At 46.1% G+C, this 134674-nt stretch overlaps 1 protein-coding gene across 1 annotated transcript; it reads left to right on the top strand.

Annotated features, from left to right (window-relative positions):
* The first annotated feature begins 37617 nt into the window (after positions 1-37617).
* On the top strand, positions 37618-110066 carry LOC103170203. Its single transcript, XM_007667167.2, has 5 exons — positions 37618-38146; positions 72426-72977; positions 80708-80847; positions 94550-94808; positions 109798-110066. The coding sequence occupies exons 1-5, from the start codon at positions 37894-37896 to the stop codon at positions 109923-109925; spliced, it is 1332 nt and encodes a 443-aa protein (XP_007665357.2). The 5' UTR covers positions 37618-37893; the 3' UTR covers positions 109926-110066.
* The last annotated feature ends 24608 nt before the right edge of the window (positions 110067-134674 follow it).

Below are 134674 nucleotides of genomic sequence, written 5' to 3'. Positions count from 1 at the left end.
CGGCCCGGCCGCTCGCGCGGACCATGTGACGTCACCCCGAGGGGAGGGGGGGAGCGGGTCGGCCCGGCCGCTCGCGCGGACCGCGTGACGTCACCCCGAGGGGAGGGGGGGAGCGGGTCGGCCCGGCCGCTCGCGCGTGACGTCACCCGGAGGGGAGGGGGGGGCGCGGGCCGGCCTGGCCGCTCGCGCGCGCCGCCTGACGTCACCCCGATAGGAGAGGGGGCCGGCCTGGCCGCTCGCGCGTGACGTCACCCCGGACCGCGTGACGTCACCCCAAGGGGGGGGGGAAGCAGGCCCCTCCACTCACAGTGACGATAACAATAAAAATGTTGGTGTCTGTTAAGCGCTTACTATGTGCCGAGCACCGTTCTAAGCGCTGGGCCAGTGACGAGGTCATCAGGTTGCCCCACCGTGGGGCTCACCCTCTTCATCCCCATTTGCCAGATGAGGTCACTGAGGCCCAGAGAAGGGAAGTGACTGGCCCAAAGTCCCCCAGCTGACAAGGGGCGGAGCCTGGATTCGAACCCATGACCGCTGACCCCCGAGCCTGGGCTCTCTCCACTTTAAGCCACGCCGCTCTACTCTAATAATAATGTTGGTGTTTGTTAAGCGCTTCCTGTGTGCAGAGCACCGCTCTAAGCGCTGGGGGAGAGACAGGGTCATCAGGTTGTCCCACGTGGGGCTCACCGTCTTCATCCCCATTTTACAGATGAGGTCACTGAGGCCCAGAGAAGGGAAGTGACTGGCCCAAAGTCACCCAGCTGACAAGTGGCGGAGTCTGGATTCGAACCCATGACCTCTGACTCCCGAGCCCGGGCTCTTTTAATAATAATGTTGGTATCTGTTAAGCACTTACTATGTGCCGAGCACTGTTCTAAGCGCTGGGGTAGACATAGGGGCAGCAGGTTGTCCCACGTGGGGCTCACCGTCTTCATCCCCATTTTACAGATGAGGGAACTGAGGCCCAGAGAAGGGAAGTGACTCGCCCACAGTCACACAGCCGACAAGTGGCAGAGCCGGGAGTCGAACCCATGAGCCCTGACTCCAAAGCCCGTGCTCTTTCCACTGAGCAGCGTGCTGCTTCTCCATCACGACGACGGTATTTGTCAGGCGGTTACTAAGTACCAAGCGCTGGGACAGATTCGGTCCCATATGGGGCCAAATGGGGAATCTACTGTCATTTCTACAGATGAGGAGACCGAGGCAGTTTTTTTCAATGGTATTAAGCGCTTACTACGTGCCAGCCACTGTGCTAAGGGTTGGGATAGATAGAAGATAATCACCCAGTACCTGTCCTACAGGGGGGATCGCAGGCTGAATCCCCATTTTACAGACATCAGCGACTCAGAAGTTGTGACTTGCCAAAGGCCACACAGCCAACGAGGGGCACGGCCGGGATTAGAACCCGGGTCCTCCGACTCCCAGGCCCGGGCTCTTTCCACTAGGCCATGCTTCTTTTAAGCAGCGTGGCTCAGTGGAAAGAGCCCGGGCTTGGGAGTCGGAGGTCCTGGGTTCGAATCCCGGCCCCGCCGCTTGTCAGCTGGGTGACTGTGGGCGAGTCACTTCACTTCTCCGGGCCTCAGTTCCCTCATCTGGTAAAAGGGGGACGGAGACGGCGAGCCTCCCGCGGGACAACCTCGTTACCTCGCATCTACCCCGGCGCTCCGCACATGGTAAGCGCGTAACAAAGACCGACGTTATTATTATTATCAATAAATGAGGCAGACATACTTGCAGTTTGAGAAGCAGCATTGCTTCAAGGATGGAAGCCGGGCCTGGGAGTCGGAAGGATCTACGTTTTCATCCAGGCTCCACCACTTACCTGTCGTGTACTCTCCCGAGTGCTTAGCACAGTGCTCTGCGCCCAGTAAGCGCTCAATCAATAAGATTGAACGAAGGAATGACCTGCAACTCCCCAAATCTGACAAACCACAACTGGCCGATATTCCGTTCCCTCCTACCATCCAACTTCGATTAGACCGTAAGCCCGTCCAACGGCAGGGACCGTCTCTATCTGTTGCCGACTTGTTCATCCCAAGCGCTTAGTACAGTGCTCTGCACATAGTAAGCGCTCAATAAATACTATTGAATGAGTGAACTTCCTCCAAAAAGCCTTCCCCGAGTAGTTCCCAGCACCCTACGGCACACAGATCCGCAAGTCCTCTCGATTCGATCGTATTCCGGTCTCGCGTGGCTGAGTGGAAAGAGCACGGGCCTGGGGGTCGGAGGATGCGGGTTCTAATCCCGGCTCCGCCGCTTGTCCGCCGTGTGACCTCGGGCAAGCTACTTCATTTCTCTGTGCCTCAGTGACCTCATCCGGAAAATGGGGATTGAGACGGGGGCGGCCCACGTGGGACAGCCCGATTACCTTGTATCTACCTCAATTCTTAGAACAGTGATTGGCGCGTGGTAAGCGCTGACCGAATACTTTCAAAAAAATAGTATTTATTGAACGCTTACTCCAACGCAGGGCGTTGCACGGAGCGCTTGGGAGAGCACAGTCGCGGACAAACCCGGCCCTCAAGGAACTTAGAGTCTTGCACTTGATGTACTTATATCTCTCCTCAGCTGGTCTGTGCACATATTTATTCACTGGTAAACTTTATTTGTGAATATACGTTCATTCATTCAGTAGTATTTATTGAGCGCTTACTATGCGCAGAGCACTGTACTAAGCGCTTGGAACGGACAGATCGGTAACAGACAGAGACAGTCCCCGCCCACTGACGGGCTCACGGTCTAATCGGGGGAGACGGACAGACAAGAACAATGGCAGTAACTAGAATCAGCAGCGTGGCTCAGCGGAAAGAGCCCGGGCTTGGGAGTCAGAGGGCATGGGTTCGACTCCCGGGCTCTGCCACCTGTCAGCTGGTGGGACTGTGGGCGAGTCGCTTTCACTTCTCTGGGCCTCAGTTCCCTCATCTGTAAAACGGGGATTAACCGTGAGCCTCACGTGGGACAACCTGATTACCCTATATCTACCCCAGCGCTCAGAACAGTGCTCTGCACATAGTAAGCGCTTAACAAATACCAACATTAGTAATCCATAAATAGAATAAATAGAATATGTACATCTCTCTTCTCCATTAGAGTGTAAGGAAGCTCCTTGGGAATGAACAGGGACCGTGTCATTTCTCAGCAGCGTGGCTCAGTGGAAAGAGCCCGGGCTTTGGAGTCAGAGGTCATGGGTTCGAATCCCCGCTCGGCCTCTTGTCAGCTGTGTGACTGTGGGCAAGTCACTTCACTTCTCGGTGCCTCAGTTACCTCATCTGTAAAATGGGGATGAAGACGGTGAGCCCCACGTGGGACAACCTGATTCCCCTGTGTCTCCCCCAGCGCTTAGAACGGTGCTCGGCACATAGTAAGCGCTTAACAAATACCAACATTATTATATTAGTACAAAACCCACTTGCTCGGTAGAGTTAATTACCCCAGTGGACACTCAATAAATATCCTCATTACTAGGGTGGTCCGTCATCTGGTTTTACACTAGACAGTCCAGTTTTCAGCTGGTCGGTCCCTTGCCCGCTCCCGGTACTGTAATATACCGATAGGGTAGGGCGATTCAGATGTCTTACAGAAAGTAAGGGGCTGGAAAGTGCAGATTTCAGCTCCATCTCTGAATTATATTCTTGGAAATCAACATGTCTCCTGTGCCTTTTTAGTCCCGGAGGTAACGAGAACTAGGGGGATAAAGGTCTCAGGTCCTCTATCCCTAGACGGCTATTGGAGCTGCCGGGAACTCAGTGTCCACCCGGTTCATGTATCCACACTTTCCAAAAGGTGTGGAATTTTCCAAGATTGCAAGATTACCATCTCTGCAGTTCTACCAACTCTGTAACAGTGTGCTCCGCATGTAGTAAATGTTCAATAAATATGACTGTTATCTATGAGGGGGGAATGCTTTCTTCCATCTCCACAGCACTAATGGGCATATCTAAAATCAATTCATTCAATCACTCAATAGTATTTATTGAGCGCTTACTATGTGCCGAGCACTGGACTAAGCGCTTGGAATGGAAAAAATCGGTAACCGATACTGTCCCCGCCCTTTGACGGGCTTACGGTCTAATCGGGAGGAGACGGACAGACGAGAACAGTTTATTTACAGTACCGTCCGTCTCCCCCTCTGGACTGTAAGCTCCTTGTGGGCAGGGAGTGTGTCTACCAACTCTGTTGTACTGTAGACTCCCAACCTCTTAGTCCAGTGCTTTGCACATAGTAAGTGCCCAATAAATACCGCCGACCGACTGATTGAAGTAAATGCCGAAGGTTACACCCCGCTTGGATAGATGGCAGAACGCTGGACCCCCAGAGGCGTGACAGAAAGTGAAAAGGGGAAGCAAGGAGATAGAGGAAGGGTGAGGGGAGAGAGGGACAGAGAGATAATAGAAAAGCAAGCACGTGAAGAAAAGAGACAGGCAGATGGACATAAAGATGCAACTGGATTCAACGGCTGTGCTCACTTCAGCTCATCCCCCACTCCCAGCTGGGGAACGCCACGTTAAACCACCTCTCTGAGGTCACCTCGGGCAGATGGTGGGTCAGTGCGTCGCCTGCGTCTCTACATCCGCATCTTTGGAGGGTTCCGAATACAGTTAAGCCCATTTCGAGCTTCTCTTCACTCACTTTATCCGGTGGGGAAAAGCTGGAAGTTCCATGTTTACGTCATCGCCGGCGACACACGTGGATCTGTAGGCCTCCTTTGGGCATTTGGTATTCACCCCACCCTCGGCCCCACAGCACGGACGTACGTGACTGTAATCTATTTATATTCACGTCTCTCTCCCCCACTAGACCGCAAGCACGTTGCGAGCCGGGATCGTGTACCGACTCGGTTGTTGTGTACTCTCCCAAGCGCTTAGTACAGGGCTCTGCACACTGTGAGCACTCAGTAAATATCATTCATTGATTGACTGCTAGAGCACAGCCCTTCACCATGCATCTCCATTTTCATTTACATTGTAGGGTCATCTACCGCTTTCCGTATCACTATTTCCATTCTTATTATGCAAGAATTACGCAAGTATTTACCCACATGCAGAAATACGGTTCACAAACGTCTGGGTCAAGCAGAGACGCACAGAGAAGCTCCAGAGAAGTCTGAGTTTTCCAGCGAAGTCGCGATATTGGAAGGGATCACCGCAAATAGAAACGCCTGCTCACAGCCACGGTCGAAATTCATCCTGTACTCTCAGTCGCCTCCAGGTTCTTGAGGCGTGTGGCCATCGTGATAAAGTGTGACAGATTCATGACTTGGGGATATCATCTAGGGTAAAGGTGCGATCATGTTTCCAAAATGATTTTTCTCAGTCTGGTGGGTGGAAGGTTATTCTGCATTCATCTCTTCACTCAAATTCAAATAACAATCCTTCCTCCCTTAAGCCCTTTGAATGCTTTTCATTTTATGCTTAGCTAATTTTGCGGTCCAACATCCTGCCCGCTCCCTGCATAGAATCCTGGAGTATTCGGACTGAATACTCTCCAGTCTTTTGGGAAATGAATGTAGATCTCGCCATGGCAGTGACATCCGACTCTTGGCCTCTTTAACTCTTTTGGCGCTTTTAGGATTTCCCCAACGCTCCCCAGCAGTCTAAGTGCTCAGTGTATTCCGTTTTCCCTGATATTTTGCTTTTCGGAACACCAGTCAGACTTCCCGCTCGTGGTTAGTCATTACCCTATTTATTACCCTATTCATTACCCTATTTATTTTGTTAATGAGATGTACATCACCCCGATTCTATTTATTTGCTACCGTTTTAATGCGATGTTCTTCCCCTCGATTCTATTCATTGCCATCGTTCTCGTCCGTCTCCCCCCGATTAGACCGTAAGCCCGTCAAAGGGCAGGGACCGTCTCTATCTTTTACCGATTTGTCCATTCCAAGCGCTTAGTACGGTGCTCTGCACATAGTAAGCGCTCAATAAATACTATGGAATGAATGAATGGTTTAACATTTCTCTCAAAGATTAGCAATCACGGGTATTTATTGAGCTATCATTACTAAGCACTTGGGAGAGAGCAGTACAACAGAGTTGGTAGACACCTTCCCTGTCCACAGTGAACTCAGTCTAGGAAGGGAGACGGACGTTAATATCAATGCATAATTTATGATATGTAATTACATATTACTTCCCGGGACCAAACTATCCCGTGGCGTGACTACTCAAGCCTTCTCCCATCGCTTCCCACTTTTTTCAGTTGCACGTGGCTTAGTGGACAGAGCAAACCAAGAAACCGATATTGGTCCGCCGCCTTCCACAGGTCTGAGGAATGTGGGGGAGTGAATTGAACAGAGGTATCCCACCATCAGCAGCAATCACTCGTGACGGATTTTTCCAGGAGCAGCAGAGGGTGGGACAATGCCATCCTCCCTCCCTTGCCTGGTCCCTAGAGAGAATTCCCCTCCCCTCCTTTCCCCCCCATTCACACACAGAGTGAAACAATAGGGTTTGTCTGTGGGGGTGGAACCAGAAATCTCCATGAGGTCACATCAATGGACCCTGCTAAGACCTCAGGCACTTAATAAGTCCTTGAGGAGGACCGAGCTCCCATAAGCAGCGTGGCTCAGTGGACAGAGCCCGGGCTTCGGAGTCAGAGGTCATGGGTTCGACTCCCGGCTCTGCCGCTTGTCAGCTGTGTGACTGCGGGCGAGTCACTTAACTTCTCTGTGCCTCAGTCCCCTCATCTGTAAAATGGGGATTAACTGTGAGCCTCACATGGGACGACCTGATTACCCTGTATCTCCCCCAGCGCTTAGAACGGTGCTCTGCACAGAGTAAGCGCTTAACAAATACCAATATTATTATTTTTATTATAAGAGAAGAAGGGATTGGAGGTTTTCCTTCTTCCTAAAGCGTAGGGAACTGAGCAGTGGCAAGATCCCAGACCTAGGTTCTAATCCCAGGCTTGTCACTTGCCTGCTGTGTGACCACACAGGCCAGTCATTTCTTCTCTGCGCCTCAGTTTTCTCAACCGTAAACTGGGGACTAAATACCGGTTCTTCCTCCAACTTAGGCTTTGAACAATATCTGAGATAGGGACTGTGTCAAACCTGATGATCTCGTATCTATCGCCGTGCATAATTCATGGTAAATGCTCAATAAATACTGTTGTAATACACTAAGGGCTATGACAGGTCATGGAAACCGGTGTGCATTTCACACGTGCTTCACATGGTCATTTTCTGCAAATAACATGGATGGTAGGGAGGAAGAGAAGGAAAAAATATGAGAAATAGAAATGATACTTCTAAAGTCTGACACTTCATTATATAAAATCTACGAACACGTTCCTGGGAACTGTGACATCGTGGTGGATAAAGTGTGAACCTGACTGAAAGAAGGACCTAATTAAAACTCTTGGTAAAATCCTGTCTAATCCTGGAAGACAAGGCTTTCTACAACTTTTTCTGAGCAAAACTCCTTCAGTCAATCTAAGTGAATCTTCCCAAGTACTGTTGGACACCTGGCTGGGCCCGAACCGTCAGCCCTTCATTAGAAGCGAAATATAGCTTCTTCCTCCGCAGTCGGACGTCGAAGAACAATCCCAACCTCAAACTTTGCTGATAGACGTGTCAGAGATTCAGTGTCGACCCAGTTGGCAAGTGAAGCGGAAAGGCGTGCTCGTAATGAAAAAAGACGAACCAGAGAGCTCTGGGTTTTCGTTCCTTTCTTCTTCTCACCAACTTACCCAAAGGTAGAGTCTTAACCAAAGACCCACTGGGATAATTGGGCCCAGAGAAGTCCGTGGGAGGAGCTCATGTCCAATGGGTTCATTCATTCCTTATTCAATCGGATTTACTGAGCGCTTACTGTGTGCAGAGCACTGTACTGAGCACTTAGGAGAGTACACTACAGCAATAAACAGACACATCCCCTGCCCACCGGAAAGCACTGGTTTCTGATTGCTCAGAATGTGGGTAAAGATGCCCCAAACTCCACCTTACAGCTGGGAGGAGCTGCTAAGGGGCCTCTTCTGTTCCCTTGAGGGTTTTTGGTTTTGCTGCTATTTATGTTCTTCCAGTTTTCTGACAATTGTTTTGAATTCATTTTTTTTTTTTTTTGGTCCGCCTAAATTGACTTCTTTAAATTATGAGTTCCCTTTTGGGCAGGGACCATGTCTTTATATACTTTCACTGTGACCTCCCCAGTGGGTAGCACACAGGGCAATGCAGAAGAAAGGCTCCTTAGCAAATAATTATGGACAGGGAACACAGGTCATGTTTCCGTTGTGCTCTACCAAATGTCTACTAAAGTGCTTCGTCCTCCGTAAGCGCTTGAAAAATACCACTCACTGACTGGTTGATGCCTGCCATTCCATCTGGGGATGCAAAAATCTCCCTGGCTCCATCTGCAGCAGGGCAGAGAGGCTGTCGGCCTCTCTGTTTTGGGCTGACGTGGATCCAGAAGCGCACAGAACACTGTTCACAGAACAAGTGCACACATGTTTGGGGGGTCTCTGGCTATTGGCAGAGCCAGAGTGAGTGACCCCCCCTGAGGTTGAGAGGTCTCTGGAATCCTAGAGGGAACCAAGAAAAATTGGTCTGCCAGTTTCTGGAGGATCTGGCAGCCCTGGAGGTTTTGCTTCCTGTGCCTAATATCGTAGGTCCCAGAGGAGGGACTGACTGGAAATGGGGGGAGAAGAAACTCTGACACTTGCATGAGAAGGCGAGAACCGAACCCAGGTGAAGACCGTGTGCTCACTGCGGGCGGGGAACAGGTCACTTCTATAATTCTGTTTTTTCCGTATGCTTACTAAAGTGCAAAAAACCAGGTAGGTCCTCAGTAAATGCTATGACTACTATCAAGTATAATGATAACAATAATCCAATAATAACAATAATACAATAATAACAGGAATAAATACTGGGCAGGCAGGCAAATTGGGCACGGGATTGGTCTTTGGAAGCCCAATAATATCACTCAGGCCCTGCACAGCAGCAATATCATCCTCCTCCTCATCAACCATACTGGGACAGCACACTGTACTAGGGCCTAAAGGGCGCTTAGGAGGGAAGTGTGAGATGTGATCCCTGCCCTCAAGGAGCTTAAGCTCTTTGGGGGAAGACAGGCCAACAGAAGTCGAAAAAACAGTACTTGGCGGAACATGAGAGTGGATATGAAGAACAAACACAATACAGGCCAACATAAGTTCGAAAAAACAGTACTTAGCAGAGCATGAGAGTAGATATGAATAACGGACACAAGGAGAAAACTCAATCAATAAAATCAGCGGAGCACGTCCAACCCAGCAATGGGAATTCAGGCACGGATGAAACCTGTGGAAGGGTGGGGGGAAATAGTGGGTAACTGAGTCTGAGAAAGTGTGGGACTACGTGGCAGAGTAAGGCTGGGAAGAGGGATGGAGAACTGCCCAGTTGGTAGAGGAATTACTCCTGCATGGGTCCCTGGGGTGACACAGGGAACGTATAGGTAGGAAACTTTTTTTTTTTTAAATGGTATTTGTTAAGCACACGCTATGTTCCAAGCACCGGGGTAGATACAAGCTAATCAGGTTGGACACAGTCCAAGTCCCATTTTAGGCTCACAGTCTCAATCCCCATTTTACAGATGAGGTAACTGAGGCACAGAGAAGTCAAGTGACTATTTGCTTACAGCGGACAAGTAGCAGAACCGGGATTAGAACCGGGCCGATGCTCTATCCACTCGGCCACGATGCGTCTCTTCATCACCGGTAGCGGCATCCTTAAGAAAGAAGAGTGACTAAATCACAGGCGTCAAGTCTGTTGGGGGCTGGGGATGGGGGACACTTCTTAAGCAGGACTCAGTCAAGGCTGAAAAGACACAAAATCGAGGTTTTCCGGGCCTGACCCTTCCCGCTCCCCACCTCCCCACTAAAATCCTTACCCCGCAGCCCCCACTTTCTGCCCCTGAACTCCGTATGAAAGGTTGGCTCCAATGAACTATAGTAGAATGCAGGGTTGGTAGAGGCAGAAACGGTCAAAATCAGACAGGAACCTTGGAAGAACTTTAATGAACCTTATTATTCTATTGACATTAAGTTACTGACACTGCCCACATTTTATAATCTAACACGTCAAAGACCTAACTCCCTTTGATCATCATCGATCCCACATTCATTATCATCGTAGCATTTAGCTTTCCTAAATTTTGCTGTCATCCGTCAATGCTCAAGGTATAATTGCATTTTGGCATCATCCCCGCTCTCAGGAATTCCTGTTCCTCCCCGCCCCCTCGGAAATCTCCTCTGCCCGGAGGACTAGGTGTGTGACTTTGAACATGGAGAAAATTTGGTCATTTTATCCCAAAGCGATGAGAACTACCCTGACGGTTTTGCAGGAACAGGACAGGATTGGAGGCTTGATTCCCGCAATTTGCCTCCCGACCCCTCTGGGTTCTTTTTCAGAATCTGGCAGGGAGGAGACGATAACCAGACTCATGCCAATGTCACATTTCAACTAGCTCCAGAGTCGAAATCTACATGGGCATCACCCCTTTACCCACCAAGGCTGTCAGCACCTTGAGGGCAGGCATCGTGTCTTCTGCTTTTACTTTTTTTTAATGGAGTTTGTTAAACACTTACTATGCATCAGGCACTGTACTAAGCCCTGGGATAGGTACAAACTAATAATAATATTAATAATGTTGGTATTTGTTAAGCGCTTCCTATGTGTACAGCGCTGTTCTAAGCGCTGGGGTAGACACAGGGGAATCAGGTTGTCCCACGTGGGGCTCACAGTCTTAATCCCCATTTTACGGATGAGGTAACGGAGGCACAGAGAAGTGAAGTGACTCGCCCACAGTCACACAGCTGACAAGTGGCAGAGCCGGGATCTGGTCGGACACAGTCCCTGTCCCACATGGGGCTCACAGTCTTAATCCCCATTTTACAGATGAGGGAAGTGAGGCACAGAGAGGTTAAATACCTTGCCCGTGGTCACACAGCAGACAAGTGGCAGAGCTAGGATTAGAAGCCAGGTCTTTCTGGCTCCCAAGCCCATGCTCTACCCACTAGGCCAAGCTGCTTCTTCTAGGACAAACTGCTTCTGCTTCTAAAGTACCCTCTCAAGCAATACATACTGTGCTCTGCACACGGTAGATATTCGATAAATACCCCTGATTGCTTCATTGCAAACTGATGGAGAGAGCAATCAAGCTCTGATAATAAAAAACCCTCCCCCAAACTGTAATTTCTAGGTCTTAGTAAATTGGGGCAGCCACAGTTTTGAGGGTAAAGATATCTGCATCAGCAGTCTGTCACCTCCATCTCTCCTGACCTCCCTCAGCTGAGAGGGGAATAAAGACAGATACAGATGGGAAGTGTGTTCCAGCAGAAGGCGTAGGAATATACTATTTCCCGGCAAGGGTTTGCAAAATAAAAAAAAAATAACTGAGGACTAGTGTTCTTTCACCGGTTCATGAATGTGCTTTTTGTTTTTGGAACATTCCCGGGTGCTACGAGATGTTTTTATTTCAAGTCCTATCTAGTTTGAATTCATTAAAAAACAGACTTTGAAAGCTTGACATCCTGGAATAAAAATAGTTGGAGGAGCCAATCTGCAACTCTGAGAGTTTGAGGCAAGACCTTCATTAAAAAAAAAAAAAAAAAATCTCTTAAAATAAGAATCGTCTCAGGATAATTGGTTCGGAAAATTTCCTGAGGATGTCAGGTTCCCCGCTGGGTCCTGGGAAATAATCACTGTCGGGGAGCATTATTAGGAGATAATTTTAGATCAGGAGACAGTTTTAGATCAAAGACCAAGAGGGGAAACCATATTTTAGATTTTCCTAAAGGGCCCGCAGCTAACCGTCTAGTTTTACAGCTGTGGGAAAGCTACCGGGCTCTCCACGTTTCCATTCGACTCCCAAGCTCGGTCGAACTCCGAGCGGCTGTGGCGGCTTTCCAGACCGCTGCCTCGGCGGGGTAAACAGTTAGCGAGTCAGGAGACGAGGATACTGGAACTCTTCATTAGTCCGGGAGGGTGAGGAAGCAGAGGCAGAGAGAGTCCGGAGGCAGACCCCTTACACGCCACCCCAGGGCCTGCCTGCCTTGTAAGAGAGGGGGCTCCCCTCCCTCTCCAGCAACAGGACTCACATCATCCTCTCCAGCCGGGAGGGTGAGGCGGCAGTGATCAATCCATCGCTGGTATTGATTGGGGACGCACCCTGTGCGTAGCACCGTACTTAACTCTTGGAGGGGGTGGGGCACAATAAAGAAGTAAACAAACGCAGTTCTTGCCCTCGAGGAGTTGACAATGTAGCAATGAGGTCTTCTCAAATTTGAGAATGTTGGGACAGCACGTGGCCACCTCCCCGGCCGGGACCGCAGCTGCGATCGTGCCTTGGACTCTGAGCCGCAAGGAGCCCGAAACTCTGCTCCTCTGCTCTTTTTCTTTTATAGTGTTTCTGTATTTTTACGGTTCATCCTTGCGTATGTGTCTGTCACCCATCTTCTCTCCCCTCATTTTACCTAGGCACTTTTTCCCAGTGCTTAGTACGGTGTCTAATGAATAAATATCCTACTATTACTCCTAGAACTTTTGATGGGAAAGGGTGACTCTTGCACAGTTGGCCCTGAATAGCATGTGGGTCTCTCACAGTGGAGGGAAGTAGACGCAGTGTGTGCAGCTATCAGTACTAGCCACTTCTCTAGCACTAGTCATATGTATCTGGGCTAGCCACATATACCTGTGCCAGCCACATAATAATAATGTTGGGATTTGTTAAGCGCTTACTATGTGCAGAGCACTGTTCTAAGCACTGGGGGAGATAGGGGGTCATCAGGTTGTCCCACGTGAGGCTCACAATCTTCATCCCCATTTTACAGATGGGGTAACTGAGGCCCAGAGAAGTGAAGTGACTTGCCAACAGTCACACAGCCGGCTAGTGGCAGATCTGGGATTCGAACCCATGACCTCTGACTCCCAAGCCCGGGCTCTTTCCACTGAGCTGCGCATCTACAAGCACAATCCACATATACAAGCACTAGCCACATATACAAGCGCTAGCCACATATACCAACTCTACCCACACATACCAACGCTAGCCACGCATACCAGCACTAGCCACGTATACCAGTGCCAGCTAAACATATCAGTGCTAACGGCGTACAAGACTCCTAATCTAGAAATGCAGTCGCTTGCAGAGCCCAACCTGACTGAAAATTCAGGTTTTACAAAGTCAGAACAATTCTGAAGAAGGGAAAGCCACACAGAGGTTTGTGGGAGGGAGATTTTCAAGAGGAATCAATTTTCAATCATCAAATCGAATGAGTAATCAATCAATCATATTTATCGAGTGCGTACCGTGCGCGGAGCTCCGCACTAGGCACCTAGGAGAGTGCAATATAATAGATCAGATTCCCATTCTGCTCTGGGAACAAAACAGTTTCTAGCGAAACATTCTGCCTGACCGACGGGTAGGTTGGCACAAACCACAAGGCGGATGTGTGGATACGGGCTGGCTTTTGACGAACGGTTCTTACCAAAATACAGAGTCAGAACTCACGGAGAAGGGAGGTTTCTACACTTCCTTGAAAATACAGCCAGGGGGAAGTGATTATTTTGGAAAGGTCATCACTGCACCGAATCCTTTAAAACCTAGATCCTAAGGGAGAGACTCCTTGCAGCTAAAACTTTCAACTTCACTAAATGATTGCCCTCTGTAGACGTATGGCCCCGTAATTGCAGAGTGCTGAAATGTCAACTCATCGGCCTTCAGAAAATCCCTCGTGGGATCCACTTTGCAGACAAGAAAACCGAGGCACAGAGAAGGAAGAACCTTGCAACAATTTCACTCACAGCAGCACCGTACTACGGCGGCTTGGAAGAGTACAGCCCAGTTAGAATGACCGAGGCACAGAGAAGTTAGTGATTTCACAGCAGGCAAGCGGCAGAACTGGGATTAGAACCCAGGTCTCCTGACTCCGTCTTGAGTTCTTGCCGTGGGGCTACATTGCTTCCCCAGAAAAGACAGAAAACATTTGGTCACTGGAATAAAAGCCTAGGGACACTGAAAAGCCCTACAATAAACCCCTTTTCTAGTCGATTTTAATTTCTTATGTTCTTGGCTAACTTACGCTCTTTGCTGACTGACCGACTTTGTCCGTCTCCCCCGATTAGACCGTAAGCCCGTCAAAGGGCAGGGACTGTCTCTGTTACCGATTTGTCCATTCCAAGCGCTTAGTACAGCGCTCTGCGCATAGTAAGTGCTCAATAAATACCATTGAATGAACTAAATGAACTGAACTCTGATTTCCTCAGCATCCTGCGTGGAAGCTGTGACCCCACCTACTCTAGAAACAAGGAACAGCACTGATCTTGAAACTTGGGTGTCGGAGAAATTCCTACATATAAAGTTGATGTTGTCTCTGCCTGGGTCTTTCCCAAATTGCCTCAGTGGCTCCAAGAAACCTGCCAGTCCCAGGAAATGGAGCAGAAGCAGAAATAAAGGGGAAAGGACAGAGGACTGGGGACAGAAAGCTTGGAGCCATCTGGGCGGAAGGAAGAGAAGGGTGTCAGAGCTGTCTCCTAGCAGTGTGGTCTAGTGGATAGAGCACGGGCCTGGGAGTCAGAAGGACCTGGGTTCTAATCCTGGCTCCACCACATGTCTGCTGTTTGACCTTGGGAAGGTCTCGTCACTTCTCTGGGACTCACCACTCCTCTGTAAAATGGGGATTAAGACTGTGAGCCTCAAGTGGGACAGGGATTGTGTCCCACCTGATTACCTGGTACTTACCCCAGCGCTCAGTAGAATGCCCGGCACATAGTAATCATTCATTCATTCAATAGTATTTATGGAGCGCTTACTATGTGCAGAGCACTGTACTAAGCGCTTGGAATGAACAAGTCGGCAACAGACAGAGACGGTCCCTGCCGTCTGATGGGCTTACGGTCTAATCGGGGGAGACGGGCAGACAAGAATAACGGCAATAAATAGAGCCAAGGGGAAGAACATCTCGTAAAAACAATGGCAACACTTAACAAATATTATTGTTATTGTTGTTGTTGTTATTATCATATTATCGTTATTAAGGCCCGGCTGTGGAAGGCAGGGCCGGGCCCTCGTGGGAACTCGGCCAGCAGGAGGGATGGGGCTGAAGATTGTAAACTCCTTGTGGGCAGGGGTCACGTCTAACAATGCTGTAGTATTGTACTTTCCCACGTGCTTAGGACAGTGCTCTACACACAGCAAGGGCTTAATAATTGCCACTGATAACTGGAGCAGGAGCTGGGCTTGAGGGCAGAGATGGTGGTAGGCAGGTCCAGGGGCACACAGGATATTTCTACTAGAGAAACTAGGTGATTTTAGCGGGACTGGAAATCCCAAATCCTTCAACCTGACACATGCACTTTCCTCTATCTCAGTTATTAAATGGTTCAATGCTTGATAATTTGGCCACTGGTCCACTGAGGTGGAGAATATGGACAGTTCTACTTCTCCGCCACTACAGGACCCCGGTGAGAAGTTGAGAAGAGATCTAGGTTGCAGGCCACTTAAAATCTCTGTCTTGCATCTGTGCCATCCCAAAGCCCTTAAAATGAGGAACATGAAAAATTTTTCCAAGGAAGACAAGAAATCAAGGGAATGTTTCTCTCAACTACGCGGCACTGTATCCTCCCAGGTGCTTAGTAGAGTGCTCTGAACATGCTACGCACTCAATAATCAATTGATCGATGGCTTAGAGAGCCGCCAACTGGAAGATACGGAGCCCATTGGCGGCAAAACATTCAGAATACACTGAGAAGGGGAGAAGTGACAAGTCACTGATGTCATGAATGAATCTTCCGAGAATTTAAGCCCTAAATAATTCAAAAGCCCAGAATGATCATGAGAAAAGTGTTATCTATCAAAAGAATGTAAGCATCTAGAAAGTGCATTTCTCAGGCAGTCTGGTGCCTTTAAAATGGTAGTTAAAGACGACGGTTGTGGCTCCGATGCCTTCTTAATTAAACCTGACAAGGCACACAAAATGTTTGCTGGAGCAAACAATCGATAATGAGATTTGTGAGTGGAAATATCCTGAAAAGCTCTTTATAGCTGAGTTGGATCGAAAACAATAAAAGGCTAAATACATTTATAATCCTGCACCGGGACTGCTAAAGTCCACCGTGTAGAGTAGAAGGAATTTGTAAAACAAAAACGAATCCAAAATTTATGATGGAGGATGCAAATGATTGTAATTGAGTTGTAAGGGCTGTTAAAATGGCTTAAGAGGTACTCTATGCAAATGGTCCTATTTTTAATCTCCCTCCACATGATGATAATAATATTGTTGGATGGATGAAAGGCTTGGAGGCCCCTCCCAATGTAGTAAAAAGGTAAAATAAATAAAATGATGGTGTTTGTTAAGTGTTTACTATGAGCCAGGCGCGGTACTAAGCAAGGGGCTGGACACAAGCAAATCGGGTTGGGTACAGTCTCTGTCCCAAGTTGGGCTCACAGTTTCAATCCCCACTTTACAGATGTGGTAACTGAGGCACAGAGAACTGCCGTGACTTGCCCAAGGTCACACAGAAGACAAATGGTGGAGCTGGGATTAGAACCCACGACTTTCTGACTACCAGTCCCATGCTCTATCCCCTTCGCCACGCTGCTTCTGGTAGTCAGTCGTATTTACTGAGTGATTAGTGTGTGCAGAGCACTGTACTAAGTGCTTGGGAGAGTACAATATGACAATCTAACAGAACATTCCCTCCCCACAGAGAGCTTATAGTCTGGAGGACTGGTACTGAGCCCATCCCTTTCTGAACCCGCAGTGACCACCACTGCCCCGGGCGAAACTGTGGCCGACCACTGTCAACAGGTAACCTGGCCCAGAACTGCTGGAAGGGGAGGCAGAAAGTGCTGGGTTCTATTCCCGGCTCTGCCACTCGTCTGCCGCGTGACCTCGGACAAGCCACTTAACTCCTCCGGGCCCCAGTTACCTCATCTGTAAAGTGGGGATTGAGACTGCGAGCCCTGCTTGGGACGGGGACTGTGTCCAACTCGATTCGCTCGTATCCACCCCCGTGCTTAGTAGAGCACCTGGCACATAGTAAGCACTTAACAAATACCATCATTTTATTTCTGCGAAACGGGGATGAGACCGTGGGCCTTATGTGGGTCACAGACTGTGTCCAACCTGATCCTCCTGTATCTACTCCAGTGCTTAGTACAGTGCCCGGTACATAGGATGCGCTTAACAGAGACCCTTAAAAAAAAAAGCACACATTTCTAGAGAGTCTCTCCAGGTCCCTCGTGTCTCCGCAAAATTCTGCCGACCACCACCTGGTGACTTCCAGCTTGGACTGGCTCACTGCCTACGTCCCAAGGGAAGACAGTCCTGCTGCCCCAGGAGGGCAATAACAGGACTCATTTTCCCTCTGCAGCTAGGATGGCATAAGCTACCAGTGCCCCCACATAATAATAATAATCATAATAATGTTGGTATTTGTTAAGCGCTTACCCCGTGCAGAGCACTGTTCTAAGGGCTGGGGGAGATACAGGGGAATGAGGTTGCCCCACGGGAGGCTCACAGTCTTCACCCCCATTTTACAGATGAGGGAACTGAGGCACAGAGAAGTGAAGTGACTTGCCCACGGTCACAGAGCTGACAAGGGGCAGAGGCGGTGGGATTCGAACCCGTGACCTCTGACTCCCAAGCCCGGGCTCTTTGCACCGAGCCACGCTGAAGGGATCGGTCAAACCATTCCGGAGTGGTCACTGCCGTCCAAAGCATGGAAATTAAATTCAAACACAGAGTCACACAATGCCCCTGAAGCCCCGCTTCCCCGGCACAGCCCGCAAGTGGTCACGTTGTAATTTTTCTCCTCTCTAGTCTCTCCCCTACCCACCTTTCCCTTTGTAAATCGCCAAGGTGTGCCCCAGGACCCCACCGTTTTCAAGCTACAAACTAGCTGTACCTTTTGGGATGTTTACGGGGCACTTTCAACAGATTTCGGTGGATTTCAAAGCACTGTATTACAGGCGGTTCTTTTTACCACTCCCCTATTAGGAAAACGAAGAGGAAATGAAAGACAAAATTAGGCTGAGTCTGGCCCAAGGTTACACAACAAATTAGTGCAGGTCAAAGATTAACAATCGGAATTCCCTGACCTGCATTCGGATCACCAGGGTGAAGCGGCATGGCATAATGGAGAGAGGACAGGCCCCGGAGTCAGAAGGTCATGGGTCCCAATCCCGGCTCTGCCACTTACCTGCTGTGTGACCTTGGGCAAGTCACTTAACTTCTCTGTCCCTCAGTTACCACATCTGTAAAATGAGGATCGAGACTGTGAGCCCCGTGCGGGACAGGGGCTGTTTAGACCGTGAGCCCGTTGTTGGGCGGGGATTGTCTCTATCTGTTGCCGAATTGTACGTTCCAAGCGCTTAGAACAGTGCTCTGCACATAGTAAGTGCTGAATAAATACAATTGAATGAAGCCAATTTGCATGTATCCACCCCAGCGCTTAGTACAGTGCCTGGCAAATATAAGCAATTAACACTTATTATTATTAGTGCATCTGGTCTCTCTCAGAATAAATAAGCTGAAAAACCATTTTGGGCCCACAGCCAGTCTAGTAATCTGTCTCCAACAGGCCTCCAGATTTGTTTGGAGAAATAATAATAATAATAATGCTGGTATTTGTTAAGCGCTTACTGTGTGCAGAACACTGTTCTAAGCGTTGGGGTAGATACAGGGTCATCAGGTTGTCCCACGTGAGGCTCACAGTCTTAATCCCCATTTTACAGATGAGGTAACCGAGGCACCGAGAAGTGAAGTGACTTGCCCACAGTCACACAACTGCCAAGTGGCAGAGCCGGAATTCGAACCCATGACCTCTGACTCCCAAGCCTGGGCTCTTTCTACCGAGCCACGCGTAGCGGTCCCTCACCTTGGCGATCAACTTCGTGGCTAGAGCTCTGGATTCTGATAACCTAAAACTCTCCTTATAAAACCTCAAATGGGTCTAAAATCGAGGAATCTATCTACTAATATCTTCCTAAATCTGCCTCCTCATATCATTCTGAATTCGCTTCATCAATTACGTGAGTTGGGCCATAGCTAGTTTTAGTGGAAGAAGGAATAATAATAATAATAATGTTGGTATTTGTTCAGCGCTTACTATATGCAGAGCCCTGGGGTAGATACAGGGTCATCAGGTTGTCCCACGTGAGGCTCACAGTTAATCCCCATTTTCCAGATGAGGGAACTGAGGCACAGAGAAATGAAGTGACTTGTCCACAGTCACACAGCTGACGAGCGGCGGAGCTGGGATTCGAACCCATGACCTCTGACTCCCAAGCCCGGGCTCTTTCCATTGCTAACTCTCCCCAGCTATAAAAGATGGCCATCTTAAACCTTTCGCTCTGATCGGGGACTGAGAAAAGCCATCAGCTTCTACCGTTGAAACGTTCGGCATCTGCCAAATCGCTGAGAGCCTTCTAGACTGTAAACTCCTTGTGAGAAGGTAGAGTGCCTATCAACTCTTGTCTTCTCTCTGCACACAGAAATACCTCGAAAGAGACGATTGACTGATCGATCGAAATATTCTTGAAGGAAGAAACTAAGCCTAGTTCTCATATAATGCAGGAGTTGTTTGTTAACGGGGAAATCCCAGTACGGTAACCACTTCTTCGGTGGGAGTTAATGGGGAAGGGAGTAAATGGTTCAAAGAGAGCACCATGACTGATGGTTTTCAATTTAAACTCATCTTATTTTTATGTCCCCACCGGCCGCATGCTTTATACCCTCGATAGTCATTGTGATTTTACTATATTAAATACTCTAAAGTGGCAAAAACCAAAAATATCAAGGCACTGTGCAAAGCAATAAGGCTAGGCCTCGTAGGCAGGGATCATGTCTACCGACTTTATTGGATTGTACTTTCCCAAGTGCTCCGCTCTGTGCACGGTAAGTGCTCAATCAATACCAATGATTGCTCTATTGATTATAAGAGCATCATGCCTTGATCGATGCGACACACGTGATTTCTTTCTACATCAGATCCGTTTGCACCCACTGGGTATCATATTATATCAGAACAGACTCACGTTCCTAAATTCTTTCACCCTGTTACAATCCGGTAATGAAAACGTGTTTCAGCCTAACCGTACGATCGATGCCATACACGTGATTTCTTTCTACATCAGATCCGTTTGCACCCACTGGGTATCGTATCATATCAGAACAGACTCACGTTCTTAAATTCTTTCACCGTGTTACAATCCGGTAATGAAAACGTGTTTCAGCCTAACCGTAGGTCGATGCCATACACGTGATTTCTTTCTACATCAGATCCGTTTGCACCCACTGGGTATCATATCATATCAGAACAGACTCACGTTCTTAAATTCTTTCACCGTGTTACAATCCGGTAATGAAAACGTGTTTCAGCCTAACCGTAGGTCGATGCCAAACACGTGATTTCTTTCTACATCAGATCCGTTTGCACCCACTGGGTATCATATTATATCAGAACAGACTCACGTTCTTAAATTCTTTCACCGTGTTACAATCCGGTAATGAAAACGTGTTTCAGCCTAACCGTAGGTCGATGCCATACACGTGCTTTCTTTCTACATCAGATCCGTTTGCACCCACTGTGTATCATATTATATCAGAACAGACTCGCGTTCCTAAATTCTTTCACCGTGTTACAGTCCGGTAATGAAAACGTGTTTTAGCCTAACCTTACGTGAAAAATAATTGCCTTATAAGTTCCAGCCATCATTGGAATTGCACTGCATTCAGTGGTGCCCTGCCAGACTTAGATGTGGGTCATGACATTCCCTGAGATCTTCCACATACTTGCCGGCGCTCGCAGGATGGAGAGGCGGAAAAGCTGATTGGCCGCTGAGATCAGGCTAGAGGTTCCTCCTGTTGGAGACAGAATTCCTGAGCCTTAAAGGAAGGACTTCCAGATTTCAGAAATACACATTCTCTCAGGTCACTGAAGAACAGAAGGAAATTATGGTGTGCAGGAGGCTATCAGTTGGAGTGGTCTAGAACCAAGATATCTCCGTGCTGAGGGTAGAAGCAATCAATGGGAAGCAGCATGGCCCAGTGGAAAGAACACAAGCCTAGGAGTCAGAAGGAGTTGGGTTCTGATCCCGTCTCTGCCACTTGTCTGCTGTGTGACCTTGGAAGAGCCCGGGATTGGGAGTCAGAGGTCGTGGGTTCGAATCCCGGCTCCGCCACTTGTCAGCTGTGTGACTGTGGGCAAGCCACTTCACTTCTCTGGGCCTCAGTGACCTCATCTGTAAAATGGGGATTAACTGTGAGCCTCAGGTGGGACGACCTGATGACCCCGTATCTACCCCAGCGCTTAGAACGGTGCTCCGCACATAGTAAGCGCTTAACAAATACCAACATTATTATTAACTTCTTTGTGCCTCAGTTACCTCATCTGTAAAATGGGGATTAAGAGTATGAGCACTATGTGGGACAGGGACGGTGTGCAATCAGATTAGCTTGTATCTACCCCAGTTCTTGGAACAAAGCAAATGCTTAAATACCATCGTTATTATCACTGAATGCCTACGGTGGGCAAAGCACTATATTAAGCACTTGGAGTGGAAGAGTAGAGTAATGGTAAAAGATACAGTTCTTGCCGTCAAGGAGTTTAGAATTTATCAAGAGAGAAAGATACAAAATAATTTACAGATGGGAGAAAGAAGAGATGGAAAGATGGATAAGTAAACGGACCAATGCTGAAATAGAAGAGAAGGTGACTCGATACATGTATGTCTGCGTGTACCGACACACAGAAGGGCTGCTGGTGATTGAGTGTCTAAAAGTCGAAATGGTAATTGGAATAATATGACCAGAGAAGAAGAAAATGAACCGGGGAAGGTCTCCCGTAGAAGACGAGATTTCACGAGGGCTTGGAAGATGAGGAGAGCCATGGCTTGGCAGGTTTGAAGAGGGAGGGAGAGCCAGGAAGTGGGGAGAAGTTGAGCGAGGAGATGGAGGTGAGCGAAGTACCAGAAAGGATGGATCAATCATAGGAGTGTTCGGAGCTTTTCACCCAGAGCGTTTTTAACCGATAACATTACCTGACTGACTAATGAGAAGCAACCTCAGCATGCCTAATAATGATGATAATATGTGTTAAGCGCTTACTATGTGCCAGGCGCCGTACTAAGCGCTGGGGTAGATACAAGCAAATCGGGTTGGACACAGTCCCTGTCCCACGTGGGGCTCGCAGTCTCGATCCCCATTTTACAGATGACGTAATGGAGGCCCAGAGAAGTGAAGTGACTCGCCCAAGGTCACACACCAGACCAGTGGCAAAGCCACTTCTGACTCCCAGGCCCATGCTCTGGCCATTACTCCATGCTGCTTCTATGTGAGCCCTGTTTTTTTGTTTTGTTTTTCACCGTGTCAAGCACTGTTCTAAACACTGGGGAAGATACAAATCAATCAGTTCAGACATAGTCCTTGTCCCACAGGGGACTCACAGTCTAAGTAGGAGAGAAAGTAGGTTCTGAATCCCCATTTCACAGTTGAGGAAACCGAGGCAGTGAGAATTTAAGTGACTTCCCCAAGGTCACACAGGAAGCAAGTGGTGGAGCCGGGATTAGAAACCAGGTCCTCTGACTTCCAGGCCGCTAATGATAGTAATAATGATGGTATCTGTTAAGCTCTTAGTATGTGCAAAGCACTGTTCTAAGTGCTGGGGGGGCCACAAGGTGATCAGGTCGTCCCAAGTGGGGCTCACGGTCTTAATCCCCATTTTACAAATGAGGTAACTGAGGCCCAGAGAAGTTAAGCAAGCCCGTCGATTAGACTGTAAGCCCGTCAAACGGCAGGGACTGTCTCTATCTGTTGCCGACTTGTTCATCCCAAGCGCTTAGTACAGTGCTCTGCACATAGTAAGCGCTCAATAAATACTATTGAAATACTATTGAATGTTAAGCGACTTGTCCAAAGTCACACAGCTGACAAGTGGTGGAGCCGGGATTCGAACCCGTGACCGCCGACTCCCAAGCCCGGGCTCTTTCCACTAGGCCGTGCTGCTTCTAAATCTTTGGTTCCCGGTATTCTGGCCCCAGCGCGAGCCCCGACTCTCTACGTAGTGCGGGACAAGCAACGTGAGGTTCGCACAGTGTACCTGGGGCATTTAGGTGACTGAATTTCATTTCCCCCCCTTCGGATAATAATGTTGGTATTTGTTAAGCGCTTACTATGTGCACAGCACCGTTCTAAGCGCTGGGGGAGATACGGGGTCCTCAGATTGTCCCACGTGGGGCTCACAGTAAATCCCCATTTTACAGATGAGGTAACTGAGGCCCAGAGACGTTAAGTGACTCGCCCACAGTCACACAGCTGACAAGTGGCAGAGCCGGGATTCGAACCCATGATCTCTGACTCCCAGGCCCGGGCTCCTTCCACTGAGCCACGCCGCTCCTCCTCTCGAGTGCTTGAGGTGCCCTGTTCTAAAAGTGTAAAAAGAAAGGACTTTTGATATGTGTGAGCCAATCATACTCCTGCTTGCTTTAAGCTCGTGAAATTATTGAGGACAGTTGTCAAGGCAACAAGAATCCACCTACTTGGATGCCCTAAGCAGTTTACTCAATATATTCAATAACTCTTCCAGGCCTTATCAGGGATCAGCACTACAAAGGCTGCATAATATGTCGGCAAACAAGTTCTTGTCGAGTTTTCCTTGACTGGATATTTTTAATCCTATCTCTTATTTGGACAGGACACCAAAATAAAGAGTGATTTGATGGCACTGAAAACTACTCAGAAAAGGTCATCTCTAATAACAATTCAGATAAGTTATTGTGGCGACAGCTAACGCGTCGAAATAGATTTATCACCCGTGAGGTGGTCTCGGAACCAGAACGCACAGATCCATTATACGTACATTGTTTTTTCTCAGGGAGCTGTGAAGACGGGAATTTTGGAAATGCATAATTAGTCCTTCATCACTGCAAGAACTAATTATTACATTCTTTCCAGAATCGCTAAAATGATATCTAAAGCAGCTTTAGATAATAAAGAAAGGTTGTTCTGGCTGAGGGATTAAATTAGTTGCCGTTAAGTTTCACAGTGAAAGGAGATCGTGTACATTTTCTCGTTACTCTGCACAGACTCGTTCAAGATGGCTGCATCCACTTTCTCCTTATAGAAATTCATCTCAAATGACCAGGTGAGTTTCTTAAGTAACCAAACAGTTTACCAGCATTTCCCCATATGGCACACTCTTAAGGTTCACCTACGTCACGGTTAAAGCTCTTCTCTACGAATACAGTGACATTTATGCTCTTACCCCGAAGAGGGCTTTTTTATGGCCAAGGGGGTGGCCACCACGTTGAAAAGAATACAAAGAATAATAATAATAATGGCATTTATTCAGTGCTCACTATGTGCCAAGTACTGTTCTAAGCGCTGGGATAGGTAATCAGGTTGTCCCACGTGGGGCTCACAGTCTTAATCCCCGTTTTCCAGATGAGGTAACTGAGGTGCGGAGAAGTTAAGTGACTTGCCCAAATCCCGGAGCCGGGATTAGAACCCACGACCTCTGACTCCCAAGCCCGGGCTCTTTCCACTGAGCCACGTTGCTTCCCTGAAACAGAGAATACAAGGACCGTGAGGTCCACGCGGGACAGGAACTCTGTCCCATCGCCATATACCATAGCTACCTCACAGCTTAGTACAGCGCTTGGTACACAGTAAGCACTTAATAAATACCACAATTATTAATACCATATGAGAGAATGCCTTGGCTATTGCAGATCGGTGAGCTTAAATAGGAAAGATTCATTGTCCACAGATAAATACCTCTGCAAATTTGGAAAAATCAGTCTGGGGACACGCAAGATGCTCCTAAATGGTAGACCGTCACAATCGATTCTTCTGCCTCCGAAGAATCACCGGCTCACCCTTTGCCTGGAAGAAGCAGCGTGACGCAACGGAAAGAGCACGGGCTTTGGAGTCAGGGCTCATGAGTTCGAATCCCAGCTCTGCCGCTTGTCAGCTGTGGGACTGTGGGCGAGTCACTTCACTTCTCTGTGCCTCAGTTCCCTCATCTGTAAAATGGGGATTAAGACTGTGAGCCCCACGTGGGACAACCTGATTCCCCTGTGTCTCCCCCAGCGCTCAGAACAGTGCTCTGCACATAGTAAGCGCTTAACAAATACCAACATTATTACTTCCTTCAGTATTGGCAAAAGACATCCCTCCTCCCTCCTTCAAAGTCCTCTCCCTGGGAGACATTCCTTAATCCCCCCACCTTCCTGGACGTGGCATCCCATCAGTCACCTTGGCTCCTTAATTCATTCGGAATTTTCCAGAAAAGCGTAATTTCAGTGAGCCTTACTCAAGGCCGGCCAGGTGGTCCTCCGAGGGGCCTCCTTTCCCTCGCCCGCCCCCACACACAAATGCTGAAACCATCTGCCCAGCCTTTCAAGAGACTGAGGGGCGCATGACCTTTGCCTTCCCGAATGGGCCGAGGACATCAGAGGGAGCGGGGAGAAGACGTGGCGGAGACCATCGCTGCAAAAAGGCAATTTCTGGAGAGAAGGGATTTGATTATTGAAATTGCCCTTTCTTCGGTTGGAGGAAGGAGAGATGCTGATGGATTTCATTTCTTTTTCTTCAGCGAGTAAAGCTGTGATTGTGGCAAAGGGGTAAAATGGAAAAATGAGTAGTTTAGATACATTCCTCTAGGGATTTTTTAAAATTTATGGTAAAAAATAGCCCATGGAAATTCTTTACTTATTGCAAGCAGTTGATGTGCAAAACAGATGAAGTGCTTTCCATGGCGTATAGAGAATAAGTGGGTGGGCTAGGCTTCCTCCTCGAATTCACGTTCCAAATGCTGACTGACAGTTAATCAGGGACCTGGCTGGTACGTTTCACTCATGAGTCAATGGGATCTAATTTATATACTCTAAACTGACTCTTTTCCAGTCACCCTACAGCAAGCCAATGAGAAGGGAAGATGAGGCCATTTTGTCTCTTTTAAATATGAGGAAAGTGCCGCGCAATCGCGGTCACCTGCGTTAATTGTGATTCCTACCAAGCCACACGGCCTTGTGGTTAGAGCAAAAAGCCTGGTAGTCAGAAGGATCTGGGATCTAATCCCAGCCCTGCCACTTATCTGCTGTGTGACCTTGGGCATTTCTCTGTCTTTTCACCTCACCTGAAAAATGGGGATTAAGACTGTGAGCGTTGTGAGGGACACGGACTGTGGCCAATCTGATTAACTTGTATCTACTCCAGCACTCAGAACAGTGCTTGGCTCCCAGTGAGCGCTTAACAAATGCCTTTAAAAATAAATACATAAAAACCTCTTTCCCCTTGACTCTCAGCGACTGTGAGCGAGAGTGGCAGGGAGAAAACTTGGGGTTAAAGTTCCCCAGAATCCTATAATGTTTGGGCAAGTCCCAGAGTCCGGCGGGATCTTCACTAGGCATGTGCCATCCCGCCTGAGGAAGTTCAAGGATTTAAAATAAACAAGAGCAAGCTGGGAAGTCAATGAAAGATAGACTGATCAGAACAGATGGAACAGTCCCAGTTCTATATTTGCATATTTTTCTAAAATTGCTAGGGACAGCCTTCCAAAATCCCAAAGATCCTCGCTAAATCAGGACATAGGGTCTTTCTACCTTTGAGCTGCCTTTCAAAAGGAACAGATCAGAGATGAAACGGTATTAAGCTCCAAGAACTGGCTTTTATGACAGGTTTGTCACCTCCTTTAAAACGAGTGGACAACTTTGATTTATTTCCCCTAAAAGAAAAGACCCAGAAGCATTTGGGTAATTAGCAGTTTAAATGTTATAAAGGACATTAGGAATTCAACGATTCGGTATTACTGTATGTGACCCAAGGAGATTTACTAGTCAATCGAGTGTTGCCTGAAAACAAGCCTCTTTAAAAATGGCAATCTGTAGGGCAGAGGTTCTCCATGTCCCTTCCAGACTTCATGGCTCTAGGACTGGAGGACAGAGTGGTTTACCAATAGGATTCTTTTCTTTTAAAATTACAAAGCTCTGGCTGGTGCTCTTAAAGAACAGCATGTTTAGAAATGCTTCACCTGGTGCGGGCCATTCTGAATATGCACTTTCCCAGGGGATGGGGAATCCTGCAGCAAGGATAATGAACTGTGAATGGAGAAAGAGATATCAAGATTGACACCAAGATGGGCCTCAAACCCACAACCAAGTTAACATCTACAAACCCAGACTCCTCGGCCCCCCGCGGAGCAATTAGTTTCCGCATCCCTAATCCTAACAAAACCCACAAATCCATCCTGCAGGGAGGTTTCGCATGCATTTGGGAGGCATTTGGGAGGTATTTCCGAGGGCTGGAAAAGATACATATAGGTATGAAACGTGGCTTTTGACCAGAGATGGGAAGTCAAAAACTTTTCCAGTTTGATCCAGCTCTGAAAACAGAATGAGAGGTGCTATTTGTACCTTTTAATAATAATAATAATGGTATTTGTTAAGCGCTTACTATGTGCCAAGCTCTGTTCTAAATGCTGGGGGGGATACAAGGTGATCAGGTTGTCCCACGTGGGGCTCACGGTCAGCAGCGTGGCTCAGTGGAAAGAGCCCGGGTATGGGAGTCAGGAGGTCATGGGTTCTAATCCCGGCTCCGTCGCTTGCCAGCTGTGGGACTTTGGGCAACTCACTTAACTTCTCTGTGCCTCAGTTCCCTCATCTGTAAAATGGGGATTAAAACTGTGAGCCCCACGTGGGACAACGTGATTGCCTTGTAACCACCCCCCAGCGCTTAGAACAGTGCTTTGCACATAGTAAGCGCTTAACAAATACCACCATTATTATTATTATTATTATTAATCCCCATTTTACAGATGAGGCAACTGAGGCACAGAGAAGTTAAGCCATTTGCCCCAAGTCACACAGCTGGCAGGTGGCAGAGCCGGGATTCTAGAGCTCGTAGTGTTAAATCTCACCTTTCTGGAATTTTTTTTGTAAATGGAGAAGCAAGGTTTCGACTGGACCATAGGAGAGTGGTTTTTTTTTTTTTTTCTTTTCGTAAAGAGTTGGTCTGTGTTTATGCAACCGCGATCTATAAAGAGAAATCGGGCCAGTTTCATAAGCTGGAGAGTTTTGAATATAGTTCTGCTGATGCTTGTCCACTTTAAGCCCTGGGAGGATACAGTGGATCGTAAAGGGTTTCAATCAGATAAGTTGGCTCTACTCATCTTGGGCAATATCTCTGGGGTTCCTCGGGGCTGGAGAAAATGGAGCATTTTAAAATATGGATGGCTGGATGGATCTGGCTCAGAGTGATCTTGGGAATTACCGCTGCTCCTTTTGGTGGCAGAACAAACTCCGTTCATGCTGGAGTTGAGCCAAGCAGGAGTGATTTCCTCTCAAGAAAACGTGTGAGGAGCTGTGCTTGCAACAGGCGGAAGTGACTGAATATTGCTGGGCTGAAAGAAGGGATCAGTTATTTCATCGAAACCTAACTGGGAGCCTCAGGAGAAGATGGGGTTTCTCGTGCTGGGCCATCCAGCTGCATGGACAATGGGGATGGACTGGCCTCTCATGTAACTTTCCCAAGGAGCCATTACCATTTCGCTGTATTCTGTTTTTCCTAGAAGGCTCTGTTAGGTCAAAATGGTCGGACCTTTTTTTTTTTTTTAATGGTATTTGTTAAGTGCTTACTATGTGCCATGAACTGTACCAAGCACTGGGGTAGATACAAGCTAATTAGGCTGGACACAGTCCCTGTCCCACACTGGGCTCACAGTCCTAATCTCTATTTTACAGACGAGGTGACAGACACAGAGAAGTGAAGTGACTTGCCCACGTTCACACAGGTGACGGGTGGCAGAGCCTGGATTAGAGCTCAGGTCCTTTTGACTTTCAGGCCCTTCTCCTCAGGAATATAGGGTCTGCCAGGCTGGAACACGAGCAGTATTTTGCCTTCTCCAAACTGAGAAATGGCCACTCTACACCGCGTATCCCGAGGTGGCACAGAACCCGCACTGTTTGATAAACAATCTGCAAAGCCAAAGCAAAGCACTATCACCATTTTCATTCACTCTCTCTCCGGCCTGAGAAATCATCTTAAGAAGGATGTCATGACTCTGGTCCCACGAAGCTGCCGAGTGACCTCGTCTTAACATCATTAGAACTGACGCTAAAGGATATGCAATCAAAAGCAACTTATTTGAGCATCAAATTCTATTTCCTTCTACTGACCTCTGTTGCCGAATATCTGTTTGATCTAATATCTGTAAATATCTGTTGCCGAACTGTACATTCCAAGCGCTTAGTACAGTGCTCTGCAAATAGTAAGCGCTCAATAAATACTACTGAATGAACGAATGAATGAGCTGCCTATTGTGGTATGACAAAATGCTTCAGAAAGAAAGGATAAGACAGTGTTTGTACAGCCATTAGGAAATGTCTCTCCTGCCCAGATAATACTGCCAGGGGTAGGGGATTCCGCACTCAAATTTTAACCCAGAAACATGGAATTGTTGTCTCTCCCATTAAAATAGAATGAAGCTTCCTTGTCTTTGTTAAGTTTTCACCCCAGAAACTCAGAATCACTTGATATGTGATTCAGTTTTCCTTTCTTCTGTTTCTCTTCTCGTATTTCATCCCACTCCATGAATGATAGCCATCAGTTGTTTTGCATGAAATTCAGATGATCCAAACTCAACACAGCTTCGTTTCTCTTAAATTGCCCAGATACACTTGGGAGTGAAAATGCATTATTGATATTTTGGTTGGTGGTTGCAAAATGTCCTTCTAAAACACCCACTTTGGTCCATATTCATGACTCCAACTGGATTATGCAATTTCTAATTCCATTGCACATACAGCATCAGCCAAAGGTACTGGCCTCCCATGGGGCCATTCACAGACTCCCAAAGAGCACAGAGAGAGCTACAGCAGTCCACTGCTAAATGCTCCATTGCCACTCCACCACAAATTCTTTCCGGTCACCTGGATTGGCTACATCGTCCCCGTGACAGCAAAGGAGATTTATAAGGGAGGGTTGCTGTTGTCATGAAGCACATTAATTTTCAGGTAAAGAGCATCATGAAGGTAGCCCTTTCTCCTTCTCTAGGGGGAAGTGCAGAAAGCAGTCTATCTAGAGTATTCTGTTTGAACCAGAGTTAGGAAATCCAACGTCAAGCCTCTCCGGTCCGGCTCCAGAACAAAGCAGCACACAGGGCACGGGCCCGGGAATCCGAAGGACCGGGGTTCTAATCCTCGATCTGCCACCTGTCTGCTGTGTGACTTTAGGCAAATCACTTAACCTCTCTGGGCCCCAGTTACCTCATCTGTAAAATGGAGATAAAGACTGTGTCCAATCTGATTACTCTGTATCTATCCTAGTGCTCAGAACAGTGCCTGGCAGGTAGGAAGCACTTAACAAAAGCCATAACAAAATCAAGTCTCTACTGTGTGCAAAGTGCTGCAATAAGCACTGGGGAGGGAAAAAAAAACAGGTGAAAATTAGACACAGTCCCTGGTCCCTGAGTCTCTCACAATATAATAATTGGGAAGCAGCCCAGTCTAGGGGAAACAGCATGGGCCTGGGAGTCAGGGGACTCATTGCTAAGTGAAATAAGGAAAGTCACTTATCTGTGTTTCAGTTTCCTCAGCTTTGAACTGGGAATTAAAAACCTGTTATCCATCCCCACTAGACTGTGAGCCCCAGTTGGGACGTAGCTACGTGCCAAGCACCGTTATATCTACATAGTAAGTGTTTAACAAATATTCCTATTATTATCATTACGGAGTGAATACAAAATAAGCCAATTCTGATGAGGTATCTGTCTCACAAGGGGCTCGCGATCTAGGTGAGGGAAAATGGGCATTTAGAAAAGAGAACTAAAGCTTAAACAGGACACAGACAACGAGGACACTTACAGTACTGGTTACAGGAAGCGCTCAGTAAATACAATTGAATGAATTTGTACCAGGCACTGTACTACATGCTAGGGTAGATACAAACTGATTGGGTCAGACACAGTACCTCTCTCTTATGTGGCTCACAGTCTTGATTCCCATTTTACAGACTGAGGCCCAGAGAAGTGAAGTGACTTGCCTAAAGTCACACACAGACAAATGTCCATTCTCTATCCACTAGGCTACACTGCTTCTCACTTAAAATGAAAGTGTCCATAGAAAGGGGAATAGAAAAGGATATGAACAAACAAACTGTTCTTAGAGGAGCTGTCCTGATGTAGTTTCCATGTCCAGGCACAGTTCATGGAACCAACCTTCTTTCACAACCTTCCTTCCAAAAGAGGTAAACCAGCTACCTCACTTTTGTTTTGCTTTTCCTTCTGGCCATTTCCACACTTTCCTCCACCTTCCTTTCACTGGGAAAACAGATCTCGGGAAAACCGAGCAGAGCTTTACTCTGGCTAGACAATAATTGAGGGAGATAAAGAGTGTGGCTTTGCTCTAGAATCTCTAGGGCAAAATTATGCAATGAAGCACAATTCATTCCACTATTTAACCTCCTTCTGCCCAGATACAGAACCAATTCCCTGGGGACTAATTTTGGGTGTTTCTAAAAGTAAATGCCACAAGATCATCTGCATAAATGTTCTGCATTGTTAATCTACTTGCTGTTTTGGCACTGGCCTTAAAAAAAGAAACATTACCTCTAGTCTCAATTGGAGGGAGCACAGGTAGTTGGAGACTCATCTCTACTTGTCGGGGACCTGAGGGATTTTTTTCATGGGTGTTTTCTAGAAGATAATTCCTTTGGGGCTTAAATCTGTAGGGGGTGAATTAAGCAAGAATAAACCCAAGCAGAAAAGGTAAATGTTTCTGGAGTACCCTACTCCAACTGGAGAGCCAGTTGAGTGTCGAGCACTTTAATCCATGCTTGGGACAGTACCGATAGTTAGAAGCCTCAACCCCATTAAGTCTTCCATGCCGTTTGCCCTCGGAACCTAGAGATCAGCACGTCCACATTCTGGGGAGAGAGGGTTGGGGGTCTTTCCAGCGCTCAACCCTAAGCTGCTCCCCACTGCCCCTCTCAGATGGGTCTCTGGGGGTGTAAGCCACCTAGCCGGGGCGGAAAGGGGGACACGCTGGACCTCCAGACCTGCCCAGAGGCACCGTTTTACCCTCTTCCCCCGCCCCCCGCTCAAATAAAACCCCTCTCTGATTGCCCTCAAACTCATGCTCTCCAGTCTTCCCATGCTGAAGTGCTTAACACAGTACGAGGGCTCAGTACAGTGCTCTGCACATAGTAAGCGCTCAATACACACCACTGATTGATCGACTGATGGAAGCGTGGCGAAGGGGGTGAGTAGTCGCCGCGACTAGGGGAGCAGGTTGGAGGGGTGGATTTTGTGAGGGTTGAGAAGCCCATGGATTTTAAGCAATAGTTCAACCCAACATCATTTTGCCCCCATGCTTCCCTACCCGTTTAAGAGGTTATGGAGTACAAAAAGGATTAGTAGGATAAACTGAGGCTTTATTTTTAGACTTTCTATCAGCTGTACAGAGGTGCATCTGCTCTGGCTGGCAGCAGGACGCTCTGGATGCTCAGGGAAAATATTTAATTCTGTTTACAGCCCTGGATATTTCCAACTCAAGCTGTGAGAATTCTTTGCCTATTAACTGGCTTTGATTTATCCCAATTCTGTGTTCAAACCTTGGGGCTATTGATATCTAAGATACTTAGGCAAATGCTTCCCACAAACCTTCACCAGAACATTTTGACAGAAGCTTCTGGCTTGTCACAAACCCTTAAACTCCCGCTATAACTTAGACCAGGTGGCTGAATTCACCTAAGAGATAAACCGGAGCCGGTTGTGGGGATGAGTTCCAGGGAGGATTAGGCAGGCAGGCAATTCGTTGCCGCTTATTGCTGGCAGATTTTTCAGTATTAAATATTCCCAAGGAAGTCCACAGGGGACTGACCCCTCTTGTTACACCTCTGTAATTCCACTTTCCACTCCTGGGATGCTGCCCGCAGATCAAATACACAAATACAGAGAAGAAGCATGGCCTAGTGGAAAGAGTCCAGGCCTGGGAATCAGAGGTCCTGGGCTCTAATCCTGCTAGGCCACTTGCCTGCTGTATGACCTTGGGCAAGTCACTTAACTTTTCTGGACCTCAGTTTCCTCATCTGTAGAATGGGGATTTAATACCTGTTCTCCCTCCTACTTAAGTGTGAGTCCCATGTGGGACAAAGACTGTATCCAACCTGATTATTTTGTATCTACCCCAGTGCTCAGAACAGTGCTTGACCCATAGTAAGTGCTTAATCAACCAATGGCATTTATTAAGCACTTACTTTGTGAAGAGCACTGTAATAGGTGCTTAGAAGAGTACAATACAACCGAGTTGGCAAATACGCTCCCTTTCTACAAGGAGCTTACAGCCTAGAGGTGGGGGACAGATATTACCATAAAAAAATCAAATATCTTAATTATTACACTATATCAGCTCATCAGTGAGCAGCTGTGTATACCAAGAGATTTCTGGGTGTTTTCTGTCATTTCTTACGGCGAATAAAGCAATCAAACAGGCAATTCCTCCACAATTTTAGCACATTGTAGATTTCCAGCTAAAGGGCTTGTCTTGGCCACTTGTTCTTGCAGTTCCCAGGGACAGTGGAAGAAATTTTAAAGCAAAGTATAGGAAGGGTTGGGAACGAGCCAGAGCATAAACTGAACAAAAACGGTCAAATTAAGCACAGCAGAACTGGTCGCTGGGAGCGAATAGCACCCCCAGTTGAGGTGTGAGCCCAGAATGCAGATTTCCACCCCCTACCCCCACTTTGGGCTAGAGGGAGATGGCGGACTCAGGGAGAGTTCTTCCCACTCTGCGTGTCTGGGTACAGCATGACGCGGTGTAGGGGGGAACGAAGCACCAGACACGCCGAGTATCTCAATGTGGGGTGTAGGAAACCTGGGTTCTGCAAAGACACGCACACTCCAACACGCCTCACTGAGAGCGGGGAATGTGTTATTTTGCTATATTGTACTCTCTCAAGTGCTTAGTACAGTGTTTTACACACAGTAAGCCCTCAATAAATACAATTGACCGACTGAGGTGAATGGAGTGCGTGAACTGAGACTCTTCTCCCGCCCAACTCTCTGCTTCCCATCCTTGGCTTGAGCGGTCACAACTTCGCAGCCCTTTTTCCCCAGAGAGCCAAGCACTTGCCTTACCTGAGTAACCTAGAGCTCATTCAACAGGGCCTCCGAGGCTGTCAGACATCATTTGGCTTTAAACACCTTTCCGCTAGAGAGAGTGTGTATTTTAGCCTTTCCGCCTACACGCACAGGCGCCGCTCTCTTCACTTTAATGCCGTTCTACCTCCTCTGAGGCATTTTTTCCCACCTCCGTGTATGTTGTCCCAGCCCCGGTCAGGAGAGTAACTGGCATCGCAGTGGCGGGAGGGTAATCCTCCCTGTCTTATGAGAGAACTGTTGTAGCTGCCTGAAATCACTCCAGGGCTGGACCTTCCACCGCAGCTGCTGATTCAGACTCTAAGCGCAAACCAAGGAACTGACTGTTCCTGTCCATCGATCCATCAGTGGATTTATTAAGCGCTTACTGTGGGCAGAGCACCGTACTGAGTGCTTGAAAGAGTCGGTAGACACGGTCCCTACCCTCAAGGGGTTTACTGTCTAGCGGAGGAGACAGACTTGAAAATTTAGGGGAAGCAGCAGAGTTTAAGGATACATTCATAAGTGCCGTGGGACTGGGGTGAGTATTAAATAATAATAATAATAATGTTGGTATTTGTTAAGTGCTTACTATGTGCAGAGCACTGTTCTAAGCACTGGGATAGATACAGGGTAATAGGTTGTCCCATGTGAGGCTCACAGTCTTCACCCCCATTTTGCAGATGAGGTCACTGAGGCACAGAGAAGTGAAGTGACTTGCCCACAGTCGCACAGCCGACAAGTGGCAGAGCCGGGATTCGAAACCATGATCTCTGACTCCCAAGCCCGGGCTCTTGCCACTGAGCCAAGCTGCTTCTCTATTAAAAGTCCTAGGAGGTACAGACTCAAGAGCATAGTGATGCAGGAAGAAGGAAGAACAGGGTAAAGAAGTCCTCCAAGCTCCTCATACCTGAAGTCTCGGGCAGCATTTTCTTCAAGATAATGGATATTTCCTCTTCTCCTCTTTCCTTTCTCTCCCCCCGGATCCAGTCTGGAAGGAAGAAGAGTACCTTGCGTCAAGCAACCAAATTTGCTGTGGCTAGGAGGAATATTTTAGATCTTTCAGAGAAAGAGAAGCAGGTATAATAAGGTTGGTATTTGTTAAGCGCTTACTATGTGCAGAGCACTGTTCTAAGCGCTGGGGGAGATAGAGGATAATCAGATTGCCCCACGTGAGGCTCACAGTCTTAATCTCCATTTTACAAGTGAGGTAACTGAGGCATAGAGAAGTTCAGTGACTTGCCCACAGTCACACAGCTGACAAACGGCAGAGCCGGGATTCAAATCCATGACCTCTGACTCCCAAGCCCGGGCTCTTTCCACTGAGCCACGCTGCTTCTCTTAAGGTATCTTATCGCCATTATACAAGAGAGGAAATTGAGGCCCAGATAGGTTAAATGACTCGTCCAGGGGCACCAGGGGGCCAGGGGCTGTGTTAGGACTAACACTGGGCCTCTGGACTTGCGGACTCATGTTGTGGTGGGTTTAAAACAAACAAAAGCAAAACACTTCACCCAGCAGGTGGCAAGCAGATGGAATCTGTTGGCAAAGGAAGTTGTACAGCCTGAAAATATCAGTAGGTTCATGAGGAGTTTGGCTAAATTCATCAAAGAGCAGTCCAGAGTGGGTATCCGGGGGGGAAAACATGGAATGTAGAGAGAAGAATTTGAGATACTTGATAAAGTATCACTCGATTTTTTTATAGTATTTGTTAAGGGCTTACTAATTGCCAGGCACTGTACTCAGTTCTAGGCTAGATACAAAGTAATCAGGTAGGACACAGTCTCAGGCCCAGATGGGACTCACATTTTACAGATAAGGTAACTGAGGCACAGATAAGTGAAGTGTGCCCAAGGTCACACAGCAGACAAGTGGCAGAGCCAGGATTAGAACCCGGGTCCTCTGGCTCCACTATGGCAAGCTGCTTCTCTGCGCCTCATTTTCCTCATCTGTAAAATGGAGATTAAATATTCTCCCTCCCTGAAGATGGGAGTCCCATATAGGACAAGGGCTTGGTCTGACCTGATTATCTACCCCAGGGCTTAGAATATAACTTCAGTTAGTATTCTTATTATAAGAGTGAACGTCAGAGAGGACAACCAGCTCACCATCCCTCCAAATATGAAGACAGCAGCTACTGTCAGAGATGGTATACCGGATTGGAGGAATTTCGGATAGGCGTTGCTTAAGTTCTTTGGTCCTTATGTTTTTAACCAAGCGACAGAGAGTTTGTCTGAAAATGATTTAGGCCTAGAAACGGAAGGCAAATAATAAATGCCAGGGTGAAGCGGAGGATGGTGTTAAGTAAATGTGTACCAGGTTTTCAAGACGGGGCCTTGCATAATTCCTTTGGTCATGATCTACAGAGGAAATGAATTGCTTCTGATAAAACATGCAGATGATGCTTAATTGAAAGTTGCTACAGATGTAAATGAAGAGGGATATAGAATTCCAAAGGATGGAATGAGATCAGAGATCAGGTGAGAAATACAGAGCTCAACTATGGTTTTGGCAGTGCCAGCCTGCTTTCTCTCCTGGAAAAGTTCAAATGAGTAAAGTTACAAACAAAGATCATAAAGACTTCCTTCTCAGTTCTGTTCCAGATTTCCTCGGGGCTCACAATTCACATCACCTACTTCTCTCTTGCTCCATACTCTGCCGTAAATTCTTTCAGAGCCCTGCAGACAAGTGGTCTGCATAGTAAAAATCCAGGAAAAACAGCCGAAACCGTAAGTAAATGTAGATGGAGCTCCAGCCCATGAGCTTTTATTTTCTTCCATAAACAGAAATATATGCATCCATGATGCTTTTTTGCTCAGGCCTGTTGAAAAATCAATCACTGAAATGGTTTAAACAGAGCATCAAACACAGTCTTCCCTGTCGAAGGGTGACGGGCAGCAATGATTTACTTTTTCTTTAATGACTACAATCGATCTAGGATAAAACTTTCCTTCTCTCCTCTCGATGAAGCGCAAGAGTTTGCAAAGGCTACAAAACCAGTCGGGAAATGATTGCCTGTTCAATTATCCAACTCTCTGGCATTAGTCTTACCCTGACAAATAATTGCAATTACTTTATTCGAGGTCACTCTGCAGATGAACTACCGAGCAAGATGAACTACTGGAACGGCGGCTTCAAGTTTTCGTTGCCCTTGATCTTCTCGCTTTTCTGTGCTAAGTACTCACGAGTAGGTGTAGATTCAAGCAGTAGAAATCTGCGGCATCCGGGGAGTTGCACAAATGGACCATTTAGAGGAGACAGGTAGAATACTGGGATTAAGAGGCCTTCCGGGATTAGAGGACGAGGATAAAGTTGTAATCACATCACTGATTCCGATCTGGGCAATAAAAGAATCTATTATAAGGCTAAATCAGGTACTGCTGCCAGCAGAGGGCTGCTCTGTATTATACAAAAACTTCGAGAGCAGAACCGTTTAAAGCTCCTCCCTTCCTCCCTCCCTCCAAATCCTCAGGATGACATCATGGGTTAGAAGAGAGCAGGGAGGCCTAGGCTGCATTTTCATCGGAAGGCATGCAGAAGCCATTCAGCGCACCATTATCTGAAACGTGCTTCACTGAGAAGGCACAGGCTCCTATTTTTAAAACCGGCTTTACCCGGCAAGCTCAGAAAAGCGGTTCCAGGGAGAGTCTCCTGATATGCCACCGATGGCCAATTAAATGGCTTCTGAAGGCCCAAGCTGCAGCAAAGAACACCCCGGCCCTGGGCTCTGAATCTCAACCCGTTTGGAGGCCCAGTGGTCCCTCTCTATTAAGTGTTGGATGTGCGGCCAGTCCGTTGGCCTCATGCTAGCCCCGGGCAGCCCGGAAGGGCAGTACGTGTGCGTATTCATCACGTCCGACTCTTCCATCTGGACCAAGAAGGTGTGCGAGCTGAGAGGCACTGGGAACTCCGGTGTGCGTGTGGGAAGTAAAGTGTCCTTCAGCCTCCCAATCCAGCTCATTGACGACCGCGGTCAGCAGGTGCTTGTGGGCGAGCAGGAATACGTGGGGACGGTCCTCTTTCACGCTTCAGGTACGTCCTGACCAGATTTTCGAGGCAGCAGCTCAGCTCTCAAAGGCTGACCGGCGTGTGTTCGCAGTTGCAGTCGCAGAAAACTCAGAGAGGAAGGAATGTGCCCTTTGGAATTCAATTCTTACCTTTCTCAAGATTGGGCCTCACAGCGCTATGGAGCAGAAGACGGGTCAGTCGGTCAGTCAGTCGTGTTTATTGAGCGCTAACCATGTGCAGAGCACTGTACTAACCACTTGGGAGAGTATAATATATCTAGACTGTAAGCCCGCTGTGGGCAGGGGATGTGTCAGTTTATTGATGTATTGTAGTCTCCCAGTGGTTTAGTCCAGTGTTCTGCGCGCAGTAAGCGCTCAATAAATATGATCGACTGAATGAACAATATAACAGAAACATTCCCCACCCACAGTGAGCTTACTGTTTCTAAAAGTCAATGTAAGCACTATAAAAGTCAGTGGCGGAACTTAGTCTTCTCACAGAAAACGGGACAGCCATACCTGAAATCGGGGAAGGGTGGAGGCGGGGGGGATGGCATGAGGTTCGAGGGACTCAATCGGACTTTTACGGGCTTAGGGGTTCTTTAGCCTAATTTCTCCTGAATGTAATGTGGTCACGTGGAACCATGTGTTTCTGTGGAGATTGGATTTTCCTTAGGGGTTAGAACCATGGAGACTGCCACACATGAAAGGAAACTGTTATTGGTGGAAACTAACTTTCTCTGAGACCTGAAGCAGATGCATTTGGCTTCCTCTCTTGCACTTTGAGGTCTGTGGGTCATCAGAGGGAACCTCAGGACTGCTCTGAGTTAGCAGATAAATCATCCTTCGTGTGGAGTGACGTATCGGAGGAGATGAGTTACCCCGCTTTCAGTCTGATCTTTAGCGTAATTTACAGGGAAAAAACGAAATGTAATTCTCTCATATGGTTTGATTTAGGGGAAATCTATACACTTCCACTCGGAATTTTCTTCAGCCTCTGACAGAATGAGATTAAAAAGGGACAGAGTGGAAGTCCACAAGGGGCAAGAACTGTAGAGAACATAATAATGACGATGATGATAATAATAATAATGGGGTCAACCATTTGGGCAGACTTATCAAGGTGCTTCATCTGTTGCTTGGGCTGAATAAATGTGGAGAGAGACAAGGAAAGGGAAGAGAGCGAGCGCGCACACGTGTGTCTATGTGTGTGTGTCCACAAACATGTAGACCCCATAAAGCTCTCTTTTCTACCCATGCTCTAAAAAGTATTCTTTGGAATTGAGCCTTTCCTTTCTTAGTTTCAGCCCAAAGGAGACCCCTTTGGGAAAAAAAAAAAGCTACAATATTAATTTTGAGCACTGATTGTGTTTAACAGTAGTGTGGCATGATGATAACATCCGATACTGCAAAGTGACTGAATAGTAAGAAGTTGAGATGAGACTTTCCTCAGAGGAATTGAAGAAAGGTTTTCCAGAAAAATGGTTTTAAGGAATTGGAAACTTTCTTTTCCACACTCAGTTCTGAAACATACAGCTATGCTGTTCTTTGACTGGCCAGCAGTACTGTTTGATTGTTATGATCCAGGCTTGGACATACTCCCCTAGAATGGAGAAATGCAGTGTGTTCGGGGAGCTGAAATGCAAAATATTGAAGCGAGAGGATTCCCAGCTGAAACCTGTGGCTTTGCATATCACTACTCCATTAACATAGACTGTGCATATAAACGTGACAGAAGTTATAATAACTATGAAAATAAAAAGGGAGTAATAGTTTCTGTCACCACTTCCTTATTTTTGGCACTCTTGGGAAGAGCAAGTCTTTTACCAAGTGTTTTGCTGGGGCTGGTCAGGATCCCAGAATAATTTACTTGAGCCCCCATTGTGGGCAAGAAGCCACGAAGGCTCAGGAAAGCACGAGGGTGTCACGGGATCTGAATCTCCAGGTACACTGGCCAAGGATGGCACTCACAAAGACTGGACCTCCACTGCCCACTCAAAAATAAAAGACACATCTTCGTACATCATGTGATGCTAGATAATGACATAAGCCAGGACTTTTACGGGGGGAGAGGGGGTTCACAGAGTATAGAGAAGGTAGGTCCTTTTGTGGGGTAGGACCCTGACCACATCCCAGTTTTGCTACAGAGCCACTGCATTCCCCTTCCTGGGACCCAGAGAGCAGGAGTGCAGAATCTGAGTCGTGGGACTCGGCCCCCGGAGCCATGGCAGGAATCCCTGGACTTGAGGTGTCCAGCAATCTATCGGGTCCAGACAATGGGCAGACCAGCTGAAAAATGGATGAATGGCCACCCTATCCGTGGGAACGATCAGGCCACAAACTGGCCAACCCCAAGTGGGTAGATTCTTGGAGAGCCTGGAGGAGCTGGAGCTAATCTGTGTAGGCTTCACGGAGGTGACCTGACTAGAGTTTCAATCAGTCAATCAATAAGTGGTATTTCTTGAGCGTTTACTGTTTGCAGACTCCGAGGAAAGGGAAGGAAGGCTCAATCCCACCGATTTACTCTATTTTAGACATGTTTAGTTTTGGGTGGCAGCGGGACTTCCAAATGAAGTGAAGGAGAGCAGAAATGCAGGACTCAAGTCAGAAGAGAACGTAGTGCTGGTATGGAGAAAATAACTGATATTCGTTAAAACCTTATTATATGCAAAGCACTGTAATAAGCGCCGGCACTGATACAATAGGAGAAGGGCAGACACAGTCTAAGGGGGGAAGGGAACAGGTATCTTACTCCCATTTTAGAGATGAGGTAACTGAGGCACAAAGAAGTGAAGGGATTTGTTTCGGGTCACAGAGCAGGAAAGTGGCAGAGCTGGGATTAGAATCCAGGTCCTCTGACTCTCAGGTCCAGGCTTTTTCTATTTTCTAAAATGGGGATTAAGACTGCGAGCCCCATGTGGGAGAACCTCATTACCTTGTATCTACCCCAGCGCTTAGAAAAGTGCTTGGCATATAGTAAGCACTTCACAAAAACTATCATCATTATTCATTATTATTAGGCAACACTGCTTCTCTTCTGAGATGAGTGTATGCCATTCCTGACCGAGGCCATGTACCCACCCAGATACAGAATCTTTCATCTCCTGTGACTGATCAGTGCAAAGCATTCAGGAACGAGACGGGGCTGGACTGGTAGAATCTCCTCAAGCAAAATTAAATGGACCGTGAAGCACCTCCACGCAGTTATTTGCTAGCCGGACAGCGAGCTGCAAGCATCACTCTGTACAGTCGTCACGGTACCATCCCAACACCGTGTCCGATGGCCAGTCTGTGCGTATCTCGTCGTTCTGACCACGTGCCTGTGCTCGTGAACAGCTAGGCCTGATTCAGAAGGAGCGGAAAGGATGGCATTTCAGCACCTCCAGAAATGTGTTAAATTCAAATCTCTAAGCTGACAAATTCCAAACCTAAAGAACTGCAGGAGTCAGTTTTACCCATACCTTTCCTGTTTCACTCATTCCGTATTTCGGGTACTGAAATGGGCCGGGCCCTTGTTAACTTGTAAAAGTAGAGAATATGCTCTTAGATATAGTTCAAGGCTTGGCATCACCTAGGTGCTTAATAAAAGCCATCCCACTGATAAAAAAAAGTGGGAAATTGCCAGCCAGAGGCTTTGAATGAGTAACCTCTTCTAATTGGGAAACATCAATTGGACTAAAACACTTTCCCCAGAAAGGTCCTTTTTTATTTGCTCTAAATTTCCTGCCTTCTACTATCAAGTTGCCTCTTATATCCTTATTATTCAAATTCATTAGAAGGCCTTTATCCTCTCGATCTTTGCTCTGCCCCTTTTGCACCAAACTCCTCTCACTTCCTAAAACGTTTGTAACTCCACCACTGACTGTTACATTAAACGCTTGCAACAGAGAACTTTTAAATGAGAAGTCCAAAGAGAGAGAGAGCTGAGTAGGCTGTGCCTTGAAACTGGCTAATTTCCTCAGTCGGAAGATGCCAAGAGTCTCCTGTCAACCCCAATGAAAGCCCGGGCCTCTGTTTGGCGAGACCAAAATCAACGTGGGTTACAGTCTATAGTCATTTGAGGATTAGAAGTCCCAAACTCCCTGCTTCCAAGTGACAGGAAAGTCAGCAGCCCCATTCTCCATGCAATGGAGAGTACCTTTGACTGGGGAAATCCACCCCATACCCCTGGAGAGGCTGAGAAAACAGCGTGTCACAGTTTACGGAGCACGGGCCTGGGAGTTAGAAGGACCTGGGTCCACCATTTGTCTGCTTTGTGACCTCGGACAAGTCACTTAACTTCTCTGTGCCTCAGTTACCTCGACCGTAAAATGGAGATTAAGGCTGTGAGTCCTTTGTGGGAGAGGGACTGAGTCGAACTTGATTAGTTTGTACCTACCCTTGCACTTAGTACGGAGCCTGGCACATAGTTGGTGCTTAACACATACCATAAAAAAATTAACAAATTAAAACAAAAAACCAAGGCGGGGTGAATGCTGGCTTCTGTTAGCTTAACCTGGCTGGCAGGAGTTACACTTCCGCTTAATTTCTGAAAAATCTGACTGAAATAAAATAATTTTCACTGATCAATTTCATAATGTCCTAAATCCAGGTTACTTTGTGTAAAACGGGAGGTGTGACTCTACCTACATGCCTTGATAAGCATTTGCAAGGAGACCTGAATTATCAACATGCACTGATGCCTGAAAAATACGCTTTTTTATAGGCTACCATTTATATATGATTATATTTACATACTATTTACTATACACATATCCACACAATACTACATCTGACCTAACTGTAACTGTTCCAGCACTTAGAACGGTGCTTGATGCATAGAAAACGTATAATATGCATCGAACACCGTTCTACGTTCTATAAACCGTGTATATAGAACCTACGCGTATACGGTATTTATTATGCATTTATATATATTTATGGGTGGCTAGAGGGACAAAAAAATTTTAAGCAAGGAGCCGACACTCATTTCGGCAGATTGCAGAACAACCCGCACAGTAATTGATGAGCGATGAGAGGGGATGAGAATCTGACTAGGATCTTCCCCTTTCCCCAAATGCAGCTGTTTGAGTTCCCTTGATCCAATGATACATCTTCTAAACACCTATGGAATTGCAAGCACCCTGAGGGAGAGGGACCACAACCGATTCTTTCAGTGCATTCTCTCCCAGCTCTCAGTCCAGTGCTCTGCACATATTCATTCATTCAATCGTATTTATTGAGCACTTACTGTGTGCAGAGCACCGTAGAAGCACATGAAAAAGTACAAGACAACAACAGTGACATTCCCCGCCCACAACGAGCCCACAGTCTGCAGAGGGGAGACAGACATCAATACAAACAAATAAAATGACAGATATGTACGTAAGTGCTGTCGGGGTGGGAGGAGGGAACAGCAAAGGGAGCAAGTCGGGGTGAAGCAGAGGGAGTGGGTGAAGAGGAAAAGGGGGGATTGGTGTGGGAAGGCCTTTTGGAGGAGATGGGCCTTCAGTGAGGCTTTCAAGCGGGGGAGACCGGTTGTCTGTAAACAGTAAAAGCTTAATAAATACTACTATGATTGGCACTCCTACTCTGTTGTATTGAGAACCAGACTGTGAGCATTTTTGATGGTGGGAAATCTGAGGCCCCGGGATTGTTTTCTTCCAAGTGTAATTAGTTTACACTCTGCCTCTCCTCCCCTCCCCATTCCCCCTACTCCCTCCCTCTGCTCTAGCCCCTTTCCCTCCCCACAGCACTTGTATATATGATGGTCTTTGTTAAGCACTTATTATGCATTGTTCTAAGCACTGGGGAAGATATAGGGTAATCAGGTTGTCCCACGTGAGGCTCACAGTCTGAATCCCCATTTTACAGATGAGGGAACTGAGGCCCAGAGAAGTGAAATGACTCGCCCACAGTCACACAGCTGACCAGTGGCAGAGCCGGGATTCGAACCCATGTCCTCTGCCTCCCAGATTAGCGTTGCGGTCGTGAATGACCTGGGACGGGGGCGGGCCACCACTACCCCGTACTCGAAGACACATGGGGCACGTGAGTCACGTCACTCTGTCAGATCAATCAATCAATCAATGATATTCACTGAGCGCTTAGCTTACAGTATGTGGCGCATAAGCGCTTGGGAGAATATAACACAACGGGGTTGGTAGAGCCGTTCCCCGCCCGCAAGGAGCGTTATCGCCTAGAGGGGAGACAGACAGTAACATGTATATATATATAAATTATTTATGGATAGGTACCTAAGTGCCACGTGACTGTGGGTGGGGTGAATATCAAGTGTTCAGAGGGTACGGATCGAAGTGCACAGGCAACCCGGATGACATCTCAGTCAACCAACAGCATTGACCGAGTGCCCACCACCAGCCCAGCACTGTGCTAAGCACTTGGGAGGATACAACAGAATTAACAGACACGATCCCTGGCCTCAAGGAGTTTAGAGCCTAGCAAGGGACACCATAATTATAAGCCCGATCTAATGGAGTATAATCAGTAATAATAACGTTGGTATTTGTTAAGCGCTTACCATGTGCACAGCACTGTTCTAAGCGCTGGGGGAGATACAGGTTCATCAGGTTGTCCCACGTGGGGCTCACAGTCTTCATCCCCACGTTACAGATGAGGTAACTGAGGCACAGAGGAGTTAAGTGACTTGCCCACAGTCACACAGCTAAGTGGCGGATCTGGGATTCGAACCCATGACCTCTGATTCCCAAGCCCGGGCCCTTTCCACTGAGCCATGCTGCTTCTCAATAGTATTTATTGAGCACTTACTGTATCCAGAGCACTGTGCCCAAGCACTTGGGAGAGTACAATGTAAAAGAGTTGATAGACATAAGAGAGTTAATAATAATGATGATGATAATAATGGTATTTATTAAGCGCTTACTTGGTGCCGGGCACTTCAGTAAGAGCTGGGCTGGATACAGGTGACCCGTTGTTGGGCAGGGATTGTCTCTATCTGTTGCCGGATTGTACATTCCAAGCGTTTAGTACAGCGCTCTGTACGCAGTAAGTGCTCAACGAATACGACTGAACGAGTGAATACAAGCAAATCAGGTTGGACGCCGTCCCCATCCCACATGGGGCTCACAGTTTCAATCCCCATTTTACAGAAGAGGTAACTGAGACACAGAGAAGTGAAGTGACTTCTCCAAGGTCGGACAACAAACAAGAGGCAAAGCCGGATTAGAACCCATGACCTCCTGACTTCCGGGCTCCTGCTCTATCCACTACACCATGCTACCCTAGCACAGTGTACAGTGCCTGGTACATAGTAAGTGCATAGCAAATACCATTAAAAAATATATGGAAACAGACAATGAAAAACTCATTTTAGTCAGAAATCTTAAATTAGTTTTCTACTAGATGTATTTTTTTTATACCGGGAAGCGGTGTGGCTCAGTGGAAAGAGCACAGGCTTTGGAGTCAGAGGTCATGGGTTCGAATCCCGGCTCAGCCACTTGTCAGCTGTGTGACTTTGGGCAAGTCACTTAACTTCTCAGTGCCTCAGTTACCTCATCTGTAAAATGGGGATTAAGACTGTGAGCCCCACGTGGGACAACCTGATTCCCCTGTGTCTACCCCACCACTTAGAACAGTGCTCGGCACATAGTAATCGCTTAACAAATACCAACATTATCATTATTATTATTATTAGCTATTAACCAAAAGCAAAATTTCCTGATTTGGGTTTTCTTTCTCTTCCGTAGTGGAGAAGGAGAAGTGCTAAATACATGAGTAGGCTGTTACTCGCCATCCCCAGAGTCATCTTCAAATTCAAATGTCATTGTTTCCTTCCTGTTTTTTCTCTCTGCCCATCACCTCACATAACGTTGGGAGAGGAAGAGCAGATGACCTGAACACTCAATAACCAACCCCTGAATAATTGAGTGTTGGAAGTAAATATATATATATATATATGCAAATCACATCTTGGTGTATGGAGAAACTATCAATCTGAAGACTTATTTGGAGACTGGGTGACAATATGCTGATCATTATGTGGCTGAAAGACCATTTCAGAGATGGAAAAGATGCAGCAGAGAACCACAGTCATGATTCAGAGCCAGGGCTTTTTGAGTAATAATATTTTATAACTTCCACCGCATCGCTCTGCAAAGGTGCGGCAAACTCCTAGCTCACCTCAGTCCAGCCCTGGCGTAGTCCTGGACCTGCTGAATGAAGGGGCACCTGAATGGGTGAGGGGTCTCAGGGAGGAAGGAGAATCAGGAGTCCTGACTGCCCAGTGTTCTCAGGTCACTAAAATAGAAGCAGCAGCTTGACCTAACAGATAGAGCATGAAGCAGCGTGGCTCAGTGGAAAGAGCACGGGCTTAGGAGTCAGGGCTCATGAGTTCGAATCCCAGCTCTGCCACTTGTCGGCTGTGTGACTGTGGGCAAGTCACTTAACTTCTCTGTGCCTCAGTTCCCCCATCTGTAAAATGGGGATTAAGACTGTGAGCCCCACGTGGGACAACCTGATTCCCCTATGTCTACCCCAGCGCTTACAACAGTGCTCGGCACATAGTAAGCGCTTAACAAATACCAACATTATTATTATAGAGCATGGGCCTGCGAGTCAGAAGGACCTGGGTTCTAATCCCGGCTCCGCCGCCTGTCTGCTGTGTGACCTTAGGCAAATCACTTCACTGGGCCTCATTTTACCTCATCTGGAAAATGGGGATTAAGACTGTGAGCTCCATGTGGGACAGGGACTGTGTCCAACCTGTTTAACTGGAATCTACCCCAGCACTTAGAACAAAGCTGACACACTGTAAGTACCGTAATTATTTACGTCTATCCCAATGCCTGGCACTTAGTAAGTGCTTAACACACACCATAAGAGAAGTAAGCACTCAAAAATACTATTGATTGATTCATTCAATATTTATTAGTGCTATGTGCAGAGCAATGTACTAAGTGCTCGGGAGAGTACGATACAACAACAAACAGATCCACTGATGGATTGATTCACATACATTTGTGTGGATTAAGATGTGCCCTATTTTTCTGACTGGTAAAAATGTCCCTTCCCTCCCCCCTTGGAAATTTCTACAGGTAATTTTGCTATTGAAACAGGGGGTTTTTTTTGTTACAAGTTACACATGGCTTTAGAATATTCATAAATGAGGGTATGGAGCCTGTTATCTGGGTCTCTACAGAGAGATTGAATGACAGCAAGGTCCCGTAAGTGATTTCTTAGCCAGAAAACAGCAAGCTGACATGAGTTTCTTAAGGTAAGGTCTAGTTTGTTATTTCTCAAATTTATCCATTCTACCTCCCCAACGAAAGCCCCAAATAATCTCTCTACCCCTTTAGCAGGATTTCTGGGCTGAAAGACCTAAATGCCAACCTTGTTCCCTGGCCAGGGGCCCACTGAAACACCGGGGTTCCCCTTAAGGCGAATCAGGCTCGCCCAGTGGGAAGAGCGGAAGGGACTGGAGTCAGAAGATCTGCTCTGAGACCCCGGGAAAATCACTTAAACTTTGTACCTTCAGTTTTCTCACCTGTAAGACATCTGCTCTCCCTCCCTCTTATCCCAGGAACCCTGTGTGCTGCAGAGACTGTGGCCAATTGGTTATAGTGGAAATTAGGAAGTGTTAGGGATGTAATATGCTCTGAGCACAGTAAGTGCTCAGTAAATGCTCAGTAAACGACTATAGTGTGTAGTACATCATGAGCACCAATAAATAGCACACTGATCTGTGGGGTCCCTGAATCAGAAGTGACCCTGCCCTGGGCACCTCTGCTCCCAGGATGAGTACATCGAGAGCAGCCCCCCGAGATTGTTGTGGACACCTCAAAGTCACCGGAACATCAGCCCCCTGCATCGCGCCAAGCTGCCAAAGGGTTATAGGATTTACCGGTTCTAGGACACATGAGACCCAGACTCTGAGGATTTCAGCAAGTTGGCAAATGTCTTCAGAATTAACCGGGACTCAGAAGGGAATAAGCAAGCTTTCAGTGTGAATTATACGTCTTTCAAAGTAGTACGCCGCAAGTTTAATTAAATGTAAGATCTACGGGACCTGCTCAATACTCTGCGTTGGCCAGTTGGCCTCATCAGCACATACCAGCTCTCCTTCTAGGGTTCAAAGAAAACCTTAAGTCGACGGCCATCCAAGTCGGTAATTCGATTAAGAGAGGCTACATTGTGAAGAAGTAATAAAAACCCAGAAGAGCCAGGGTAGTTCCCGTATAATTAGCAATAATGTGCCAACTTGGGATTTTAATTCTTTTGCTGGCAATGTAATACCCCTATAAATCCAATGCAGCTTGGATTTGGCTGAAGAAAGTTGGTATGACAAGCAGTAATCACGAATGGCCTTGATGATATTTTTTTACATTTTAACAGAACAGCCAAATTGTCCTTAGGCAAATTGATCCAGTCTCCCACTATGGCGTGTACATCACTGCCTAATAATAATGATGATGACGATGATGATTATGATGACGATAATAATAATAGAAATCATTGTGGAAGCTAAGTGTTTACTATGTGCCCAGCACTGTACCGAGTTCTGGAGTAGATTCATATATGCAGAATGGACACAGTTCCTGTTTCCTGACTCCCAAACTCATGCTCTTTAATGGTAATAACCATTGTATTTGTTAAGCGCTTAGTAGGTCCAAACACTGTGCTAAGCTCTGGGGTAGATACTGTACTGGGCCCGTAGATGGTATTCGAAAGAGGTTAAAGTTACAGTCCATGCCCTCGAGGGAGCTGTCAATCTAAGGGAGGAGGCAGTAGATTAATATAGGAGCACATCACAGATTAGATATAAATAATAGGCTAAATAAATGCATGATTGAAAAGAATCCCACATAAACTCACCCATAATACATGAGTACTACGGAGTCTGATGAGGTAGGGTGAATGGGAAGGTGGTGGGAGATTAATCGGGCAATACCTCATCGGGGAGGTGACTTTTTAGGAGGCCTCTGAAGAAGGGGAGAAATGTTCTTTTTGTGTAGTTGAAGGGGAAGGTGTTTAAGGCAGGAGAAAGCTATAAGCAGTTGATTAGAGTGGAGAGTTGAGAAAAGGATGCTTGGGAAGAATGAAGACCATGAGTTGGTGGGAGGAGGAAGCCTTCCCCCTTGTTGAATTGTTTTGCTTACTGACCTTATTGAGCTTGCTAGATTGTAAATTCCTTGAGGGCAGGGATGGTGTCTACTTACTCCATTTTATTCTCCCAAGCATTTAGTATCGCGTTCGGCACGGAGCAAGTGCTCACTAAAGACAATTGAGTGTCTGATTATTGCTGGGACTGGTGCTGTTTTTGAATCTGCCACGCGTGGTCTCCCCGAGGGCTTTCCTGAGGGCTGCCTCCAAGACAACCCTTCCCCTGCTGGAGTGTACGCATGCCGTGTCCTCTGAGGTGGCGATTCAGTGAATCTTTGAAATTTTTCTCCGGTCCTCCCTGCCTTAAGCTCCCACTTCAGGTCAACTCACAGCGGTTCCTTGTTGCTCCACACACATCCCACACAGCACAGTTCTGAGGCTGTGGCTCGGTTGGCAGGGATGCTTTGGGGGTGGACCTGCATTCCACAGTCTCACTGCCTGTGACCCTCTTGCCATTTGGCACACAGATGATGGGCCGAGGCCTCCACAGAGCCAACGAGGACATCTGGCTGGCCTCTCTACGTCTGGCAGCCCGAGAGCGGCGGACTCAAAACCGTTGGGTCGACCTTCGTCACAGTCTGAAGCTTCTCTTATTGGTGCCACCCTGTCTGACAGGCTCTCCAGGCCGTCAGGTCTTAACGATTCTCTTTTTCTACATCTTTTGTCTCTCAGTGAATAGTTGGGCACAGATACTATTGATCTCCTACACCATGTTTTACCTCCAGTCCTCTAGACCGGAGAGACTTCCGACTCATTGTGCACAATACCGTTGTGAAATTATGGTAATAATTTCTGAAGTTTTCATCATTTTTAAGACTGAACTCAGTTTATTCCTTTCCTGCAGCTGCCTGGTATTAAAAGTGTTCCAGTGAATTTGATTCAACCTGATCCCAGTCCTCACTTAAGATTTTAAAATGCCACTAAAAACCACAGATGTTTAAGAAAACTTACAGTCCCCAGTGACATCTCAGTTCTCGCTAAATAAACCTTTTCATCATAAAAAAGGAAGCCTTCTGGAGTTCCGGCTCTTTTGCACAATAGTGTAGGAAGCCAGATGGGCCAGTCGGGACCTGGAGCAGTGACGACCAGAAAGAAGGAAGAAGGGAGGAAGGAGGAAGGGAAAGTAAGCAAAAGGTAAAGATGGGAGGGAGGAAGGAAGAAGGGAGGCAAGGGAAGAGGGTGAAGAGGCAGGGGTGGGTGGGAGGAGGAAGGCAAGGATAGGGGAGAAGAGGGAAACAGAAAGGGAGGGAAAGAAAGCGGGAAAGGGAGAGAAAGGAGGAGGGAAAGAAGGGAAAGAGAAATAGATCCTAACTTCCAGATAAGCATGGAAACCTTTAAAAGAACAGAACACTGTATTAGGACCCTGGTCGCTGGTAAATATGTCTAATGGATGTATATGAAGTGTGCTAGTCTGAAAAGAGGCTGTTTTAATTGCTGATTCTTTATCAGAGCAATTATGTCAACATGAAAGCTAGACAAATTACAAAACTCAATCATTAATTAACCTTTTCTTAATTTCCCAAATAAAGAAATTAGCCTTGGCTTCAACATTGCACTTAGCCCACCGATTGTTTCCAAATAATTCTGTATCAACTGTGAGATTGGGACAGACAGGATTTGTTCCAAATTTTTGTAACTGGAAAAGGGCAGAGCCTGCATTACTTACTACGTATCAGAAAAGCATTAAAAATGCATTGACTACTAATCTCCTCAAGAAATCAGTTCTCTTCCATACTCCATAATACTTTGCATAACTACTAAATGTGTTGAACAGGTCTTCCAGAGAGCGTTTGCCTGTCTGTATTCTAGAAGCTTTATTTTTCCTGAATAATTTAATTCATAACTGTGGTATTTGTTAAGCCCTTATTACTCACCAAGCTCAGTACTAGTCTCTGAGGTAACAGGATAATCAGAGCAGACCCAATCCCTGTCCCACATGGGGCTCACAGTCCAAGTGGGAGGGAGAAGAGGTGTTGAAACCCCATTTTACAGATGAGAAAGCTGAGGCCCAGAGGAGTGAAGTGGTTTGCCCAAGGTCACACCACAAGCCAGTGGTGGAGCCGGGATTACAACCCAGGTCTTCTCACTCCCAGGCCCGGGCTCTTCCCATTTGGCCTTGCCGGTTCTCAGTTATTTATGGAATTTATTAAACACTGGGTGTTAAACATTGGGGTTGTCAAAGATAATCAGATTGGACCCATCCTCTCTCATCTCAGGGAGAGGAAGAGCAGTTGTCCTGTCCCTTTTATTTAGATGAGAAACCACAGGCACCGAGAAGTTAAGGGACTTTCCCAAGGTCACACAGACAACAAGTGGCAGAGCTGGAAATAGAACCAGGGGCTCCTTTTAGTCAGTCAGGCAGTCAGCTGTATCTACTGAACTGAACTAAGCACTGAACTAAGTGCTTGGGAGAGTGTAGGGATTGGCTCTGTTGCCGAATTGTATTTTCCAAGTGTTTAGTACAGTGCTCTGCACCCAGTAAGTGATCAATAAATACAATTGAATGAATGAATGAATGAATAAATGAACAATACAACAGACACATTCTCTGCCCACAGTGGCTCTTTGTTCCTGGTCCCATGCTCTCATTCCACTAGGCCACACTGCCTTCCAGGGTTATGCCTTCCAGAGTTGAGGCATCATGGCTACCAGGGAATGGAGCAGAGATTCCTGGGTCAACACAACTGACTAGGATGACCCCATTTTGAGGTCACAGTCAGGCAACCACGCAGCCATAATTTACCAATCATGGCCCGGCCCCACCAGGTATTAAACCACAGCGGAGTAAAACCGGGATTAGGTTTCCGCGGGATGACTTACACAGAGCCCAGCAGCGCCAGGAATCCGACCCTCCGTTTACTGCTGGGTTATTCAACATCCTGCCGTTACAGGGTTTGCATTTGCTCAGAAGACGGACAACGAAACAGGTGACCGCAAGGAGCACCGTGGCAAAGGGAAACTTGCTATTAAAGATATCAGTGGATTCATCCTTCTCAACTTATGAGCCCCTACTCTCAGTGACTTATATTCATCAAAGTTCACCCATTGTTTTCCCTACTAGAAAATAAATATCTGGGCATTATCTCTTTCTCCGCTACTGCACTTAAGCGCTTTTACCTCATGTATCATTGGATGCCGCCCCCAAAATAACTGTTGTGTTTGTTAAGTGCTTACTATGTGATAAACAATATACTAAGCGCTGGGGCCGATATAGTACAATCACATCAGATACTGTCGTTGACCCAATATGGGGCTCACTGTCTATTCAAGGGGAGAACAAGTCTCCCGCAGGACTCAATCTAAGAGGGAGAGAAAACATTTTACATGCGAGGAAAATGAAGCACAGAGAAATCGAAAAGCAGCATGGTCTCGTGGATAGCACACAGGCCTTGGAGTCAGAAGGACCTGCGTTCTAATGCTGGATCTGCCACTTCTCTGCTGCGTGACTTTCGGCAAGTCTCTTAACTTCTGTATGCCTCAGTTATCTGATCCGTAAAATGGGGTTAAGACCTTGAGCCCCATGTGGGAAAGGGGCTGGGTCCAACCTGATTCACTTGTATCTACCCCAGTGCTTAGTGCAATGCCTGGCACATAGTAAGTGCTGAACAAATACTATTAAAAAAAAAGTTAAGGGACTTGCCCAAGGTCACGTCAGCGGCAGAGCCAGGATTAGAAAGAATCCTGTGCTCTTTCCATTAGGCCAAACTGCTCCTCAAAGTTGCCGAGGAAGAAAGGTTGGGTGAAGTGAAATGAGATTGACTGCTCAGGGTGAATTACCCGTGTGTCAGCCTTCTGCTCCAAGCACTTCCATAAGCCAAAGAAGTGATAGGACGAAGGGTAGCACCAGGAAAACTTACTTCTAAATTCAAAGTGACATTTTGTGATGTGAGTGATGAAGCTTAGAGCCACCGAGAAAAGTTCTCCCATTACACTGCTGAAAATCATCTTGAGTGGGCGGGAAAGCCAGGGTTCCAGCCCCGAGCCAGCCGTCGCTTCCGTTTAACCCTTATAAGGGTAGTTTTCGAAATACGGCGAATGAATCGGCAAAATGTAAAAATGCAACTGTCGTGTCTAGCCACCGTGTCGACGTCACATGAGGGCCCTTTGCAAGATTCTCCCCAGAGCTTCCGGGGACGGGGAGGGTCCCAAGCAGACTGGACCTCCGGCTTCAAAGTGTGGCCGTGGGTGTGCCTCCCTGAAGAAAGACGTGGCATGGGGCAAAATCAATGGGGGGCCGATGTGGGGGTTCCGACCGAGAGGTCCCCCCTCTCTGCCGCATTCCCAAGGCAGGGGCCGGGAGTAGAAGGAAGAGGAAGGGAGGAGAAGACTGTAAATTCCCCGTGGGCAGGAACTGGGGCTACCAACTATATTGTACTGTACTCTGCCAAGCGCTTAGGACAGGGCTCTGAGAAGTTCAGTGAGCTGCCCAAGGACATACAGCAGATATGTGACAGAGTCGGGATTGGAACCCACGTCCATTGACGTCCAAGCCTTTCCACGAGCCCACACTGCTTCTCTGGCTTGAAATCTGGGCCAGCCTCCGAAACTCCAAAACTGGAATGGTTCTGCTCCCTCACTGGCGATTTGAGGCGGAGTGAAACCTCTCCTCAAGTCTGTCATTTCAGACATGGCGCTGCCAGTTACACTTCCAGTAATAGCCCTGGAGCAACTTCAGTATTCTTGAAATGAGCAGGGATTAAAGTGCTGGAGGCAAACATTTGAAAGTCTTCCTCCTTATATCCAATATCAGTGTGTTTTAGCGCTCTCTCTCACTCGCTCAGAAACGCCCTCTCCCCAACCCAAAGAACTATCTTGTGCACCTTAGCTCTGGCCTGGCTTCATCAGAAAAGTACCTGGTCGTCACCCTCTGTCCTGACTTCCTGTCTCTGTTCCAGGAAGCGTACTGACACCTCCAAATCTATCCTAGAGTATTGCCTTACGGTGGACTTCCTCTTTCCACCATACTCCCCCTGCCGCGAGCTTCCCCCCAGACTTTTTGGTGGTGAGCTGCACAAGGGTACTTCAGCCCCTTCACCATCATCATCACCACCACCACCATCCTCTCCCCGCCAAATCCCGCTCCCGGCTACCCCCCCCCCCCCGAGCTGGACCAGCTAAGCCCAGGGGTGAGAATCATTCTCCGGCCTAACCCTGTGCTGCAGACTCCCAGGGTCTGTGCCCCGAGATGAGGAGAGCAGCATTTTCCTCCTCGACCTGATGTCTCCCGGGTAGTGCCTGAAGGCCCACCAGCACTCTGTCTGGAGCTGTGCGGATAAGAGAATGTGGCTCATTATGTTATATCCTCTCTGGGCCACAACCAATGCAGAGGATGAAAATGAATTTGTTTTATTCTTTTGTCACAGCCTGCTAGAGGGATAATAGCATAATAATTTCATCCCCAGGTAGAGTTTTCTATGTGAAAAAATTCAGCCTTTCAAACAAGCCCCCCGTTTCCTTGCGTTAGTGAAACAGCCCGGGCCACACTCATTTTTCCTCTAGGAGGTACCCAATCTTTTTTTTTCTCTGAGATCTAGAGTGCAGAAACCCCAGAGTAATAATAAGTATGGTACTTCTTAAGCACTTCCTATGTGCCAAGCGCTGTTCTAAGCGCTGGGGTAGATACGAATAAATCAGGTTGGACACAATCCCTGTCTTACATGGGGCTCACAGCCTTAATCTCCACTTTACAGATGAGGTAATTGAGGCCCAGAGAAGCTAAGTGATTTGCCCAAGGTCACATAGCAAACATACAGTGGAGCCAGGATTAGAACCCAGGTCCTTCATTCAATAGTATTTATTGAGCACTTACTATGTGCAGAGCACTGTACTAAGGTCCTTCTTACTCCCTAGCCCGTGCCTTATCCACTAACAAGATGAACAAGGCCACCCTCACTCCAGGGCTCAGAAGGAGACATTCTGCTTTTCAAGGAAGGTAGGAAGCAGAAGGTGTGGGGGGGAGTGTCCAGTGTACTTGATTTTATAAATAAGGGGTCTCCAGCCGAAGGGAGAACACAAGGGTGGTGAGGCTCTGGGGTACAACTGGTTTGGATGTGAGTTTTTCAGGGTGCTTGGGGATTGCTCTTATCTAGCCCAGAGTTGAGGCAGAGAGCTTGGGTTGAAAGGTTTAGCGGGCAAGGGAGCTGATAGACCAGGAGAGGCAGGAAGGCTGAGGTAGAAAGGGCTCCCACAGGGAAAGGTTGTGTCTTGCTCATCTTGCACTCCCCTGTTGTACTCTCTTGCTTCTGTTGTACTCGGACTACGAGCCCTGTGGGGGACAGAAACTGTGTCCGATCAGCATGGGTTGCAGGTACCGCAGTGTTAAGCATATAGTAAGCACTTAAATGTCACATTTATTATTATTATTATTATTACTCTCCCAAGTATTTAGTAAAGTGGCTGGATTGTAAACTAGATTGTAAGGTCCTTGAGGACAGGGATCACATTTACAAATTCCACTGTAATCTCCCAAGTGCTTAATACAGTATTCCTCTCAATAAATGCAACTTACACGCTAAGTGTTTAATGGATACCACTGACTGATTGATGTATACTTATTTTTATGTGTCTGGCCTTTTATTTTGGAAGACGTAGGTTTGATCTTCACACCTGGGGGACTCTGCTGTCCCTCTTATTCAGCACTGGACCTGACTGGACATTTCTTTTATTTCCCATCTTGAAACCCATGTTAACCGTAACTATTACATGAGAGGCAGCTGAGGAAGTGTCAGAATAGCCTGAGCTGAGACCCCCTTATTCAAGGAGTGAAAAACAAACTAGCGATCTTTTATATGTCGGCTACTCCCAACAAGCTAGCAAGTGGCTCTCTGCAAAGCTGAACCAAGGGCTCTGCCTTCTTCTCTTCCTGTGACAGAAAATGTTCTTTTAATATTTGGCAAAAACCTCTTGCCACTTGGTGATTCTGTTTTTCGGACTGGAAAACTGAAACAGTTTACTAAGGTGAATGAACCAACCCCACAACCAATCAATCAGTGGTATTTTATTGAGCGCTTACTATATGCAGACCACTGGCATTAAGAGCTTGGGAGAGTACAATACAAGAGAGTTGGTAGACACTTTCCCTGCCCACAGTGAGTTTACAGTCTAGAGGAAGGAAGAGCAAGTGGGGAGTTTCCTGTTCCATTAGCAGCCTGAAGCCACGCCACTGAATCACGGTGATTCCTACAAGGTCTTCCCACCTCCCTCCCACTGTGGAGGGTAGAAAAGGCCTGAAACCAAAAGATGACCACCCCTCTAGTTGCAGTTTCCCATCATCTTCCTCTCTTCCCTCTCAAGTCCTTTTACTTTTTAATACCATCAAACGCTGCATCGCCAACCATCGGTGGTATTTATTAAGGCTTACTGTGCGCTGATCACTGTTCTAAGCACTGGGGAGAAGTCAACACATCAGAGTTGGTAGACATGTTTCCTGCCCACAACAAGTTTACAGTCTAGAGTCTTACAGTCTCCTGCAGAGATAGCGCCACTGATAGTTCTCAGCAAATGAGGATTCTTAACAACTAGACACTTCACTCCAGCTTGTTTGAAACCATTCAGCCCACAGGACCTCCCCTTATCCCTTTTGATTACTTCACTTCTACTTTCCTTTCCTTGAAATCAAAACTCAACCACGTCAGTTCTCATGGAATTAGACATTGGCACTCTGCTGGTCACGTGGACTGTAAATGGGTTCTGAGGGTAAATCATCTTCAATCAATGATATTTAGTGAGCACTTACTGTGTGCAGAGCACTGAATTAAGTACTTGAGAGAGAAAAATACATCGGAGTTAGTCATAATCATAATTAAGGCATTTGTTAAGCATTTACTATGTGTCAAGCACTCTTTCGGGCACTGGGGTCGATACCAGTAAATCAGGTAAATTCAATTCATAATTAGAATTGCTGAAATGAGAAGAAATATAAAGATCAACTAAAATGATGGCTGCAAGCCTATGCTAGGCAGTTTTCGGAAATCACGTTGAAGAAAAGCGTATAAAGCAGTGAGTCCATAAAAGCTGTAAAATAATTTCATTTACTGATGTAAATATGAATCTAATCATTGTAAATGTCAAACAGTCAACTTAACATTCAATGCAGCATCTTTTTCTTGGGAACTGACTGGTGATACCTATTATTTTCAGTAAATGCAACAGTTTTAGCTTTGTATATTGATGCCGCGATTTTCCCCATCCTCCCCTGCGCCAAAATATATTCCAGTGCTTATCCTGAAATATCACCATTTCCCCTACCACTTTGCACCCTATTTGTTGATGCAGTAAACCTTGATGAATTCCAGGGGAAAAAAATGTATAAAAATAAAAACAGGCCACAGGGGAAGTGAGGCCCCAGTTAGGTTCAGTAAATGTCAACTGCGGCAAATCCAAAAGGGATAAAGGAATCCATGCCACAAAATCAGATGGTGCCTTTGGGTGCATTTCAATATTCAATATAGCATCTAACAGCTGAAACATTTAACTCAGCACAACAGTTAGCTTACCAGAGATTAAAGGCGAACTAGATCTGCTCAGTCCAGATGAAATGGAGGATCGATCGATTACATAGTTGATTTGCTTCAGGTACCAATATTCACATGGGTCATTCAGACAAACAAAAATTACACTTTCAGCTTTAGCCATAAAAAGTTCACTCAAAATCTAGGCCACTTAAGGTCAGCTACCTAATTGCTCACTCTAAAACTCTTCCAAAATGAAATCAAGTATGCTATTACACAATCTGGATTTATAGATATTAATGGATAGTTTGGAGCTTAGCAGAATTTAGGCAGCCTTTAAATCAAGTCACAGATCAGATTTCTCTGTCCCATGCGATGTATATTTAGCTGCACTATTCAAGGTATAAAGTCAGCTTAAACAGATGTTACTTATTACTGGCCAAGTGTTACCACACACTGTAGGTAAAGGGTTGAAAATAAGATCCTTGGTACATTTCATACGGTGCAGTGCAGCCGGTGAGAAGCAGAACAAGATTTTAACCAATTGTGATGGTACATTTTCTCAAGCATAAGGTGGTTATTTTAGTTTGAAAATAATTTGAAAGTAATATCTACCTCCCTGGGTTTGTACTTGCAAAATAAATTATCCCCTAACTTAAATGTTTCCAAAATCTGAGATCAAGTGGAATGAAGGAATTTATATCTTTTGGATTATATTTGCAGTCCTGATGAGTGAATGTTTATACATAATCTAGCAACCTCCGAGATGAGACTGTGAACTGTTATTTCTAACCCTTCTGCTGGCAAGTCATTCCTAGACCATCTCGTGCCCTGTTGGCAATTTGCTGTACTGTATTCAGAAGTTTAGTAAACACCAAGTCACAACAGGCACTGCTCCACGCGTTAAAGGATGTCAAGTGATTGTGACCAAAGTAACCTATGAGGCTAACAGCTTAAGTACTGAATTCCCATTTCACAGTTGAGGCAACTGAGGCACCGAAGCGGCTTGTCCTTGGTCACAGAACAGGCAAGTGGCAGAGCCAGGATTAGAACCCCGACCCCTGGACTCATAGGCCGATGCTTTTCCCAGTAGGCCACGCTGCTTCCCTTCCCTTGTGTTCTTTAGAATATAAGCACCTCAAATGCAGGTGCTTATATTTTCCATGCTTTGTTTTATTCTGAGGAACCTTTGGATGCCCCATAATTTCAGAAAGTTTGAGGCACAAGAGGGAAGATGCGCTTCAGAAAAACTGGACCCCAGTTGAGATGATGTGAAGACTATTCTCAACAGTCTCTCATGTGCTCATTTACTGAGTGAATAATTTTCACTACAATCTTAAAATTCTAGTAAATTGTAAAGGATGAAGGATGCGTTCGTTTAGCATGATTCATTTAGGGCAACAATTCATATCTTTTTCTAAAGTAAATTGAAGGTCTCAGTTTTATTCCTTTCATTTTTGTGACTCCTGTAATCCCTCTGTTGAAATGATCACAGATATGCAGTTTTAATACAGTAATAATAATAATAATAATTTGGGTATTTGTTTAGAGCTTACTATGTGTCAGGCAAGGAACTGGGAGTCAGAAGGACCTAGGTTCTAATCTCGGCTCCGCCACCTGTCTCTTGTGTGACCTTGAGCGAATCACTTCACTTCTTTGGATCTCAGTTACCTCATCGGTAAAATGGGGATTGAGACTGTGATTCCCATTTTAGACAAAACTGCGTCCAACCTGATGACCTGGATTTTATCGCAGCACTCTGTAGAGTGCCTGGCACATAATGGGTACTTAATAAATGCCATTGAAAAATGCTGTGTACTCAGGACTACAGTAGAGCCAAGATAATCAGGTCCCACATGGGGCTCGCAGTCTGAGTAGGAGAGAGAACAGGCATCGGATCCCCATTTTGCAGAGGAGGAAACCGAAGCACAGAGAAGTTAAGTGACTTGCCCCAGATCACTCAGCAGACAAGTTGCCAGAGCCGGTATTAGAAACCAGGTCCTCTGACTCCCAGGCCTGGGTTCTTTCCATGGGACCGTGGAGGAGAGGTAAGGGTGCAGGGAAATACCTGACCATGGCCAGTTGGAGCTCAGGGGGAACTAGCAGAGCTGGGATTCTCACAACCAAGGCCCTCACCAACCCTCACGTCTCTCCACCCTCAAGCTCCTCTCCTCTGGAGGTCTCTCCTGCCCGCCATGGGTCTCTCTCCTTCCCTTTACCAACACCCTCGCAGGCTCCCACAGGCCTCTTAACTATTAACCACACTCTTGTACTCTTCACAGAAACTGCCTGTGTTAAAATGGAACCCACAGTGCCCAAGGGTTAACATTTCGCCTGGGTTACATGGGAGCCCTGCCTAATGTTTTTGACATTTCAAGCATGCATAACTCAAAAGAGTTCTCACAGATAATGCAGCAAAATATAGTCGCTGAACTTTATCCACTTTTCAAAATGTCAGCATTGTTTTTTAATCAATTGTTCGACACTGCAGCACTGCCTCGGTGCTTAACCGTAGTTCGGTAGCCGTGATTGATATTTTTGAACTTGGTTGATGGAGTCAGGATGGAGTGAAGCTACAGAACTATCAGGTCCTGGAGGGGGCTTGCAAATAAATCAAATTCATTTTAGACACATGGAATTTTTGACTGACCATTACCTGACTCCCTCCACCAGGCTAAATCAACAAACAATTAAATTATTATTATTTTGGGCAGTTCCCCCAATTACATATTTAATGGATTTTTAAAATTGTATTTGTTAAGCACTTACTATAGGCCAGGTACCGTACTAGATTTATTGTGGTAGATACAAGCCAGTCAGGTTGGACACAGAACCTCTCCCACTCGGGGCTCACAGTCCCGTTTTACATATGAAAATCCCCCATTTTACATCTGAAGTAATCGAGGCACAGAGAAGTGAAATGACTCGCCCTAGGTCACACAGCAGACAAGTGGCAGCACCAGGATTAGAACCCAGGTCCTCCTGACTCTAAGGCCCATGCTTTACCATTAGGCCATGTGGCTTCTCTGGCCAAACTGCTTCTCTCCTGGCTTCGTTTGTAACGTACCGGCTTAACAAAGAAAGCAGCAAAGGTTTTGAGAAGCAAAATGGCCTATGAGAAGCAGTAAGGCCCAGTGGATAGAGCCCGGGCCAAGTCAAGGACCTGGGTTCTAATCCCAGCTCTATCACTTGTCTGCTGTGTGACCTTCGGCAAGTCACTTGACTTCTCTGTGCCTCAGCTACCTCGTCTGTAAAATGGGGATTAAGACTATGAGTCCCATGTGGAACAGGAACTGTGTTCAACCAGATTAGCTGGTATCTACCCCAGCACTTCGTAGAGCGCCTGGCACATAGTTAGTGCTTCACAAATACCATAAAAACAAAACAAAAAACCAACATGAAACCAACTGTTTAGGTGATTTAAGTTCCAGGTACTAGACCAGTTGAAAAATTATTTCAATTGAATATTCTGAGGATCTCCTCCTTGTTTTCAGAGCAGCTCCTTTAGAAATACTGTGAGTTGGAGAATACGTTCCAGAGAGGGGCAAACATGCAAAGTGAGTAAATGAATTAAAAAAGCATTAACCACCCAAATATGCCTCACTCTCTACCGTATTGATTAAGCTCTCTGAAGATCCGCAAAAGCACAAAGGCTACGCTCCTAATTGACTAACAGGTTTGACGCAGTGGAAAACTTCAGTGATTAACTGAGAGCATTCAAGAAATCTGTCAGTGTTAACCACATCCCCGGATTGAGGGTTTTTTGTATTCAAACTGAGACTCTGAATACCACTTGGAGAAGTAGGAGGGCAGCGGCATGGAGAGACTGCAGAGATTTTGAGAAGAATCGATAGCGACTTCTGCGTTCTCCATTACCTAGGCTGATTGAGTTTGAATGATTATCACTGTAGTTGTTAAACTCTCCCTATGTTTCAAGCACTGTTTTAAGTGCTGGGCTAGATACAATATAAGCAGATCCGGAAACAGTCCCTATCCCATCTTAAAAGAAGGGAGAATAGGTATTTTATCCCCAGTTTCAGATGAGATAACTTTAAATAGTGTCTTCCCTCAACCTCAGGGTGGACCTCTATTGGCATCGGCCATTTCAGCCACACATAATAATAATAATAATAATAATAATGTTGGTATTTGTTAAGCACTTACTATGTGCAGAGCACTGTTCTAAGCACTGGGGTAGATACAGGATAATCAGGTTGTCCCACGTGAGACTCACATGCATTCATAGATGAGCTTCACCATCAGTGAAGTTGTATTCTTGTGTGGTATTGTACTGTACTCTCCCAAGTACTGAGTACAGTGCTCTGCACATAGTAAGTGCTCAATAAATGCCACTGATTGATTGATTGCTATCTTTGAATATGAAGGACAACTATACGTAAATGGAGTTATGGGTACACGTATCTTTATATATGGACTCACAAATATGCATATTTGGACCTCCATACATTTATTTGAACATATGTTTATCGATCTCTCTCTCTCTTGCTCAGCCTGCATTTGGTGTGGAAAGAAAAATCCTACTGAAAAATCCTATTTAACATCCACTTGCGCCAAGACCAATTAGGAAGGAGAACTCCCCTTCCAACAACTCCGAGCTGCTGTCTGGGCCAGCAAACCTCTTTTCCCGCCATCGTTCTCGAATCTGACACCTCCATCCAGAAAGATTTTTGCCCTCTTGTTGCTTCACTCTCCCTTTTATGACTCTTCCCCACCTTTCTCCCCTTCTGGCCCTGAACTCACTCATGTATGGTTCCCATGTAACTTCTTTCTTCCCACATTTTTCTCTGCCTTATAAGCCATCATTTGGCTCTATTTGGGAACTTTCTGGCCCCATTTGGGGCTGAGAGGACAGGGTGCTCTTTCTCTCTCTCTGCCTCTCCTTTTTGGAGAAGGAGCTCTGGTTTTCTGCCATGTTGAGCCAAGTTTTCTAGCTTTTCAGGATTTCAGTTCCTCAAGTGTGGGCTACAACCATGGTTTCCAGGGACAGAGGGAAATTTGGTCATTTCTGGCCATCTCCTGACACCAGGGGTCAGAGGGCTAGGGCAGCTGGGGTTGGAAGGATCTGAACAGGATTAGGTCAGATTCACATGAGGACAAGTCACTGGCAGACAGCAGAAAGTAGCCCAGTAGGCACTTGTGTCGACTAAGTAAAATAATAATCATCAGCGCTGCCTGATATGCCTACCATATAGTAAGCGCTCAACAAATACCATAATTATTACATTTGTAAGGCTCCACGTGCCAAGCACTTCTAGATGCCAGGATACGTATACGATAATCAGGTCATACGAAGTGTCTGTTCCACATGCCTAAGTAGGGGGGAGAACAGTATTGAATCCCCATTTTACAGATGAAGAAACAAAGGCACATAAAGGTTGAATAACTTTCCCAAGAGGACTCCATACCGAGTTTTGCCCATTCCCCATAACCAGTCCTAGGGGTTCCGGTGTATATGAAAAGAGACTTTAGGTCTGTAGGCATCTCTTTGCTAGTTTCCTTTTCAATAGCTTATATTTTTTGTGAATAGAAGGCATCACCTTGCACCCATTTTGCAAATTTCCAAATGTTATGTGGAGAGTGAACTGACGACAGGGTCACCTAGCGGAAAGAATACGGGCCTGGGAGTCAGAAGACCTGGATTCTTATCCCAGCTCTGCCACCGGCCTGCTGTGTGAACTTAACTTCTCTGCACCTCAAGTCCTCACGTAAAATGGGGATTTAATCCTACTCCTTCCTACTTCATTCATTCATTCAATCGTATTTATTGAGCACTTACTTTGTGCAGAGCACCGAACTAAGCACTTGGGAGAGTACAGTACAACAATCAACAGACACATTCCCTGTCCGCAACAAACTTAGAGTCTTGAGGTGGGGAGGCAGACATCAATATAAATTAATAAATTACCGATATGTACATAAATGCTGCGGGGCTGGGAGGGGAAAGAACAAAAGGAGCTAGTCAGGATAATGCGGAGGGAGTGGGAGAAGGAGGGGGGTCAGTGTGGGAAGGCCTCTTGGAGGAGATGTGCCTTCAGTAAGGCACTGAAGGGTGGGGAGAGTAACTGTCAGATGTGAGGAGGGAGGGCTTTCCAGGCCAGAGGCAGGATATGAGCTGGGGGTCGGCAGCGAGACAGGCAAGATGGAGACACAATGAGACGGTTACCATTAGAGGAGCAAAGCATGTGGGCCACATTGTAGAAGGAGAGAAGGGAGGTGAGGTAGGAGGGGGCAAGCAGGTGGACTGCTTTAAAGCCAATACTGAGGAGTTTCTGTTTGAGGCGGAGGTGAGCCCTCCGTGGAGCAGGGGCTGTGTCCAACCTGATTATCTTGTATCTACCCCAGCACTTAGTACAATGCTTGACACATAGTGCTTCTTAAATGCTATTATTATTACTATTACAGTCCTCACTTGGTGACTGACGGGACAGGCAGTATTAACATCTAGGTGTTTTGGTTTGTGTGGAGAGGTTTCTTGCAGAAATCTCTACAAGGAGGCTGGGTGAGACGCCACATTACTGATCCGACAAGGAGAGATAAGGTGGGTCTAAGGAGCAAGGGCAGGTTATGGAAGTGTTAAGTGCGGAGCTGGTGTAATAGAGGAGAAGAAAGGATTGAGTGCGCGAATAGAAAAAAGGAGGTTGATGGCGCATAATTATTTTTGTATGTCAACAGCTTTCACAGCCTCAGCTCCTCATTCATCCACCGAGCTTTAGTTTTTAAACGGTTAGCTCCATAAAGCCTTTAAAGGGTATTAGAGTTTTATTTGTGGTCAGTCACAAGTAACGGATGTACATTCCCCTTCTCTCTCCACGCCCACGGGGTGCACCAAGCCACACTTTTCAAATCAATTGGACATCACAGGCGAGAAATCGATGGCAGATACGGCTGATGTGTTCAGAAGAGTTATTTTAGTATATGTTGAATTTTTCTCCCAAAAGATAATGGAGATCCCTGAGCAGTTCAATATTTAAACACAAGGATTGGTTCTGCTTGGGGCAAAATTAACAATAGGCAGGAAAAAAAAACCCAATAATGAACCTGCCTGTGTTTGAGCAGCATTGAACCCAGCTGACTTGCTTCCACTGACTTGCTTAGCCAAGGTAACATTAGTGGGATTGGGTCCTAGTCAGTAATTCAACACGGAAGGGCTGAAAAGCAATAGAATGAGGCGTTAGAAGTAGGGAAATTTCTTCCCTGACATTCTGTCTTTGCACTCTGGACTCTAATAATAATTATCACGGTATTTGTTAAGCATTTACTAAATCTCAGGTACTGTACTAAGTGCTGGGGTGGATACAGGCAAATCGGGCTGGACCCAACTGCTGTCCCACGTGAGGCTTACATTCTCAACCCCCGTTTTACAGATGAGGTAACTGAATCGCAGAGAAGTGAAGAGACCTACCCAAGGTCTCCCAGCAGACAAGTGGTGGAGCTGGGATTAGAACCCATGACCTTCTGACTTTCAGACCTTAGCTCTATCTATTTTAGATGGATGGAAAAATCGCCTGGACATTTAAAGATTTTGTGGGGGCTACATGTGCACACACACACACACGCACCCCATATTTTCTGAGCTTCTGACAGAAGTTGAGGGAAAGAGTAAATCATGGAGTCTTTCTGGAGTCCTTGGTCGAGGGGTATAGTGATTGAGTGATTAACCAACAGTCCTCAATTTAAGCAGCGTGGCTCAGTGGAAAGAGCCCGGGCTTGGGAGTCAGAGGTCATGGGTTCGAATCCCGGCTCTGCCACTTGTCAGCTGTGTGACTGTGGGCAAGTCACTTCACTTCTCTGTGCCTCAGTTCCCTCATCTGTAAAATGAGGATTAACTGTGAGCCTCACGTGGGACAACCTGATGACCCTGTCTCTACCTTAGCACTTAGAACAGTGCTCTGCACATAGTGAGCGCTTAACAAATACCAACATTATTATTAAGCTCAATCCTTCCAGGCTCAGTGGAAGGATATACTCACAAGCAACTTAGCCTAGTGGGAAGTCCCAATCCCCGCTCCGCCACTTGTCTGCTCTGTGACCTTGGACAAGTCACTTAACTTCTCTGTGCCTCAAATACTGCATCTGTAAAATGGATTCTAAGGCTGTGAGTCCTATGTGGGGCATGGACTGTGTTTAACCTGATTAGCTTGTATCTACCTCAGTGCCTGGAGCATGGTAAGTGCTTAATATGCCATTTAAAAAACAACAACCCAAAACCAATAAAACAACTTGCTGGTTGTGCAAACTCAGGGACTTCAGTTTCCTTACCTGTAAAATGGGAATTCAATGCCTAATCTCCCTCCTACTTAGACTGTGAGCCCCATGTGAGAGAGGGACTGTGTCCGACCTGATTACCTTGTATCTACCCCAGCACTTAGAACAGTGTATGGCCACACAGTAAGCACTTAACGAATACCACAATTATTATTATTATAACAGTACATGTTCCTCATATGCGCCACCTTCTCAGATTTGATTTTCTGAAAAATTTTGTTTAGCATTTTCATAGAAGCTGCTGCGGTTGTGGCGTCCTCAGGTTCTGTCATAATGAAACCTGGATGGTAGCAAATGTTTGATTGGAATTTCCTTATTAGAATTCATATTTCCTACTGTGAATAAATTAGATGAATTTTTCACTTGTGCCCGTGAGCGGCGATCACCGAGGACACCACACGAATATGAACCCCAAAGAAGTTCACGGAGACGACACGTAAGGTTTTCCATTATATCATTTCCTTTCTTACGACTTGACAAAGAGCTCAGCAGCTGCATTTTGCTCATGTATTCACACTAGAAAAAGCGAACTGATTTCCATTTTGAAATATAATTATGTCTCATCCATTACTAGAGAAGACTCTGGAAGACTGATTATGCTACACGATGTTCCACTCTGAATTCCAAGAGAATGGTAACTATTAGCTGTGGAAGAGTCGATGATGACTCATTTATCCCTCAGTAGAACTCAATCAGGTGATACTCATCTTGTATGATGGACCATTGTTACATCCAGAAAAAAAGGCATTCAGAGGTCCTCAATAGTATCCACTCCTGAACATATGGAGATGGGAAACTGAAAGCGGCAGCCCTTACTTTCCTAGAGATCAATTCCCCATGTTGAAATTTCCCTAAATAACACATCCATATCATTTCTGGTAAATTCACATCGAAAAGTAATTGAATCAAGATACCGGAGTGAGGGACGGAGGGGCAAGGCCCTCTGTAAATTTGAAAATTCCTACAGGGTGAAATACTTTTAGTTGTGCCAAAAAGCCCACTTCGCTCTGTGCTGTTCTGTGAGAGTGAACTGCAAATATCTCGTTCTGGGTTTCTCAGAATGTCTTGAGAGTTTCCTGTTCTGTCACTGATGTCGACGGACGGACTGCTCACATGTCTTTTGGCTCGGCGAGGGGCTCGGTATCTTCTGTTCTGTTGTTTTATTTATTGCTTGACTGGATCGCTGCTGGTCTGGCTCTTTCACTTTCTAGTTCACAGTATTACTTGATGCCGATGACGCCCGACCTCATTCAGCAGATACCATCTCTTTCGAGAAGCATCTCTTTGGGCAGTTTTCCAACGTCCTTCCTCACAAGGGATAGGTCCTCGGATCATGCTTAAAAGAGAAACCAATTCTCAAAAGTGGGACGCTATTGGGTGAGGTGTTCAGCCTGTTTGCCACCCATTCCCACCTGAGGGGGAGAGGAATAATCAGGGTGATTCTTTGGGAATACAAACTTGATACAAATAGCGGATTCAGCACAGGCAATTTGTAAAATCAGGGAGAATGGTGAGGATAGTCTATTTTGATCTTCAGGCAAAGTTTGGCATCTCCTCCATTCTTGTGGCTGGAAGGTTGCAGAGAGCAAAGCAATCATCGTTCCCCTAGAACTAGTGTGTAAGCTTCTTGAAGGAAGGGATCGTGTCCACCAACTCCCCCAAGCACTTAGTACAAGGCTCTGTAAACTGCGAGCACTCACTATACACCATTGATGTCTTCACTGGCTCTCACCTGCCTGACTTTCTCTGTGTCACCCTGACTTTCTCCCTTTATTCACCCCCCCCCCCCAATCCCACAGCACATATGTACAGATCTGTAATTTTATTTCCATTAATGACTATAAGCTCGATGTGGGCAGGGAATGTGTTATATTTTACTCCTCCAAGTGCTTAGGACAGTGCTCTGCACACGGTAAGCACTCAGTAAATAGGATTGACTGACTGACAATGCAAATGGGTTTAGGGAACTGTGGTCTTCTTCAAATCATCCGGCCCATCCCCATTCCTGGAAAAGTAAATCTTGATCCAAATCATGATCTTTCCCTCCTGAGGTTTCTAAATGCTTTTATGTTTTCCTGAATTGCATTTTGGTGGCTGCCCAGATTAGTTCCTTTGTACTGCCTAGGAATGGGGGTTAGATTCCTTTTCTTGCATTTGTGTCCTGTGTTTTCTCTGGGGACTCAGTTTCAGCTGTCCTCCCCAGCATTTGAGGCCCTCTAGACTGTAAACTTGCTATGGGCAGGGAACATGTCTCCTAATTCTTTTGTATAGTAAGGATGATAATGGTACTTGCCAAGATCTCACTATGTGCCAGGCACTGTACTGGCAAGCACTTAGTACACTGCTCTGCACATACTAAGTGCTTAATAAATACCACTGAATAAGATTACCCCCCCCGACTTTACTTACTCTAACTTCTCTAGTCCCATGTGGAGTATTCATTCAATAGTATTTATTGAGCGCTTACTATGTGCACAGCACTGTACTAAGCACTTGGAACGTACAAATCGGTAACAGATAAAGTCCCTGCCCTCTGACGGGCTTACGGTCTTATCGGGGGAGACGGACAGACAAGAACAACAGCAATAAATAGAATCAAGAGTAGGGGACGATGTCTAGTCTGATCAATTTGCACCTATCCCAGATCTTAGTACAGTGCTTAGCACATGGTAAGTGCTTAACAAACCTCACAATTTTTTACCAACATCTCCCTGCCCTCTCTCTTCCCAGACTGCTCAACTCTATGTATCCAACTCAGAACATTTAGGGTTTGGTTCGATCTAGGCTTCTTTGCTTGCCGCTTGCACTTTTTTAATCTGTCTCCTTTAAACTAAAAGATCTCCCTGGGCAGAGACCATGTCATACTCTACCTCTTTACAGCATCTAGTACAGTGCCCCACTCCTAGAAGATGCTCACTAAATACCGCTCACTGACCCTTGCAGTTGTTTCCAGGGACCCACGCTGGATTATCGTCATTTCGAACCATGGCCCTTTGATCTGGCGAAGTCTTCCGAGGTGAGCTGCTAAGCTGCGGCAGCCACCTCGTCCACTGCCTAAATGGTTTAAACTACGCTAGTTGCCAGCCAATGGTTTAAATTATGCTAGTGTGCCAGCAACAAAGGAGTGGAATCAGGGAAGGGGGAGGTGGGACGTTCCAGTACCTGTGTTTGGAAAGAGATCCCGGGTCTGGACGAGTTAGGATGTTCCCAATCTTTACGAACAAGTGGGGTGGGGATCGGTGCCGGGATACAATCTACCACGCCCCATGGACTCATTAAGGCCACAACCGTCACTTATTCTGCTAGGAGTCTGGGTTGACGGAGCAGATGTGTTGCCCTGGCCGGGAAGTGCTAACCTCATCCGTTCTGATTTGTCCAGGATTTGTCCAGCCTGACAGTTTCCTAGTGGGAATGACTTTGACCAACTCCCCTTTCTAAGCATTTTGAACCCTGGGATCAGAGAGAGATCAGTGACCATTCACTGGTCAATCACCCCGTTGGACCTGAAGGGTTTATATGCACGTGAGCAATCGAGCTCCGCGGATGACACTATCATTAACTCAATCCCCACTGTTTGGGTGAAGCCGTTTCTTTTTGACAGAGGTCTTAAGAGGAGGGTCCATTTCACTGCCACGGAACACCTAAATTTTCTTTTCCTCGTAATTTCCAGTGAGTTTTCAGCTTCCTTCAGGGCTATACAAAGAGAAAGATGGTTCTGTTTATACTAATCCCAAACCATCCAGTGTGACCAGCTGCCAGTTAGAAGAGAAAAAATATGGTCTAGGGGAAAGAGCACAGGCCTGGGAGTCAGAGGACATGGGTTCTAATCTCAGTTCCATCTCTTGTCAGCTGCGTGACCCTGGGGAAGTCACTTAACTGCCGTATAATTCAGTGCCTCATCGGTTAAATGGGGGTTGAATCCTTCCTCCTCCGACTTAGACTGTGAGCCCCATGTGGGATAGGGATTGTGTCAAGCCTGATTATCTTATATCTACCTCTGTGTTTAGTAGTGCCTGGCACATATGTGCTTAACAAGTACCATGAAAGAGAGAGAGAGACAAAGTACCTAGCCAGCTAAGCATATAAAGGCTCTTCATTCATTGGAGTTGGTGGAGAGCCAGGGTTTGCAAGAAGAACCAGGTCAGCAGGATCTAGAGCAGCAGCAGGCCTCTGATTTTCTTCTTTGAGAATCTCAGAGCCAGTATTCCAGCTGTTTGCAAATATTTATGTCTCTGCAAATCCTCAGTTGCTGGTCGATTTGGCCAGAAGTGTAATTAAGTTTAAAAAGTGGAACTCAGAATATTTTCCACAACACAGCCCTCGGATGCATGTCTTTAAACTCGGTTCTTTCCCCTACCTTTCATTTATTTTAGTGTCTGTCTCCCCTGCTAAACTTTAAACTGCTTGAGGGCAGGGATAGTGTCTAGTAACTCAGTTGTACTACCTCAGGCACTTACTATAGAGTTGTGTAAAAAGTGCCTAAAAAAGACTATTGATTCATTGATTTGTTTTCAAACCACTGGGCCCAATTGTCTTTTCTACTTCCAGCAGGCAGGACATGTGCTCTAACATCATCATCAGCGGCATTTATTGAACACTTACTATGTGCTGAGCAGCATGTGGGGAAGCAGCACGGCTCAGTGGAAAGAGCCTGGGCTTCGGAGTCAGAGGTCATGGGTTCGACTCCCGGCTCTGCCACTTGTAAGCTGTGTGACTGTGGGCGAGTCACTTAACTTCTCCGAGCCTCAGTTACCTCATCTGTAGAATGGGGATTAACCGTGAGCCTCACGTGAGACAACCTGATTACCCTATATCTACCCCAGCGCTCAGAACAGTGCTCTGCACATAGTAAGCGCTTAACAGATACCAACATCAACAAATACCAACACTATATTTAGCACTTGGGAGAGTACAATACAACAGAGTTGGCAGACCCACATACTTCCAGAATCCCTAAAGCCAATTCCCTTTGACATTCCTGACCTCAGCACTCTCAGTCCATTCCCAATTTCCTCCCTAGGCCCACTGAAAGCACTGGCCTCCCGACGCTGGCAGTTCAGCTTCCAGGCGCATCTCGGAGACACCCAAAAAGGGTCCATCATATCGGCAGCCATTACAGTCCCCCAACCAGAAGTGCACCTCATTCTCAGCCCACTCTTAGCCACATCCACAGGGATGACGGCCACAAGTGGCCCAGGTGGATGATGGCCACTGAAGCCCACGGGCCTCTGTGTGCATTACACCAGGCAGGCTAACGCGGTGACGTCGCATTGTGGAAACCTGTCCGAATCTGCCCCAACTTAGGGCGTTTCGCAGGGGGATGGGGTGGAAATGAGGGGAGTGGAGAGAAGATTCCTCACCGCACCCCATAATTTGCTGCAGAGCCATTATGCTCGTCTCCCACCCTTCTGTAAACCCAAGAAACCTTTTCAGAGCCCAGATCTCAGCTGCAGGAGCTAAGGCTTAAGGCTTACAATAAAAACAGTGGGCATAAAGGCAACTGTCAGTCAGTGAGTCGGTCATATTTACTGAGTGCTTACTGTGTGCAGAGCACTGTACTAAGCGCTTGGGAGAGTACAATATAACAATAAACAGACTCATTTCCTGCCCACAACAAGCTAACAGTCTAGAGGTACCTGGTGCCTGATCCTTTCCAGACACAAATAGTAACAATAACAGTGAGAGGCAGCATGACCTAATGGAAAGAACGTGGACCTGGGAGCTTGAAGGACCTGGGTTCTAAAAGCAGCTCTGCCACTTATCTGCTGTGTGACCTTAGGCAAGTCACTTCACTTCTCTGTTCCTCAGTTATCTCATCTGTAAAACGGGGATTAAAACTGGAGTCCTAAGTGGGACGGGGATTGTGTCAAATCAGATTATCTGGTATCTACCCCAGAGTTTAGCACAGTGCCTGGCACACAGCCAGTGCTTAACAAATACCACAATTATTAACAGTGGCATTTGTAAGTGCCTGACCCTCTGCTAAGCCCTGAGGTAGATCCAAGACAAGCAGCTCAGACACCGTCAGTGTTCCTCGTGGACCTCGTGGGCTAATGGGGAGGAAGAACAGGCATTTAGTGCCCATTTCAAAGATGAGGAAACTGAGGCATGGAGAAGTTAAGTGACTCGCCCAAGGTGATACGGCAGGCAAGGGGTGAAGCAGAGTTTAGAACCCAGATCTCCTGACTCCCAGTGCTGGGCTCTTTCCACTGCAAATCACACTGCCCAGGATGAAAGCAGGTGAATGGCTAGCCAAATCCCAGTAATCCCTGGGATTTCCACTGCATTTCAGGGCTGTTGGTCCCTGGCCCTGCTCTGAAGCACAAAGAGGGAGAAATTCTTTCCTCTGGGTTACTGGACCCCAAGATCCCGGTCCCTTTTCATAGAATCGGGAGCCCTCAGAGTCCAGCCACCAACCTTATATCTGTCTTCTGACTGTCATCCTTTCAGGTATGAGCTACTGCAAGGAAAAGGAAAAAATATACTGCAAATTTGTTTCCGAGAAGAAAGGTGCCTCGGGGAATGAAATTTTAAACCTGCTGCTGCAAGAGGAAACGGAGACGGTGAGCCCTAAGGGAAAGATCCCTCATGCCAACTACACTAGTCAGTCGCTCCCCGTCAGCAAAATCGCCGCAGAGGAAGCTTGTGTAGCCAGCAAGAGGAGGAGGATCTGTGAGAACCTGGAACACCCTGGGCAGCTTCCCGGGAACATGGCGGGGGACACAGCGGCCTGGCTGCCGCCCACGTGGGACCCGCCCACCTTGGCGGTTAAGTCGGAGAAGGCGAAAGAGGTGAGGGATCGCTCTGGGCCCGGCCCCGGCCCTGCGCTGCCCTGGGTGACCTTCCAGACGGGGACAGGAGAGGAGAGGCCGGATGGCAGGCGGGAAGAACGGGAGGAAGAACACCCCTTTGCCGTGCTGGAAAGGTTGATTAAAGAAAACCAAACTCTAAGGAAAGAAAATGCCCGTCTGAGGCAAATGCTTCTCGTGGCCCAGAACGCTGGTAAGCTCTCACTGTGTCATTCCCGTCATCATTCCAAACCATCTTGAGCCAGGCTGGCCCGCTCCATCAAATGAGGGATGGACAGAAGGAACACCACACCTTTTACCTCCTGGTTTCCTAACTTAAATAAGGTCTTAATCCGATTAGCATCCGCTTATCCACTTATCTCTTGATTTCATAGTGGGGACGAGCTTTTAAATCTACTTTATCCTTCATCCCTCTGTTAATGCACTCCACTGCCAAATCTTTTCACTACAACCTCTAGGACCTATAAAATATAGAGGCCGGAGACTGCAATTTGAGAGGACTTTGATGGTGACATGAGCACGGTTGATTTAAATACCATTACAGTCCTGAATCTCCTTTTGTTGTTAATATCTGTGTGCCTTCTGTATGCATATCCCCGCCCCCATTAACAAGGATACTGGAAAACCATTTTGATGCACGTCTCCAGGAAACCAAAGTCATGATTCTGTCGAATCCACGAAGGTTTTCATTCCATCTATCTGTATTCTTATTGTATCCGTGCTTATCCAATTTGTCTCTCCCTCAAGACTGCTAAGGTTGAAGGTTGGAATCATATCAAACCCAAACCCCAAAGGATCTTATACAGTGCTAAACAACGAGATGATTGTCACTCCATATTGAAGAGTGATGAGGGGAAAGATATTTTCCTTTATGTGATTTCTTTCTAATGTCCTTTCAGTTTTCCCCTAGCTTCGGTCCTTATTTGACCAGCTTTGCTAGAGAGGTAGTGTAGTCTAATTGGAAAAGACGGGCCTGGGAATCATAGGACTTGGGTTCTAATCCCAGCTCTGCCCCTCGTCTGTTATGGGACCTTGGGTAAATTACTTACCTTCTCTGTGCCTCAGTTTACTCATCTAGAAAAGAGGAATTGGACACCTATTCTCCCTCTTACTTAGTCCCTATCCCACGTGAGGCTCACGGTTTATTTGTAGCTTGATTATTGTGAATCTGCAGTTTTTGTGTGTAACAAATGCCATGGGGATTAATGATGATGATAATATCAACAATAATAATACTGAAATTCAGTCAATAGTTGCTTTTTAGAATCAACTGCAGAGCAAGATTCTGGGATTCTGGATTAAACACTGCGGGGGGCGGGGGCAGTTAAAAAAAACAGATGATGGACTTTGAGACCATCCTTCTGTGGGGCTGAAGATTCTTCATCGTGGATCCTGGCCCCAAAACTCCAAGAATTTTTAAAAAAGGTGATCTCACCCTTAATGTGGCTTCTATATAAAAAATGTAGTTAATGTGGTTTTCCCGGCTGTGATCTCTTGCCATTCCTCAGCATCATGTCTTTATCTGCTTATTTGTTGTTGCTGTTTCCTCTTGTGTCGGTTTTTCATATTTACTCTCACACCCTTTCAGGGACGGTCTGTTCATCAGCTTGTGTCTGCTTGCCTTCTCACTCAACTGTAACTTCCTGGACGGGATCATAGCCTTTCCTTCTATACGTCTCTTACCCCCCGATACTCGGGAGGTGCTCAAACCCCATTGGCAGGGAATGTGTCTACCGCCTCTGTTATATTGTACTCTACCAAATGCTTAGTACAGTGTTCGGCACACAGAAGGCACTCAACAAATACAGTTGACTGATCAGCCCAGAGGAATGTTCCCAAATCATCATCCTCAGTGGTATTTATTGAGCGCTTAACTGTGTGCAGAGTATTGCACGAGGTGCTTGGAAGAATACAACAGACTTGGCGGACACGATCCCTACCCAACATGAGCTTACATTCTAGAAGGAACTTATTGATCTTTTGTACCTCTGGAGGTGGTTCCAGGTGAGAGATTCATCATCCAGATGAAAGTCATTTTGAAAGGTGCACTCCCCTTTTTCAAAATAATTAGAAACCCGTTAATACGTTATTCTATTGCTTCAGAACACCGTTACTACCATCAACAACGGCAATGGTCAAAATATTTATCAAGCACTTACTCTGTTCAAAGCTCAGGGGTGGATCTAAGATAACCAGATCAGAATTCCCGATGCACTGGAATTCGAAGCCTGAGAGGAAGGGAGAGCAGATAGAGAAATAATAGATGATGGTGCGGATGGTATTTGTTAAGCGCTTACTATGTGCCAAGCCCTTTTCTAAGCACTGTGGGGGGGGGGGATACAAGGTAATCAGGTTGTCCCACGTGGGGCTCACAGTCGTAATCCCCATTTTACAGATGAGGTAACTGAGGCACAGAGAAGTTAAGTGACTTGCCCCAAGTCACACAGCTGACAATTGGCGGAGACAGAATTAGAACCCATGACCTCTGACTCCCAAATCCGTGCTCTTTCCACTGAGCCATGCTGCTTCTCTACACTTTACAGGTAGAGAAAAGGAGGCCCAAAGAAGTTACGTGACATGTCCACGGTCACACAGCAGGTCAGTGACAGGATTAGAACTCAGGATTCCTCTCTCCCAGTCCTACACTCTTTCCACTAGGCCACCCGGCCTCCCATTAAGTGCTCGCATACTGGCCTAAATGTGCTCATGAATCCCAAACCCACAATGGGGCAGAGTTTCACCTAGAGAGTAATTCGCTCACCAGACAATATCTCGCCCTGCTACACGTAGATGTTAAGCAGTGATTAAAGGAGAAGGCGCTGACGGCTTTTGAGATGGCAATGTAACGTCGCAGGAAGCAATTGCTTGAACAACTGTTCGGTCCGTAAAGTAGATCCCTCTTTTGCAAGAGAAAACATATCCATTGGAACTCTCCGGAGTCAAACATTTGTTGTTGTTGGAGTCTTCTAGACTGGCGTTTCTGAATCAGCTGTTTTTTTTAAAAAAAATTATCCCTACACGCTAACAAGAAACAGCCCCCGGATTTTTCAAGTGTATCATGCTCTCAGAGGATTATGGTTCTTCTACTGTTCCAAAACAGAGCCTTTGCGCTCCTGTTTCCCTTGGTGACAAAGTCAGCAGAGTCCTATTGGCTGCTATTTGTGGCCGTGAGGAACTGAGCTTCCGCGATTAATAGCGACGAGGTTCGGAACAAAGGTAAGAATGGCTTTATTTTAGCACCCTAAAAACCAGAGAGCTGCTGGCTTAGATTTCATGCCACTCTTTCCCCACTTTTGGCTTCACTTCCCCTAACTTCTGGATTCAAACAAGATTCTCCAGAGTTGAAGCTTTTGGGGCTATGCAGCCTGTTACATGTGCAAGTACTTTTCCGCTTCACGGGACAAATGACACATACTAAAACCCAACCCTCTGGTTCGGACCGCCAAGAGGGTCGGGTCCAAGCTGCATCATGCAAACGCAGAGTATTTACGGAGAGCATCCCGACTGCAGTGCCGAGAACCCACAAAATAAACTGCTTAGGCACAGGGAGACTGCTGTTTCCACGGCAACAGGGAGAGGGAGGCATCTGCAGTGAATGCCTACAAGTTGATACTCATTTCCGTTACGGGCGATAGCATTTGTGTGTTCCCTAGTAAGACTAAGCGAGAGAAAGCGCTCGCAGAGGGAAAAGCGGGGTGGCTCGCTCAGTCGGTTGAGGAAGGGAAGAGCCGCTGACTCTCCCCGGGTGGCTCGGCTAGTTTGAGCCTAAGAACGTGACCTGTTGGTGTTTGTCGGTTCGGACGCGGTAACCCGACGGCTTCGGTTTTCCCTGTTCGGCTGGGGGAGAGGGGAGCCGATCGATAGTATTTATTGAGTGCGGAGCACTGTAATAAGTACTCAGGGGAGAAACGGAGCACGGCTCTTCCCACGTTCAGAGCCCTTCTAAAATCTCATTAAAATCTGATTATAATCTCATCTCCCCTCATTTCCCTCTCTGCTGGCACGTCAACATTTCCTGGTCACCTGTATGTCTGAGTACTCCCCGCGTAACTCACTCCAACCATTCCCCACCGTAGCGCTCACGTACACAGCTTTCAACTCTGTTGCTTCCCCCACCTGTATTTATTTTAGCCTCTGTCAAGATCACTCCTCACTAGACTGTAAACTCCTTGAGGGAAAAGATCACACCCACCGAGTCTACTGTATTCTACCAAGTGCTTAGTACGGCGGCCTGTACAGAATAAGGGATCAAGCAATACAAATCAATCAATCCATGGTAAATGTTGAGTGCTTAGCGTGTGCCGAGTGCTGTACTGAGCGCTTGGGAGAGTACAGTACAATAGAGTTGGTAGGCACGATCTCCTCCCACGAGGAGCTTCTAATCAAGAGGTTGTTGAGAAGGGCAACCAACCGTCATCGCTGTTCCCTTAAGCATCTTGGTGCCACTCTGAGAAACAGTCCAGTTTTGGATGGATATATTCTTACATTTGCTAATCTAGTACAACTGATGCCTTCTGCCCCCGCCACCCCATAGCTGCCTGAAAATAATAATAGTAATGATATTTGTTAAGCGCTTCCTATGCGTCAAACACTGCTCCCAGTGCTGGGATGGACACAAGCTACTCAGATTGGACCCGGCCCCTCTCCCACATGGGGCTCACAGTCTTAATCCCCATTTTATAGATGATGACCGAGGCACAGAGAAGTCGAGTGATTTGTCAAAGCTCTCACAGCAGGCAAGTGGTGGAGCTGGGACTAGAACCCTAGTCCTTCTGACTACCGGGCCCGGGCGCTACCCACTAGGCCATGCTTCTGCCTCTCCCAAGTCGCATCCATTTAGGGGACGTGCACCCGGGGTAACCCATGGACAGTGGGGCCTCCCGTGGCATACGGCTGCCCATGCTTGGGGAAGAGAGAGCTGGTCCCCCTCCACCCACTATCAGAAATAGAGGAAGGACTTACATGGATTACATTGCCATTCGGTGCAGCACAGAAAAGGCTACGTCTTAGGAGTCCCTGCACGATAAAACCGGGGATCAATCAATCGATCAGACTGATTGAGCGCTTACTACTACTAATATAATAATTACGGTATTTGTTAAACGCTTACTACATGCCAAGCCCTGTTCTAAGCCCCGGGGTAGGTACAAGAAAATCAGGGTGTCCCACAATCTGGGACACACAATCTTAATCCCCATTTTACCGATGAGGTAACTGAGGCACAGAGAAGTTAAGTGACTTGCCCACAATCACACAGCTGACAAGTGGCGGAGCCAGGCGGAGCACTGTATTGAGCGTCTGGGAGAGAACAAGTCATAATGAGCTTACAGTTGAGAGGGGGAGACAGACATTAACATGAATAAGTAATTTATAATATACAATTTCTAGATATGTACATAAGTGCTGTGGGGTCGGGGAGAATATCACGTGTCCACCGGTGATTGAAGTGCACAGATAGCGCACGAGGGAGAGCGTGGCTCAGTGGAAAGAGCACGGGCTTGGGAGTCGGAGGTCACGGGTTCTAATCCCGATTCTACCACTTCTCAGCTGTGTGACTTTGGGTAAGTCACTTAACTTCTCTGTGCCTCAGTTACCTCATCTGGAAAATGGGGATTAAAACTGTGAGCCCTATGTGGGACACCCTGATTACCTCCCATCTACCCAGAGCTTAGAACGGTGCTTGGCACATAGTAAGCACTTAAATACCACCATTATTATTCAAGCGCTTAGTGCAGTGCTCTGCACATAGTAAGCGCTCAATAAATACTATCGAATGAATGAATAAACTGGGGAAATGAGGACTTAACTGGGGAAGGCCTCTTGGAGGAGGCGTGACCTTGGGTAATGTTTTGGGAAGGTGGAGAGAGTGGTGGTCTGGTGTATATGGAGGATGAGGGAGTTTCAAGATAGGGGGATGACGTGGAAAAGGGGGTGTCGGTGAGATAGATGAGATCGGGGCACGGTGAGTAAGCTGGTGCTAGAGGAACGGAGTGTGCAGGCTGGGCTTTCTAGGAGGAGATCAGTCAGGTGAGGTAGGGTGGGGGAGACTACCTTTCTGGGGCAAAAAAATGCTTCCACTCCACCTGCCACACACCCACCCCCACACACTGCTGTCCGTCACGAGTGTGGTTCACGCAACTGAACCCACCTACGTAGCCTGGTGCACATCCGGAGCCATCCGAGGCAGAGTCACCGCAGCAGACGCAGGACAATTCTATCCCCTGAAGGCTCTAAGAGGCTTCTCGGTAAGGATGGACAATCTGGGCTTCCCTCAAGTTGGGAACAATGTTTCGCTCTTCAATCTGATGGCGGAGCTGGAGCACAGGATGCCTAGAGCAGCAGCGGGGCCCAGTGGAAAAGTTTGCCGTGGAAACCAAGAAACGATGCGCAGACTTCTTTTCTCACCGGTCAGGATGTTCAATGGTGGAGAAGCAGCGTGGCCTCGTGGAAAAAGCCTGGGGCTGGAAACTCAGAGGATCTGGGTACAAAGATATTCAGGTTGGATGCAGTCCCTGTCCCGTATGGGGCTCACAGTCTCACTCAGAGGAAGTAGGATCTAATCTCCATTGTAAAAGTGAGGAAACCGAGGCACAGGGAAATTAAGTGACTTGTCCACAAAATCACATGGCAGACAAGTGGCCCAGCTGGAATTAGAACGCGGGTCCTCTGACTGCCGGGCCCACGCTGTTTCCAATTAATAGGAATGACGATAATGATGACTTCCTGAGTTCCTGAGTTCTCCTCAGGTCAGCTGGATAGGGACCAGAGAGCAAGGCGTCAGTAGTTCCACTCCTCCTCTGGGCCCAGAAAGATCATCAGTAGCCCCAAGGAAGAGAGGAAGGGCCGTTGACTTTGGAATCTTTCGTTTCTCTCCAGGCGAGCCCATTTTAACAGACAGTAGTCTTGTTTTCTTTAATTATTTTTTAATCATCCACCTTTTCCCCAGCCCCTCCAGCAGTCACGAAAAAAGTCGCCTCCCCTTCTGGCCCAACTGGCAAGTGGAGATTCTGAAAACGCCATCTGTTGGCTCTCACACCTCCCGGCATTCACCTGGGCTCCGTTCCTCACCAAGCGAAAAGTCAGCAGATGCCGTGCAGCCAGTAGGGAATTGTGTGAACAGTTGGATGTTACCACAGACCACCTGTTTCCAGGATGCTTTGGGGCACCCTCCTCGTTCTGGCACGAGGTGCGGGGGCTCTGATCTGCCAAGGTGTGCCCTCTGCCTCCCTGGAGAAATTAAAGCTAGAGACTTAATTTCTACTCAGGGAAGGGGAAAAAAAAGATCACCTGGGTCATGCGACGCTGCCCTTTTCCAGTCGGCAGCGGCTTTAGAAAATTAATTTTAAAATTCCACTTGTAATTTTAGCGCCGCCGTTTCCCTTTGAAAAAGTCAGGGGGGAACACTTTTCTCATTTCAGTCCTTTTGAGCTGCCCAGGAGAAGAGAACTCTACGCGTGCACAGCCACCAGGCCAGGAAAGGGGCGGGGAAACGTGAGAGAGGAAATCGAGGCGGGGAAACTGCCAGTGACAGAGAACTGCACCAGGATATTTTCGGAGCAACTTGAAATCAGAGAGCACAGAAAAGCAGGAGAGAAAAGAATACAGGGGAGAGAGCACCATTAAGAAAGACTGGGTGTGAGGTAGGGGAATGGGATAGGGATTAAAAAAAAAAAAAGATCTACCACACATGGACATATTAGAACCACACGTGAAGGATGGGAGACGTATATACGTGCGTGCGTGTGTGCGTATAATACAAATGTACCGAAACACTATAATACCTATAGAGCACGTATCAGTCGCTTCCTATGCATAAAGAACATTGCCAACTGCAGCCTTTCTCCACCTAGAGCAACCCAAACTATTCGTCGCCGTTGCTTTTAAAAGCAGGAGACTTTGGAATCACCTTCTGTTTGCTTTAAGTCCCATTCAGGGAGTTTTCTCAGGAGGTCCGGGACTCCGCTGCCTACTACCTGCGTCTGGTTCTAGAAAACCTGGAAAAAACCGTAACCGCAGATTCTTCTCCTTCCCGGATGACTGCGAACCAAAATGCAGTCAGTAAGGTAATGAAGTCAAGAACATGATCTGGTGTCTGCAGAACTCGGTCACTTTGCGTCCTGCCGGTTTAGCAGTCGTTTCGGTGAAACGGGATTCGTACATGAAATGCTCGGTACTGTTACTGAATTAACGGTAGCTCAGTAGAAAACGCGGTAGAGGGGGAATGATGAGTTTCCTCTCAGACGGGGAGCCCGGTCGTCCCCAGCGTGAGCTTCTCGGCGTGGCTCAGTGGAAAGAGCCCGGGCTTCGGAGTCGGGGGTCATGGGTTCGACTCCCGGCTCCGCCACCAGTCAGCTGTGTGACTGTGGGCGAGTCGCTTCACTTCTCTGGGCCTCAGTTACCTCATCTGTAAAATGGGGATGAACCGTGAGCCTCACGTGGGACGACCTGATTACCCTGTATCTACCCCAGCGCTTAGAACAGTGCTCTGCACCTAGTAAGCGCTTAACCGATACCAACATTATTATATTGACAGTGCACTAAGGGGATGACCCATGGTACAACACCAGACTTTAGGAGACCGGTCGGGGGGAGCTGACATCACATGGTTACTCCAAGCATCCTGTGGACAGCGGTAGGAGGCAGAACACGAGAAGCAGCGTGGCTCAGTGGAAAGACCACGGGCTTTGGAGTCAGCGGTCATGAGTTCGAATCCCGGCTCTGCCACTTGTCAGCTGTGTGACTGTGGGCAAGTCACTTCACTTCTCTGTGCCTCAGTTCCCTCATCTGGAAAATGGGGAGGAAGACTGTGAGCCCCACGTGGGGCACCCTGATTCCCCTGGGTCTACCCCAGCGCTTAGAACAGTGCTCTGCACACAGTAAGCGCTGAACAAATACCAACATTATTATTATTATTATTATTATTATCCTTGGGCTGGATGGGTCAGTGGTCCGACCTGGGCTTGGCACTACTCGAGTGATGAACAGGTGGCGATTCTTCCAGATGGTCAGCCATCATTGCACTTCTCCCGTTTAAGCGTCTCCGCTTTCCAAGCAGAAACAGGAAGTGATATTGCCAGGGGCCATGGAGCCTGGAAGCTGCCCAGAGAGAAACCAGCATGGGGATTCGGAGAGGATTTCCTGGCAGGGCCTGCTGTTTCCAATTTCCCTGTTGCCAAGAGGAGAACTGGACAAGTAACCCAGAGCATTCAAATAAGCCTGATTCTCCCCTTCTCAGAGGGAATAGATGCTCAGAGCTGTACAATTGAATGTGGAAACGAAACGAAATTAGAGGAAAGCGGCGTGGCCAAGCGGAAAGAGCCCGGGCCTGGTAGTCAAAGGACCTGGGTTCTAATCCCAGCTCCAGCGCTTGTCTGCTAGGTGACTTTGAGCAAGTCACTCAACTTCTCTGCTCCTCAGTTACTTCATCTGTAAATGGGGATTAAAACTGTGAATCCTAGGTGGGACAGGGACCGTGTCCAACCTGATTATCTTGTATCTACCCAGCACTTAGTGCAGTCCTTGGCACAATAGTAATTGCTTAGCAAATACCACAATTTTTTTTTATATCTTTGCTCCACGCAAGTAGCCAAATCTTACAAAGCCTTGATTTTGATAGCACTTGGTTTTTCTATAACCGATGTTATGTTTGGCCTAGTGGACAGAGCACGGGGTGGGGGGTTAGAAGGATCTGGTTTCTAATCCCGTTCTATCTGTGTGACCTTGGGCAAGTCACTTCACGCTGCCGCAGTTCTCTCATCTGTAAAATGGGGATTAAAGATCGTGAGCCCTATGTGGGTTAGGGACTGTGCCCCACCCGATTTGCTTGTACCCATCCGAGCGCTTAGTACAGTGCCTGGCAGATAGTAAGTGCTTAACAAATACCCAAATTATTATGATTATTATCCACTCTGCGGTATTCTCCAGGTCCAGTGCCATGTGCATGCCATGTACGTAGACTACTTCTTCCAACACCTTGCTGAAATGAATCCAAACGGGATCGCGTTATCAAATATTCCCTAACTCCCTAAGTGTTCTAGCCAAATGAGCAGTGAAAATGTGCATTCAGATAAAATTGAAGGAGAAGGAAAAGGAAAAGAAGATTTAAAAAAGGTCACTGAAACACCTAATGCTCACTAATGAAAACCTAGGTAATAATAATAATGTTGGTATTTGTTAAGCGCTTACTATGTGCAGAGCACTGTTCTAAGCGCTGGGGTAGACACAAGGGAATCAGGTTGACCCACGTGGGGCTCAAAGTCTTAATCCCCATTTTACAGATGAGGTAATTGAGGCACAGAGAAGTTAAGTGACTTGCCCACAGTCACAGAGCCGGAATTCGAACCCATGATCTCTGACTCCAAAGCCCGTGCTCTTTCCACTACAATCTCAGATCACACTGGGTTGTATGCTGTCTTTTGAAAGGGATGCCCAACTCTCAAAGTTTTGTTCCCGTGGTTGCCACTGTTTTTCAGAAAGGAAAAGTAGAATGAGATCAACAGATAGCCAATGAAATAAATTTTTTTGTCATTTGGTCGTGATGGAAGTGGAACGGATTTTTATCATCGCTGGTGTAGAATGACCTGCATAGCTCACTCACGGCATCGGGCCTTCAGCGTGCTATGGCAGTCCCAGGCAAATGGCAGTAAAAAGCATAAATCCTAGCCACGGCAAGTGGAGAAAACCAGAAAAGATCCACTTAAGGTCTCAGGAAGGTAAAATACAAAACATTACCCCGAAGATCTCAAAGCAAAAATGAGTGTTTAACCTCCCACATTTGCTTGATTCTTTTTATAAATGGATTTTCGATTTATGACCATCATTTTTGGGGGAGGGAATGATATAATTGAAGAGCCAACAGTTTGTGACGCGCAAGAAAGGTTGTGTTTGAACAAACCAACTGGGTTTCTGGAAGGTTTGTATTACACCTTGTCTGTAGAGCGTCCACACGATGCAAAGCATCCTGCGGGCATTCCACAAATACTCAAGGATGGCAATGCTTCTGGTCTTCAGAGATACACAAATGTCCGCTTAGATCACCAGATCCATAAACTCACCACTTGGCAAACGATCTCCGCCTCCACTCGAGCTGCTATCTCTGGCTTACCTGTTTGCTTGATTCCTCATCTCAACACATCTCTGCCTCCAACTGCAGCTGATCACTAATTACACATAGGAATTACTCACTTATCGAGCTGATTTTCTCATTTCTCCCAGAGGAATATTTAGGTACATTTGTTATGCTCTGTAGAACTGCCCCGAACTTTTCCCGCTCAAGGAGATTTAGTTGAACAACTTCAGGAAATCAGAGCTCATTATTACTGTCTCTCACTGTTTTCAGTGATGAATGACAATATCTCCTTCAGACTGATTCAGCCTAATTACCAAGTAGAAAAATCAGAGCTTGCCCTTCAGGGAAAGGATGGAGTCCTAGGATAGTTCCAAGTCTGCAAAAGGGCATTCCAGTAACCCTCCTGGAGCCTACGGTTCTGACTCTCGTGGCCAGGTTTCATGCCGGGTGCGATAGAAACAGAGCTGCATCTAGCCAAGCCTCAGACTGCCAAACTCTGGGAACCGAGCCATCTCCGCTTAAGCAGGGCAGTTCTGTTCTCTCATCGGGCCCACGCCTGCTGAGGTGACCGCCAGGAATGATGACCGTGAAGAGCTGAGCCGATTCGGCCTCCGGGATTGAACCCGGGCTGCTCTGGTCAGGGGAGAGGCGAATTGGTGAGTGAAGGAAAATCAGACAAGATGCAGGGGACCCATCTTGCCCTCAGTTACCGGGATATTTAAGGCAGGGAACTTTATCATTAAAATATCCAAATAATTGAGGTCCAAACTGTGGTTTTGGTGGGGCAAGAGGGAGATTAGGTAGCTCATTTTTAGCACACACTAAGCTCTGAGAGAGTTACATTCCAAAGCAAATCTGCATTTGCTAAGTAAAATTGCTTGTGGCTCTGGAAAAGGGGCCCATTTGGGGTGCCAGGATCTTTGAAGTCCTTTTCTGTCTCAATCATTGGTATTTATAGAGCGCTTACTTTTACAGAGAGCACTGGTCTAGGCTCTGGGGAGAGTAGAATACAAACAGAATTAGCAGACATATTCGCTGCCCATAACAAGCTTACAGTCTAGGGGGGAGACCGACATTAATATGAATAAATAAATAATTTATATTATACAATTTAAAGATACGTACCTAAGTGCTGTGGGGTTTAGGGTTGGGGAGAATATCAAATGTCCAGCCGCACCATTTGTTCCCAAGAGGAATAAATCGCTCAACTCTCCTGCCTAAGCCTATTCCTCCTTGGCTTAGCCTTAGGTGAGAAGGGAACTATTTTAAGCAAAGGCATATTATATTTCCATTAAGGGATCTCAGAAACAGTGTACATTTGTTCTATTTGAGCAAAGCAGTTAAAATGGTTGAAGATCCGTCCCCCGGAAGGAGGGCTCACATGATGTGGAGAGTGAGTGGACAAGGTTAGATTAATTATGTTGTCTTTATCGGGCAACCCTATAGGATTTAGCCTCTCAAAGCACAATGACTAATACTGGTTTTAGAGGCGCCCGACCAGCAAGTCAAACTTTTCCAGCCTCTTGAACCGCCGCAGGGTGCCACCGTCATTCATCTTCTGTAGGGGGTTGAGAGATATTGTGCATTATTCAAATTCAGTTTGCCTTGGATCGCATCATCTTAAACTGAAAAATCTGACCACATCTCCCCATCACAAATCCAACGCAATGCCATCCTGGACATGGCTTAATTTCAAGCAATAAGACCTTAAATGTAAGTAGCACCATCCTTCCAAGGAACTCATAAGAAGAGCCTGCATAGGGCTAGCCTAATATTTTGAAATCAGATTTTTCAGGATCCATATGCTTGTGGACGACCCTGCCAACAATCCGCCTCGTTAGCCAGCTCTAGACAGAGGGGAGGGATTTGTTTCCAGTACCGCATGTCACAGTTCAGCATGAAAAGACTGAAAGTAATTAGATTGAGGTTGCGCAGGCAAGAGTTTTTTGCGGGTAAGATTATACCCTCATGTGACCTTCTGAGTGACCTGTGCATCTGCCTGATTAACAGCTGGTACCCAAAGGGCTTAGGTGGTGCTGTGCTGTTGTCTCCCCTTGACTAGCGCCAGGCTGTCTGGACCCTGAAGACTCTCCTCAAATCCCCCCCGGCCCCCACCCCAGTCCTCCCCGTGGTGGTTGGCTGCAGGATAAGGGGCTGGGAAAGATTGATGTGCTACCAGGCGGACGCCTGGGTTTCTGGACTGGACTCTGAGACGGGACTAGCGGGATATGGCTCTCACCTGCCCAAGGCAGCCCTCGTCCTGCTAACTCAGGGCTTAAAGGTTGGTTTGCCCTTGCAGCTTTTGGTCAAGGAGGCCCAAACCCTCATCAGAATACGCGGCTGCTTCCATGTTACCTCAGGTGGAATTCACCCCCCAACTTCCTATTGGAGGTGGAGCAGGTGAGACCATTTCCCTTTCAGAGGCGGGAACTGGGGTTCTGGAGTCGCCAAGCCCTGCTGCCTCGGTCGAACTCCCCCATTCCCTCCTGGGGGGGTGGGATGTCACCCACGGGAAGGGTCTGCTGACCTGCAGGGTGGCTGCCCTGAGTAGGGCAATCAGTACGAAGAGAAGCCCACTTGGACTGTCTTCAGAATCACCCTGGTTAAGGACCTATCAAATTAGCACTCCCTTCTAAAGTAGCCTCTGGTAACATTGAGAATTTGCGCCCATTTCCATTTAAAATGATGACAGCACTTCGGAATTTGTGCCTCACATCCATCACGCATCGAGAAACATCTAGGTCTCCACTACTTTTGAAAAGTAAAGGCATTGTTCCCCTGAGGGATACGAGAGATGTTAGGGCATCATGATTTAATGGCTTGCTCCTTAGTTTTTAAAACAATACTTCTCTCTCCAGAAACTAAAACCTGAAGAGAGAAATTCAAAATAAATGTATCTGCTCTAGGTCCAACAGTGAAAAGCTGGTTAAGGTCTTACGTAACAAAATTCATGGATTTGGGCTAAGAAAAACTTTCACTATGGTAGCGGAGCAATATCCTGCTATTAAATCTCTTCTTCTCAGGGAAATGATGCATGCCAGCAATATTACATCTAGGCCAATTATGCTTTGGTTTAAATGGAATATTATTGGCACTTATTCAAAGTACATTGGGCACCGACAATATGCCCCAACACACTACAGTAAAGCATTTGCACTTCTCTGTCCCTTTTCCAACAGGACATAAATTGTAGCAGACATTTTGTGTTAAAGGTTTCAGGGCAGAGGATTTCTTTATGTGTTCATTATTCTGCGTAGAGCCTCATCTAGAAAGGAAACGTGAAAGCCAAAGCCACGGACGCTTGATCCAGCCACAGATGTCGACAGAACCCGAAACGACGGGTTTCTCTGGGCAACGAACCTAGCTGATGAAGTTTGCCGTCATCTCATTCACCGAATACCTACTGGGTGCGAAGCCTAGAACTGGATGAGCCCCCCCAAGGGTCAGGGATGGTGCCTAATTCACAAGACTCTATTCTTTCTCAGTGTTTCCTACAGTGCTTGGCACACAATAAGCCTTGAATGAATGCTACTACTACTATCATATTAATGATGATAGTAAATTGTTAAGTGCTTACTATGTGCCAGGCACTGTACTAAGGGCTGGGGTGGGTACAAGCAAATCGGGTTGGGCATGGTCCCTGTCCCACATGAGGCTCATAGTCTCAATCCCCATTTTACAGATGAGGAAACTGAGGCACAGAGAAGTCAAGGGACTTTCCCAATGTCACAGAGCAGACAGGTGGAGGAGCCGGGATTAGAACCCAGGCCCTTCTGACTCCCAGGCCCGTGCTCTATCCACTACGAACCACCGCTACTAGATGCCTTGGGAGAATACAGTAGATTTAGATGATAAAATCCCCGCCTTCAAGTACCTTTCAATCTACCAGGGTAAAGACAGACACAAAGGAACTGCAGATAGCAGGGAAGAGAGAGTGAAAAATAGATGAGAAGAAAATTATTAGTAATAGTAAGTAGTAAATAGTAGAGTATGCAATACGTACACAGTTATGCGAGGGGTGGTTGTCAACATACGAGTGGAGGAGTGGCAGAAAAGTCCTGAGGTGGCGGATAGGAGGATATGATCCAAGAGGAAGCAAAAATAATCAGGGAAGCCCTCCTGGAGGAGGTGGGATTTCAGAAGAGCATTGAAGTTGGAGAGAGCTCTGGTCTGATGGTGTGAAGGGGGAAGATGGTTCCAGGCAGGAAGAAAGCCTTGAGTAAGGGGAAAGAGGCGGGAGAGTTGATAAAGAGCCATGAGAAGGTGAGTCGAGAGGAACCAAGTGTATGAGTTGGGGTGTAATGGGAAAAGAGAGGACATTCTAGTCAGCCTGGGCGGGAACCAGGACTGTATTTTTGCTTGCTTGCCCACCAACTGAACTGCCATCGTTGTCAGAGAAAACTGTCCTTGGACCCAATCCTAACAAATCTTTTAAGCACATGGTACCCACCCACCCTCAGCGCCGCAGCACCTTAGTACATATCCTTTTACCCTGTCATTTCCCTTATCTGTAATTTATTTCACTGTCTGCCCCCCTCTCCAGACTGTAAGCTCTTTGTGAGCACAGTGTCTACCAACTCTGTTGCACTGTTCACCCCCAAGAGTGCTCCGCACAGAGCAGTGTTTAGTTAAAACCACGGATTGACTGAGGTCTAGGGTCTGAAAGGATTTAACCAACCAATAGACCTCCCTTTCTTATAGTTAGTAAATCCATTTCTGGCTAACTAAGCGGTTGTTTACTATAGCAGGTGGTCTTCATCCATCCCAAAGCACCTTTTCCTTGTGTTAAAGACAAAGCATTTCAGATTCTCTCGGGGCCTGGGGAGTCAGACGACCGGGGATCTAATCCCAGCTCCACCTTTTTTTAAAATGGTATTTGTTAAACGCTTACTGTGAATCAAATGTTGCCCTAAGTGCCGGGGTAGATACAAGTGCATTACTTTGGGCACAGTCTTTGTCCCTCATGGGGCTCACAGGCTAAGCAGGAGGAAGAGGAGGATTACTGAGGCACACAGAAATTAAGTGACTTGCCCAGGGCCGCCAAGGAAGCATTCGACAGAAACAGGATTAGAACTCGGGTCCTCTGGCTCCCAGGCCCATGCTCTTTCCACTAAGGCATTCTGCTACACTTGCCTGATGTGTGACTTTGGGCAAACCAATTAATTTCTCTGTGTCTTGATTTCCTCATCTGCAAAATGGAATTCAATACCTGTTCTCCCTCCTACTTTGATCGTGAGACCCATGTGGGACAGGGACTATGTGGCTCAGTGGAAAGAGCCTGGGCTTCGGGGTCAGAGGTCATGAGTTCGACTCCCGGCTCTGCCACTTGTCAGCTGTGTGACTGTGGGCAAGTCACTTCACTTCTCTGTGCCTCAGTTCCCTCATCTGTAAAATGGGGATTAACTGTAAGCCTCGAGAGGGACCACCTGATTACCCTATATCTACCCCAGCGCTTAGAACAGTGCCCTGCACATAGTAAGCGCTTGACAAATACCAACAGTATTATTATTATGTCTGACCTGATTATTTTGCACTTAGCACGTCTTTAACGTATTGTAAGCACTTAAATAACACAATTATTATTACTAATAATAATGAGGGTGAAAATAATAACTTCAGTTGGATCCATTTCTGAAGAAATTGGGAAGGATGAAAGCATTAAATACAAGGGAACGTGCAGAACTCCTTCAGAACTGTAGGGATTTTTTTATTTTTTGGTTTTTTTTAGTTTTCACATTTATTTTTTTCAATGGGACTTGTGAAGTGGTTACTATGTGCCAGGCACTGTATTAAGTTACAGGCTAATCAGGTTGGCCATAGTCATGGGACTTGCAGCCTTAATCCCCATTTTACAGACGAGGTAAATGAGGCACAGAGAATTGGGTGACTTGTCCAAGGTCACACGGACTTGCCCAAGGTCACAGAGGGCAAATTGAGGGTCTAGGTGGTTATTCACCCTCTTGTTTCATTCCTCTGATCTTGGGTTGTGAGACAGAGACATTTACAGGGGCTTTGCAGGAGACTGACCACTTTGAGACATGAATGAGACACTGAAAACAACATCAGGCTTTCAAAGGAAGAAATCCAGGTATCAATCTGGGTACCTTACTCTGAAAATACAACAAAAGTCACAACAAAGAAGAGCTTTGCTAATACCACTCAGTTCTGAATATTTTGCCAACATTCAGGTTCAAATAGATAACAGTAAGTTATCTAATTTACTGAAGAAATTTATACAGTCATTGAACTTATAATTGCATCTCATTCTTTTGATACCTGCTGACTTTGATCTGGAGTGGGAGAAGGAGACAATAATGTAGTAAAAAGGAACTGAAACTATGAAAGCTTGGATAAATGTGCTAGATTAATTTGAAAAATAAGCCACAATGAGATTGATTTTTAGTCTGCCCTATACTCACATCTAAACAGTTTTCCATATGCAGTTGATTACTTTCCCTCTTATCCTCTGGGTGACTTAAATGATGTATCTTATTTTTATTTACTGCTCTCTTTGTTTACTTCTTTGTCCTTTTTCTAGCTGCCTCTTCTTCCCTGCCCTCCCTTCTCATTTCGGCAGTTTCCTTTTTGTCAATTTTTCTCATGAAAGAACAACAGTTGTTCATTTATCTTTTAATTAAATCACTGGGGGAGGAGGGGCCTATCTGAAGTCCTCAGAGAATACATTCTGAGCTAGGGAAATGGAGAATGCTCTCTTCCAGCTATGATGAACAAAATGTTCACTTGAATTAAATAAAGGATCCTATTCCCTTTAGGGCTTATTTCTGAGTAACTTGTAGCATCATCCAAAGCTGAAGACCACCATGATTTCTCAAAAGAGGGAACTATTTAAAATTCAAACATGATAATATCAGCTAATAGTGTCTTATTTACAAAATAAAGGCATGTCCATTGCAAAGTCGGTTTATCCTGATGATCTGGCATGTTCTGATGGTCTAAGGGGAAGCAGCGTGGCTCAGAGGAAAGAGCCTGGGCTTCGGAGTCAGAGGTCATGGGTTCGACTCCCGGCTCTGCCACTTGTCAGCTGTGTGACTGCGGGCAAGTCACTTCACTTCTCTGTGCCTCAGTTACTTCATCTGTAAAATGGAGATTAACTGTGAGCCTCACGTAGGACAACCTGATGACCCTGTATCTACCAACATTATTATTATGTGCCAGGCACTGTAATAAGCGCTGCTATAGATACAAGTTACTCAGGGTGCATCCGGTCCATGTCCCACATAATAATAATAATGTTGGTATTTGTTAAGCGCTTACTATGTGCCAAGCACTGTTCTAAGCGCTGGGGTAGATACAGAGTAATCAGGTTGTCCCACGTGAGGCTCACAGTTAATCCCCATTTTCCAGATGAGGTAACTGAGGCACAGAGAAGTTAACACGGAGTTCACAGTCTTAATCCCCATTTTACAGATGAGATAACAGGCACAGAGAAGTTAAATGACTTGCCCAAGGTCACAGAGCAGACATGTGGCAGAGCAGGAATTAGAACCCAGGTTCTTCTGACCCTCAGGCCTGTGCTCTACACATTAGGCCATGCTGTGCCTCAGTTTTCTGGTAGGTGTGGGTAGCGGGTGAGCCGTCTAGCTAGCCGAACTAGAAGAGAGACTTCTATTCTCAATAATCCATACTGGCAATTTGAATTCCCACTCTGCTCAGTGTGGGGATGATCCGGCCGGTGGGATGCTGGAAAAATACCCCTGGGACGGTTTCCATGTGGGCAAAACTGATCACATACGCACAATGTCAGGGACAAGTCAGTGGAGACGATAGTGGAACACACTCACTGACCAATTTGGGGAAGTAGAGAAACTTTTGGTGGACATGTCATGCATTTTTCAAAATCAATCTATAGTATTTATTTAGTATTTACTGTACGCAGAACACTGAACTAAGGGATTGGGAGAGTATAATACGGTAGAATTGAAAGACATGATCCGAGCCCCCAAGGAGATTTATAGAGTTCTAGCTTTGCTGGCCATAGAACAGAGCTGAGGAAGATCAACTGGCAGGCCAAACCTCACCTCTCTGGGTGGTTAGGATTTTCTAGAGTTGTCCAACACGTAGCCAACTTTAATCATTTGAATAGAGAATGCCTAAGTTCTGATGAATACTGAATTAAGCGCCTTGTTCCACTTGCCGCTGAGCTCTTTAGCTGTCCCTTATTTTAAATAACCATGGCATATCATCCTAATTGGGACTAACTGAAACGCATTTACGTGTCAAGTCAGAGTCAATATCTGAAAGGTTCGTCGCTGGTTTATTATACTAGAAGGGTTCTGCAAATCTGCCTCTTTTCTAATGGTTCCAACGTACCCAGGAAAAATCCCCCCCGGGGCTGAAGCTAAGGTCAGAATTACTCTGCCCAAGAGATCATATTCTGAAAGAGAGGGAAATATAACTAGTATTCATAGTGCATTAGGAACACGTGGTGAAGCGAAAGATTCACTTCATTTTTTCTGTGGTCTGGGTAAACAGGGACTTTTTTTTAAGATTCCTTAATGTCGTGGATCATGACACTTTTTATCTCTTCTGCACAGTTCTTGGTTTACGTAAGGTGAAGTCAGTCAACCAAAATTTTTGAAGAGTTGCTCTAAACTGGGAATTAGCCAGTAGGGAAATTGTCGTGGAAAACCTTTCCAAATATAATGTAACACCGCCCTCTCCCCACCTTCCCTGACTCTTCCCCCACACCCCCAACACACAAACACACACACAATGGATTAGTGACTATCGTAAACTATTTCCTCCCTTGTGTCGGGATTGGGGGGGAGCAAACTCTTAGGCATTCATGGAAGGTTTGCGTGCCCACTGCCAACAGTCACCCACCCATTACATCACTGCCTCAAGTCGTGCTCTCTTGCATGCATGGATGGTTCAATTTGGAGGTGGGGGACCACCGCTACAGCAACTTATTGTAGTTTTCCATGGCCCTGTGTTGGTCAAATTGATGAGGGCAGTCATATTTATTGAGCGCTTGCTGTGTTCAGAGCACTGTATCAAGCGCTTGCAAGAGGGCAGTATAATACAATCGGTAGATATGTTCCCTCAACACAAGGTCTGTACATTCTGAAATCTTCTTAAATAACATACCTGGTGGAAGTAGTTAAAGCTCCCACCCAAGCGGTTTGGGCCTATACAGACAAAAATGGAGTGGAAACTCAAGTCACTGGACAATTCACTTGATGATTATAGACAACATATAGATAACACAATAAAAATGTCCTTCATTATCAAGATGGTTTTGATTTTCGTCTTCAATTAGCTTGAAAATTTCTTCTTGTCTCCCCCTGAGCTTGTTACTACATCGTGTGCCTGAAAGCCCAATAATTGCCTCAGCTCCTTACTTCTCCCTTGAGTAATCAAGACCCTAGCTCTTCGCTCCCTTCCACTTTACATTTTTCAAAGTCTCACGCCTTGCAATTCTACACCACGGGAAAATGGTGACAATCCAGGTAGCATTTTGGGAAAGGAGGTTAATAAGTTCTATTGATGGAAAAGACAGAGAGTCCCCTTAGAATTTTAAAAATCATATGAGAATTATAATTCAATGTGGAGAGGGGAAAAAAACAAACCAGGAAAGTTAAATGTAGATTTTCACAATTAAGCAATTATCCTAGCTCGGTTTGTCTTTGTGCCTGAAGAAATACCCCCTTGTTTCTCATATAACGTTTTCAAATCAGTCATTCGATTTTACTATCATCCCTGGGAATAGGGGGAGGCAGGTATTACCACCCCCATTTTATAGACTCATTCTGAGGCTCAATATAACCCAGCAGGCTAAGGACGGAGCCGGGACTAGAACCGAGATAGCCTGACTCCCAGCCCCGAACGTTTTCCATTAGACTACACCACCTCCCAGGCTCAAATACCTTCAGGTGAACCACATGGAGCAAGCAGAGGAACTCCCCACATCAACCCTCCAAAGGAGGGGAGCGCCCCATCTCTTGGATTTTAAAAGCTTGGCCTGCCTTACTGTTTGGCCAAATTTGACTCTTATTAACCAGATCCAACTCCCCCCCCCAAAAGTTCTGATAGCTTTAAGGATGAAATTTCCCAGAGTCCTCTGGCTGCTGGGGCCCGCAGTCCCCGGAAAGTGAGGGCTACTGAAAGAGACTTCCATCTCCTTCAGTCCTCTTTGGCCACAGCTTTGCCCTAATAATAAGAATAATTGTGGTATTTCTTAAATGCTTATTATGTGCCAGGCACTGCGCTAAGCAAGGGGGTGGATACAAGCGAATCGGGTTGGACACGGTCCCTGAGCCTCACGGGGCTCACAGTCTCAATCCCCGTTTTACAGATGAGGGAACGGAGACACAGAGAAGTGAAGTGACCTGCCCAAGATCACACAGCAGACAAGCGGCAGAGTCGGGATTAGAACCCATGACTTTCTCGCTCCGAGGCCCGTGCTCTATGCACTTTGCCAGGCTGTTGCCCTCCACCGACACCTTCCCTTTATAAATTTAAGGTTTCCTGATTATTTTTTGGGGGGTAATACTTCTGGACCTTTTTATTTAAACCTCCAAATCAGGACAGTAACAGCCGCACGACCGTGTGAAAGCACGCAAACAGTAAGTGCTCAACGACTGAATGAATGAATGAGGATATCTGCTAATGTGACTCAAGGGAGCGATCAGTTTTGAATTCACTGCGGTTCCTGGATATTCTGACCTTTCTTCTAGGATCAATACATGAAGCCTTTGATCACGGATCCTGAGAATCCAGAGAGATACTCCCAGGTGTTGGTGGATCCCAATAAGCTCTACAATGTGGTGAAAAAGGCCAAAGAGCAGAAATCCCATCAGGAAATCACCCTGTTGAATGGACTCATAGACCTCGTGTTCAGCACCCGAGAGCTCGCCACAGCCCATGGCCTGGGTCTGAAAGGGAAAGATAAAGAAGAAAAGGCCCTGGATAGGGTTAAAGTATCAGCCTGCGAAGGTAAGTGGGATTTTCAGACAGTAAGATTGAATTTTCTCATATTTCAGGCCTTAAATGCTAGCATATGTACGGTAATGTGAAGCAGAAGCAAGTCAATACATACGTATTATATTCCCTTTAACATTATCCTCACCATGTCCCTGAGATGGCCATATGTCAAAATCAGTCCTGTTTGGGAACAACGAGGAAAAAACCAATGCATTCTTTGAGATAATGCAACGTTTCTTCCTTGTTTTTCTCCTCTCTCACATAATGTTTTCATTAGGACCGAATACAGTTAGCTCTATAAATTACAGCCCACTGTGGCCTCCTTTATTATTTCTTTCTTGAAACATTTTCTGGGTGTTTATTCGACTTTCTCCTGAGATGATGTTCTGGATGGATAACAGAGAGAAAACAGAACAGTCGCCCAGTGGTAGAGAAGGGGCTAGCTGGCATATAGGTTGAACAATCAATCAATCGATCAATCAGTGGTATTTATTGAGTTCTTACTAACAAGTAGGAATCTCAAAGATTCGGAATTGAGACAGCACTTAACCCTTTGGGGGAAAGATTTAAAATCATGGAGCAAGAGGCCGTTGTCTTTAGGCTCCCCAGATTCACTCCACAGCCCCGAGGATGGACCAAAACGGGTCGGGTCGCTAGGGAGTCGGACCACAAACCATTATTCTGCCTCCAGGGAATGCAGTTAAACAAACACCATCAAGAAGCCAGTTACAGGTTCCCAGGCCCAGAAGTTGTAGGGTTGCTTCATTGCATAGAGACGGAGAGCACCCTGGAACTTTCATAAAGTTATCATAAACCCGTCGATAAATATTTCATGCGGAACCAGAGGATTCTGGCCCGAAAACCGGATTTCACATTCACGTTATGTATACTCTGCATTTCATTGGCTTGGGTCTTTCAGTACACGGGACCGGATGAACACCAAATTAATGAAGAACATTTGTCACCGGACCTCACCGAAGGAAGCTTTGTCCCAGGGCGCATTCTGGAAAAAACATTAGTACGAGTGACTTTCATATTAGATGGCGTTGTGTGTCCTAGTTAGGGGAAATGGGGGTGGGGAGAAAGCTGTTTATTCATGATCCTGGGAGGGGAAGGGGGAACGCTGAGGTAAAAGGAAGATTCATATATAATCCCAAGAGAAACAAGGGGCGTTGATTCAACAACTCACGCAATCAATAGAGCTTTCAGGCTCCTCTAAGAGGGGAAACAGAAATAGGATGAGTTTTATGGTGCATTGGAAAAGTTTGCTGTGGAAACCAGGAAACAATGTGCAGAATTCTCCCCTCGTAGGCCAGGGCATTCAGTGATGGGGAAGCAGTGTGGCCAAGTGGAAACAGCACAGGCCCGGGGGTCAGAGGAACTGGGTTCTAATCCCAACCCCTTCATTTGGCTACTGTGGGACCTTGGGCAAGTCAGCTACCTTCTCTGTGCCTCGGTTTCCTTATCTGTAAAATAGGGAATTAAATACTTGTTCTCCTTCCCACTTGGATTGTGAGACCCACGTGGAACAAGGATTGGGTCTGATTTCATATTTTGTATCTACTCGAGTACTTAGTTCAGTGATTATCACGCAGTAAGCACTTCAACAAATATAATGAAGTTATTATTATTATCCACTGTCCTGCCGCTATCAGGCCCCCAGCCGACTTCATTTATGCCCGAACCCATGGGCCCTGGCATCCTCCCTCTCCATCTAGAAATGAGGGAAGAAGACACATTTCTCAACTCTCACCCAATTGCAAAGCCAGGGGAGGTAATGCACCGGAAAATCTCTCTTTGGGTTTGCCATATTCCATTCTCCTCTACCGCAGACCCAGGAGGGAGGCTGGCGGCAGTGCCAGCCAACAGAAGAAAGAAAACAGTCTAGAAATAAAAAGCACTCCTCCTTCTCCCTCTAACAAACCAACAGCTATGGATCTGGGCACAATAAGAGAGCCAACATTGGCCAAAGAGACTGGCTAATCATCCAACGATAGTATTTGTCAAACATCTGGGTGGAGAGATGTAGTAGTAAGTAGTATTGCTTAGTACTAAGCGATTGGTAGAGTACAATAGAGTTAGGAGGCAGGGTCCTGGCTCTTGAGGAGTTTACACATTTGGGTGCAAGCTCCCCCTTCTACCTTCCATCGGGACTGAGGATTGGAGCCTGCCTTTCTAACTAGAGAAGCAGTCTGGCTTAGTGGGAAGACCACAGGCCTGGCAGTCAGAGAACCTGGGTTCTAATTCCGGCTCTGCCAATTGCTTGCTGTGTGACCTTGGGTAAGTCACTAACTTCTCTGTGCCTCAGTTCTCTCAACTTTAAATTGGGGTTACCGGTCCTCCCTCCTACTTAGACTGTGAGCCCTATGCAGGAAAGGAACTGTGTCTGACCTAATTAACTTTTACCTACCCCGGTGCTTAGAACACTGTTCGCCACATAGCAAGCGCTTAAATACCATAAAAAACTGGGAAAGAGAAGATATAAGATAGCAGCTCTCTTCAACCTTCCATCTTCCCTGATTTCTCCCTCTCCTTTTCCTTCACTCTCAACTTCCTGCAAAACCTTCCTGAGTCCAGAGACTATTCCAGGACAGCAGTGGCATCAAGGAATAAATAGATTAGGGGACGGGTTGGTGGAAAAGCCGGATTTTACCTGTCAATCAGCAGGGTGAATTGACATCGAGATTGCTTGAAGAGATATGGAGGCTGAAGCTACTGATCCAAAGATTTGGATTTGTCATCATCGATCAAGGTGAACGTCTCTGTCAAGCTAGTGGACAGAGAACAGGCCTGGGAGTCCAAAGGACCTGAGTTCTAATCCCAGCTCCGCCACTTGTATGCTGTGTGACCGTGGGCAAGTCACTACACTTCTCTGTGCCTCAGTCACCTCATCTGTAAAATGGGAATTAAGACTATGAGCCCCACGTGGGACAAGAACTGTCCAACCATTAGCTTGTATCTACCCCAGCACTAAGTACAGTGCTTGGCAGATAGTAAGCACTTAACCAATACCATTTTATTCATTCAATAGTATTTATTGAGCGCTTACTATGTGCAGAGCACTGTACTAAGCGCTTGGGATGAACAAGTCGGCAACAGATAGAGACAGTCCCTGCCGTTTGACGGGCTCACGGTCTAATCGGGGGAGACGGACAGACGAGAACAATGGCAATAAACAGAGTCGAGGGGAAGAACATCTCGTGAAAACGATGGCAACTAAATAGAATCGAGGCGATGTACAATTCATTAACAAAATAAATAGGGTAACGGAAATATATACAGTTGAGCGGACGAGTACAGTGCTGTGGGGATGGGAAGGGAGAGGTGGAGGAGCAGAGGGAAAAGGGGAAAAAGAGGGTTTAGCTGCGGAGAGGTGAAGGGGGGGGTGGCAGAGGGAGTAGAGGGAGAAGAGGAGCTCAGTCTGGGAAGGCCTCTTGGAGGAGGTAAGTTTTAAGTAGGGTTTTGAAGAGGGGAAGAGAATCGGTTTGGCGGAGGTGAGGAGGGAGGGCGTTCCGGGACCGCGGGAGGACGTGGCCCGGGGGTCGACGGCGGGATAGGCGAGACCGAGGGACGGCGAGGAGGTGGGCGGCGGAGGAGCGGAGCGTGCGGGGTGGGCGGTAGAAAGAGAGAAGGGAGGAGAGGTAGGAAGGGGCAAGGTGATGGAGAGCCTCGAAGCCTAGGGTGAGGAGTTTTTGTTTGGAGCGGAGGTCGACAGGCAACCACTGGAGTTGTTTAAGAAGGGGAGCGACAGGCCCAGATCGTTTCTGCAGGAAGATGAGCCGGGCAGCGGAGTGAAGAATAGACCGGAGCGGGGCGAGAGAGGAGGAAGGGAGGTCAGAGAGAAGGCTGACACAGTAGTCTAGCCGGGATATAACGAGAGCCCGTAGCAGTAAGGTAGCCGTCTGGGTGGAGAGGAAAGGGCGGATCTTGGCGATATTGTAAAGGTGAAACCGGCAGGTCTCGGTAACGGATAGGATGTGTGGGGTGAACGAGAGAGACGAGTCGAGGATGACACCGAGATTGCGGGCCCGAGAGACGGGAAGGATGGCCGTGCCATCCACGGTGATAGAGGAGTCTGGGAGAGGACCAAGTTTGGGAGGGAAGACGAGGAGCTCAGTCTTGCTCATGTTGAGTTTTAGGTGGCGGGCCGACATCCAGGTGGAGACGTCCCGGAGGCAGAAGGAGATGCGAGCCTGAAGGGAGGGGGAGGGGGGATTTGTTTCTGAAAACAAATCTCAGAAACATTACACTGGTTCTTTGAAATATGGGGGTAAACAGAAGAGATGTCTCCCAAACTTTCCTCCTGGAAGTCCCACTAGATTGAAAGTTTCTTGAGACCAGGGATCAGGTCTACCAACGCAATTGCATTCTACTCTTCCAAGCCTTAGATCAGTGCTCTGCCCACAGTACGCTTGATTGTTTAAAAATTGCTTATGCCTATGCCAGATGGACTCAAAAGAGAACAGTAGCTTTCAAAGCTAACATCTCCAAAGAGAAGTTTGAGCCAATCTTGAGCAGCTATAGAGAGAGTATCCCACCACCTCAAGGCATGATAATTCCCCGAATAATAATGGTGGTAATGGTAGTATTTTAAGTGCCATGTGCCAGGTAATGTACTAAGTGCTGGAATCGATACAAGCAAATTGGGCTGGACACAGTCCCTGTCCCCCACGAGGCTCCCAGTCTTAATCCCCATTTGACAGATGAGGTAACCGAGGCACAGAGAAGTGGAATGACTTGCCCAAGTTCACAGAGCAGACGAGCGGCAGAGCCGGCATTAGAAACCAGGTCCTTCTGACCCAAATCCGTGCTCTATCCACTAGGCCACGTGTTGGGTGATTTTTCTTGGAGGGGAGGGGAAGCGGGGAGAGACATTCTGCATGTGCATTACTCTGTTTTTGACTGACTCGGTAGTGGGTGAGCAGGTGAAACACCTTTTTGCTTCTAATAAATCAGGGAAGGCGTCCTAGAGATGGCATTGTAAGAACTGTTTGAATGCTTCAAGGGGAAAAGCTTGACAGATGGGGAATGGAGAGGGCATTTCATGGATGGGGTTAATAGCTAGCTGTGGAAAGGAGGACTTTAACGAGTCACTGTCTCAATAGATCAAACCAATCAAACACATTTACTCTGGGCAAAACACAGTACTAAGCACCTGGGAGAGGACGATATAACAGAGTTGGTAGACATGCTCTCTCCCTTGCAGTTTAGGGCGGGAGGCAGATATTAGTATAAATAAATTACGGGTATGTACACGAGTTCTGTAGGGTGGAGGGAGGGATGAATAAAGGGTGTAAGTACAAGTCAATGGCAACATAGAAGGGAGTGGGAGAAGAGGAAATAAGGTCTCTCCTATGTGTTCTTGGGTTTGGGCGATGAATTCTCAGCTGACAAACCCCAATATGTCTGCCTCCAACTCTGGCGATTTTAGTCAGTTGGTCAGTCAGTCTGTCCATCAGGCAAGAAGCTATTAGAGACTGTCTTGTTCTGGGCCTTCTCAAAAGCATCCCAACGACTTCCCTGTAGCTTGCTTAAATCTTGCCCAGACAGACGGTGTGTGGCCTGGAAGTGCTTCATGAGGACTTTCAAATTACAAGGCACATCAGGAAATGTGTCAAAAATAAGGCTTAGCTTTTTCGATCACTGTGGAAAATAGATTCATAGAGTGTTTTGGCCTTTATTGTTTTTTTCCATACTCCGTAGAAAATGATTGGTGCATAAAGTTATCGTATACTAGTCAGTGTTGTTATTTATGCTCTCCTTCGCCCAGTTCCATCCCCCTGTGGTTAAATGCATACTCATTTTCGTTCATTTTTATAGTAAGTAGCAATAAATCCAAGAATAAGCAATAAACCTAAATTATAATATAAATGTGTGAATAACACTGCAGGTGAGCCTGAGGCTCCAGAATGGAAATAGCTTGGAAGAGCTAGTTATTACCGGGATAGTCACAGTATTTAAAGCTTTTGGAAGCCAGTTTTGTTCCAGGCTCTTTGTTCAATTGCGTTGGTGAAACCATAATTTGGACCTCGTTTCATAAACACAGCCTTTGCTTCGACGCTGTCTCACTCCTTCCTTTCTTCACATTTTCCAGGCATTTCCTGCCAAACCACATTTTACCCTTTTTCGTTGCAAATTCCTGCCAGCTATCTCCCAACTTTTCTTACAAATGGTCCCTTTAGGCATCGTAACGGTCCTTTTGAGCTCCTCTCGCTTTGAAATGGACAAGAACTGAGCGGAGTGAGGGCTTCTGGGAGCGGGTCACCGGGCAGCACCCTGCCGAGGAAATACATCAAACTGACAATAAATCGCTACCTCTTATTTGGCCCAGCCTGATCTAGAATGCTTATTGATTTTGAAGAGTCTGCATTCGATTAGTCAGAACATGCTCTCGTCAGTATTTCCCCTCCCATCAATAGAAGGCTCGCTGTTGCTTATCACAGACTGGAAGCTAAACCAGAGTTTCACGCGTTAAGACGATATTGATCCGGCTCCTCCCCTGTGCCCCTACTAGTCAGCCACTCAGAAGGAGGGGTCAACTCTCTCAGGTATTGGAGGAGTCGTCGGGGGGGGCAGGAGGGACGGGATCGGAGATGGGGTTTGCACTACTGCTGACTCTGGGAATCCTTCTAAGCCCTACTAAAACCACATCCCAATCAATCAATCTCCACGAAAGCTTCCCCGGCTCACCTCTCACTTCACCACCCATCAATCCATCAAATTTATTGAGCACTGTAGAGCAGAGCACCTTACTAAGCACTTGAGAGAGTACAAAATAACAGAGTTGGAAGCCACATTCCCTCCCAAAGATCCTGCAGTCTAGAGCTTACTTACCCTACCTTCTGCGTCGTCTACCCATTTGGGTCTGTACCCCTTCAACACTTGGATATTCACCCCATCCCAGCCCCGCAGCGCTGATGTACGCCACTCGTCTGCTGTGTGACCTTGGGCAAGTCACTTCACTGGGCTTCAGTTACCTCATTTGTAAAATGGGGATCAAGACTGTGAGCCCTACATGGGACAGGGACTGTGTCCACCCCGATCTGCTTATATCCACCACAGCGCTTAGTACAGTGCCTGATCGATTGACCGAATGCTCCGACCCCATAGCGTTGCGGGGCCTGGGGACCAAGGCCCTTCGCGAACGCTGATTCACATTAGGAAAGCTAATGCAGCTAAGACAATGTCTAGCTCTGATGATTTAAGATAGTTTGCTCTACTGCTAGGAGGGAGTTGGAATGAATTAGTGATATAGGTATGGAAAGAAAAGGCAGGGAATAGGTTTCTAGGAATTCCCTGAAATTATGAAAAATGACTTTAATAAGGATCATAATAATAATTATGGTATGTCTTAATTGCTTACTATGTGCCAAGCATTATGCTGTGCACTGTGTAGATACAAGATCATCAGGCCAGAAAGTCCCCGTCCCACATGGGGCTCACAACTTAACTAGGAGGGTGAACAGGTATTTAATCTCCATTTTACAGATGAGGACATTGAGGCAATGAGGAGTTAAGTGATTTGCCAAAGGGTACCAGCAAGCAAGTGATGGAGCTGGGTTTAGAAGCAGGTCTCTACTAGGCCAAGATTTTTCTCAGGTAAGGGAGGTTATAAGAGCAGAGCACTCCGGTTCAATCACTTGAAGCTTGAACCTCTCTATAAAATCATATTGAAAAATAGAACATTTGATACTACATGCCCACTCACGGGTGAATGTCACCATTAGCAGCGTCATCTTTGAGAACGGACAAGATTATATTTATGAACACACTGTTACATCGATTACTAGACAACACATGGGTCCAGATTCTCACACGAGAGTCTCAACTGGCTCTCTCTTTTCTTATCTACAAGGCTCCGGCAGGATTCAGTGAAATAACTGAGGGCCAGGAAACTGAGGGTTATTATGCCTTGTTCAGCCCTAACTTCCTGTGTGGTCTTGGGAAGACATTTAACTTGGCTGTGGCTTTGTCCCCAAATCCATTAAACCAAGACACAAACAATGGTAGCTTTGAAAATCATCTCAAAGTCTGTCCTTCTATCCCATTGGCCAATAGAGCTCTGGCCTGGAGCCCACCCAGGGGTTAGATCTGTGACCCTGCCTGGTTGGAGGGGGCTTCTCCAGGACAGTCAGTCAACTGCATTCATTGAGCAGTTACTGTGTGCAGAACACTGTTCTAAGTGCTTGGGAGAGTACACTATAACAATATAACAGACACATTCCCTGCCCACAACGAGCTAGAGGGAGGGACAGACATGAACCGCCACCTCCTTTATTGACTTGTGCAGGGCCCTGATTGCAGTCAGCCGAGTTGGGGAGTGACCCAGCCGGTCTAGATGGATGACTGGTGGATTTTGTTTTTTCCGTGTCAACTATTTCCCTGGGGGATATTTCATTTTTGATGATTTCTCTCTCCTCCAACGGTCTCCCCCCTTCCTTGCTTTCTGGTCATGGTTTTCAGAAACTTTCCGAGTATTCTCAATCACTGCTCCAATTCTACCGGATTCCACATCATCACTGACAATGAATATTTGACTTCCCAGTGCCTGTCACGTGTTGGTTATGTCGCCGACCGTAGGGGACCGTAAACTCCGTGAGGGTAGGCATCGTGCTGTTGTATTGTACTCTCCCAAGCTTATAGCACAGCATTCTGCACTCAGTAAATACCTTTGAAAGACTGATTGATGGGAGAGGTTTCCCTTATGCTAAAGACATGTCCCCTGTTCTTGAGGAGCCATATAAAGGAGCGGATAAGAGAGATGAACGTATCTCTTTTGTATTTATTGTACTTCTGGTGTACTCTCCCAAGGGTTCAGCACAGTACTCTTGCATACAGTACTCTGCCCCATGAATTCTTGTTTCCCTCCACTCTGGCCTCCAGGTATTTGGAGACTGGCCCAGAGATTCACTCTTCATGCTTTCACACACTCCCATCTGGGCAACTTAAAGGAGTGGAGAATCATCACCGATGTTATTTATTGAACACTTACTGTGTGCAGGGCTCTGTATTTAGTGCTTGGGAGAGTACGATACAACAGAGTTGATGGACAGGTCCCTTGCCCTCAATAAGCTTACACAGAGAGTTATTCGAGCTCTCCAGCTCTGCCCAGTTCACACCCGTTATGGGGATACGCAGCCTATTGTATTCCTGGGTATGGCATTCAATCAGTAATATCTGTGGGGCTCCTGTGTGCCGAAAACCGTGCCAAGGACTTAGGAGAACGCATTGGAATTACTAGTCTTGATTCCTGCCCCCAAAGGGCTTACAATCTATCATTATTGAAAGAGCACCCACTCAGGCAGATTCCCCCGGCGACTCCTCCCATCTGAGCACTTAATATAGTGGTTTTCGCACAGTAAGTGCTCATTAAATACTGACTGAATGAATGAACTGCCATGCAAGTTCTCAGGTAACAAACAGCTCATTCCTCTTCTACACAGAGGGTTTGGAGGGAAAGGAAGAGGAAGAATCAGGCTCATACAGTTCCAGTGAGAGAGGACCGCACGCATCCGAGCACAAGTACATTTTGAGGTGATCAGTACCAGTGTCAAAGGAGCGCTGTTTAGCTGTCGGTTGAATTTTGGTTCACACTCAGAGGTTTCTGAGTCAGGCTTAAACATTTACTCTTGGCTAAAATTAGACACCTAAGATCTCTGTTGGAACATTTTTTTTTTCCAAGGAGTGGAGAAAATTGGGCCTATGATTTCGGACTATATTGGTTAAAAAAATAATCTACTGACGTAGATTGTGAAGCTTTTCTGCACTCATAAAAAAGTCAAAAAAAAGCTTTCACTGCAAGAGACTTTTTTTGGCAAAAATACAGTTTGTGTTCTGGAATTAAAAAATGACCGTGGGAGAAAAAAAAAGTTTAAATACATATTTACTCAAGCACTGAGACTGACTCACAAGGAGGAATGTTTCTAGTAATTTGGGCAAATAGAGAAGTTATTTTTTAAGCTCCTCAAAAATATATTTATATGGAGATTGGTGCTAGCCACCTGAATAAGTGAATTCAGTGTAATTGCTTGATTAGAATATCATTTTCTTCCTAATAATAATAATAACAGTGGTATTTCTTAAGCACTTAAAGTATGCCAAACACTGCATTAAGCACTGGGGTAGATATAAGATCATCAGGTCCCACTCGGGACTCACACTGTAAGCAGGAAAGAGAAGAGCTGGACTGTGAGCTCATTGTGGGCAGGGATTGTCACTCATTATTGTTGTATTGCACTCTCCCAAGTGCTTAGTAGAGTGCTTTGCACACAGTGAGCGCTTAATAAATACGACTGAACAGACACTGAATTCCCATTGTGCAGATAAGGGAACTGAGGCAGAGATAAATGAAACTATTTGCATAAGGCCACATAGCAGGCATGACCTAGTGGATAGACTGTCGGCCTGGGAGTCAGAAGGCCCTGGGTTCTAATCCCGGCTCTGCCTCTTGTCTGTTGTGTGACCTCGGGCAAGTCACTTCACTTCTCTGTGCCTCAGTTACCTCATATGTAAAATGGGGATTAAGACTGTGAGCCCCTTGTGGGACATGGACTGTGTCCAAATTGATTAGCTTGTATCTACCCTAGTGCTTACAACAGTGTCTGGCAGATAGTAGGCACTTAAAAATACCATTTAAAGAAAAAAAAAAGTGGCAGAGCAGGGATTAGAAACCAGGTCCTCTGGACTCCCCACCCCATGCTTTTTCCACTAGGCCACGCTGCTTCGTCCTAAATATGAAACTTTTTTCTTTACCACAGACCACATCCCCTCTGCAAACCTCTTTGGTGCTGACTTTCATTCATTCATTCAATTGCATTTATTGAGTGCTTACTGTATGCAAAGCAGTGTACTAAGCGCTTGAGAGAATACAATAACAGCAACGAATAGACACATTCCTGCCCACAATGAGCTCACAGTCTAGAGCGGATGGGGTCGACTCCTCGCTTTGCTTGGCTGTGTCCTTCTGGCAGCTCTTCTGTGAGGAACGTGGTCTGAAGAACTGCGGGGGGAGACGGACATGGGGTGGGGGGAGGAAGAGAGACTGCGGTTAGGGGGCCCTAATGCCACTGACAAATCAGCACGATATAATTAAGAGGAAGAAGGGAATGAACCAAAGTGCTGAGATGGGACTGAGCAATAAAGAGGTCCAGGAGATTTGCCATGGGCCAAAGGTAATTAAGATGTACAATCGGTTATCGAAAGGTAACAGAAGCTCAGAGCACGGAAAATACACCCTTGGCTAAATCCGACCTCAAACAGACGAACAAGGTCCACTTTGCCATCTGTGAGCAGGCCTTGGGCCCGACCGTGGGGAAAAACTCCATAAGATACAAATAGGAGACAGACGAGCTGCCAGATCTTAATGAGCTAGTGTCCCTTCCATCACTCAGGGCTCTTGTTTCTGTTGATTTGCGATCTAGTGCTGATGATTATTTTAAAGCCTCGCCTGGGATGTTGGCGGTTTGCAAATATGTCAACGCCTGCCTGTTTGAGAGCCGGGATTGGCTGCATGGACCTCAAAGACAACCGGCCCAGATGATGCGGTCTGGTCTAACGGCGCGGGACTAGGAGTCGGGAAGCCTTGGTCCTCTCCCAGTTCTGCTACTGATCGTCTGAGTGACCTGGGGAAAAGCCTCCTAACCTTTTTACTTCTCATTCTCATCTGTAAAATGGGGATAATAATAATGATTAAGTGATTTATCAAAGGTCATACGGCAGCCAAGTAGCAGAGTTGGGATTAGAAAGCAGGTCCTCTGATTTCCAGGCCCACGCTCTCAACACTAGTGGCTTGGATTCACTTTTGAACTTGTTACTGAGTGCCCGAAACTGAAAGGGAGACAATTCCCCTGTGACGGGCTCCTACGTTGCGCACCTGAATTGAAAGGGGAGACAATCCCCAAGGAAGGACTTATACACTGAGTGCCTGTTACTAAAGGGGGATTGTCTCATGACGGCCTCATGACAGAGCTGTGTGGGTTCCTAGCTGAGATCCTTGTAGACTGTGAACCCCTTTGGGTAAGGATTGATTCTCTGTTGACAAATTGTACTTTCCAAGCGCTTAGTGCAGTGCTCTGCACACAGTACACGCCCCCAAAATACGATTGAATGAATGAACACTAGGCCGCGCTGCTTCCTTCGAGATAACTTCAGTGAAAATATAGTTCCCGATTCAAGCTATTAACATATTGTGATTTGAGGTATTCCAATAGTAGTCACTGGTCCGAAACGTTGTGACAAAAGCTCTTCGTTTCACTGAGCGACATAACATGCGCTGAAACGGTAATACCGGTGTCACGGGAGTGCCCGGCCCAGGCTGCCGTCCTTGTTCTTAGTGGGACGGTACACTTCGGACACATGCTTAAAAAGTTACTCGATCCCTCCTGAATATCATGCAAGAGGAAATTCAAAAACCTGTGGAAATGAGGCCGAACCAAAAGTTCTAGTGAATGGGAAGCCCTTTAATTGAGTTATGCCCTTAGGTGATCCCTTGGGCCAACCTGATTAGTATTTAATGCAATATTTCTATAATATGAGGTAAGTTTATTGAGTGAAAGAACGATCTTCCATTTCAGGAAGCATAAACGACAGATGGAGACATGATCTGAAAAGTCTCCAACCGGAACATTGATTCTGCCCCACAGTTTTGCCTGTCTTCACGCATCCGCAGCGGGTTTCTTTGGGCTGCCCACAATCTAATCAGTCAATAGTATATATTGAGCACTAACTGTATCCAAAACACTGTACTAAGTGCTTGGGAGAGCAGACAGACACCACACCTGCCTACAAGGAGCTTGCAGTCTTCTGAGCTACCACTGGTTTCTAGAGTGTGAAAAAACACAGCCACAAGCTCATTTAGGCACAGTCTAGTCGAAAAAGCCTGAGCGTAGGAGGCAGGACCACTGAGTCCTAGTCCTTTATATGCCTCTAGCCTGCTGTGTGACCCTCAGGTAGTTAACTTGAGGAAACTGAAGTAAAAGAGCGATCATCTGTAAAGAGTGGAGGGCAGGGGAAAGTGTCAGACTGTAAGCTTGTCGGGAGCAGGGAATGTGTCTGTTTACTGTTCTGCACACAGTAAGTGCTCCATAAATATGACTGAATGAATGACTGAACCTTCTTCTCTCCTCTCCCCACCACCCCAAAGTGGTAATGAGGATTAAATGAAAACAGATGTTAGCATACTCTGGAAGAATCAGAGCACTCTACAAATTTAGAATATTACTATTTCTACTTGGGGGTGGAGAATTCAATTTAGCAGTGAAAATCCTTTGAGTGGAATTAGTAGGAAATCCAAGTTTAAAGGGAAAGAGCAGGATGCACTGAAGATGCCTCTCCGGTAAGCTAGCTGACTCAAAAAAAATGCTGTTTTACCTTGGATGTATCTACACAAAGTCCCGGAACAAATTCCAAGGGTGCAGCAAGGGTATGCACCGGAACCTATTTCAACTAAGCTCACTGGCAATGTATATCCTGAAAGAAATCTGGTGGACAAAGTCACAGTCAGTGTGGTCACAGTCCAGCTCTGACATAGCCAATGTCTCGGCACGAAAATGTCAGACTGTAGTGGACTTGCTCTTAACTCCAGTAGGACAGTAGAAGTAGTAGAATTTATTAAATCACTCCCTCAGCGTAATGCACAGTGCTTGTTATATGCAAGGAACTTACTCTCTAACAGGAGAGACAAATGTAAAACTCTAATCCAGTCAGGCTGCTTCACCCCTATGACAGGAAAACAGGCTTCCAGTTGCCCTGCGAACTTACATGGGTGAAGAGAACATCCCTCTATCTGGCTCTGATTGATTTTTTAAAAAAATATTTGTTAAGCACTTACGTGTGCTAACTAAAGCCTAGGTTAGATACAAGAGAATCAGGTTTGCCTTGGTTTGCTTGGCTTGCCATGAGTAAATTTCACATGTTTTTGAGATTGCAAAGGCCCCTTGGGATGCTAGAAAGAGAATTACTCTGTCAATTCGGCTCTTGAGTCTTCAGGGTCCTGGTGTATTCTGGAGTTGTCCTTTCCCTACCTGAGTTTTTAACAAATCGGTAGCTCGGGCCCCCCCGGCCCAGATGGTGGAAGATGCCAGGGGAAATCAAAAATGCTGAAGGATGAGGGTGAAGTGGAAAGAAGCTCCTCTTTCCCTCAGAAGATAGGAGAGTGCACTGATGAGCCCTGCTCAGCCGAGAGGGGAGAATTATGCTCACCCAATTGAGAAGACTCAAGACTTCTAAAGATGAACGTTATTAAGCCAAACCCATTCTTTCTCAGCAAGCCCAAACATCTCCTTGGCAACCAAGTGGGTATATCAAGTTTCACTGTTAGGAATGCATCTTACTACTATTCTATTATTTCAGCTCTTCCCTGGTTTGGAAATGAACACTGGGGGAAAGATCACTGTGGACAAACGTGAGACTCAAGAACAGAGATTAAAAAAAAAGAGTTCCAAACAATGTTTGACTCAATCTTAAAAATAAAAGTTCTTTTTCTGGTTTGTCGAGACTGCCATGGTCCCAGAATGCACTGAGTGATATCTTTCTTGGTAGGAATTTGGGGATTGGCTTTGGTTTGAGGAAATAACAGTAAAAACTTGTTCTAAGGCCAGAATGGATTTTCCTCTCATGAACTTCAGGTCCCTTAGGCAGCTTCCTCCAGTCTCTGAATTTCACATGTAATCAGCAGTGATCTCATATCCAGGTTCATGATGGCAGATCCCAATTTAGTACAAACACCATAAATGTTTCAGCCTTTGAAAAGAAAAGTTCTGTAAATACATGGCGGTCCTCAGGTTATTCCTTTTAAGACTTTTCCCCTCACAGTTAAGGATATTTTCTTCAAAAAGGAAAGTACAACTCACACAGCAGTAGAAACTGAAATATTTATCACGCTCTCAAATAACGGGGAGCCTCCTAAAAGAAAATGGATGGCGGAAACACTTCTCATATACCCTCATTTTCAATGGGCCACAAAGTTAATTCCTTTTTTTCCTCATCTCCTTTTCTATTCCAGCATTTCTGAGGCAAACCTGCACCAAGGAAGGCTGGAAAGAGCCAAGTCAAGTTGAGTTTCGGAGAAAATTCACTGCCAAGATATGTAACGCCCGGCGGGATCTGAAAAACTTGCAGAAATCCTCCTGAAACCTGACCTACTGTCCTAGAAAAATCCTTGCAAAATGGAAGTGATCCTTTTGTTCTTTCATGCAGTATGTGTGAATGACAAACAGGTGGATCTGTAAAAACGGATGCTTTTCAGTCGACCATTGAAGTTCTTGTTCCAGAGCAATAGTGTGAAGGTGTCATTCCTCGCTTTGGTTCCAAATGTCGAGTCCAAGATGTGACTGAGTCACAGCGGGTGTAATATATCTGTTCTTGTGTGGTAAATCTATTCCCTTTGCCTCCCAGATAATAGTACATCTTCACTCTATACTTGCCCCCACTGTCTGTTGCATTCTAGGATTCCAACTGTTGCTTTTGCCTCCCAGTCAAGATCCGTGCCTGCGGATAGCTTACCAAGCATCTCTGCCAGAAGGGGGTGAGAGCACTTTATCTAGCAGACAGCTACTGGACCTTACGGAACAATCAATCAGTCAGTGGTATTTACTGAGCACTTACGGTGTGCAGAGCACTCTATTACGGGCTGGGGAGAGTACAATACAATCAGGTTGGTTGACACAATCCCTGCCCTCAACGGCTTTACAATCTAGTGGGAAATGGTAGAGACTCTGTAAGAGTTACCTTGAATATGGGAGAGGCAGAAATGAAGGAGAAGAGAGGCTGCTACAGGAGTCTGTCTAGAGAAGGTAGAGGGGAATCAATAAGTGGTATTTATTGTGCATTTACTGTGTGCCAAGCATTGTACTAAGCACTTGGGAGTGTTCAATATAGCAGAGTTGGTCAAGGGATAAAGATTTGGCAACCCCCGCCCCACTTGTCCAAGATCAAAATGCTCCAGTCCAGAGGCTGGACATGATGGAAGCTCCAGGCTTTGCCTAGTCTCACAGGAAACCCAACACTAACCCATTCATGGGCGCATCAGACGGCTGCCTCTCCTTCTGGATTTCTTCCTCTGGCTGCGTGTTCCCAGCGTGTCCCTTCTTGGAACTCAGCCCCTGTCTCTACATCTAGCCGATTCTCTTCCCTCCCGTCTTCACTCTCCTCCCATCCCTGCTGTGCAAAATATGCCGAGCTCTCGCCTCCCTGGATTCAGGGAGGTCACAGCAACCTTTTCACAGCTTGCTTCTCACAGGAAGTAAGAGAGGTTCGGTCAGAGAAACATTAATCCCGGGAAGCATTGCTGAGGTACGTGTCTGCCGCGGCAGTGAGAATGCCACCCAGTGCCAAGAACACCAGACAGGTTAGTGTAAATAGAAGAGAGGAGAACGTCGGCCCAAGAAAACGAACCGTCTTTGCCGAAAGCCCTCGGGAGTGGACAGACGTGAGCACCTCCGTGACCTGACATTCTCAGCACTGTTACAGAGCTTCAGGGTCACTCAGGAGTCTTTTATCCTGGGATAATCAAATGCCAGACAGCCTGATCATTTCCTAATGAGAATCTATGAAATAACCATTCCCCGGTTTATAGTTAGGCCAAATGGTAATTTCATCTGAGGGAACAACGGGGCCACCTTTCAACATTTGGCTCTGCTGGGGCAGGGAGAAGTCTGCCTCCCTATTCTGGTTCATTCAACAGCGCACGGAACAGTGCCCAAGCCTTACCTGCTTTTCCAGTTGGAAGCAGCGTGGCTCAGTGGAAAGAGCCCGGGCTTCGGAGTCAGAGGTCATGGGTTCGACTCCCGGCTCTGCCACTTGTCAGCTGTGTGACTGTGGGCAAGTCACTTCACTTCTCTGTGCCTCAGTTACCTCATCTGTAAAATGGGGATTAATTGTGAGCCTCACGTGGGACAACCTGATTACCCTGCATCTCCCCCAGCGCTTAGAACGGCGCTCTGCACATAGTAAGCGCTTAACAAATACCAACATTATTATTATTACATTATTTTTTCCAGGCAGGGTGAAGAGCCCTGATTTCCGATCTTGCTCTAGGGCCGCTGCGTTCCCTTCTCAGACCTCCTTAAACACTGGCTCTGCTTCTGATTTGGGTAGAGGAAAGCTGGGCACTTTCAGATTTTTAGCCACGGCCTCCCACTCTGACTGGATCCCTGAAGCAGCTGCCTCGGAACAAAAATTTCAATGAGAAGCAGTGTGGCCTAGCAGAAAATGCATAAATCTGCAAGATAGTGGAACCTGGGTTCTAATCCTGCTTTGTGACCTTGGGTAAGTCACTTAACTTCTCTGTGCCTCAGTTTTCTCATGGGCAACTAATGGGGATTAAAAATTTGTTCTCCCCCTTAGGCCGTGAACCCTATGTAGGACAGAGACTGCATCTGATCTGTTCACGTTGTCTCTACATCGGCATTCAGTACAGCATTCAGCACATACTAAACCTATAACAGATACCGTAATTACCATTACTATCACCTTGAAGCATCAGCTAAGCAGCGTGGCTCAGTGGGAAGAGCACGGGCTTGGGAGTCAGAGGTCATGGGTTCGAATCCTGGCTCTGCACTTGTGTGACTGTGGGCAAGTCACTTCACTTCTCTGTGCCTCAGTTACCTCATCTGTAAAATGAGGATTAAGACTGTGAGCCTCATGTGGGACAACCTGATTACCCTGTATACCCCAGCGCTTAGAACAGAGCTCTGCACATAGTAAGCGCTTAACAAATACCAACATTATTAAACAAAAGCGCCTTCGGCAATCAACGGTGTGAGATTCCTCACGGAAATCGACTTGAGGGTCTCTCCATTGCTCCAGTTAAAGTTGCGGCCCTGCCACAAAGTCTTGCCGTATGCCACCATGGGACAGACCAATCGTGTACTAGACTCAGGGAAATGAGGTGGCCGTCAAGTCTCTTAAATGACCACGAACAGTGCTACCAGGTGACCACTGGCTTATCGGTTCCATACTGGGGACCTAAATATTCAGACCACGGCACTGACCAGTTCTATTTATTCATATTAAATGTCTGTCTCCCCCTCTAGACTTAAGCTCGATACGGGCAGGGAACGTCTGCTAATTCTGTTGTATTGCACTCTTCCAAGTGCTTAGTACAGTACCCTGCACATAGTAAGCACTCAATAAATACCACCGATTGCTTGACCGGACAGTCACTACCTGCTCTGATGGCTGACAACTGACAGGTCTCAAAGGGCAGAGGTTAGCGAATGACCCACTTTAAGGAGAGCAAGGCTTGGGTGTCAGAGGACCTGGGCTCTAATCCTGGCTCTGTCACTTTCCTGTGTGACCTTGGGCAAGTCACAACTTCTCTGTGGATCAGTTTCCTCATCTGTAAATTAGGGATTCAATACTAGTTCTCCTCCTACTTAGACTGTGGGACAGTGAGAGTGTCTGACTTGATTAACATTTATCTAACCCAGAGCTTAGAACAGTACTTGACACATATTAAGCGCTTAACAAATATCATAACCATCAAATCCAGACCAAGGTACTGATGAACATGGTTGAAACGAGCAATGGCCCTTACTCTGACTGTGAACTCTTGAATAAGGCGAAGGTGTCTGATATTTCTTTGTGTGCCACCGAGCACAAAGCACAGTTAAGTGTTCAGAACTCTCTGAAGAAGATTCAACTCCCTAACTTCCATTCTGTGAGGATAGATGTGGTGGAAAGTGATGAGGAGAGGGAGAAGGTGTGGAGCTTGAGATCGATCTAAGCTCTTTAGGTACAGATTTCAGGGTAAGGTTTCACAGGCTAAGGGCTGGGGAAATATCTCAAAGGATAGAGAACCTCTAACTTAGAGTGTAAAACCTGAGTGACTGATGCTTATTTCAACGGACTTGGGTTCCGAGAGAGACCTGACTTGTGGTACTCCACTTCTGGGGGTTTAACCTGGCGCCAATCCTCTCTGGCGCTGTTGAGGAATCCCCCTCCCCAGCACCTAGAGATCAGACCATTCACACTCCTTTCTAGCTGTCTGTGAGGCAAACTCCCAGATGAACCAGGAACCAGCCTCAGGGACACAATCGCCCAGAAAAACAAACAAACAATTTTCTCCCTGTAGGATCTCAACCAAAAGGGTTTCAGTTTTTTAAGTCACAAAAGAAAGCACAAGTTGCAGATCCATCAATAATTCAGCGAAAGGAGTAGTCAAACAACTGTCCTACTAAGAACCACGCTGATTTCACAGTTCCTTTCCCCCAACAGATGCTTGTTGTGCCCTGTGCAGGCTTGTTTCATACTTTGTAAGCTTCTGCCAAAACTATTTGTGGGTGTGTGAGTGGTGCCTATAGGCACAGTCGTTCAGAACCAAAAGTCTCACGTGTAAGATTGATCTGGGTGACCCCCCAGGATAAAGATCCCTGCAGCTTTTAGCAAATTAAATATGTGTTAGATATGTTTCCTAATAAGAACTACACAGAAGCCTGGCAGGGCAGAAAGTCCAGACTTAACCGGTTCTGCCTTCTGCATGATACCTCAGGAAGAGCTTCTTTACTGGGTCATGAAAAGATTGCAAATCCCTTCTGGAAATGCACAACTGAAGCTTAAGAATGGCAGTATTTCGGATTTCTGTTTGAAAAGAGTTGTTAACTCAAGAGAGAAGGAATAAAAGTTAATATGAGGGCACAAGTGAAATAAAATATATGAATAAAAGTGATACGCAGTAGTATTGGGTTACCTTATCAGGATGGTGTTAGCTATCATTTTTATGACCAAAGCTGTTAAGTAGTCAGGGTAACAAGCAGTGCAACTAACTTTACAAAGGTAAAAATCAGAGATTTACCTCTGTGATCAAGGAATCAGAGCAATACCCTAAGCAGATCCAGCAGACACACCCAGGGAGGAGTCCAGCATATTTGAGGAAGTGCAGGGAGAAATCAAGATTCTAGCAGCCACACTGCAGTAAATACTTACTAATCTGAAATTCAGGGGACAAGTCGCTTCTAGTGATCCAGCACCTCATTTTCCCATAGACGAACAGGGCATGCTATCAAACGTAGCCACCTTGATTAGTGGCTCACCTAAGGAAGCTGCGTGGCTCACCTGGCATGCCTACATTGTGACTTTGGGCAAGTCACTTTACATTTCTGGGCTTCAGATTCCTTACCAGTAAAATAGGGATCCAATATTTTTTCTCCCTCCCCTCTAGATATGTGGAACAAGGGACTGTGTCTGATCTGATTGAACTGTATCTAATCATAATAATAATGGCATTTGTTAAGTGCTTACTACGTGCAGAGGATTGTTCTAAGTGCTGGGGAGGATACAAGGCCATCAGGTTGTCCCACGTGGGGCTCACAGTCTTAATCCCCATTTTACAGATGAGTTAACTGAGGCATAGAGAAGTTAAGTGACTTGCCCAAAGTCACCCAGCTGACAAGCAGCAGGGCCGGGATTTGAACCCATGATCACTGAATCCCCAGCCCGTGCTCTTTTCTCTGAGCCATGCTGCTTCTCTAGTTCTTGGCACACTTCTTGACATGTCGTAAGCCCTTAAAAAATATGACAATTATTACCACAGGAAGGGGGTCATGGGAAAAGCTACTTCATTTCTCTTTCACCTACTCCTAACCCATTGGTAACCAATCGGGCAAGCTACGCAGATCTATTTTATTAAATGCCGGTTAGAAATACTGATTCTGAATTAATCCGTAAATCTAGTTTGAAACACCAAGTGTGTGGGGAGCCACATTAGCTTTAAATTAGGCGTCGTTTGGAAGGAGCCGAAACCCAGGTAGCAGAGTTTATAAGTGCCCTTGTCCTAAAGTCGGCAGATAATAATAATAATAATGTCGGTATTTGTTAAGCGCTTACTATGTGCAGAGCACTGTTCTAAGCGCTGGGGTAGATACAGGGTCATCAGGTTGTCCCACGTGAGGCTCACAGTTAATCCCCATTTTACAGATGAGGTAACTGAGGCACAGAGAAGTGAAGTGACTTGCCCACAGTCACACAGCTGACAAGTGGCAGAGCCGGAAATCGAACCCATGACCTCTGACTCCGAAGCCCAGGCTCTTTCCACTGAGCCACGAGATGCTTTTGTAACCTCTGTTCACACCCCGAAGTCTGTGAAGGCTGCCCAGATGGCCTTGACTCTGGTCCTGGTGAGGATTTTCCAGGTCAAATGTCAACAACATTGAGAGAGAGGAGGGCCACGCAACTGACCTCAGTTGGGCCTCTGAAGAGACAGATTAAAAAAAAAAAACTTGAAAGGAAAATGCCTAAGGTTTGGCCTCATGCAAGAGAATTTCAGCACTAGCAAACCTTCAAGAATACCAAGTCACATCAGCCAAATTGAGAAGGTTGACATTTCTCGGGAGACAGGACATTTCTCCCACTTCGATCTAAGATTAGCCATCTCATGACCAGCAAACAATACATGGGCACTGTGGATAAAAGAGAAGAAGCTGAACTTTAAATCCCTTTAGCCAAAAATTTCCCTCTGACACGGGCAAGAATAGCTGTGATATAAGGGAAGACTTCCTGGAGAAAATCCAAAATTTATTGATATTAATGTCTGTCTCCCCCTCTACATGAAGAGTCCTTGTGGGCAGGGAATGTGTCTATCACTTCTGTCATACTGTACTGTAGAGAAGCAGCATGGCCCAGCGGAAAGATCAAGGGCTTGGGAGTCAGAGGACGTGGGTTCTAATCGCGGCTCCACCACTTGTTACCTATGTGACTTTGGGCAAGTCACTTAACTTCTCTGTGTCTCAGTTACCTCATCTGTAAAATGGGGATTAAGACTGCGAGCCCTGTGTGGGACAACCTGATTACCTTTTATCTGCCCCAGCGCTTAGAACAGTGCTTGGCACATAGTAAGCGCTTAACAAATATCATTATTATTATTATTACTCTCCCCAAAAGTTACTACAGCGCTCAATAAATACCAACAGACTGGCTGAGGTGACATTTCTAGGCTAGCATAGTAAATATATAAATCTGGGCCTCACCCTCAGAACATGTGCCACCCACTAATCATCTCCACACATCTTAATATTTTGCCTGGGTAGCACCGTCCTAATTTATAGATGTTGCCTAACCAGAAGCAGCATGGCCTAATGGATAGTGCACGGGCCTGGGAATCAGAGGACCTGAATTCTAATTCCACCTCTGTCGCTCGTCTGCTGTGCGACCCTGGGCAAGTCACTTAACTTCTCTGGGCCTCAGTTACCTCATCAGTAAAAACAGGGGTTAAGACTGTGTGCCCCGTGTGGGACACAGACTACGTCCAACCTGATTACCTTGTATCTACCCTAGTTCTTAGAACAGTGCCTGGCACACAATAAGCGCTTAACAAAAACCATTAAAAAACGCTGCTAAGTGATGCGCAGTCTCCTTTTGTTTTGTGTTACTAATAGAGTTTGACTTTATTTTCTTTATTTTAATAAATGTTAAATTTCTGAACAGGGGGAATGTCATCTATAAATAAATTCTTCAAGAGTTGCTTTCATTAGGCATTTATCATTGTTATTTGGCTGACTGCACCACAGCTAATCTTCAGCCCTCACAGTAATAGCCACTGGCCCATTAAATCGTGGTAGGAATTTTACTCAGCCCTTTTCTTGGCCCATCCACTAGTGAAACCAAGTTGAAGAATGATGCCTATTTTTGAGGAGGATTCTCTACACTGTGTCCGGAATTTTTCGTTCTTTTAGAATCATGGAAGAAAGTCCCATTTTAACAAAAGATGGGAAGAAATGTCAACATACTGGCTCCTAATGGCATTACTTCTAGCATCTATCATGGATCAGTTACCAAAATCCTTCTCATTGTTTAACTGGCGATGGAAAACCCTGTTTAGCTGACAATAAAGAGAACTCACTGACATGGTTTTTCTGCAGTGCGGCTACATCTTTGGACTTTGGGAGTAGATCGTTTAGAATGTGAACTTTCCTTTCCAAAATGTAGCAGGAAGATCAGTTTATCTTCTACTGTAGCAAGTTTTTTCCCTTTATAGGGATGCAGCTGTCTTAAGGAACACATTTCTCTTTATCGCAGAACCACAAGACTGGAAATTCTGCTACTGCAGTTATAATTTTTGCTCCAGCTAGAGGCAACAAGAATAAAAGTTTTTTCCTTGGCAATTAATCCCCAGGTTATAGAAGCACATGAGAGTTCATTTTCTTCTAATGCTATCAAGGTTTTTATTTCCTTTTCATAGTAGTAATAATAGCATCGAGCATCCACTGGGTGGAATGCACCGTTCTCAGCACTTGGGAAGTACAAAACGAGCAAGCAATACATTCACAGTCCACTGGGAGTTTGCACTCCAATGGAGAAGACTGACGCAAAGGTGCTTACGGAGTAATCCAGATAAATGAATTTTCAATTGACCATACATAAGTCCTAAGGATAAGTAGATTTGTAAATGCTAGAGATAGCTGAAGAGCTTTTAGAACTTGGGATGCTGGTATATAATCGGGGAAGCCGAGTTGGAGGAGGTGGGCTTTCAGGAGGGTTGTGGTCTCCTGGATTTGTGGCGAGCAGGGAGGAGTTCCAAGCAGGGGGAACAGTGTGAGTGAAGGGGGAGATGGGGGAGAGGCAAAAGTTAGGTACATCTTTCCAAATCATTGGGAACACAAAAGGCAAAGGGGGAAGGCAGAAGAGAGGGTTCTGGAGGCCTAGGCTGTGCTGCTGAAGAACTTGGGGGCTTGACAGATGGCTGTCTTACAATGCAGATAGAAAAGCCTCCAGGTAAAAGGCTGAGAGTGAGAATACATTACGTGACAAGACCATTTTCAAATTTATAGAATTGGGTTTGGCATCTTTCCATCCCTCTCCTTCCACCTCTTTTAAATCATGACAGACGCATTCCAGAAACAAGGGATTCCATTTGGGGGCTGTGTTTTTCTAATGGGCTTTCTACAGTAAGTGATAATGCCCCTTTTACAAACAACAAGGTGTTTGAGGGACACTCTGTAATTCCTGCTAATAGACACGGGACACTCTGTAATTCCTGCTAATAGACATCCCAATTTCTCAGTTTAATGATGTGCCAGGCACAAAAAAACCCCTAAGGTTGATTTCCCTGCAAGGAATATATCTCTGGGATTACGTAAAGACAAAATTGGTCTTTTTTTTTTTTGCAATAGGCATCTCCACCTCCTCCATGCGGTATGGTTTGCAAAGTGCATAATTCATCCAAACTACTCTATGAAAAAAATGAAAAGTTCTTTGGCAAAGTCTATTTTTCTTCCCTACTGAATAGAATATTTTTACTGTGAAATATTGGCTTGGCTAAAAACAAAAAGGCTTATGCCCAGATCTCTCTTCATAAAATGGAGTTTTCTATTCTCTTTTCAAATGTCAGCTAGGGCAGTGGAGAAGAAATATAATATTAAGCCTAAATTTCATAGCCTTATGGGGAGAGAAAGAAAAAAAAGATAACATCTCAGAACTTCCCTAATGGAATAACCTGAAATGCAGAAGGTTTCTGGAAATCAATCAATGAATGGTATTTATTGAGCACTTACAGTATGCAGAGCTCTGTACTAAGTACTTGGTAACGTACACTACAACAGAGTCAGTAGACACATTCCCTGACCACAAGTTGCTTACATCTATTTCGTATTCTCCGAATTTTACTACGAATTGTAATTTTTTTTCCAGAGGTCTCATAAACAGACATACACATACACACATGCAATGCGGCATCTCTCCATCACATCTAGTAATTTGATTATAAATCAACTATTCTCTTCTGCAGAGGCTTTAATTTGGGAGTTGAAAAGATCAAAATTGCTTCACTAAATGTCACTGTCTGCCATTTCATTAACTGTCCAACTAGATCAGAGAGCAAAGTGTCAAAAAGCCCAGAAAGTTATGTGAATAGTGGATTTACACTAGATACCTTTAATCAATTGCTCCCGGAGAGTTTTGAGCACCCATTTGCACAATGAATTTGGGTTTCTCAGATATCTGACTCCGGTGGCTGTTTTAACACAACATGGCCTCATAATTTAAAGTCTGTATCGTATCCTCAAGTAATTTTTGTAGCCCTTTACAACCTCCTGTGGTAGTAAAAAGCTATATTTGAGCACTGTACCAAATTCTTCACACTAGGCAAGGTCAGGATGAAAAACAGTGTTTACTCTGTCCAAGCAGAGTTAAACAAAGGAAATAACACAGGAAAATGTTGCTTTATCCCATGTCCTTGTCTGCTGCCTTCCCAGGTCCTCTCTGGCACACAAGTGAACCGAGAGTCCTTGCGGCTCCACAGAGCCACAGATGCAGACCCAAACAAAACAAAAGGAGAAGGTCATAGAAACACTATTGACTAGTGATAGCACGCCATTTCCCTGCAAAGAGGAAAACGTGTACCTAGGCTGTAAGTTTGCACTGGACTGAAAGCTCCCCGAGAGCAGGAAACAGGGCCTACCAACTCTGTCGCACTGTATTCTCCCAAGGACTTTACGTAGTGCTCTGCACACAGTAAGTGCTCAGAAACCACTGACTGACTGAATGATCTCAGTACAGTGACGGTCCCTAAAGAGAAATGAACGATGTGACAAACCTTCCAGAATCACTACAAGTCTGGAACCGCACTTTGGAATTAACTTCTCAGCACAAGTCCTTTCGACTGTCCTAAAAGGCTCTTCTTGGCTGAAGAAGGCCATTAGACCTCTCTAACAGTCTCGCTTATCTACCTTGCCCAGATGTATATGCAAACTAACTATAAACGCAAGTGGAAGACTGGTTAGCCTTGTCATCCTCTTCTTGGGGCAAAAGAAGGTGGGGATAAAGATCAGTACCTATGACCTCCGGGGGATACGAAGGGGCTACTGATTGGTGGGCTTTCCCTGCAGGACCTTTTCTTCTAAGCACTTATTACAATTATAACAATTATACTAGTTGTAAGTAATAATTCTAAGAAATAATTGTAAGTATAGTACAATCATAGTAAAGATTCACTAAATACCATCGATCGAGTGATTGATGGGTTCTCAGCGGACCGCAAGCTCGGAGAGAAGGGTGACGACTGGGTTGACCGGCCCCATGTACACATGACCCGGTGGCGGGGATAATGAGATGGCAAGCAGGACTTAGTATGCTGACCAGGTGGTACTCAAATGCTCTACCCTGCCAAGCCCAACCCCATACCATGGTAGTGAGGACTGAATTCCCATATCCACTCTATGCTGCAGCGTGGCTCAGTGGAAAGGGCCTGGGCTTCGGGGTCAGAGGTCATGAGTCCGACTCCCGGCTCTGCCACTTGTCAGCTGTGTGACTGTGGGCAGGTCACTTCACTTCTCTGTGCCTCAGTTACCTCATCTGTAAAATGGGGAATAACTGTGAGCCTCACGTGGGACAACCTGATGACCCTGTATCTACCCCAGCGCTTAGCACAGTGCTCTGCACATAGTAAGCGCTTAACAAATACCAACATTATTATTATTATTCTGTTGTACTGTACTCTCCGAAGTGTTCATTCTAGTGATCTGCCCATGCTAAGCGCTCAATAAATGATTGACTGATGGCCAGGATACTCGTAGTTAATACAACACCAAATGGCAGGAGTGCAAAGGAACTGAGGGGGAAAGCAGACCCCGCAGTAAGAGGAGCAAGAGGCAGAGAATGAAGTTGCGAAGAGAAGATAAAGACAACGGGGGCAGCTGTCAGAGGAGGAAAAAACAACATGGCCTGAGAGGCAGTGTGCCTAGTAGACTGGGAGTCAGAGGTCGTGGGTTCTAATCCCGGCTCCTCCACTTATCAGCTGTGTGACTCTGGCCAAGTCACTTCACTTCTCTGTGCCTCAGTTACCTCATCTGTAAAATGGGGATTAAGACCGTGAGCTCCACGTGGGACAACCTGATTTCCTTGCATCTACCTCAGCGCTTAGAACAGTGCTTGGCACATAGTAAGCGCTTAACAAATACCATCATCATATGCATGGGCCTGGGAGTCAGAAAGATCTGGATTCTAACACCATTTGCCTGCTGTATGACCTTGAGCAAGTTACTTCACTTCTCTGTGCCTCAGTTACCTCATCTGTACAGTGGGGGTTAAGACTGTGAGCTCAATATGGGACATGGACCCTGTCCTACTTGATGGAGAAGGGGCATGGCCTAGTGGATAGAGCACAGGCCCGGGAGTCAGAAGGACCCACGTTCTAATCTCAGCTCCGCCACTTGTCCACCACGTGACCTTGGACAAGTCACTTAACTTCTCTGTGTCTCAGTAACCTAATCTGTTAAAAGACTGTGAGCTCTAACTTGATTTGCTTGTATTTATCCCGGCACTTAATACAGTGCCTGGCACAGAGTATGCGCTTAATACCATGATTATTATTATCATCTACCCTGGCGCTTAATACATACAGTAAGCACTTAAATAACGTTATCATTATCATCATTATATCATCTACCCCAGCACTTAGTACGGTGCCTGGTACCTAGTCAGCATTTAAATACAATTTAAAAAATGGAGTCAAAAACCCAATGCTGGAGGAAAATGGAGAGGGAGAGCAGAAAAAACAGAGGAAAGCAAAAAAACAAATGAAAGCACAGAATGAGGGCAGGGGTACTCCAACCCTGTAAAGTCTCTCCTTTATAAACCATGGCTGACTTACACATACATCAGCCTTCAAAGCCACACAGATTCTTGTCTGCTTGTGGTGCCATTAGATAATGCCTTGTGTGGGGGTTTTTTTTTGGGTTTTTTTTTTTTGTTGCCCTCACAGTCTCCTCTTCATTATTTTTCCTACTGCAGGAAAACCACAAGTGTCAGCTGGTGTCTCTTCCGAGTGTATCCTAGGAATGAGGCTTGTTTCACCCTGGGGGTAGGAGGGGAAGTGAAGAAAATGCCTAACGTGAAAACGTTCAGGGTCTTTCTACAGTGGCTCTGCAGGAAAGAATGCATTTGTCTGTTTCTTTATTCTTCATTCCTTTCCTAGTGCTGGGGTCATTACAAATCTGTGGCTTTTGGTAAAATCCAGTGACTCTGCCTAGGAGGGTCTAAACCCACTGCCCTTCTGGGTTTGGGGAGGAGGCGAGCTGTCCTGTTCCTCCCCAGGCCAAAAACAGGTATGGATCCTTCCAACAAGAGAGAGAGAGAGAATGTAGCTTGAACTCAAGTCCCTTTGCATCCAGTCAAACGCTTTTTTCCCCCCTCGGATTATAGAACTCTGTACTACAGTAATAAAAGGGTGTAATATGCATGTATTGTGTGCAGAGCGCTGTACTAAGCACTGGAAGAGAATACAGAATGGAAATTGGGGCCTGTCCCCGGAGGGGTGGGGTGGGAGGAGAGAGAAGGGGTGAGGGCATGGGGCCAGCCTTTTATCCTGTGGAAAGCCAATGCAAAAGCCAATTCCTTGGCTGGGAGAAGGGAAAACTGATTGACCACAGCATCAAGCAGTTTCACAAATCCTTCTAAATTAGGCCAGAGCATATCACAACTCCATCAAACGATCTGTTCCCTGCTTTGAAGTGCACAGAAGAGTGTTCTGCCAGACAATTAAAGGTCATTTTCCAGAAAGCACAAATCCTACTCATGGATTAATTGGCTGGGTTGGCTGCAAGCTCCCCAGGGGTCCTGCGGTTCCCTTGGTTAGGGCCAGAAATTCCAATTGATTCCAGAAGGAGATGCATGCCTGGGAGCAGGGCAGAAAATGGCTGGGAGCTCTGGCAGTGAATTCCGCCAGAGTCCGATGCTTCTGGCTGAGGAGGCGAGATATAGCCCTCTTTGAGTACCTTGTTCAAGCCCTTCTTTGGAATCTCCTGAAGAAATCAAATGTGTCACCCAGCTGAGAGTAAATAAAACAGAAATCTCAATCGTTCCAACCAAAACAAGCCACGTACGACCCGTATTTCATCGCAACGCGGCAAAGCATTGGCAACTTGGACCTGTATTTTCTGTGGGCTTGCAGAGGAGAAAGGTGATCAGAATTCTGGCTTCTGATAGGCTCTCAGGCCTCACCTGAACTGCAAGTGAAAAAGAATTCTGAGGAAATATAGACTGAAAGCTCGTTGTCTGTTGTGTGAACTTTGACGGGTCACAGGTCGTTGTGGGCAGGGAGTGTGTCAGTTTATTGTTGTACCGTACCCTCCCAAGTGCTTAGTACAGCTCTCTGCACACAGTGAGTGCTCAATAAATACAATTGAATTGAATAAATAGGCGATTTGATGACCCTAGGGATTTCACAAAGTTGACCCTTTTTTTAATTAGACAAAGTGTTTAGTAAACCTAGTCCTCCAATGTACAGCACTTGCCTTAGCTAAAATTCATCTGAATCAGAACTACTGAAATACACTATTTGAACTACGGTCCTAAGAAATTATGAATATAAAAATTAATATTGAAAACCTTTGTTCCTGAAGATCCCACCAGTGCGATTTTGATTTGCAAATTGGGATACATGGCTTGGGGTGATTCCTTCCCCTCCCACTCATTGACATTTCACAAGGTGCTGTGCTCCTGCCTGCTGACTTGCTCTTTGCACCTCATGCCCCAGAAGGAATATGTCAGGCAGGAATGAGCGACAATAAGTATGGCCCTGGGCAAGCCTTTCCCCCTCGAATCAATTCCTCAGTGCAGGCTCTTGGTCCTTTCGCTCATACGTCATTGGTGATGAATGGAAGACTCCATCTCATATATCATCTGATCCAATTACCCAGTGGACAAACTCCATGTCTCCTATATGTTCTTAAGAATTCTTAGGAAAACATTTGGCCATCAATATTTACTATTTCTCTTAATACCAATAATACTCTTTGGAAGAAGGCTGGACTCAGTAACGAGAAACAGAAAACTCCGCTTTCTGTTTTTCAATAATGTTTCATTGCTTTAAATGTCTTCCTTTTAAAACAGATTTTGGAAGTCTAGGTTTAGAATAGAAGGGGCACAAATACCTAGTTTAAATATTTTTAAATGCAGTACATCCTCTGGCTTTTTTTTTTTTTTTATTAAAGCATGTCTGATGGAAAGCCTAGAGAAATGATGAAATACAGATTATTCTATTAGAAGACATTCTGCAGAAAACGTATTCTGTACCTTTGGAGAAAATTATAATTATGAGTGCCATCTTTACATTGTAAAATTTTGTTTACAATTTGTTAAGGAATTCTACTGAAATATTTAAAACAAAAGTCAGGTACACCGAAAAACAGCTGCCTTACGAATGAGGCCCCATTTCCTGTCTAATTGCCTTTTTTAATGCAGAGAATCACAGCGTAAGAAATTAGTTTGTTAAATTCAGGGCTGCAAAGCACGAAGCCTATACCTAGTGGCAGAAGTTGGCATTGGAGATTCAGAAAACTGAGGGATCAAACAACGAATAGCATTGACTGAGTGCTTACTATTTGCAGAAAATGGTACTAAGCTTTTAAGGTTAGGACAGTCTCAGTTTCACCCATGATTTTTGGCCTCTGCTTTTCTCACCTTGAAAGGTGAGTTGCTAATACTGAGATGAGCAGGACATTTGAGGGGGGGAGGGGTGTCCCTCCATCTTTCTTTAGTCAGGGTCCTCTTTCAGGAAGGATACGGTTCCTAAAAACACTACCCTAAACACCCCATAGAGTCTCCAACAAGGTAAGCTTCCACAGATCCAAAGATGCTTCCTCTCCATCTCTGGTTCAATGGAAATAGACATTCATGCCAGTTTTGGACACTCACCTGCACGTAATGACATGAATGGGGCAGGATCTAAAGACTGCTACTCATTGGAAAATAGGTGTTGTCTCCTCTTTTAGGCAGAGAACTGGCCTTCAGTGGAGAGGCGAGCGGAGAGGAGCTATTTTAAGCTGATAGTCTTAGATAATGACAGGGCAGAAATCCACAGAATTCATGGCTGGGAAACCATTTCTCATATAGGAAAAGGATTTTCCAACTCTTAAGTCACAGATACAGCCTACAGGGTCTATAGGTCGCTAATTTCTAAGAGGGAAATGGACGATCCAATACCGGCTTGTAGGCGATTCCTTTCCCAGATAATCATTAGGACTGACAATCAAACATTCTGTGCCCAGCTGGACTCTTTCCAGCCAACTCACCCCCTGAGAAGTAACCTTTGGTAGCAGCCAATCACAGAACATAGCTCCCCCAGAAGCCAGCTGTGGCAAGCAAATGAGCTACAGAACATTTCCACGAAGTGGGAGTCTATTCTGAAACATTTTACTCTCTTAAAGAAAAAGCAGGAAAAAGACCGCATGACGTTCTGACAACTGTACCTCAAAGAGCCAAGAAAAGAGAGTCATTAGCGGAAAGGCGGAACTATATGGTTTCACGACAAGCAAATATAGCAACTCCCATTTTTCCCGGTGAAATTATACACAACTTCTTTAAAGAACATCTATTCCTAATCTTAAAATATCCCATGTTTATCCTGCATTGAGCTCCCAACAAGACTAAGCTTGGATGGGTACCTCCTATTCTCCTTTATTAAGTTATTATCAAAGCAGTCCCTCAGGGAGTATAATAGGGTGGAGAAAGTTTGAGACTTCACCATGCTTCTTCAAAACACTTTAATTTCTCAATATATAGGAAAAGTTTTGTGACAACAGCACCGGAGATTATGAATTTGCATCTTTGTTATATTTGCTCTACCTAGAAAAAGGCAGTCCTCAGAGGCAACACAGTTGGTTCTGTTGTATTGTACTCCCCCAAGCACTTAATATAGAGCTCTGCACATAGTAAGTGCTCAGTAAATACCATTGTTTGATTGATTCCTAAAAACCTCATTTTAAGACACAGTAAGTGGGAATCAGTTTCCCTACAGGAACAAGATATAAATGAGGAATTGCTTCCCAAACTAAGGCTGTTTAGCTCATTCTTTAACCAACCACTCAATTTAGTTTACTTAGTCAATGAATGATTTAGCTGCATCAATAGATGTTTACTGAATCTAAGACGTTCCATGATAGGATAGCGACTTTTACTTTTTCGGTAGTAAATCGGATGTGTCGGCCATCTGGTGATGTCAACCCGGTAGACCCCGAGAAACACCTAAGAAGAGGAACCAGCTCAAATGAAGACTAAACTGAAGAAGGAAGGGATGAGGTTTGGCTCCATCTTGAAAATGGTGACCTCCATAGAAAAGGGGCAGCTTGGTCTTGATCATTTCATTTCGATTCTCTGTCTAGTAATTGTTTGGAAGAGCAGAAAAGACCTAAAGAAACAGAGTCGTATTCCGCAGGAACCACAGGGCAGCACAGATATAGATTTGCCTTCCTTGGTCATAATGTTAAATCCAGATTGTCCTCATCATCTATCTCATTATAGAGGATGGCGTTGCTTTGAGTGAACGCCGATTTTACTAGAGACTGTAATAGAAATGTTTAAAAGTCTTCTCATGATCTCCAAGGGTAAGTTTTCAATAGTGTGTTTAGAGAGGTTTGGGGATTTTTCTGTGACCATTTGAGCCATGTCCCTTGGGACCATCATTCAGTTGGATTTACCTGTCACCTCAACCCACCCGCCATCTTCAACACTGACTGCCAAGACAAGGTCTACCCTTAAAGTAATCTCTCAGCAATTCTTTCCCAATTTGTTTCTAACCCCACCCCACATATTCTCAGGTCTTTCCTCAGTCTTTTTCCACTCCCCTTGCCTCCGCTCTGGAACAGGAATCGTGAGACTTGAGGGTCAGGAGGAGGGAACTCCAAACAAGCAGAATTGGGAGGACATCCAGGAGCGGGGGATGCTGCGAGTGAATGGTCAGAGGATACCCTGGAGGATGTAGGGAAGGGGGCAGAGATGCTCAAGCACTACTACCAACACCATTATCCTTCATCACTGTTTGCCCAAAGTGAGGAACTTTGATTCAGAAGCAGTGGAAATAGGGAAAGGCGCAACATGGCTTAACTGGTAGAGCATGGGCCTGGGAGTCAGAAGGACCTGGATTCTAATCCTAATTCCACCACTTGTCTGCCGTGGAACCTTGGGCAAGTCACAACTTCTCTGTACCTCAGTTACCACATCTGTAAAACGGGGATTAAGACTGTGAAACCCTGAAAGGACAAGGACTGTGTTCAACCTGAATAGCTTTTAGCTACTGCAGCATGTAGTACAGTTCCTGGAACGTAGTAAGAGCTTAACAAAAGCCATAAGAAAAAAGAAAAAGAGGGGTCCCCTTACAACAGAGTGCAAATAGCTGGGTTTGCACTTTGCAATATATGCATTTTAAAGGAAGCAAAAATCAATTTATCCTTTGATGAAATTGTGTGGAAAATAGGGGTGTCCTTTTCACACAGTTTAGAGCAGAAATATTTAGAAAAAGATCCTGCTAACATGAGCTAAGTTTCCACACACGTTTTCAGAAAATGCCATTTCCATGTCTGAATACCCCAGGGAATCTAGCTTTGTGATCGGTTCTTTGAAACCTATAAATTCTTCCATGTTGCTGAGCTGCTTTTCAGTACAGAATTCAAATATACATCCAATTGTGAATATTCCTATTTTCTCTCAAAGGTTAGGGAACTTTGTATATAGGACAAGGATGTTTCATTCTGTGGAGAAAAATGACCATCAGATTCAAAACTCTAATGCTTTTTTACCCTTTTCCTGGCATGCTTGAAATCTTCAATCATTCCCATAACAACTAATGGGAACACAACAGTCCCGAACATTTAATGAAAAACAAAGGATGTAAATTCACTCTCCTTTGAACCTGGGCACTTTTCTAATTAAAATACCCAAAAGGTCAACAGGCAAAAAGTGGTGGGGGGAGGGAGGTTAACGTCAGAGTCAGTTCTCTCTGAGGTATTTGGTCCAGAAAAATTCAGATGATATCCTCATCCTTATTTCCATGAAATATCTAATTTTGACAAATTTATCTTTGGCTGTGGAAATAAACCTTAGGTCAAAGCTCGGTTTGTTGCATACTTAAGTAAGTCAGGGTTTGCGTTGGGAATATTTGGGCAGAAATTATATATTTACATTTTCAAACGTATTTAGGCTAAAACAGGGATCACGTTTCCCAGCTTGTGCCCTTATTTAATTGAACTTCCCTCAAGCTATTCTTTGATACATTCTGATTCAACCGTATTAGGAATCATGTTCTGTCTGCTTAGCAAACTGTGGAGATTTAATAAATGTTAACTAATAACTCAGAATATTATTTGTAGGACTAATTCAAATACTCATGATCATGCCCAGAGCATGGGTAACAAAGGGTTTTACAGGCAGTTTGAAAACTCATCCCTCATTAAATCTTGCTGACCAGATTCCCATTTGCTAGGTGAGTCAAGATGATCGGGATTTTCCAAATTTGGATGTGAAGGGTACCTTCCAAGTGGGATGTTATAGCCAGGATGAATGACGGACAGGCGAAATTCTTCTCCCCAGCCCAGGGGCAAGAAAGAAGGCAAAGAGAGTAAATCCATCCCACTCATTTAATCCACCTTTCAGATAGACTGCATAGCTCTCCATGCCTACAACAATCATTCTTCAGCCTACCCTCCCCACTTCATTCATTCAATCGTATTTATAAAGCTCTTACTGTGTACAGAACACTCTACTAACCACTTGGGAAAGTACAATACAACAATAAATAGTGACAATTCCTGCCCACAATGAGCCTACAGTCTAGAGCAGGGGAGACAGACATCAATAAAAATAAAAAGACGTCAATACAAATAAATAAAATTACACATACACACGTAAGTGCTGTGGGGCTGTGAAGGGAGCGGGGAGAAGAGCAAAGGGAGCAAGTCAGGGCGACACAGAAGGGAGTGGAAGATGAGGAAAAGTGGGGTTTAGTCTGGGAAGGCCTCTTGGAGGAGATGTGCCTTCAATAAGATTTCACTGGGAGGGAACGTAATTGGTGGAATTGAGGTTACCAGTGCTAACTCTCCTTCCTACCATTTCTAACTGCTTCCCATTTCACCAGCTAAGAGAACTCCAAAAACATGGCACAACAGTTCCCCACAAATAAATGATAACCAAACCATATCAGCTTCCTTTTAGTCTGCCTCCTGATTTCCAACCATCCCTGATCTGATTACTTGAAGGAGCTGAGCATGTGCTAATTTTTATAGCAGAATCATTAATTGTTGTAAAATATTCCGGCCGACAAGATTAGAAATAAGAACCACTACACTCCTCGTACCAACAACATATTACACTTCAAGGAAACAAAGAGTCCCTTTCTCTTCACCTTTCTGAAGTCACAGATTGAGTTTCTGGCCACCCACTCTCACTTGGCCAGTGCAAAAGGGCACTTAGGAATAAATGCCTTTTGAATGAGCAATTAGAAAAGTTCCCTCATGGCCATGAACCCTATTCCATAGTCCTTTTGAAACTAAAGCTCTGTGCTGCCCTTCTCCATAGCATTTCTTCTATTGCTGTAAAGGGATGCTTCTGTAATGTGGGGAGGTTTATTCTTGAAGAACCTCATGTTACGGGAAAATTGTCCTTCAGTAATCACAGATAGATGAGAGTGCCATGATATTGTGCTACAAATGCCTGCTTTAAGTCAGTCATGTCTACCTAAAGCAGAATGCAAAAAATCACAAAGTTCCAGATGGTACAGTGAGGCTGGGAGGGAACCTGGCATTGAGCCTTGATCGATGCCACGTGCCTATACTTCCACCAGCTTGTGATTGTGTTACGTCAGAACGGACTTTTCTTAATGGTATTTTTTAGGGATTACTACGTGCCAGGCACTCTATTAACCACTGGAGTACATACAAGTTATTCAGGATGGATACAGTCTATGCCCCACATGAGATTCATAGTCTGAATCACCATTTTACAGATGATGTAACTGAGGCACAGAGAAGTGAAGTGGTTTGCCCAAGGTCACAGTGCAGACAAGTGGCAGAGGTAGGATTAGAACCCATGACCTTCTGACTCTCAGGCTTACGCTTTATTCACTATGCTATGGAAGTGGCAGAGGTGGAATTCAAACCCAGGACTGATGTCATGGGAAGACTGCTCTCTAATTCTTCCATTCTGCTAGATCCAGATGGTGTAATAAAAAGATGTGTTATGACAACAGGGTATTCTGATGATGCTCCAGAGAGTTTTTTAATGCTAATGAATCAATTAATGGTATTTATAGAGCACTTACTACGTGCAGAACATTGTGCTAAACACTTGAGAGAGCAGCGTGGCTTAGTGGAATGAGCACGGCCTTGGGAGTTAGAGGTCGTGGGTTCTAATCCCAGCTCCACCACTTATCAGCTGTGTGACTTTGGGCAAGTCATTTAACTTCTCCATGCCTCAGTTACCTCATCTGTAAAATGGGGATTAAGACTGGGAGCCCCACGTGGCACAACTCGATATCCTTGTATCTACCCCAGCGCTTAGAACAATGCTTGGCACATAGTGAGCACTTAACAAATGCCATCATTATAGAGAAGCAGCATGGCATAGTGGATAGAGCACAGGCTTGGGAGTTCAGAAGGTCGTGGGTTCTAATCCCAGCTCCGGCACTTGTCTGCTGGCTGGCCTTGGGGAGGTCACCTTATTTCTCTGTGCCTCAGTTACCACATCTGTAAAATGGGGATCGAGACTCTGAGCCCCATGTGAGAAGGGAATTGTTTCCAACCCAATTTTCTTGTATCCACTCTAGTGCTTAGTACAGTGCCTGGCACATAGTATGTGCTTAACAAATACCATAATTATTACTATTGTTATTACAATTCAACAGAGTTGGTTGGCATGTTCTAGAGGGAGAGATGGACACTAACATAAGTTAGGGATAGGAACATGAATGCTGGGAGGCTAACAGTGGGGTTAAAATCAGTGTTTAAAGATCCAAATGCATAGGTGACAAGGGAAAGGGAACAGGGGAAATGAGGGCTTAGTCACATCTCTTGGAGGAGATGTGATTTTAATAAGGCTTTTCTCGGGCCCCGCGTAACTAGCAATTAATGAACTAGAGATTCACCCTGAGGTGGCTGCCGGAGGAGGCGAAGATGACAACGGGTGTTCCAGGAAAGGACAGATGAAGATGAGGAAGAAAGGGACCCAGAGAATTTAAGGAGGGAAGGTTGGAAGGGAGACAGACAGAGAAAGTGAAACAGAATTAGACAAGGTGGAAACACAGAAGGGGAGGAGATTGAAATGCTAAAATAGCATGAACGATCCTGAGTTGGTAGCTACTATGAATATGTGAATAGCAATCCAAGTGCACGGGAAATTGCAACAAGATCCTACTTTGAATGATGTTGATGTCTGCAGAGCAAAGGTAAACTATGAAACCTCTTCAGATCACAGCAGACTCTCCAAAGCCAAAACATACAGTGTTATCCCATCATTGCATTTTTGAACAAATAATAATAATAATAACATGGTTGTTAAGGACTTGCTATGTGGCAATACTGCATTAAATACTGGGGAAGGCACAGTATAAACAGATCAGAAACAGTCCTTGACCCACATAGAGTTCATAGTCTAAGTAAGAGAAAGAAAAGGTATTTAATCCCCATTATTCAGATGAGGAAACGCACGGAAAAGTTAAACTACTTAGCCAAGGTGACACAGAAGCAAGTGGCCGAGCAGAATTAGAACCCAGGTCCTGAGTCCCACAACTATGCTCTTTTAAGGGGGTCACGCTGCTTCCCCATAATTTGCTGCAATGTCTTCTCCCCACCTAGCCTGTAAACTCTTTGAGGGTGGGGAATCAATCATTTCTACTCTCCCAAGCATTTGGTAGAGTGTTCTGCACAGAGAAAGCAGTCAATAAATACTATCGATTGGTTGATTTCTGAATACAGCGTGCTGACATTACAGTCCTTGATCCTCCCATTTTGAAAGGTAGAATTAATGAGTCCAGCTTCCAATTTAACCTCAAGGCTGTTTCTAGTAGCTTTCCAATAGAATCTTTGCTTGTATTTAGGCGGGGAAGAAGAGGCGATTTGCTTTGGAACAACGTTAATTGTACGGTTGCTTTTGCAAGTCTGCCTAGCTCTCTGACATGGAAATTCAAATGATTTTCTGCTCATAGGCAGCCTACACCAGTAGGGTTAAGCATTTTTGATGGCAATCTCCCATCTCAAATATCCCCTCAGCTTAAGATACAACTTGGGAAGGTCTGCAAGGGAACCCATCATGCTAATCACCTTGCACGTTTGATCATCTTACTGAATCTGGAGATGTGTGCTCATTTTAATGACTGAGGGTTAATAAGTCCCAGCTCTCCCAGGTCCTCTGACTCCCTGGCCCCTTCTCTTTCCACAAAGCCACACTGCTTCTCAAAATGTGGCCTAAAAAGACGATCCATTTGCCAAGCTGAACGTGGTGTGAGATACTGTTGAGTGACCCGTGCTTCCAACGAGCAGGTGAAAACTGGAAAATGTTCTACCTTAACATAGGTTGTTCTCCAGGTCTCATGAAAACATGTAAGCCCCTTCTAGACCGTGAGCCCGTTGCTGGGTAGGGATTGTCTCTGTTGCCGAATTGTACTTTCCAGGCGCTTAGTACAGTGCTCTGCACACAGGAAGCGCTCAATAAATACCACTGAATGGATGAATTCGATCTCCACTTGAAATGCCTAGTCAGGGAGCCAGTCACATCCACTTCAGTCCAGCGCTGTTCCTTCGGGAAGGCAGCAGGGAACGTCCTACCAAAACTATGGAAAACCAGAGAGCAGGGTGATCTTAGGGAAGGTGCGAGGAGGAATGGGGCTGCTCAAGAGTTTGCGGGGGGACAGGAGTTTGTTTACAAATTGGTGGGAGGGGGCTAAATCCCATTTACATGACATGAGGAGAGCCTTTTGTTAGATAGGGTTTTGAGGGGGTAGGGGATTTCCAGCTGTGACATAACATCTGGGCAAACAACTGTGGCTGTGCTCTATTTATTCTGCCTATTGCCAGAAAGCACTTGGCAACCACTCAGGCCTGGTTTTCACAAGCAAAGTGAATTGGTGAGTTATGAATTATCTGGACCGTACAGGCCAAAACACTACTCGGGCTTCAGATAATATGCTTATTGCGGTGTATGCGTTTTTGTTTTACATTCATCTGAATTAACCCGATAATCCCCTAACTTTTCCACTTCACTCTGCCTCTAAAGATCCAGCTATAGTGCAATCGTTTTTCCCCTCAAATGAGTCAAAGAGATCTGGGGGCGGAGGTGACAGTAAGCTTTAAAGCTTTTTCCGAAGAAATGGAGAGTGGGTTCTCTTTAAAAGTATCTCTGGCAGAGTGGAGTTTTTACACAATCAGAGCATACAGCTTGTGGCCACTGGGTGAATGTGAGATAACCGGACACTGGGGCACTCGTGACGCCGCAGGCCGGGGACAGAGTATAACTCGATTTTGCCAGATGTATCATTTCACGGAAGTAGGAAACCTCAAGTGTTTCCCTGGGGAAGTGGAGGTCCTTGATCCTACCTCTCATGTCCTCCCACCCCCTCCAACTTGCTCCAAAGCAATTACGTCCCCTCCCGGATCTGTGTGAACACGAACACTGAAGTTGAGCCGCGCAACTCGGCAACGAGTATTCTTATGCTCTATCTTCCCTAACCTTAATCTATATATTGTCTGTCTCCCTCTATAGATTGTTAGCTTTTTGTAGGCACAGATCGTACCTACCGCCTCTACCGTAATGCACTCTCCCATGCGCTCAGTACGGTGCTCTGCACATTAGAAGCACTCAATAAATAGCACTGATTGATTAACTGAACGAGATGAAGGTGGAGGGAGGGTGGACATTGAAAACAAACATAACATTCACTGAGGCATTGGGTCCCAGATCTGTACTGGACAGGGAATGGACCAGCCAAAAACCAGACTGTCTGAAATACAGCGGGACATCTGGTCACCCTTGGCATGCAGTTCTTTCTGTCCAGGATGGCATTTGGTGATGCAGCCCTGCTATACAGGATGTAGTGAGAAGCAGAATGGCCTAGTGGGAGCCCATCGTTAGGTAGGGATTGTCTTTTATCTGTGCCGAATTGTGCTTTCCAAGTGATCAGTACAGTG

Source organism: Ornithorhynchus anatinus, chromosome 7 (genome assembly GCF_004115215.2).
Source record: "Ornithorhynchus anatinus isolate Pmale09 chromosome 7, mOrnAna1.pri.v4, whole genome shotgun sequence".
Taxonomy (NCBI): domain Eukaryota; kingdom Metazoa; phylum Chordata; class Mammalia; order Monotremata; family Ornithorhynchidae; genus Ornithorhynchus; species Ornithorhynchus anatinus.
The sequence above is the reverse complement of the archived record's forward strand: the minus strand, read 5'-3'. Positions and strand labels throughout refer to the sequence as shown.

Bases quoted from the DNA above. Each gene is read 5' to 3' on its own strand.
- LOC103170203 (XM_007667167.2), top strand. From the start codon at position 37,894: ATGTGCGGCCAGTCCGTTGGCCTCATGCTAGCCCCGGGCAGCCCGGAA. The intron at 38,147-72,425 runs GTACGTCCTGAC...TCATCCTTTCAG, and splicing joins GGTCCTCTTTCACGCTTCAG to GTATGAGCTACTGCAAGGAA. The intron at 80,848-94,549 runs GTAATGAAGTCA...CCTTTCTTCTAG, and splicing joins ACCAAAATGCAGTCAGTAAG to GATCAATACATGAAGCCTTT.